At 45.3% G+C, this 144,179-nt stretch overlaps 1 protein-coding gene across 5 annotated transcripts; it reads left to right on the forward strand.

The window, feature by feature from the left end:
• The first annotated feature begins 2,007 nt into the window (after positions 1-2,007).
• On the forward strand, positions 2,008-118,995 carry SLC26A2 (solute carrier family 26 member 2). 5 transcript variants are annotated; one of them, XM_073651345.1, is made up of 3 exons: positions 2,008-2,145; positions 80,843-81,481; positions 114,723-118,995. In XM_073651345.1, exons 2-3 carry the CDS (start codon positions 80,864-80,866, stop codon positions 116,244-116,246), a joined length of 2,142 nt encoding a protein of 713 aa, XP_073507446.1. In that variant the 5' UTR covers positions 2,008-2,145; positions 80,843-80,863; the 3' UTR covers positions 116,247-118,995. The 5 variants fall into 5 exon arrangements, with proteins under 5 accessions (XP_073507446.1, XP_073507447.1, XP_073507449.1 ...); XM_073651346.1 differs by having other exon boundaries at positions 2,140-2,277; XM_073651348.1 differs by lacking the exon at positions 2,008-2,145 and adding an exon at positions 2,284-3,358.
• The last annotated feature ends 25,184 nt before the right edge of the window (positions 118,996-144,179 follow it).

Here is a 144,179-nt window from a genome sequence, read left to right on the forward strand (position 1 = left end):
GACCGATGCCACATTTGTGAGAATTAGCCTTTATGTAATCCCCTGAACACAATACGGGAGACGTAGTGACATAATTTGGTCGTTGAAAGCATGGAGTACAACACGTCCACTATGCTGATCAATCTCATCATTGTCTGAATTGTAAAGCGCTATGGAATATGTTGGCGCTATAAAAATAAAACTTTTATTATTATTTGTCCACCGCTTTTTCTAGAACTGCAATATTCCAGGAGGTGTTGGAGAAAATGTGAGGTGTGTGACTTGTAAAACGTTTCCACCATTTTTCGAGCCAGTTGTGCAATGTGCACCACAGTCCAATAGATAAGGGACAGTTTAGTCATCCGTTAATATACTTTGAAGGATGCAGCTCCATAAAGTCTCTGAATAGCTGCGGCCTAAAATCCTAAATTCACACATTCGTGTTTGTTTTTTCAGAAACAGACCAGTTTTCTTTCATTTGGTCATCCATTTTGCCTCCATTTTGCATCCATGTTTTTCTCATCTGTTTTTTAAAACTGAAGGTGATAAACTCAGAATTTTTCACGCAGTAATGGATCACTTAAAAGTAAATGGGAAAGCGATATCTTCCGTTTTTTTTCCACTGTTTAATGGAACAGACACATGAATCTGTAAAAAAAAATGGATCTGGTAACTAAACTCTTATTACCCTGATTCATCAAGACCAGTGATTTTCTCGTCGGTCTTGATTGGGGGATGAGGTGGAGTCAGACCAGACTCTGCTGATTCATGAAGAGACGCCCACCTCTTCATGAATCTGGAGCGTCTGATGAGTGACGTGTGCCTGTGTGGGCCATATCAGAAATCTTACTCCAGTCAGGGACTGGAGTGAGATTTCTGGAGCTGTGAATGACTCAGCTCGTCATGAAGAATAGACAATCTGTGACGGAGAAATTGACATGAAAATGGCATAAAGTTGCAAAATGTTGGCGCAGCTCAGAGTTGCAACAAAATTTTGCGACTTTTCAGAGCTTTTACGCCACTTTTTTGGTGTAAAAGCTTTGATGAATGGGGGACTATGCGTTAATGGGAAAAATGGATGTGTGAGTGCATAAGCTATGTTCACACTAATGCATTACATGGTTAGTGTACGGACCACAATGCCTTGAGCAACTGAGGGTCTCCTGACCTCAACTAACAGCCTATGAAGCTCTTAATGTGGGTCAGGAGACTTACAGATGATCCGGATATTGTGGTTACAACAAGAATCATTTAATATATGTTTTAGTGAACGCAGCCTAAGGGCACAATCACACAGCGGCGTCATGAAGGATACAACGCATGACTCGTATTGCAGTCTGTGTAACACTGTCCTTGTACAGCTGTATCGTTGTCTATCTCTGGGGACAATTTTCTTTTTTTACATAAATACATATATTTGGTGCTAAAAATAATTTTTGTAATTGGGCTCCATTACAATTTTTCATTGTTTGCCTTCTACAGCATCTGTGTTGGATTGTCTATTGCTGGCTGTAAAATGAGTGAACTGACAATCTGTCAGTGAGCTTGTTACTTCGGTTTGATGGGGAGTGCGTCACTTTTTTATCTATCTTTTTCTGAGCTGAATGCGCAGGGAAACAAAGAACTCGTAAACCGCAAATGGTTCAAAATTTATAATGAAGCCCAATAGCAAAAAAAATGATTTTTAGCCCCGATACATACTGTTAAGTAAAATGTAAAAAAAAGTCCCCAAAAATGGACACCCCCTTGGACTTCAACTATAGGGGCAGATACGTCTTTCCTGTAAGAATTGATGGTATTTCTGCTGGAGGAGATGTCTTGGGAGCTCCAGTGCAGTCAGCTGGCATTCCCAGATGCACCCAGCTGGCATGCACTATAACACTGAAGATGCCATTCCCTCCAGCAGGTCGCCGTGCCACCACTTATGCTCAGGACAGTCCCAGCTGAATGCTCCCCATTGTGCTGAGGAGTACAGAGCGCCCCTGTCCTGTGCCTGGCATGCTCGGCCTCACAGTGTGCCATCTCCTCCCCATATGGGTGTAGTTACACCTCACTTGTTGAGGAAGCTTCCCGCCCCCTGTGCGCAGGACGGCCCCATGACAGCTGCTGCCTCCTTACTAGGGCCAGAGCTGCCCGCTCGTGTCACTGCGCAGAGCAGGGAGCCCGGTGAGTACCAATGTGAGGGCAATGTGACTGGCACATGACAGCAGTGTGACAGCAGGGCAGCTCTCTGCTGGGGACGGACTGCGGCTTGTGCAATAAGTTGGAGAAGTTGTGAGCTGCAGACAGGAGACCTGTGTAAGTAGTGACATTACTCCAGTGTATAGAGAGGGATGGCCAGCACAGAACAGGCAGCCTGGACTGATGGGATATAACGTGGTGGGGTCCCGACAGCTGGCAGAGCTGGTGACAGGGGGCAGAGCTGGTGACAGAGGGCAGAGCTGGTGACAGGGGGGCAGAGCTGGTGACAGGGGGCAGAGCTGGTGACAGAGGGCAGAGCTGGTGACAGGGGGCAGAGCTGGTGACAGGGTGCAGAGTTGGTGACAGGGGGCAGAGCTGGTGACAGAGGGCAGAGCTGGTGACAGGGGGCAGAGCTGGTGACCAGGGACAGAGCTGGTGACAGAGGGCAGAGCTGGTGACAGGGGGTAGAGCTGGTGACCGGGGGCAGAGCTGGTGACAGGGGGCAGAGCTGGTGACCGGGGGCAGAGCTGGTGACTGGGGGCAGAGCTGGTGACAGGGGGCAGAGCTGGTGACTGGGGACAGAGCTGGTGACAGGGGGCAGAGCTGGTGACTGGGGGCAGAGCTGGTGACAGCGGGCAGAGCTGGTGACCGAGGGCAGAGCTGGTGACCGGGGGCAGAGCTGATGACTGGGGACAGAGCTGGTGACAGCGGGCAGAGCTGGAGACTGGGGACAGAGCTGGTGACTGGGGACAGAGCTGGTGACCGGGGGCAGAGCTGGTGACAGGGAGCAGAGCTGGTGACAGCGGGCAGAGCTGGTGTCTGGGGACAGAGCTGGAGACAGCGGGCAGAGCTGGTGACGGGTTAGAGCTGGTGACTGGGGGCAGTGCTGGTGACAGCGGGCAGAGCTGGTGACCGGGGGCAGAGCTGGTGACAGCGGGCAGAGCTGGTGACCGGGGACAGAGCTGGTGACAGGGGCCAGAGCTGGTGACAGGGGGCAGAGCTGGTGATCGGGGACAGAGCTGGTGACAGGGGGCAGAGCTGGTGACCGAGGGCAGAGCTGGTGACAGCGGGCCTAGCTGAGCACTTCTGAATGACAGCTACTCTAAATGTACCCAAACTTGGGCACTGCTACCCCGCCAGCATACACAGCCTCAGGAAGCCTGGGGCATGCTGCATAACTGCACTGTACCTGATGTGAGTAAGTGTATCAGATATTAATATTACCGTGTGTCATAGATATTACTCACACAAGCATACATATATTATCTATCATCTATTATCTATATTACCTATCTGACGTTTATCTATAATAGGTCTCTATGTTCCTTTCTGTCTTCCCCTATCTCATATATATATAATATATATGCAGTATGTACATATATGTATATATGGGAGTGCTGTCTCAATTTTTGTTTCTGATATATAATAGATAGATGATAGATGGATAGATAGATAGATAGATAGATAGATAGATAGATAGGTACAGTTATATGAAAAAGTTTGGGCACCCCTATTAATCTCAAGCTTATTGTTTTATAAAAATTGGTGTTTTTGCAACAGCTATTTCAGTTTGATATATGTAATAACTGTTGGACACAGTAATGTTTCTGCCTTGAAATGAGGTTTATTGTACTAACAGAAAATGTGCAATCTGCATTCAAACAAAATTTGACAGGTGCATAAGTATGGGCACCCTTATCATTTTCTTGTTTTAAATACTCCTACCTACTTTTTACTGACTTACTAAAGCACTTTTTTTGGTTTTGTAACCTCATTGAGCTTTGAACTTCATAGGCAGGTGTATGCAATCATGAGAAAAGCTACTTAAAGTGGCCACTTGCAAGTTGTTCTCCTGTTTGAATCTCCTCTGAAGAGTGGCATCATGGGCTCCTCAAAACAACTGCCAAATGATCTGAAAACAAAGATTATTCAACATAGTTGTTCAGGGGAAGGATACAAAAAGCTGTCTCAGAGATTTAACCTGTCAGATTCCACTGTGAGGAACATAGTAAGGAAATGGAAGAACACAGGGACAGTTCTTGTTAAGGCCAGAAGTGGCAGGTCAAGAAAAACATCAGAAAGGCAGAGAAGAATGTAGTGCCGGCGTCCCTGCCCTCTGCTAGGCAGGGACGCTGCTCCTCTCACCGCTCTGCTCCGTGCCCGGCTTCCTCCCCCCGCTCTGCTGTCAGCGCGCGCTCCGTCCCGGCGTCCTCCTCCTGCTCTGCTCTCAGCGCGCGCTCCTTCCCGGCCCCTGTGCTTAGGGCGCGCGCGCGCGCGCTCCCCTCCTCTTAAAGGGGCCGCGCGCGCCGCCCTAAAGAGTCCCCGGCCAATGGCCGGAGGACTTCATCATATATAAGGCACCTCCTCCAAAATGGAGGTGCCCGAGCAATGTTGTTTGCACCTGTGTCTCACCTGTGCTTCAGCCCTCAGGTCCCGTTGCCAGTTACCTGCCAGTTTCCTGCTAGTTACCTGCCAGTACCTGCCAGTTACCTGCCTGATTCCTGTCTGAATACTTGTTACCTGTCTGCCAGTCTGAGGTCCGACGGTCTGCCTTACTACTCCTGTCAGTCTGTCTAAGGACCAGCCTGCCCGCTCACCTGGGAGCGCATATCAGCTACCTGCCTGCTTGCCTGAGGTCCGACGGTCTGCCTTACTACTCCGGTCAGTCTGTCTATGGACCAGCTTGCCCGCTCACCTGGGAGCGCTTCTCCGTTATCTGCCTGCTTGCCAGCCCGGAGGCTCCGTTGTCACGTGCTGTGACCACCAGCTATCTCAGAGACTCTTGCCCGCTCACCTGGGAGCGCATCTCCGTTACCTGCCTGCTTGCCAGCCCGGAGGTCCCGTTGTCACGTGCGGTGACCATCAACTATTCCAGAGACTCTTGCCCGCTCACCTGGGAGCGCTTCTCCGTTACCTACCTGCCTGCCAGCCCGGAGGGTCCGCCGTCACGTGCCGTGACCACCTGCTATTCCAGAGACTCTCGCTTGCTCACCTGGGAGCACACATCTACCACCTGCCTGCTAGCCTACCCGGAGGCTCTGCCATCACAGGTCGTACCTACCCCTTACCCAGAGACTGCCCTGATCACTTGCCGTAACTCCCTGTCCGTTCACCCAGAGACTGCCACCCGCTCCCTTACAAGGGCCGCCCCCTTGTATAGTAGCTCAGAGGTTCCGCCTCCCGGACCCGTTACAGTTTGCTCGGGCCATGGAACCCGGTGGCACCCAAGCTCCCTCGCTCTCGGACCTCGCTCTTGAACTGTCCCGTCAGAGGTCCCAACAGGAGGCCATCCTGGGTCACCTGCGGAATGTTAATACTCGCCTGAACACTCTGTCTGATCCACCAACAACCTCCGCCAGTGCCATATCTTGCAATCCGGCGGCTCCGCTGCTCACTAATACTATGGTATCCTACCCCGGACCCCGGCTTTCTGCACCTCCTCGCTTCGGAGGCGACCCCGTCCAGGCTCGGGGCTTCTTGAATCAGTGCACCCTGCATTTTGAACTTTTGTCCTACCAGTTTAACTCCGACCGGGCCAAAATTGCCTTCATCATGTCCCATCTCACCGGGGAGGCCCTGGCCTGGCTGAATCCTCTATGGGAGAGAGGAGACCCCCTGGTGTCCAACTTGCCTGCTTTTCTCACGGCTTTCCGGAAAGTCTTCGACGAACCCGGACGGAAGACCTCATCTGCATCATCGTTGCTACGCCTCCGTCAGGGGAGTCTCACCGTGGGCCAATATGCCATACGGTTCCGTACCCTTGCCTCGGAGCTGGCCTGGGATAACGACGCTCTGGTTTCCGTCTTCTGGGAGGGTCTGTCCGGCCGTATTAAAGATGAACTTGCCGGTCGGGACATTCCTACCACTCTCGATGACTTAATAACTCTTGCCACCCGAATTGACCTACGGTTTCAGGAGCGTGCCAAAGAGGTCACCCGTGAGAGAAGGATTCCACGTTTAGCTCCTACTTTCCAGAAACCCGTCATTCCCTCCATCTCTCCCCAGGTACACTCTCCTGAGCCTATGCAGGTCGACCAGACCAAGATGGTCAAAACCCGTCAGGACTCACGCCGTGCCGAGGGGAGCTGCTTCTACTGTGGCAGTAAGGAGCACCGGATCCGTGCCTGCCCGGAGAGGTCGGGAGACGCCTGTGTCTAGGTTCGCTCAGAGAGGTCCACCTAGACAAGAATAAATCCTCTCCATCCCTGCTGTTGTCAGTTTCGATCATCTACGGGGAGAACCGCTATTTCGAACTAGCCCAACTTGACTCTGGAGCAGCCGGGAACCTTATTTCACAGTCCCTGGTTGAGAAATACCGCATCCCCACCAAACCTCTGGCGGTACCCTTGTCTGTCGCTGCCGTGGATGGGGGCCTCTTACCTCGCCCCATTCAACTCATCACCGAATCCATTACCCTGCAGGTGGGAATGCTGCATTCTGAAAGTATCTCCTTTCATGTTCTGCCTGGACTCTCTCACGCCCTCTTGCTAGGTCTGCCCTGGCTCCAGAGACATGCACCCGTGCTAGACTGGCAAACCGGAGAGGTCCTTCGCTGGGGACAAGACTGTCATAAAATCTGCCTGGTTCCCGTCCATCCCGTTCGTCCCTCTCCTACCCCAGCTAATCTACCTGGACTTCCGATTCCTTATTGGTCTTATGCAGATGTCTTTAATAAAAAGGAGGCAGAGACATTACCACCACATAGACCATACGACTGTCCCATCGATCTGCTACCCGGTACTACTCCTCCCCGTGGGCGTATCTATCCTTTATCCGCTGCTGAGACCCGGTCAATGTCCGAATATATTGAGGAGAATCTGGCCAGAGGATTCATCCGGAAATCTACCTCCCCGGCGGGAGCAGGCTTCTTTTTCGTCAAAAAGAAGGACGGCTCTCTCCGTCCCTGTATAGACTATAGAGGCCTAAACCTGATCACGGTGAAGAATAAGTACCCCCTTCCGCTCATTCCAGAATTATTTGATCGTCTGAGGGGGGCTAGGATCTTCACCAAACTGGACCTTCGTGGGGCGTACAACCTGGTTCGTATTCGTCAGGGGGATGAATGGAAGACGGCATTCAACACCCGGGACGGCCACTATGAATACCTGGTAATGCCCTTTGGTCTCTGTAACGCTCCTGCCGTCTTTCAAGAGTTGGTCAATGACATCTTCCGGGACCTTCTCTACTCCTGCGTAGTGGTGTACCTGGACGACATCTTGGTCTTCTCTCCGGATCTCCAGACTCACCGGAGGGACGTTCGTCAGGTCCTGCTCAGGCTAAGGCAGAACCATCTCTACGCTAAATTTGAGAAGTGCCTCTTTGAGCAGACCTCGCTTCCGTTTCTGGGCTACATTATCTCTCAGACCGGCCTTCAAATGGATCCTGAGAAACTGTCTGCCATCGAGAAATGGCCCCGACCGGAGGGGTTGAAGGCCATTCAGCGTTTCCTGGGCTTCGCCAACTACTACCGCCTCTTCATACCACACTTCTCTTCCCGGACGGCCCCAATTTCTGCGCTCACCCGTAAAGGTACTAATCCCAAAGAGTGGCCACCCGAAGCAGAGGAGGCCTTTCTTTCCCTTAAACAGGCCTTCTCTTCCGCCCCGGTGCTGCATCGCCCAGATGGCAACAAGCAGTTCTTCCTGGAAGTTGACGCCTCCTCCTCTGGAGCCGGAGCGGTACTTACTCAAAAATCATCTTCCGGGAGGATGGTAACTTGTGGCTTCTTCTCTAAACTCTTCTCCTCCTCTGAGCGCAACTATTCCATAGGAGACCGAGAGTTATTGGCCATCAAACTGGCATTGGAGGAGTGGCGTTACCTGCTCGAGGGGGCTCTTCACCCGGTAATAATTTACACTGACCACAAGAACTTGGCTTACCTCCAGCATGCCCAGAGACTTAACCCGCGCCAAGCCCGGTGGTCCTTGTTTTTTGCTCGTTTTGATTTTGTCCTTCATTTTCGCCCGGCTGACAAAAACGTCAAGGCGGATGCCTTGTCTCGATCCTTTCTGGTGTCTGATCTCGAGGAGGATCCGAAACATATCATCGATCCCGCCAGAGTAATGCAGGTGGCTCCCGTGAGTCTAAATCGTCTTCCTCCTGGTAAGACGTTCGTACCAGTACCTGATCGGGAGAAGATTCTACACTGGGGTCATTCGTCTAAACTAGCTGGCCACGCCGGTCAGAAAAAGACCCTCCAGCTTATTACCCGGCACTACTGGTGGCCTAACCTGCACAAGGATGTAATAGACTTTGTTTCTGCCTGTGTGTCCTGCGCCCGCAACAAAGTTCCGAGACACCTGCCGGCCGGCCGCCTCCTACCTCTGCCAGTACCTGCTGCCCCCTGGCAGCATATAGCGATGGACTTCATTACTGATCTGCCCGTCTCTGCCGGTTGTACGGTCATTTGGGTGGTCGCTGACCGCTTCTCCAAGATGGCTCACTTCATTCCACTGCCAGGTCTTCCGTCTGCACCCGAGCTGGCTAAAGACTTTATCCGCCACATCTTCCGTCTTCATGGCCTGCCCCGTCACATCGTGTCGGATCGTGGGGTACAGTTCACTTCCCGTTTCTGGAGAGCCACTTGTAAATTGCTGGACGTCACCCTGGACTTCTCCTCCGCTTACCACCCACAGTCTAATGGTCAAGTGGAGCGGATCAATCAGAACCTGACCAGTTACCTTCGGCACTTCGTTAATGCCCACCATTCTGACTGGGTGGATCTCCTGCCATGGGCCGAATTCTCGTACAACAATCACGAGAGCGAGTCTTCCTCCAAATCCCCGTTTTTTGTAGTCTACGGTCAGCATCCTCGGATCCCGTTTCCCGTCTCCACCTCGGCGGACAATCCGGCTGCGGAATCTCTTGTTAACAAATTTTCCTCCATATGGGAGAGTACCCGGTCCGCACTCCTTCTGTCATCCGAGCGTATGAAAAGACACGCTGACAAAAAACGTCTGGACCCTCCTCAATTCCGCCCTGGGGATAAAGTCTGGCTCTCGTCCAAATATGTCCGGCTCAAGATCCCTTCCTATAAGTTAGGGCCTCGGTTCATCGGCCCACTGGAGGTCATCAGTCAGATCAACCCGGTGGCCTATAAATTGAAACTCCCGGCCAACTTACGGATCCCTAACTCCTTCCATGTGTCTCTCCTCAAACCTGTGGTACTTAACTCTTTTTCCAAGTCTACAGGTACGCCTCCTGCTCCGGTTTCTGCTGAGGACGAGTTTGAGGTAGAGAACATTCTTGCCACCAAAAGGGTAAGAGGAAAGACCTTTTTCCTGGTAGATTGGAAGGGGTTTGGTCCTGAGGAGAGAACGTGGGAGCCCCGGGAGAACATCCATGCCCCTCTCATCCTAGCTAAATTTCTGTCTGGCCTAAAAAAGGGGGGGCCTAAAGGGGGGGGTACTGTAGTGCCGGCGTCCCTGCCCTCTGCTAGGCAGGGACGCTGCTCCTCTCACCGCTCTGCTCCGTGCCCGGCTTCCTCCCCCCGCTCTGCTGTCAGCGCGCGCTCCGTCCCGGCGTCCTCCTCCTGCTCTGCTCTCAGCGCGCGCTCCTTCCCGGCCCCTGTGCTTAGGGCGCGCGCGCGCGCGCTCCCCTCCTCTTAAAGGGGCCGCGCGCGCCGCCCTAAAGAGTCCCCGGCCAATGGCCGGAGGACTTCATCATATATAAGGCACCTCCTCCAAAATGGAGGTGCCCGAGCAATGTTGTTTGCACCTGTGTCTCACCTGTGCTTCAGCCCTCAGGTCCCGTTGCCAGTTACCTGCCAGTTTCCTGCTAGTTACCTGCCAGTACCTGCCAGTTACCTGCCTGATTCCTGTCTGAATACTTGTTACCTGTCTGCCAGTCTGAGGTCCGACGGTCTGCCTTACTACTCCTGTCAGTCTGTCTAAGGACCAGCCTGCCCGCTCACCTGGGAGCGCATATCAGCTACCTGCCTGCTTGCCTGAGGTCCGACGGTCTGCCTTACTACTCCGGTCAGTCTGTCTATGGACCAGCTTGCCCGCTCACCTGGGAGCGCTTCTCCGTTATCTGCCTGCTTGCCAGCCCGGAGGCTCCGTTGTCACGTGCTGTGACCACCAGCTATCTCAGAGACTCTTGCCCGCTCACCTGGGAGCGCATCTCCGTTACCTGCCTGCTTGCCAGCCCGGAGGTCCCGTTGTCACGTGCGGTGACCATCAACTATTCCAGAGACTCTTGCCCGCTCACCTGGGAGCGCTTCTCCGTTACCTACCTGCCTGCCAGCCCGGAGGGTCCGCCGTCACGTGCCGTGACCACCTGCTATTCCAGAGACTCTCGCTTGCTCACCTGGGAGCACACATCTACCACCTGCCTGCTAGCCTACCCGGAGGCTCTGCCATCACAGGTCGTACCTACCCCTTACCCAGAGACTGCCCTGATCACTTGCCGTAACTCCCTGTCCGTTCACCCAGAGACTGCCACCCGCTCCCTTACAAGGGCCGCCCCCTTGTATAGTAGCTCAGAGGTTCCGCCTCCCGGACCCGTTACAAAGAAGAATGGTGAGATCAGTCAAGGACAATCCTCAGACCTCCTCCAGAGAGCTGCAGCATCAACTTGCTGCAGATGGTGTCACTGTGCATCGGTCAACTATACAACGCACTTTGCACAAGGAGAAGCTGTATGGGAGAGTGATGCGAAAGAAGCTGTTTCTGCAAGCACGCCACAAACTGAGTCGGCTGAGGTATGCAAAAGCACATTTGGAGAAGCCAATTTCCTTTTGGAAGAAGGTCCTGTGGACTGATGAAACCAAGATTGAGTTGTTTGGTCATACAAAAAAACACAGCATTCCACGAAAAAGACTTGCTACCCACAGTAAAATTTTGTGGAGGTTCCATCATGCTTTGGGGCTGTGTGGCCAATGCCGGCACCGGGAATCTTGTTAAAGTTGAGGGACGCATGGATTCCACTCAGTATCAGCAGATTCTTGACAATAATGTTCAAGAATCAGTGACAGAGTTGAAGTTATGCAGGGGATGGATCTTTCAGCAAGACAATGATCCAAAACACCACTCCAAATCTACTCAGGCATTCATGCAGAGGAACAATTGCAATGTTCTGGAATGGCCATCCCAGTCCCCAGACCTGAATATCATTGAACATCTGTTGGATCATTTGAAGAGGGCTGTCCATGCTCAGCAACCATCAAACTTAACTGAACTGGAATTGTTTTGTAAAGAGGAATGGTCAAAAATACCTTCATCCAGGATCCAGGAAATCATTAAAAGCTACAGGAAGTGACTAGAGGCTGTTATTTTTGCAAATGGAGGATCTACTAAATATTAATGTCACTTTTCTGGTGAGGTGCCCATACTTATGCTCCTGTCAAATTTTGTTTGAATGCAGATTGCACATTTTCTGTTAGTACAATAAACCTCATTTCAAGGCAGAAACATTACTGTGTCCAACAGTTATTACATATATCAAACTGAAATAGCTGTTGCAAAAACACCAATTTTTATAAAACATTAAGCTTAAGATTAATAGGGGTGCCCAAACTTTTTTCATATAACTGTATTATCTATCTATCTATCTATCTATCTATCTATCTATCTCTCTATCTCTCTCTCTATCTATCTATCTATCTATCCATCCAATGGCAGAGAAGAGGTGCAGCACTAGCAATATAGCAAGAACAATATAGGAGGGTGCAAGGCCTCACAGGCAATACCAAACCTTGTAATAAGTCCAAGAAAAATAGAGATGAATGTGATTTTATTGACCCGTCATGTCAAAAGGTGGCAACGTTTCATCCCTAGTGAGGCTTGAGAAAGTCCCTCACTAGGGGCGAAACATTGTCACCTTTTGACATGATGGGTCAATAAAATCACTTATGAATTGGAACCTTGGAGTGCTGCCTCTATTTTTCTTGGACTTATCTATCTACAGTTGTGCTGAAAAGTTTACCCCTGCAGAATTTTTGCTTTCTTGGCCTTGTTTCAGAGAATATGAATGACAGCAAAAAACTTTTTCTCCACTCATGGTTATTGGTTGGGTGAAGCCATTTATTGTCAAACTACTGTTTTCTTTTTTTAAAATCTTAATGACAATCAAATACATCCAAATGACCCTGATCAAAAGTTCACATATCCTGGTGATTTTGGCCTGATAACATGCACAGAATTTGACACAAATGGGTTTGAATGGCTACTAAAGGTAACATCCTCATCTGTGACCTGTTTGCTTGTAATCAGTGTGTGTGCATAAAAGCTGAGTGAGTTTCTGGGATCCAGACAGACTCTTTCATCTTTCATCCAGCCACTGACGTTTCTGGATTGTGAGTCATGGGGAAAGCAAAAGAATTGTCAACGGATCTACGGGAAAAGGTAGTTGAACTGTATAACAAAGGAAAGGAATACAAAAAAATATCCAAGAAATTGATAATGCCAGTCAGCAGCGTTCAAACTGTGATTAACAAATGGAAAATCAAGGTCTCTGTAAAAACCAAACTACGGTCAGGTAGACCAACAAAAATTTCGGTCACAACTGCCAGGAAAATAGTTTGGGATTCAAAGAAAAACCCACAAATAACATCAGCTGAAATTCAGGACTCTATGAAAACTGATGTTTTGGGAATGTGAGAGCTCCAAAGGCACAGGAAACTTGGTAAAAGTTGAAGGAAAGATGAATGCAGCACATTATCAGCAAATACTGGAGGCAATTTTGCACTCATCAGCCTGGAAGCTGCGCATGGGACCTACTTGGACATTCCAACATGACAACGATCCAAAACACAAGGCCAAGTCGACCTGTCATTGGCTACAGCAGAACAAAGTGAAGGTTCTAGAGTGGCCATCTCAGTCTGCAGACCTCAATATCATTGAGCCACTCTGCGGAGATGTCAAGCGCGCAGTTCATGCTAGACAGCCCAGGAATTTACAGGAACTGGAGGCTTTTTGCCAGGGTTCCCATAATCTGTGGAGTCGGTAAGCCAAACCACCGACTCCTCAATTTCCCTGACTTCCGACTCCAACTCCATGACTTCGACTCTACAGCACGGCCTCACTGCTGAGCATGTACATAAAGTGCAGCACAGATTCATCTCAACTAAAGGCCTAAATCCTTAGATCAGGAATAGGACATACATTTATAGGACATTTCATACCTTTCCCAAAGTCTTATAAAAATTACAGCACTTACTGCATTCTACTAATGAACCCAATTTATTATATATTTTAGGAGTCGGTCCGTTTCATACCGATTCCAACTCCGACTCCATCAAAATGGACACCGACTCCTACTCCACGACTACGACTCCCCAGCCCTGGACTTTCCCAGTCTAAGCGCACATACATTGTAGGCAGGGTACAGGGTTCTGTTTAGGACTCTGTTACTAGTTTTATCACTTTTGTGATCAAGAATAGCATGACAGCTGCACTAACCTTGCAATCAAAATATATTAATCCTATATAGAACCATAACAGATCCAATTGTATATAGAAAAGTTACATTTCAATTGTAGAGTCGTGTCTTTGTATCAATGTGATCGGTCGTCCTCTCACTTTTCCTTATGAGCTATATTACTTGCTGGATAGATCTGGTCTGATCTGTGGAGTAGATGTAATGTGGTAAATGTTCATCTAATGCATTTATTTGGAGGCCAAGAGAGTAGGGCATTGGGCATCTTGGCATTCTGGGTTCAAGTTGAAAGTGATCTACTTCATTCAGAGAAGAAATCACTCTATCTAATTTTACTATATTCACTTTGCAGGGCACCAGTGTAAAATTGATCACTGTATGGGGGATATTAGTTGTATTTTTTATTTGCGGTAGTTTCATGTGGTAATGGTGTGGAGGTATTATTTTACGTTTGTGTGGTAGTATTATTTGTATGACTGAATTTTTCAGGGGTACCCTAATATATAATTATTAAATTGTTTCAGGGTGGGGAAGGAGGGGGTGGGGGGTACTGATGCATTTATAGGTAGCTATCCTAGTCCCCACAGTGCTCATTTTCATTATAAAGTAATATCCAGGGACAGTGTACTGCAGAGGTGATATATCTAGGCCTCTCGTGTTCTAAAAGTTGTCCTGAAGCTGACATACTAAAATATATTTTTGAGGGGTCACAGATGGGTATGGGCTTGTGCCACCAATTGTTCAAAACTTGGCTTGATACAGGATTATCCCAGTGGTTGGTCAGGAGTGTAAAGCCCCCGTCTCACATAGCGATATCACTAGCGAGATCGCTGCTGTGTCACGGTTTTGGTGACTCACCAGCGACCTCACCAGCGATGTCGCTATGTGTGACACTTTGCAGCGATCAGGCCCCTGCTGTGAGGTCGCTGGACCATTTTTTGGTCGTTGGCCTCCCGCTGGCCAGCACACATCGCTGTGTGTGACCAGCGGGACCAACGATCTGGCTGGTAACCATGGTAAATATCGGGTTACTAGGGACACACGCGCACTTAGTAACCCAATGTTTACCATAGTTACCAGCCTGCTCCTGCTTAAGCAGCAGGCTGGTAACGGGAGCAGGACATCGTGGAACGATTCTTTCCACGATATCGCTGCTCCCCTCATCGCTGGTGAGCCTGCCTGTTTGACAGCTCACCAGCGATGTATTAGCGATGCAGCAACGATCCCTGACAGGTCGTATCGTTGTCGGGATCGCTGCTTCATCGCTTAATGTGACGGGGCCTTAAGGTGACATTCCAAACTTGCTTGATTAAAGGGGTTGTCTGAGGGATAGGTGTTAACTTGCTGATTTTTATCACTGACTGGGAACTTTTAGCCCTGTTACTAAATGGAGTGGCATATCAGATGCTCCATTCACTTTCTATGGGGCCGTTGGAAAAAGCCATGCACAGTACTTGGCTGCCCCCTAGATAATGAATGGAGTAGCATTCGAGCATACGCACTGAAATTTCATTCTAACGGAGGTAAAAGTTTCCCATTCAACCAATTTTTGCGTCTCATAGAGAAAAATTAAAAATCCATAAAGACATCTCCAGAGAGGGGACATATCAAACTCACATTGAACATATAGGATTAATTATAACTGGGGAAGTGAAAAATTAATTATAACTGGGGAAGTGAGAGATGACACTTCAACCTTCATTGAAGTAGGGTCCTCTTGCAGTGACAAGGTAATTATAACAACATGAGATCTGCTCTGAGAACCAGCCACCAAGACTGGGATTTGTTTGTTCAGAGGCGGAGAAGTAATCTTCCAAGGCAAGAGCTTCCTCTGTTCAAAGCACTAGTCTCAAGACTTCTTTGAGCCAGTGGTCAGTGATGAATATTGGGCTTTGCATTGATCCAATATTTATGAGAGATATATTTTTGACGTCGTAGCAAAGGGACAAACAAACCGCATTCATTCACATCACCGTAAGGCCATTCTAACCCCTCCAACTTAACATTGATCCAATGGATAATTATATCTATGCCATGTTTCATCGCAATTGGAAACATGCTGCCAATATCTACTGCCTGGGACCTCCAGGATGTAACGGGTCTGGGAGGTGGAACCTCTGAGCAACTTATACAAGGGGGCAGTCCTTGTAAAGAAGCGGGTGGCGACCAGGGAAGACAGGCAGGCGGTCACAGCAGGTGACCGGGACAGTCTCTGGGCAAACGGGCAGGAGGTCACGGCAAGTGACCGGGACAGTCTCTGGGTAAACGGGCAGGAGGTCACGGCAAGTGACCGGGGCAGTCTCTGGGTAAACGGGCAGGAGGTCACGGCAAGTGACCGGGGCAGTCTCTGGGTAAACAGGCAGGTATGACCTGTGACGGCTGAGCCTCCAGGTAGGCTATCAGGCAGGTAGCAGGTGAGCGCTCCCAGGTGAGCGGGCAAGAGTCTCTGGACTGACAGGTGGTCACAGCACGTGACGGCGGAGCCTCCAGGTAGGCTATCAGGCAGGTAGCAGGTGAGCGCTCCCAGGTGAGCGGGCAAGAGTCTCTGGACTGGCAGGTGGTCACAGCACGTGACGGCGGAGCCTCCAGGTAGGCTATCAGGCAGGTAGCAGGTGAGCGCTCCCAGGTGAGCGGGCAAGAGTCTGTGGACTGGCAGGTGGTCACAGCACGTGACGGCGGAGCCTCCAGGTAGGCTATCAGGCAGGTAGCAGGTGAGCGCTCCCAGGTGAGCGGGCAAGAGTCTCTGGACTGGCAGGTGGTCACAGCACGTGACGGCGGAGCCTCCAGGTAGGCTATCAGGCAGATATAATAACAGGAGAAACAGAGTACGTATAGGCATAAAAACATAATAACTTTATTAAATAGCAAATATAAAAGCAGCCACTGGAGGTGGCAGCATGGAACAAATAATAGAATTACAAAGTGCAGCACATGGTAATGTATATACAGAGTGTATATACCAGAAGAAATTCTCTCAAAGTGGAGGGAGAAGAAGAGGCAAGCACAAAAAGTACTAATGGTACACACCATACATATGCACAGATCAGCACGGATGCACAGGTGAGTATACAATGACAATATAGATACAAGATATCGCTTACCAAATACAAATATAGATAAAGGTAATAGGCAGGCCAGGGGCCAGAAGAACTAGGGGTGCCAAGTGGCCCAAAATAGAGCCTCGACGCGCGTTTCGCCCCTTTGCTGAGGGCTTTCTCAAGAGGCTATCAGGCAGGTAGCAGGTGAGCGTTCCCAGGTGAGCGGGCAAGCTGGTCCATAGACAGACTGACAGGTGTCGGAAGGCAGACCGTCGGACCTCAGGCTAGCAAGCAGGAAAGCAGATGACGGGCAGGAATCAGGCAGCAAACTGGCAGGAGACTGGCAGGTAACTGGCAGGTAACTGGCAGGTAACTGGCAACGGGACCTGAGGGCTGAAGCAGAGTAGTGAACAGTGCAACAACATTGCTTGGGCACCTCCATTTTGGAGGAGGTGCCTTATATATGGAGGGATCCTCCGGCCATTGTCCGGGGACTCCTTAGGGCGACGCGCGCGGCCCCTTTAAGAGAGGGGGAGCGCGCGCGCGCGCGCCCTAAGCACAGTGACCGGGGGAGAGCGGGCGCTGCAGGCAGAGCGGGAGGAAGCTGCTGGGCACGGAGCAGAGAGGTGAGGGGAACAGCGTCCCTGCCTAGCAGGAGGCAGGGACGCCGACGCTACAGTACCCCCCCCTTTAGGCCCCCCCTTTTTTAGGCCAGACAAAAATTTAGCAAGGATGAGAGGGGCATGGATGTTCTCCCGGGGCTCCCATGTTCTCTCCTCAGGACCAAACTCCTTCCAATCCACTAGAAAAAAGGTCTTTCCTCTTACCCTTTTGGTGGCCAGAATGTTCTCTACCTCAAACTCGTCTTCAGCAGAAACCGGAGCAGGAGGCGTACCTGTAGACTTGGAAAAGGAGTTAAGTACCACGGGTTTGAGAAGAGATACATGGAAGGAGTTAGGGATCCGTAAGTTGGCCAGGAGTTTCAATTTATAGGCCACCGGGTTGATCTGTTTGATAACCTCCAGTGGGCCGATGAACCGAGGCCCTAACTTATAGGAAGGAATCTTGAGCCGGACATATTTGGATGAGAGCCAGACTTTATCTCCGGGACGAAATTGTGGGGAATCCAGGCGTTTTTTGTCGGCGTGTCTCTTCATCCGCTCGGACGACTGAAGGAGTGCGGATCGGGTACTCTCCCAAATGGAGGAAAATTTGCTAACGAGAGATTCCGCAGCCGGGTTGTCCACAGAGGTGGAGACAGGAAAAGGGATCCGAGGATGCTGACCGAAGACTACAAAAAACGGGGATTTAGAAGAAGATTCGCTCTCGTGATTGTTGTAAGAGAACTCGGCCCATGGTAGGAGATCCACTCAGTCTGAATGGTGGGCATTAACGAAGTGCCGGAGGTAACTGGTCAAATTCTGATTGATCCGCTCCACTTGACCATTGGACTGTGGGTGGTAAGCGGAGGAGAAGTCCAGGGTGACGTCGAGCAGTTTACATGTGGCTCTCCAGAAGCGTGAGGTGAACTGAACCCCACGATCCGACACGATGTGGAGAGGCAGACCATGGAGACGGAAGATGTGGCGGATAAAGTCTTTAGCTAGCTCGGGAGCAGACGGGAGGCCTGGCAGGGAAATAAAATGAGCCATTTTAGAAAAGCGGTCAGCGACCACCCAAATGACCGTACAACCGGCAGAAACGGGGAGATCTGTTATGAAGTCCATAGCTATATGTTGCCACGGGGCAGCAGGCACAGGCAGAGGAAGAAGGCGGCCGGTAGGCAGGTGTCTCGGAACTTTGTTGCGGGCGCAGGACACACAGGCAGAAACAAAGTCAATTACATCCTTGTGCAGGGTAGGCCACCAGTAGTGCCGGGTAATAAGCTGGAGGGTCTTTTTCTGACCGGCGTGCCCAGCTAGCTTAGACGAGTGACCCCAGTGTAGAATCTTCTCCCGATCGGACTCCGTTACGAACGTCTTACCGGGAGGGAGACGATTTAGGCCCACGGGGGCTACCTGCATTACTCTGGCGGGATCGATGATGTGTTTAGGCTCCTCCTCAAGATCAGACACCAGAAATGATCGGGACAGGGCGTCAGCTTTGATGTTCTTGTCAGCCGGACGAAAATGAAGAATGAAATCAAAGCGGGCAAAAAACAAAGACCACCGGGCTTGGCGCGGGTTAAGTCTCTGGGCGCTCTGGAGATATGCCAAGTTCTTGTGGTCAGTGTAAATTATTACTGGGTGGAGAGCCCCCTCGAGCAGGTAACGCCACTCCTCCAGTGCCATCTTAATGGCCAACAATTCTCGGTCTCCTATAGAATAATTGCGCTCAGAAGAGGAGAAAAGTTTGGAGAAAAAGCCGCAGGTTACCTTTCTTCCGGAAGAAGATTTTTGGGTAAGTACCGCCCCAGCTCCGCAGGAGGAAGCGTCAACTTCTAGGAAGAATTGTTTGTTGCCGTCCGGACGATGCAGCACCGAGGCGGAGAGGAAGGCCTGTTTTAAGGAAAGAAATGCCTCCTCTGCTTCGGGCGGCCATTCTCTGGGGTTCGTACCTTTACGGGTGAGAGCAGAGATAGAGGCGGTCCGGGAAGAGAAGTGCGGTATGAACAGACGGTAATAGTTGGCGAAGCCCAGGAACCGCTGAATAGCCTTCAACCCCTCTGGTCGGGGCCACTTCTGGATGGCAGACAGTTTCTCAGGATCCATTTGTAGACCTGTCTGAGAGATTATGTAGCCCAGAAATGGAAGAGAGGTCTGCTCAAAGATGCACTTCTCATATTTAGCGTAGAGGTGGTTCTGCCTGAGCCTGAGCAGGACCTGACGAACGTCCCTCCGGTGAGTAGGAAGATCCGGAGAGAAGACCAAGATATCGTCCAGGTACACCACCACGCAGGAGTAGAGAAGATCACGGAAAATGTCATTGACCAACTCTTGAAAGACAGCAGGAGCGTTACAGAGACCGAAGGGCATCACAAGGTACTCATAGTGGCCGTCCCGGGTATTGAATGCCGTCTTCCACTCATCCCCCTGACGGATACGGACCAGGTTATACGCCCCACGGAGATCCAGTTTGGTGAAGATTCTAGCACCCCTCAGATGGTCAAATAATTCAGGAATAAGTGGAAGGGGGTATTTATTCTTCACAGTAATCTGGTTTAGGCCTCTATAGTCTATACATGGACGGAGTGAGCCGTCCTTCTTTTTGACAAAGAAGAAGCCTGCTCCCGCCGGGGAGGTAGATTACCGGATAAATCCCCGGGCCAGGTTCTCCTCAATATATTCAGACATGGACCGGGTTTCAGCAGCGGACAAAGGGTAGATTCGCCCACGGAGAGGAGTAGAGCCGGGCATCAGGTCGATTGGGCAGTCGTATGGTCTATGAGGAGGTAAAGTCTCTGCCTCTTTTTTATTGAAGACATCCGCATAAGACCAATTGGGAACCGGAAGACCAGGCAGAATGGCTGGGGTAGGAGAAGGACGGGCAGGACGAACAGGAACTAGACAAGTCTTATGGCAGTCCTGTCCCCAGCGAAGGACCTCTCCGGTCTGCCAATCAAGCACGGGTGCATGTTTCTGGAGCCAAGGCAGGCCAAGCAATAGTGCGTGAGAGAGTCCAGGCAGAACATGAAAGGAGATGCTCTCAGAATGCAGCATTCCCACCTGTAGAGTCAGAGATTCGGTGATGAGTTGGATGGGATGGGGTAAGAGGCCCGCATCCACGGCGGCGACAGATAAAGGTACGGCCAGAGGTTTGGTGGGAATGTGGTATTTTTCTACCAGGGATTGAGAGATGAGATTTCCAGCAGCTCCAGAGTCAAGTTGAGCCAGTTCAAAATAGCGGTTCTCTCCGCAGAAGATAGAAACAGACAGCATCAGGGATGGAGAGGGTTTACTTTTGTCTAGGGCGACCTCTCCGAGCGATCCTAGACACAGGCGTTTCCCGACCTCTCAGGGCAGGAACGGATCCGGTGCTCCTTACTGCCACAGTAGAAACAGCTCCCCTCGGCACGACGTAAGTCTTGACGGGTCTTGACCATCTTGGTCTGGTCGACCTGTATAGGCTCAGGTGAGTGTGCCTGGAGAGTGACGGGTCTCTGAGAGGTAAGGACTAGACGTGGAATCCTCCTCTCACGGGTGACCTCCCTAGCGCGCTCCTGGAAACGGATGTCAATCCGGGTGGCAAGTGTAATCAAGTCGTTGAGAGAGGTAGGAATGTCCCGACCGGCGAGTTCATCTTTAATACGGCCGGACAGACCCTCCCAGAAGACGGACACCAGGGCGTCGTTATCCCAGGCCAGCTCCGAAGCAAGGGTACGGAACCGTATGGCATATTGGCCCACGGTGAGACTCCCTTGATGGAGGCGTAGCAGAGATGAGGCGGATGAGGTCCTCCGTCCGGGTTCCTCGAAGACCTTCTGGAAAGCCGTGAGAAAGGCTGGCAGGTCGGACACCAGAGGGTCTCCTCTCTCCCATAGAGGATTTAGCCAAGCCAGTGCCTCTCCCGTGAGATGGGACATGATGAAGGCTACTTTGGCCCGGTCGGAATTAAACTGGTGGGACTGGTGTTCAAAGTGCAGGGTGCGCTGGTTAATGAAGCCCCGAGCTTGAGCGGAGTCGCCTCCGAAGCGAGGAGGTGCAGAAAGCCGGATTCCAGAGCAGGATACTATGGTATTGGTGGTTGCTGGTGGGGCAGTCAAAGTGTCCAGGTGAGTATTGACTTTCCGCAGGTGACCCAGGATGGACTCCTGTTGGGACCTCTGTCGGGACAGTTCATGACAAAGGTCCGAGAGCGAGGGAGCTTGGGTGCCACCAGGTTCCATGGTCCGAGCAAACTGTAACGGGTCTGGGAGGCGGAACCTCTGAGCAACTTATACAAGGGGGCAGTCCTTGTAAAGAAGCGGGTGGCGACCAGGGAAGACAGGCAGGCGGTCACAGCAGGTGACCGGGACAGTCTCTGGGCAAACGGGCAGGAGGTCACGGCAAGTGACCGGGACAGTCTCTGGGTAAACGGGCAGGAGGTCACGGCAAGTGACCGGGGCAGTCTCTGGGTAAACGGGCAGGAGGTCACGGCAAGTGACCCGGGCAGTCTCTGGGTAAACAGGCAGGTACGACCTGTGACGGCTGAGCCTCCAGGTAGGCTAGCAGGCAGATGGCAGATGAGTGCTCCCAGGTGAGCAGGCGAGAGTCTCTGGACTAGCAGGTGGTCACAGCACGTGACGGCTTAGCCTCTAGGTAGGCTAACAGGCAGGTAGCAGATGAGCGCTCCCAGGTGAGCGGGCAAGAGTCTCTGGACTGGCAGGTGGTCACAGCACGTGACGGCGGAGCCTCCAGGTAGGCTATCAGGCAGGTAGCAGGTGAGCGCTCCCAGGTGAGCGGGCAAGAGTCTCTGGACTGGCAGGTGGTCACAGCACGTGACGGCGGAGCCTCCAGGTAGGCTATCAGGCAGGTAGCAGGTGAGCGCTCCCAGGTGAGCGGGCAAGAGTCTCTGGACTGGCAGGTGGTCACAGCACGTGACGGCGGAGCCTCCAGGTAGGCTATCAGGCAGGTAGCAGGTGAGCGCTCCCAGGTGAGCGGGCAAGAGTCTCTGGACTGGCAGGTGGTCACAGCACGTGACGGCGGAGCCTCCAGGTAGGCTATCAGGCAGGTAGCAGGTGAGCGCTCCCAGGTGAGCGGGCAAGAGTCTCTGGACTGGCAGGTGGTCACAGCACGTGATGGCGGAGCCTCCAGGTAGGCTATCAGGCAGGTAGCAGGTGAGCGCTCCCAGGTGAGCGGGCAAGCTGGTCCATAGACAGATTGACAGGTGTCGGAAGGCAGATCGTCGGACCTCAGGCTAGCAAGCAGGAAAGCGGATGATGGGCAGGAATCAGGCAGCAAACTGGCAGGAGACTGGCTGGTAACTGGCAGGTAACTGGCAGGTAACTGGCAGGTAACTGGCAACGGGACCTGAGGGCTGAAGCAGAGTAGTGAACAGTGCAACAACATTGCTCGGGCACCTCCATTTTGGAGGAGGTGCCTTATATATGGAGGGATCCTCCGGCCATTGGCCGGGGACTCCTTAGGGCGACGCGCGCGGCCCCTTTAAGAGAGGGGGAGCGCGCGCGCGTGCGCCCTAAGCACAGTGACCGGGGGAGAGCGGGCGCTGCAGGCAGAGCGGGAGGAAGCCACTGGGCACGGAGCAGAGAGGTGAGGGGAACAGCGTCCCTGCCTAGCAGGAGGCAGGGATGCCGACGCTACACAGGATATCCTGAAAGTTGGGGATCTCATAAAATTCTAAAAGACCTAGCACATCCCACGACCAGCCCTCATATGAGCTCACCAAGGGGAGGTCTGAGGGCGTAACCTTGATCTAACAAAAAGCAGAATTCGGGTTTTTGTATTTTGTCAGTCCTGGAAGGTACAGCTTGCTGTAGTTCTGTCTGTTTTTCTAAGGACTATCTCACTCCACTAAGCTCTCAGCCTTTTCTGTGACACAGGTTTAGTAAATCTCTTTTGTTATCCCTTTTATTTTATGTAATTGTATATACCTTATTGTTTTGTTCCCATTTTGTATCATCTTTGAATATTTTTTATAAACCCTGCCTACCTTTCTAGATTAAATATATAAAATTGAATAGCTCTGTTCCTCTTGCTCTGTAAACTGCACCGCTGAAGACTTACGCTACCTGTAACGGGTGTCCAATCGGCCTTATAAATGATTGGTGGTGGCAGCTAGTAGTTCCCTTTTGTTATTGTGGAGTTGGCAGTGATTGCACTGGGGCATATATAGATTACATGATCTGGAATCAGAGGTGTATATACCATACGCTCACTGTGAGTTCCTCAACAACTGGCCTAGTAGTGGAAGCAGCCGCGGCTGCGTCCATCACTCGTCAGTCAATTGCATAATTGTCCTGACGATTGGAGGCCGCATTCCCCTGACAAATTGTTGGCAGCAGTGGGATCTGAGTGATCTCCACGGTGTTATCTGTGACAATGCGGATCCCAGCAGTCAACAAGTTATCACATATCCACTTGTTTTAAGAAGGCGGAGATTGTGCAGGTGTATACCTGCCTGTGTTAGAGTGACTACAGAACAAGACTACTACTTTTTTGCCTTTGTCTCATGAGAGCAAACTGAGAGAGAATGATGACAGCCACTGAAAAAGTCAGTGCAGTTTCTTAGGTTGCATATGTAAGTAGATGGACATATTACCCGCATTCCCCCTTGAAGACATGAGTACTGTTATGATGCATAATGTGTATAGTTGTAGTGTATAATATGAATGGAGATATTCGTTAATAGTGATGATGTTGCAGTTTGCCCGACAGTAGGGAGAGTTAGGGTTCATGTGTGGGACTAGCCCAGAGTGGGAGCTGGAGGGGCTAAGGTGAAGGGATGGAGATAATTCCTTTCAGGACGTCAGATAGGACCCAATATGCATCTGAAGTAGTCCTAAGGTCTAAACACTAAGCAGTGTCACATGACATGGGTGTCCCAAAGTGAGGGGAAAATAAGATGGTGGTTAGCATGAACTGGAGTACAGAGAGAAAGGAAAACCGACAGGAGGACAGAGTGATCAAACAGAGACGGGTCCTGGAAGAGAACACCTAGCAGTACAGCCCTGCATTTATAACTCAGAGAGGTAACAAGCCAAGATAGGACAAAGAACGCGAGGCAAAGGGATTGCCCCAGGTGTGAGTTCCAAGGCATCAGAAGCCGAGAAGCTAAGTAACGGCCATATTGGCAACCTAGTTCCCTTGAGGGGAAAGAAGGCATGGAACCACGGATTGACAGTTGGACTCTTGCTGACTGGACTGTAGTACTGAGCTGGATTGTGGTGAAAGAAAGTGAAACAGTGGAGATAGAGAACGAACGAATAATGAGAAAGGAATTGAGACTGGGTGTGAAAGTGCTCCATATTGTGAAGAAAACGTTCATAAAGTAGTGTACCCGCTACCTAGTGTATATAATTACCACATAGTTAATGTTAAATAAAAAGTTTATTTTTCACTGGTGGTCTCCCTCACTGAAGTCCTCAACATCTGATCGTGGCCAACCAAAGTCATCAGTATCATACGGCCTGCAAGGGCATAGCGCCACCATAGACAAAGTCCACGCACCCAGCCAGGTTCCCCCACCTTCATGTAACATGTCGGGGCATAAGAGACGAGTACCTCACCCACTGCTACTGCCCTGTGCCACTTTACACATGCATGCGTTGACAGCTAATCCTCCCTGACCCTGCATAAACATGCATGCTTGACCAAGTGTATATGAGTTCTGAATGGGGAGAAGGGAGTAAAATTCGGTCCCTTTATCTTGCATGAGATCAAATTAATCAGGCATGGTAAAGAACAAGAGTCCTATCCTTCTCTTCCCCAACATCTGATGTTTAGGGAAACTATACACATAAGTTGGTTGCTCAGTTCTGCTGAAATTGGCTATGTAGAGTAGGTTTAGTACAGAAGGACAATTGGCTAGCCCTGTATAACATCTCCCTTGATCAGCTGATCAGTGCTGACAGGGATGTGCCAGAGGACTTTGATGACTATGACATCCATATGCCAGATGTGTAAAGTGGAGGATGTCAGTAGGATCTACCCTCTTAAGACATGGGCATGCAGGTCATAGAAAGTTGAATAAAATAATACCTAGATATCACTACAGAGCTGTTTGTGATTATGAGAGCAAACATTCAGTCATTACTTGGTTAACATTGGAAGTGCCCCCTTTGATATAAAGTAAGCTCTGGAGACAGATTCTCAGGGAGATTTGTGTCCGGCCCATAGATGTTAACAGCTCATTTACATATAGGAAAAATTTGGATTTCTCTAGAACAAGACATTGGATTGCAGATATCAATGAATCATTTTATTCAGCCTCCTGTGACCTACATGCCCATATAGACGGTTTAGGAGGGTTGATCCTACTGACAGATTACCTTTAAGAAGTTACATTAAATGTAATTATTACTGATTACTTTGGTGTTAATTCATTTTATCCATAGTGTTTTGATCAATCATAGTATTTATGGTGGTCTACCTTGGAGTACAAGTTAATGCATTGTCTTCTGGGACAGTGCTCCAGGATAAGAAATGGGCCAGTGACGATAATTCTGGTAGTGTATAGAAAAGGGGTTAATGGTAGTGAAGGGTAATGGGTTTATATTTCAACATGGTAAAACTTGGCTGCTGCGTTAAAAATTCTAATCACCCAAACAGACCTTGAATTATGACAGTAGACCAGTGTTCCCATAGGCTGCTGAGACCCTGAAACTTGTAACCAATAACTGCTGATAATTTCAGGTTGTGTCTAGGAGACAGGTCAAGACATTTACATTTCAGACTTGTCAAATGAAGAAGTTATCATCTGGCACACCAAGTAGCAAATTCTTATGCAAACCACTCACAATGCCAAAAAGTAATATTAAGATTTCTAAATCTCTTTATATCTATCAAGCAGAACTGCTTCATGCTTTATTCATGTCTGAAGCTAAATTCCATTAGTTTTCCAGTAGTCATCAGTTTGCAATGCATTGTAGGTGCTCAGAGGACAACTACACAGTTAGGTCTTTTGTGTGGTGTGTACAGACCTGTACAGTGGTACGCAGAGTGACTATGGGTCCATATCATGCATCCATAGACACTTGTAGCACTGTATGATGTTTTCCCGGGGTACAATTTTCTCCCTGTGAGGTATTGCCTCATGTATACTATGTTGTGTGGTCAAATTGTTACTCACCTATACTGGCTCCGCAGCCAAGATATACTCCCATTTCTTTTGGCCACCTCTTTTTTCTGTAATAAACGGCAAGTAACACAGCACACCCATTTGACATCATCACTCAAGGCCTTTTAAGGCCGACTCAAACAGCAATGTGCAGAGTATTCAGTATCATTTCTTTCAGTTATCAAGTGTACTAATCTCTGGCTCATCATCTCTTCAGTGAATCCTGCTTGTTTATCATCTATCTGCATTTACCTCCTGGCTCAGATTTTCAGTTAACCATTCACCTGCTGAAAGCAAAATAAACTCTTCTCTACTAATACTGATGCTGTTCACACTACTATGCTGCGGCAAAAGTGTGTAATCTTTTCTACAAGCTGGTATCCATTTTACCTATACATTGCTACTGCCTGCAATTAACCATTAATTTGCTGATTGCATACATCTCTGCCACCGATCATCAATCTGCTGATAGCATACAACCCTGCCATTAAAAATGTGATTGCTGCAAGTATTGGGCGGACTATACACCTACATTGCTTATGTATATCTACACTCATGGCTCTGTGTCTTCTATTGTTCCTGTCTGCTTTTCTGCCTGTAGTCCTGCATAACCTGTTGTTCTGGTCCCCGCTGATCCACTTGCCATCTGGCAAGTCCTGCTCGCTGTGCCATCACCTTCAGTTTGTGTTGCTCAATCTAACCTACGGCATAGAGAATCCACTTCACATGTCTGAAAGCAGAGTGTGAGAATGTGCTGTAGGCTTCTAATGGTAACCATCACAGTTTGGAAAGTTTGTAGGTTTTAAATCAATAGTATAAATTATAAGACTATTTGCAAAGGAATTAAAAGCCCCATTCATATTTCAGAATTCTAAATTTTCTTAGAAAGATTCTGTTTATAATACACTTTTACATATATGCTGTACCTATAAACATAATTCTATCCATCTTATATTTTCTTATATTATTTTTTAAAAATAGCATTTTTGTCCGGTTGCATGGCCAACAGTAGGTAGTTATTTCACTTGTTCTCTTGTTTTTATTTCATTAGTCAGCGGATTGTGAAATTATTTTCTACATGGACATTCATATCTACATAATTAATGCAGAATTTGTAACATTTACAGGAATGTTTTGTACTCTGATAATAATTCCTTGTACACTGTATAAATATATACAATACTTGTCATAATTTTTTTATTTAGTTACCTGGGGCCTTGTGTCATAGCTTCTGTTATGCTCATGCAACTGAGGTATTGGCCACTAGCTGATGTTCTCACAGAGAAGATCAGTCTGAGGTTTTTTGGAAAACTTCCTCTTATGTTCACACATATGACTGACTTTACATGGAGGTACTGACAATTTAGTTTTTCTTCGTGACAGTGTATGTGTGGTTGTAGTTTCGTCACTTGTGCATGACTCATGGGTACATTATTCTCTTTGACATTGTAATTGTGATGCTGCATAATCTATTTTTTGTGTGTGAGAGTTCACTGAACTCTAGACCATTGTTTGCTTGGTATCTGTACGTGGCTGTATGAATTGGATGGGGATAGTGAAATGTGTCACTGAGGCAATGGTCATCAAATACAAATTGCCCAATCTGTCAGATTCTCTAGAAATCAGTTTTCCAACTCCTAAAAGTTTCTTCAAAATAAATAATAAAAGAAACACTTTAGAATTTACTTACCGTTACAATTTGATGCAACACGGATGATAAGTTATCCTGCAAAGCGCTGCACAATTGCTGCAGCCAACAAGCATTAAAGAATGGAAGATCCCGATGATTATCAACATGGGAATGGTGTTTAGATTTAAGCCTTTAACGACTGCCAATACACATTAAAACAACGGTCATGAACCCCTTTACCACCTTGGGTTTTTCAGTTTTTGCGTTTTAGTTTTTTGTTTCTCTTCTTCCCAGAGCCACCATTTTTTTATTTTTTGGTCATGCCAATATGAGGGCTTATTTTTTGCAGGACGAGTTGTACGTTTGAACGACATCATTGGTTTTTCTATATTGTGTACTGGAAAATTCAAAGTGCGGTGAAATTGCAAAAAAAAGTGCAATTTCACAATTGTTTTTTTTTAATTTTTTTTACCACGTTCATTAAATGCTAAGACTGACCTGACATTATGATTCTCCAGGTCATTATAAGTTTGTAGATACCAAACATGTATAGCTTCTTTTCTATTCACTGGTGAAAAAAAATCCAAAGTTTGCAAAAAAAAAAAAAGTCGCCATTTTCCGAGACTTGTAGCGTCTCCATTCTTGTGGGATCTGGGTCCGGAGAGGGCTTAATTTTTGCGTGCTGAGCTGAAATTTTTATTGATACCATTTTGGAGTAGATACAATCTTTTGATCACCTGTTATTGCATTTTATTGCAATGTTGTGGCGACCAAAAAAACGTAATTCTGATGCTTTGATTTTATTTCTCGTTACGCCGTTTACTGGATTAATTCTTTTTATACATTGATAGATCTGGCGATTCTGAACACGGTGATACCAAACGTGTATATTTGATTTTTTGTTTGGTCTGATGTCCCCAGGGTACAGTGGCCTGTGAGATCCAGCTATGAGCAGGTTTTCAAGGGCTGTGTCAATGAATCTCTAACTGGTCTCTGGCACTGCAGTACACGAGTACTGCAGTGCATGAAACCAATGATTAAAGTAAAAATTATACATGTTCCACAGTGGGACTTAGTGAAAAAGTAAAAAAAAAATACATAAAATCTGTAAAAGGTTAAAAAAAACACACATAAAAGCGCACACAAATCACGAAAAGTCTTTTCACCACTAATAATGCAGCATTTGCGTTAATACAAAAATAAACAAAAAAACGTACACATAATTGGTATCGCCATGTCCGGAAAGACCCAGTCTATAAAACTGCCATGTTATTTATTCCATAAAGATAATAGTGTAAAAACAATATGCCAAAAATATTGCTTTTCATCGTACTGGCACACAAAAAATTGAATAAAAAGCGATCAAAAAGACATATGTAAAAAATGGTATAAATGAAACTGCCAAACCGTTCCGTAAAAAACATGCCCTAATATGGCTCATTTGGAAAAAAATAAAAAAGTTACAGCTCTCAGAATATGACGACGCAAAAACAAACCAATTTTTGTAAAATATTGTTTTTAGTGTGTAAAAGTAGCATGGCATAAAAAAACAATATAAATCTGGTATCACTGTAATCGTACTGATCCTACTAACAAATTGGTCCTATCACTTTTACTGCACAGCGCAAAAAATAAAAACAACAATTAAATTGCTGGCTTTTATTCATTCTGTGTCTAAAAAAGTCTGAATAAAAAGTGATTAAAAAAATATTATGTACCCCAAAAAGGTAAAAAGAAAATCTCCAACTCGTCGCGCAAGAAATAAGCCTTCATACAATTCAGTGTGCCAAAAAATTAAAAAGTTACAGCTCTCAGAATAAGGCGACACAATTTTTTTTTAAAAAAAACATAATTAAACCCAATGTAAATCTGATATCACTGTAATCGCACCAACCCGAATAATAAAGCCGTCTTATTACCTATACTGCACGGTCTTGTACTGCTTTTTGTTCATTCTACCTCCCAAAAAACGAAATAAGGCTCGAGTCACATTTATCCTGCGCTGTCCGAAGAGCGCTTACACAGGGGTTTCCATGTAAATTCCAAAAACCGCGATTCAGACAAAATCCCCAACAGAACCACACACTTATGAGGCACGTGGACTCTGTCTGGTCTCTGTTCTGGAGGTGTCCCATTATTTTAGCACACAAGTGTGGACGACCAAAGTTCTGTGAACGCCTAAAAAGATGAACACCACTGGAACCAGATGGCAAACAGAGTACGAAGTGTCTCCATCTGCCTCATTATAGTGAGTGGTTCTGTTGGGGGTTTCATCTGAATCTGATTTACACGGAAACCCCAACATAAGTGCTCAGCATAGAACACAAGAATGTAATCCCAACCTTATAGTGAAAGCGATCAAAAAATCCATGTGCCCCAAAATGTTACCAACAAAAACCCTAACTTATCCCTCATAAAACCAGCACCCACTCAGATCCATCATCTGTCACTGGAAATGTAGAGGGTTTCCACGTTACTGGTAGAACAAAGACTCTGGAAAAGCGACATGGCTCCCACCTTCCCAAATAAAATCCATTGAAATCTGTGCTCGCAAATCCGAATCCCGCCTCCTTCTGAGCCCCCCAGGTGCCTAAATCACAGTAAGTGGCCACATGTTTGGCATTATTGTAGCTGGGAGAGCACACTTAACAATTTACGGGGAACATGTCTCCAGAAGCACAAGCTGGTCACAGTGTATAGGGGTGCTACAATATGCGGGGGCACTACACTATATGGGGGCACAATGTATGGCCACTGAACTGGCATATTTGCAATTCTCTAGAAAAAAAGCCTGGCGTGGATGTTACAAAATAGTCACTGCAGCTTTAGATGAATTCATTGAGAGTTGCAATTTCTACAATAGGGTGACTTTGGGGTTTTTCTGTTGTTCTGGCACTGTAGGGGCTGTACAAACGTCGCCCACAAACTATTCTAGGACTCCAAAAACCAAGTAGTGCTCCTGCCTTCTCAGCCCTGACATGTGGCCAAACAATAGTTTCTGATGACATATGGAGCATCACCGCGTTCGGAAGAAATTGCACAATAAATTGTGGGGTCCAGTTTCACCTGTTAACCCTTGTGTAAGTGACAGATTTGCAGGAAATGTTTCACGTCCCAATGTTTTAAAATTCTGTGAGGCGCCTATGCGATTAAAACACTAACTACACCCCTAGATGAATTCCTTAGGCAGTGAAGTTTCCAATATGGGGTCACTTGTAGACGTTTCTGCTGTTCTGGCACCTCAGGGGTTTGGCTAATGAAGCCCAAAATCTGTTCAAATGAAATATGCGTTCTAAAAGCCAAGTAGCGCTCCTTAACATCCGATTTGCTCAAACAGAGGTGTACAACCACATATGGGGTACTGCCACGTTCAGTAAAAATTGCATAAAAAATTATGAGGTCCATTTTCTCTTATTACCCCTCGTATAAATTATAAATTTGGTTTTAAAACAATATTTTAGTGGAAAAAATAAAATTTTTTCTTTTCACATCTAAATTTTATAAAGTTTTGTAAATCACCTGTAGGTTAAAAATGTTCAATACACCAATGGATGAATTTCTTAAAGGGTTTAGCTTCCAAAATGGAAAATTGTGGAGCGATTTCTGTTGCTTTGGCATGTCGGGGACTCTGTAAATTTGACATGGCATTCACAATCTATTCTAAATAAATTTGCGCTCCAAAAATCAAACAGAGCTCTTTCCTTTTCGGGCCCTGCCACGTCCCCAAACAGCAGTTTGCGGCCACATATGGGGTATCTTTGTGTTCGGAAGAAATGGCAAAACAAGTTATGGGGTCCATCTTTTCCTGTTATCCATTGTGAAAATTTTGAATTTGGGGCTAAAACAACTTTTTAGAAGAAAAAAAATTATTTTCATTTTCACATCCACGTTTTAACAAGTTCTGTGAAGCACCTATGGGTTCAACAAGCTCAAAACACCCGTAGATGAATTCCTTGATGCGTCTAGTTCCCAAAATTTGGTCTTTTGTGGAAGTTTCTGCTGTTTTGGTATGTCAGGGGCTCTGCAAATGGGACATGGTGTCTGCAATCTATTCCAGCCAAATTTACATTCCAAATAGAAAATATTACTTCTTCCCTTCCGAGCCCTGCCGTTTGTGCAAACAGAACTTTTTGACTACATGTGGAGTATCACCACGTTCAGAAGAAAGTAGGTAACAAACTGCGTGGTCCACTTTTTCATGTTACCTCTTCCAAAAGTGAAAAATTTGGGGCTAAAGCAATATTTTCCTGAAAATTTTTTTAATTTTGAATATTACAACCTAATGTTATCAAATTATGTGTAGTACCTGTGAGTTCAAAATGCTCATGACGCGCCCCTGGGCCTGTGTCGCGCTGCGTTGCGCATGCGGGAGCTTACCCGGAGCCGGATCTGTTGAGGGTTGTAGTCTCGTGGCGGTGACCCGGTCCGTGCCCAGGGAGTCAAACTGAGCGGCGATGTATCAGCGGTAGATGTTGGACGACTACGCCACCCGTTGAGTACAGCTAAGGAGCTGCTGCTGCAGGGCAGACCGCTGAGGCCGGTGGTAGGATTGTGCAGCGTGATAGTATAACCCCCAACGGGAGGGGTATGTCCTCAGGGCAGCCGACGTGGATGATGGGGGTAGCAGGAACCACTCGGAGACGGTACGGTGTAGTTCAGGGTCTTTACTGGTGACAAAGATAGACCCTCCCGGAGTACTGGCTAGCGAATGGGGCCTGGTCAGTCCTTGAGCAGATGGGATCTCCCCTGGCCAGGCGGAGTTGTAGGCCTCCCAAACTAACTGTACTCTTCTGGCTACCTTGCTAGAGGCGGGTATAAGTAGCCCACGTCCCTGAGTGTACCGTGTGGTGCTCACCCGTATGGCCGGTGACTCGGGGCCTTCTAGTAGCTTCCGCTCCACGACGGCGGTGCTGGTCCCATGCGTGTGACCGTGCCTTCGGGTTTCTTGGCCAGAGGACCTGGAATCCCCTGCCTGACGGATTCTGCTGCTGGGTAGGAGTTAGTCCCCACAGCCTCGGACTCCGGGTCCGGTAAGAAATCTTCTCAGTCAGGGCGAGCTCTGCAGCTGCCAGCCCCTGACTCCTTGTAACACTGCTCCCACAGAGCTCCTGATGTTCTGTTCCTATATTTGCTTCTTTTCTCTGTCTCTACTTCTTCTCTACTCACTAACCCTGCCTCAGCCCTAGGTTTATATAGGGGAAGTTCTTCCCCTCCCAGGACTGGGCAGGAGGTGTGGCATGCATAGGATTCCTGACCAAGAGACCTCCCACCTGCTCTCAGACATAACATTGCTGTTACTGTGGAAACCAGATCCCTGGGGTGCCACATTCCCCCCTAGTGAAATTTAGTACTCCGGGACTAAACATATTTTAGAAAAACATAACAAGATATAACAATAACAATACAATAAAGAAACACATAAAGGTGGTCACGGCATGTCCGTAACCGGGTGCAGTCTTTGAAGAAAGCAAGGTGTCCATTTCACCAAAACAGGGAGACGTAACCAGGTAGGGGTCTGTCCTGCCCCGAGTCCTTAACAGTCTTTAGTCCGTCCTGGGTTACGCTCCAACTATGTACACAGGATTCCCGGTAAATCCACCAAAGACTCCTATAAACAACTAGAAACACATAATTATACACAAGCAACAAGAAAAACAGGTAACCACAAATAAAACAATTTATACACTTCAAATCCTCCAACGTGCGGGTAACTGGCCTCTAGTGGCCCTAGTGGACCTACGGAGCTGACTGTCTGGCCCTGAACTACAGGGTGTAGGAGCTGTTAAGGGTAAACTTGGCAGCGGTCTACGGGCCCTTTGGCTCACTAGGGATATGGCAGGCTCACTGCAAGCAGAGGGTTGATCCTCCTGGTCTGCTGGTGTGGGGTCTTCTGCCTCCTGGACCGGCTGTTCTTCCAGCTCTACCTGTTGCTCCGTAGGTGCTTGGGATGCTGGTTGGAGGAAGGTGAGTACGGGTACCACAACTGCACCATTGACTTGAGTCCAAGACCGAGGGAAGTCTCCGAGCACAGTACTAACCATATCTTCCCTTTCCTCTACGGGTCGATGGTCTTCTTGTTCCTCTTCAGGGTTCCGTAGCTGTTCAGGACACTTCTTCAGGTGATTCCAGGATACAATGGCTGTGGTCTCCCCTCCGTCTTTACTGATGGTACAGACCTTCGGGTTCTCGTGGCTTGAGGGCAGTACGGTGTACGGGTCCTTCTCCCACTGGTCGTCCAACTTGTGGAGCCGTCTTTTCCTCTTCAAGACCTGCTCTCCGGGCACCAGGGGAACAGCGGGAGCATACTGGTTGTAAGTTTTCTCTTGTCTCTCCCTAGCCTGACAGAGACTTCGCTCCACGCTCTCCTGTACTTTCCGGTACTGCTGCTGCCTCTCTGTGTCCCAGTCTGCTTCTGGTGAAGTGTCCTCGGGTGTCAGGACTCCCATTTCCAGGTCAACAGGTAACTTACCAGGTCTCGCCCTCATTAGGTAAGCCGGGGTACAGTTGGTGGAACCTACCGGGATGTGGTTGTATAGGTCCACCAGATCGGGCAGCTTCTCAGGCCACAGACTGCGTTCTTCCAGGGGCAACGTTTTCAGAAGATCCATTACCACCTGGTTCATTTTCTCACAAAGTCCATTAGTTTGCGGATGATATGGTGTCGTCCTTATCTTCCGGCAGCCATACAGATTGCAGAATTCCTGGAAGACCTCCGCTTCAAAGGCAGGTCCCTGGTCCGTCAGCACTTGGTCCGGGTACCCGTGTGGACGGCAGAAGTGCTGCTGGAAGGCTCTAGCTGCTGTTTGAGCCGTTAAGTCCTTGACGGGGACGACAACCAAGAACCGGGAGTAATGATCCACGATGGTTAACGCGTAGACGTAGCCACTTCTGCTTGGGGTCAGTTTTACATGATCCAAGGCTACCAGTTCCAACGGCTGCCGGGTGACGATGGACTGCAGGGGAGTCTTCTGGCTGGCACGGTCCTTCCTCCTCAGGTTGCACGGGCCACAGTCTCTGCACCACCTCTCGATGGTTCCCCTCATGCCTACCCAATGGAACCGCCCGCGCAGCAGGAACTCCAGCTTCTTCCATCCGAAATGCCCAGCTCCATCGTGGTATGCCTCCATCACCATGGCTGCGTCTCGTCGTGGCACCACTACTTGCCAGATTAGTTCATGCGTCCGGGAGTTAACCATCCTGCGGCACAACTTCCCCTTGTAAAGGAACAGTCTACTCTTTTCTGCCCACAGTTGCTTGGCTTCCTCCGGAGCGTCTGGGTCAAGGTGAGCCTCTGGCTGAGTCAGCATCTCCTTCACCAGCCGGACAGCAGGGTCACTGTCTTGCGTTTCCGCCCAGTTGTAGTGAGGTAAGGGGTTAAGCGTAGCGCCTTGCTTACTCCTTACCCGATGGGAATACTGGATAGTCCCATGACGGTGAAACGCGGGGAGTTCGACTTCTTCCAGTCCCTCTGGATCTTCTCCTATGTCCGGTAGGTTTGGCATCCTGGACAGGGCGTCCGCGTTGGTATTGGAGCGTCCTGCCCGGTATTTGATGGTGAACTCGTAGTTGGACAGGCGGGCCATCCATCTCTGCTCTAGGGAACCGAGTCTTGCCGTGTTCAGGTGTGTCAACAGGTTGTTATCCGTGTACACGACGAACCGGGAAGAAGCGAGGTAGTGCTTAAAGCGTTCGGTGACTGCCCACACCACTGCCAGGAACTCTAGCTTAAATGAGCTGTAATTCTCAGGGTTTCTTTCGGTGGGTCGCAGTTTTCGGCTGGCGTAAGCGATTACTCGCTCCTTCCCCTGCTGGATCTGGGACAGCACGGCTCCTAGCCCGATGTTACTTGCGTCGGTGTAGAGGATAAAGGGCTGGCTGTAATCCGGGTACGCCAGGATTTCATCCCCCGTGAGGGCCATCTTCAGCTGGCGGAAGGACTCTTCTTCCAACTTCTCCCATCTGAAGGGCGGCTTCTGGTTCTTGGCCTTCCGGGACTGGCCTATCAGGAGGTCCTGCATAGGAGCTGCCTTTTGGTGAAACCGGGGATGAACCTGCGGTAGTAGCCTACCAACCCGAGGAACTGCCGCACTTCCTTTACACTGGAGGGACTTGGCCATTCCTTAATTGCGGTGATCTTATCAGGGTCGGGAGCCACTCCGTCAGCGCTCACCACGTGTCCCAGGTACTGCACCTTTGGTTTCAGGAGGTGACACTTGGAGGGTTTCACCTTTAGGCCGTAGCTTGCCAGAGCTTCGAACACTTCCGCCAGGTGTTTCAGGTGGTCCTCATAAGTCTTAGAATATACGATGACATCGTCCAGGTACAACAGGACCGTCTCGAAGTTTCTGTGGCCCAGACAGCACTCCATTAATCTTTGGAAGGTTCCTGGTGCGTTGCAGAGTCCGAACGGCATGCAGGTAAACTCGCTAAGTCCCATCGGGGTGGTGAATGCGGTCTTCTCCCGGTCCGCCTCTGCTACAGGAACCTGCCAGTACCCACTAGTGAGATCCAAGGTAGAGAAGAAGTTAGCAGATCTTAAAGCAGCCAAAGACTCCTCTATCCTTGGTAAGGGGTACGCATCCTTGTGTGTGATACGGTTGATTTTCCGGTAATCTACACACACCCTCATGGTGTTGTCTTTCTTTTTGACTAAGACTAGTGGAGCTGCCCAGGGGCTACAGCTATCCCTGATCACCCCAGCCTCCTTCATGTCTCTAAGCATCCCCTTGGCGTGTTGGTAGTGTGCAGGGGGTACGGATCGATACCTCTCTTTTATGGGAGGATGGTCTCCCGTGGGGATGTGGTGTTCTACCCCCTTGACTCGCCCGAAGTCTAACGGGTGTTTACTAAACACTCTCTCGTACTCTTGAACCACCCGATAGACTCCCTGTTTCTGGTGTGAGGGAGTGGAGTCAGTACCCAAATGTAGTTGCTGACACCAGTCCTCCATTGTTTTCTTAGAGCCGTTACCTTCCTCCGGGTGAGATGGAGGCAAGGGTTCCACAGATTGTATAGCATTTTGTTTTATGGTATATAATTTGGCTAGCGTAGCATACCGGGGCAGGTACACTTCCCTCTTCCCGATATTGATTATGCGAACGGGCACCCTCCCATGGCGTACATTAACCACCCCCCGTGCTGTCAAGATGGTGGGCCTACTGTCTGAGTAAACTGGTTCTACCATTGCCTGGTAATCTCTACCTCTCAGACCAATAGCTGCCCGGCACCAAATCATCATTTCACTTTTTGGGGGCATGGCAATAGGGAAAGGGTCACACATTCTCACGCTACCAATCTCACCGCCGGAGAGTTCCACCTGTTGCCGTCGCATCAGTGCCCGGATCTCTTTTTGGAGCACTCGCTGCTCGCCGGAGCTGGTGTTCTTGGCAACCTGCTGTAAAAGGAAAATCACCTCTGCAAGACAATTTTCAATTACATTAGTTCCTAGAGTTATCTTTGGGTGACTCTCGTGTTTGTCAATGTCTACAATGATCAGTCCCTGTGCTGCCAGTTCAACTCTACCAATTTTAATGGTCACCTCTTTAAATCCGATCTGTGGCACGGGCTGACCATTGCTGGCAATGATACTCAAGTCGTCGTCAGGGTAGCGGGTAATATCCGAGTCATTCCAGTACTGCTTGAAGAGCACGTACGGGATGGTGGTGACCTGTGACCCGGTGTCCAGTAGGGCACTCATAGGAATGCCATCCAGTACCACAGGCAAGACTGGACGTCCTCCCACATATTTGTCGCGCCAGTTCGATGGGCCTGATGATCTTTTTCCTAGGGGTTGGCCCTCTACCCTAGGTTGTGCCAGTTTAAAGGACAGTACCTTGCCATATGTCCGGGTTGATTACAGCGGCGGCAGATGGGTCGTCCGTCCTCGTTGTATCGGTCGCTGGGTCTTCCTCTGGCCGGTGGGGTCCTCCTTGGTCGACGCCACGGGATGTCCTCCGGTCCGGATGCCAGCTGGATCTTCCCTGGAGTAGAAACCTGTAAAGACTGCACAGTTTGGGTTAGCGCAGCAACGCTTTTAGCTAGCACTTGGACCTGATGGTGCAGGTCTGTAGCCGGGTCATTGCTCAAAGCCTGCGCATCAGCTCCCACAGGCCCTGCCGACAAGGGCGCCGCCTCCTGGTGGTAAGTAGTAGTGGGGCGTCTGTGGGTCACAACGCCACCTGGTGCCGGTTCTCGGAGCACCCGGATGGCTCTGTCCTTGAACTGTGCAAATCCCAGATGAGGGTCCTGTAAGGCCATTGCCCGCAACTGGGTTCGGTGGGCATTGCAATATAAACCCTCTATAAATTGTTCAGTCAACAGCCTGTCCTCGTCTCCCACGCCGTCAGGGTCGGTCTGCTTAATGGCTCTCAGGGCCTCTTGTAGGTTCAGGGCATAGTCCCTTATACTCTCATGTGCCCGCTGTTTGCACCCGTAGAATCTAAGCTTGATCTCGGCTGAGGTGCGGGTATCAAAGGTGTCCCTCAGCCGGGTTAGTATCCCTGCGACAGTCCTCCCCCCAGGTGGCCAGGACTTTACCTCCCTTCGGGCTGCCCCAGTTAATTGGGCCACCAGGATGCTCACTTTTTGCTCTTCTGTGAGGGGGTACACCTGGAAGAGGCTATCCAGCTTTTCTCTAAAGTCATGCAGGGTATGTGACTCCCCTGAGTACTGGGGTAGCCAGGCCGCTCCCGGGATATAGGGCATGGTGAAAGGCATGACTGCAGCAGCGATGGCGCTGGCGGGGGTTGAGGCAGTGAAGCTCTCCTCCGTATCCGACATCCTCCTCACCCCTAGTGGACCGTGGCCTACCTTGCGATGATCCTCTTCCGTAGGCCGCGGCTCCGCAGTAGATCGTCAGGGTTGAGGACCTTCCGTCGCGCTCCTGTGACGTCGGCGTCTGCTGGGCTCCTTCCAGGACCTTACGCGACGTCCGGACGTGAGGCGGGGCTTCAGTTCTCGCGCGCTTTCGGAGTCCACGCCCCTCTTCTTCCCGCGCGACGTCTTCAAGATGGCGTCCAACGGCGGGAAAACTCCACGGAAGGTGGGAAGAAGGCTGAAAATGGCGCCGGATGGCGGGAATCTTCACCGATGGTGGGAAGAAGGCTGAAGATGGCGCCGGATGGCGGGAATCTTCACCACAGGTAAGTTTGAACAGTCTCTTTCAGGCACGCAGTAACCGGTGGTTGCGGGCACGAAATCCTGCCGACTAAGCCAAAAGTTGACGCGCCCCTGGGCCTGTGTCGCGCTGCGTTGCGCACGCGGGAGCTTACCCGGAGCCGGATCTGTTGAGGGTTGTAGTCTCGTGGCGGTGACCCGGTCCGTGCCCAGGGAGTCAAACTGAGCGGCGATGTATCAGCGGTAGATGTTGGACGACTACGCCACCCGTTGAGTACAGCTAAGGAGCTGCTGCTGCAGGGCAGACCGCTGAGGCCGGTGGTAGGATTGTGCAGCGTGATAGTATAACCCCCAACGGGAGGGGTATGACCTCAGGGCAGCCGACGTGGATGATGGGGGTAGCAGGAACCACTCGGAGACGGTACGGTGTAGTTCAGGGTCTTTACTGGTGACAAAGATAGACCCTCCCGGAGTACTGGCTAGCGATGATTGGGGCCTGGTCAGTCCTTGAGCAGATGGGATCTCCCCTGGCCAGGCGGAGTTGTAGGCCTCCCAAACTAACTGTACTCTTCTGGCTACCTTGCTAGAGGCGGGTATAAGTAGCCCACGTCCCTGAGTGTACCGTGTGGTGCTCACCCGTATGGCCGGTGACTCGGGGCCTTCTAGTAGCTTCCGCTCCACGACGGCGGTGCTGGTCCCATGCGTGTGACCGTGCCTTCGGGTTTCTTGGCCAGAGGACCTGTAATCCCCTGCCTGACGGATTCTGCTGCTGGGTAGGAGTTAGTCCCCACAGCCTCGGACTCCGGGTCCGGTAAGAAATCTTCTCAGTCAGGGCGAGCTCTGCAGCTGCCAGCCCCTGACTCCTTGTAACACTGCTCCCACAGAGCTCCTGATGTTCTGTTCCTATATTTGCTTCTTTTCTCTGTCTCTACTTCTTCTCTACTCACTAACCCTGCCTCAGCCCTAGGTTTATATAGGGGAAGTTCTTCCCCTCCCAGGACTGGGCAGGAGGTGTGGCATGCATAGGATTCCTGACCAAGAGACCTCCCACCTGCTCTCAGACATAACATTGCTGTTACTGTGGAAACCAGATCCCTGGGGTGCCACACTCACTGTGTGGTACCCCAGGGGTCTGGTTTCCACAGTAATAGCAGTATTACGTCTGTGAGCAGGTGGGAGGTCTCCTGGGCAGGAATCCTAAGCATGCCACACCTCCTGCCCAGTCCTGGGAGGGGAAGAACTTCCCCTATATAAACTGGGGCTGAAGCAGGGTTAGAGAGAGGAGTTCCAGACAGAGACGGAGTCTGGTCTGGACACGCAGAAACAGGGACAGATAGACCTCAGGAGCTCTGTAGGAGCCAAGGAGAAGCGCCAGGGGCTGGAGCTGTGCAGAGCTCGCCCTGGGAGAAGGTACTAAAACCGGACACAGGAGTCCGAGGCTGTGGGGACTAAGATATACCCAGCAGCAGAATCCATCCGGCAGGGGATTCCAGGTCCTCTGGCCATAAAAGCCCGGAGGCTCAGTCACAACGAAGGGACCAGCACCGCCATCCCGGAGCGGAGGCTAACAGGAAGCCTCAGGTCACCAGCCATACGGGTGAGCACCACACGGTATACCCAGGGACGTGGGCTACTTGTAACCGCCGAAAGCAGGGTAGCCAGGAAGGGTACAGACTAACGGGAAGGCCTACAACTCCACCTGGCCAGGGGGACTCCGGCTTACTCGCAGACTAACCAGGCCCCAACTACTAGCCAGTACTCCCGGGGGAATTTGCCTTGTACCATCAGTAAAGACCCTGAACTGTACCCTCGCGTTTCCGTGCTTCCTTGTCGCACCGTTAGTGCTGGGACATCCACACCATCACTCCCAACATCATCCACATCCGCTGCCCTGAGGCCATACCTCTCCCGTTGGGGGTTATATCAACATTGCTGCACACCTATACCACCGGCCTCAGCGGTCTGCCCTGCAGCGGTGGTTTCATAACCGCATTCAACGGGTGGCGTAGTCGGACACTAATACCATCATACCAATAACCGCCACTAAGTTTGACCACCCTGGGCGCGGACCGGGTCACCGCCACACGAAGACTACTACCCCCATCGGATCCGGCTCCGGGTATCCCCCGCGCGCACGCGCGCCGCACTACAGCACTGGCCCAGGGAGTGAGTCAACTTTGGCGTAGTCGGCAGGATTACGTGCCCGCAACCACCGGGTACTGCGTGCCTGAAAAAAGAGACTTTTATACTTACCTGTGGTGAAGTTTCCCGCCGTCCGGAGTCGTTTCCCGCCATCTGGAGCCGATTCCCGCCATCCGACGCCATCTTCTGCCTTCTTCCCACCATCCGTGGAGTTTTCCCGCCATTGGACGCCATCTTGAGGGCGCCGCGCGGGAAGAAGAGGGGCGTGGACTTCGAAAGCCCGCGAGAACTGAAGCCCCGCCTCACGTCCGGACGTTGCGTAAGGTCCTGGAAGGAGCCCAGAACACGCCGACGTCACAGGAGCGCGACGGAAGGTCCTCAACCCTGACGATCCACTGCGGAGCCGCGGCCTACGGAAGAGGATCATCGCAAGGTAGGCCACGGTCCACTAGGGGGGAGGAGGATGTCGGATACGGAGGAGAGCTTCACCGCCACAGCCGCCGCCAGCGCCACCGCTGCTGCGGTCATGCCTTTCACCATGCCCTATATCCCGGGGGCAGCCTGGCTACCCCAGTACTCAGGGGAGTCACATACCCTAAATGACTTCAGAGAAAGGCTGGATAGCCTCTTCCAGGTGTATCCCCTCACGGAGGCGCAAAAAGTGAGCATCCTGGTGGCCCAATTAATCGGGGCAGCCCAAAGGGAGGTAAAGTCCTGGCCACCTGGGAGGAAGAGGACTGTCAGAGACATACTAACCCGGCTGAAAGACACATTTGACACCCGCACCTCAGCTGAAATAAAACTAAGATTTTATGGGTGCAAACAACGGGCACATGAGAGTATAAGAGACTATGCTCTAAACCTACAAGAGACCCTGAGAGCCATTAAGCAGGCAGACCCTGACAGCGTGGGAAATGAAGATAAGCTGTTGACTGAACAATTCATTGAGGGTCTACTGTGCAATGCCCACCGAACCCAGTTGCGGGCAATGGCCTTACAGGACCCTGACCTGGACTTTGCACAGTTCAAGGACAGAGCCATCCGGGTGCTCCGAGAACCGGCACCAGGTGGCGCTGTGACCCACAGGCGCCCTGCTATCACTTATCACCAGGAGACGGCGCCCTTGTCTGCAGGGCCTGTGGGAGCTGATGCGCAGGCTTTAAACAGTGACCCGGCTACAGACCTGCACCATCAGGTCCAAGAGCTAACTAAAAGCGTTGCCGCGCTAACCCGAACTGTGCAGTCTTTACAGGTTTCTACTGCAGGGAAGATCGAGCTGGCATCCGGACCGGAGGACATCCCGTGGCGCCGACCAAGGAGGACCCCACCGGCCAGAGTAAGACCCAGCGATCGATACAACGAGGACGGACGACCTATTTGCCGCCGCTGCAATCAACCCGGACATGTGGCAAGGTACTGTCATTTAAACGGGCACAACCTGGGGTAGAGGGCCAACCCCCAGGCATAAGACCATCAGGCCCATCAAACTGGCGTGATAAATACGTAGGGGGACGTCCAATCTTGCCTGTGGTACTGGATGGCATTCCTATGAGTGGCCTACTAGACACTGGGTCACAGGTTACCACCATCCTGTACGTGCTCTTCAAGCAGTACTGGAATGATTCGGACATAACCCGCTACCCAGACGACGACCTGAGTATCATCGCCAGCAATGGTCAGCCCGTGCCGCAGGTGGGATTCAAGGAGGTGACCATTAAAATCGGTAAAGTCGAACTGGCGGCACAAGGACTGATTATAGTGGACATAGACCGTCATGAGAGTCACCCTAGAATCACCCTGGGAACCAATGTAATTGAAAATTGTCTTGCAGAGGTGATTCTCATTTTACAGCAGGTTGCCACGAACGCCAGTTCCGGCCAGCAGCGTGTGCTCAAAAAAGAGATCCGGGCACTGATGAAGCGGTAACAGGTGGAACTATCTGGTGGTGAGATAGGTAGCGTGAGAATGTGTGACCCGTTCACTATTGCCATGCCCCCAAAAAGTGAGATGATGATTTGGTGCCGGGCAGCTATTGGTCTAAGAGGTAGAGACTACCAAGCAATGGTAGAACCCGTCTACTCAGACAGTAGGCCCACCATTTTGACAGCACGGGGGGTGGTCGATGTACGCCATGGGAGGGTGCCCGCTTGCATCATAAATATCGGTGAGAGAGAAGTACACCTGCCCCGGTATGCCACGCTAGCTAAATTGTTCACCATAAACCAGAATTCTGTACAGGCCGTGGAACCCTTGCCTCCATCTCAACCAGAGGAAGGTAACGGCTCTAAGAAACCAGTGGGGGACTGGTGTCAGCAACTACATCTGGGTACCGACTCCACTCCCTCACACCAGAAACAAGGAGTCTATCGGGTGGTTCAAGAGTATGAGAGAGTGTTTAGTAAACACCCGTTAGACTTCGGGCGAGTAAAGGGGGTAGAACACCACATCCCCACGGGAGACCATCCTCCCATAAAGGAGAGATACCGACCCGTACCACCTGCACACTACCAACACGCCAAGGAGATGCTTAGAGACATGAAGGAGGCTGGGGTAATCAGAGACAGCTGTAGCCCCTGGGCAGCTCCACTAGTCTTAGTGAAAAAGAAGGACAACACTATGAGAATGTGTGTAGACTACAGGAAGGTCAACCGTATCACACACAAAGATGCGTACCCGTTACCAAGGATAGAAGAGTCCTTAGCTGCATTAAAATCTGCTAACTTCTTCTCTACTCTGGATCTCACTAGCGGGTACTGGCAGGTTCCTGTAGCAGAGGCAGACCGGGAGAAGACCGCATTCACCACCCCGATAGGTCTCAGCGAATTTAACTGTATGCCGTTCGGGCTCTGCAACGCACCAGGAACCTTCCAACGGTTGATGGAATGCTGTCTGGGACACCGGAACTTCGAGACGGTCCTGTTATACCTGGACGATGTCATCGTCTATTCCAAGACCTACGAGGATCACCTGAAACACCTGGCGGAAGTGTTTGAAGCTCTGGCAAACTACGGCCTAAAGGTGAAACCCTCCAAGTGTCACCTCCTGAAACCAAAGGTGCAATACCTGGGACACGTGGTGAGTGCTGACGGAGTGGCTCCCGACCCTGATAAGATCACCGTAATTAAGGATTAGCCAAGACCCTCCAGCATAAAGGAAGTGCGGCAGTTCCTTGGGTTGGTAGGCTACTACCGAAGATTCATTCCCGGTTTCACCAAAATGGCAGCCCCTATGCAGGACCTCCTGATAGGTCAATCTCGGAAAGCCAAAAACCAGAAGCCGCCCTTCAGGTGGGAAAAGCTGGAAGAGGAGTCCTTCTGCCAGCTGAAGATGGCCCTCACGGGGGATGAAATCCTGGCATATCCAGACTACAGCCAGCCCTTTATCCTCCACACGGACGCAAGCAACATCGGGCTAGGAGCCGTACTGTCCCAGATCCAGCAGGGGAAAGAACGGGTAATCGCTTACGCCAGCCGAAAGCTACGGCCCACGGAGAGGAACCCTGAGAATTATAGCTCATTTAAGCTGGAGTTCCTGGCAGTAGTGTGGGCAGTGACCGAACGTTTCAAGCATTACCTTGCCTCCTCCAAATTCACTGTGTACACGGATAACAACCCGTTGACACACCTGGACACTGCAAGGCTCGGTGCCCTGGAACAGAGATGGATGGCCCGCCTGTCCAACTTTGAATTCACCATCAAATACCGGGCAGGACGCTCAAATGCCAACGCGGATGCCCTGTCTAGAATGCCGAACTTACCGGATGTAGGGGAAGATCCAGAAGATCTGGAAGAAGTTGAGCTCCCTGCGTTCCACCGTCATGGGATTACCCTGTATTCCAACCGTGTGAAGGACAGGCGCTCCGCGACGTTCAATCCCTTGCCCCACTATAACTGGGCGGAGACGCAAGACAGTGATCCTGCAGTCCGCCTGGTGAAGGAAATGCTGACCCAAGCCGATGCCAGTCTGGACCCAGACGCCCCAGAGGAGACTAAGCAACTGTGGAAGGAGAAAAGTAGGCTGTTCCTCTACAGGGAGAAGTTGTGCCGGAGAATGGTTAACTCTCGAACGCATGAGTTGACCTGGCAGGTAGTGGTCCCCAGACGAGACGCGGCTATGATTCTGGAGGCGTACCACAACGGAGCAGGACATTTCGGGTGGAAGAAGCTGGAGTTCTTATTGCGTGAATGGTTCTACTGGGTAGGCATGAGAGGACCCATCGAGAGGTGGTGCAGAGACTGTGGACCGTGCCACCTAAGAAGGAAGGACCGTGCCAGCCAGAAGACTCCCTTGCAGCCCATCATCACCCGACAGCCACTGGAACTGGTAGCCCTGTACCATGTGAAACTGGCTCCAAGCAGATCTGGGTATGTCTACGCCCTCACAATCGTAGATCATTACTCCCGGTTCCTGGTGGTGGTCCCGGTCAAGGACTTAACGGCTCAAACAGCAGCTAGAGCCTTCCAGCAGCACTTCTGCCGTCCACACGGGTACCCGGACCAAGTGCTGACAGACCAAGGGCCAGCCTTCGAAGCGGAAGTCTTCCAGGAGTTCTGCAACCTGTATGGCTGCACGAAGATAAGAACAACGCCCTATCACCCACAAACTAATGGACTCTGCGAGAAGATGAACCAGGTGGTGATAGACCTCCTGAAAACATTGCCCCTGGAAGAACGCAGTATGTGGCCTGAGAAGCTGCCTGATCTGGTGGACCTATACAACCACATCCCTGTAGGTTCTACTAACTGTACCCCGGCTTACCTAATGAGAGCGAGACCTGGTAAGCTGCCTATCGACCTGGATATGGGAGTCCTGACGCCCGAGGACACCTCGCCAGAGGCAGACTGGGATACAGGGCGGCAGCAGCAGTATCGGAAAGTGCAGGAGAGCGTGGAGCGAAGTCTGTCTCAAGCTAGAGAAAGGCAAGAGAGGGCTTATAATCAGTATGCTCCCGCTGTTCCCCTGGTACCTGGAGAGCAGGTCTTGAAGAGGAAAAGACGGCTCCACAAGTTGGACGACCAGTGGGAGAAGGACCCGTACACCGTACTGCCATCAAGCCATGAGAGCCCAAAGATTTGCGTGATCAGTAAGGATGGAGGAGAAACCACAGCCGTTGTCTCCAGAGACCACCTGAAGAAGTGTCCCGAGCAGCTGCAAAGCCCTGAAGAAGAAGATCAAGAAAACCCTCGACCCGCAGAGGAAAGGGAAGAAATGATCAGGACTGTACTCGGAGACTTCCCCCGGTCTTGGACACAAGTAAACGGTGCTGTCGTGGTACCCGTCCTCACCTTTCTCCAGCCAGCCCCGCAAGTGCCTACAGAAGAACCAGTAGAGCTGGAAGAGCAGCCGGCCCAAGAGGCAGAAGAGTCCACACCAGCAGTACAGGAGGATCAACCCTCTGCTAGTAGTGAGCCTGCCGTGCCCCTAGTGAGCCAAAGAGTGCGCAGAAAGCTGCCCAGCCTGCCCATAACACCTCCTACACCCTGTAGTGCAGGACCAGTTAGTGAGCTCCGTAGGTCCACTAGGGTTACCAGAGGCCAGATGCCCGTACGTTGGAGAATCTAAGTTGGCTAGTTGCTTTAACTATTTTATGTTTACCTGTTTTGTTGTAGCCGTTGCTAATTATATTTTTCAGTTACAGGTTTCTTTATATGGACTGACAGGTTATGGACAGTGAGTAACCGGAACTCTGTTGTAAATATGTTTGGAGCGTAACCCAGGAATGGACTACAGACTGTTAAAGACTCGGGGCAGGACAGACCCCTACCTGGTTACGGCTCCCTGTTCTTTGGTGAAATGGACACCCTTATTGCTTCCCGGTTACGGACACGCCGTGACCATCTCATGTATTTAATTGTTATTGTTTATACCCTGTTATGTTTAGTCCGGGAGTACTAAATTTCACTAGGGGGGAATGTGGCACCCCAGGGGTCTGGTTTCCACAGTAATAGCAGTATTACGTCTGTGAGCAGGTGGGAGGTCTCCTGGGCAGGAATCCTAAGCATGCCACACCTCCTGCCCAGTCCTGGGAGGGGAAGAACTTCCCCTATATAAACTGGGGCTGAAGCAGGGTTAGAGAGAGGAGTTCCAGACAGAGACGGAGTCTGGTCTGGACACGCAGAAACAGGGACAGATAGACCTCAGGAGCTCTGTAGGAGCCAAGGAGAAGCGCCAGGGGCTGGAGCTGTGCAGAGCTCGCCCTGGGAGAAGGTACTAAAACCGGACACAGGAGTCCGAGGCTGTGGGGACTAAGATATACCCAGCAGCAGAATCCATCCGGCAGGGGATTCCAGGTCCTCTGGCCATAAAAGCCCGGAGGCTCAGTCACAATGAAGGGACCAGCACCGCCATCCCGGAGCGGAGGCTAACAGGAGGCCCCAGGTCACCAGCCATACGGGTGAGCACCACACGGTATACCCAGGGACGTGGGCTACTTGTAACCGCCGAAAGCAGGGTAGCCAGGAAGGGTACAGACTAACGGGAAGGCCTACAACTCCACCTGGCCAGGGGGACTCCGGCTAACTCGCAGACTAACCAGGCCCCAACTACTAGCCAGTACTCCCGGGGGAATTTGCCTTGTACCATTAGTAAAGACCCTGAACTGTACCGCGTTTCCGTGCTTCCTTGTCGCACCGTTAGTGCTGGGACATCCACACCATCACTCCCAACATCATCCACATCCGCTGCCCTGAGGCCATACCTCTCCCGTTGGGGGTTATATCAACATTGCTGCACACCTATACCACCGGCCTCAGCGGTCTGCCCTGCAGCGGCGGTTTCATAACCGCATTCAACGGGTGGCGTAGTCGGACACTAATACCATCATACCAATAACCGCCACTAAGTTTGACCACCCTGGGCGCGGACCGGGTCACCGCCACACGAAGACTACTACCCCTATCGGATCCGGCTCCGGGTATCCCCCGCGCGCACGCGCGCCGCACTACAGCACTGGCCCAGGGGGTGAGTCAACTGCACCCCTGAATAAAATAACTGAGGGGTGTCATTTACAAAATGGGGTCACTTGTTGGGGTTTTCTGCTTTTTTGGAGCCTTAGGGGCTGTGCAAATGCAACATGGTGTCTCCAGTCTATTTCAGTCATATTTGCGTTCCAAAATTCAAATGGTGCTTCTTCCCTTCTAAGCCCTACCGTTTGTCTAAGCAGGTTTTTGACCACATGTGGGGTATCAGCGTGCTTAGAAGAAACTAGGTAACAAATAGTGGGGTCCATTTTTTGTGCAATTCCTTGTAAAAGTGAAAAAATTGGGGCTAAAGCAATATTTTATAGTAAAAATTACGATTTATTTTTTTGCTTTCGAATTTGTATTTATTCCTGCATATCATCTGAAGGCTTAAAAAAATTTCTGACAGCAATTTTGAAGTATTTGAGGGGTGCAGTTTTTAAAATAGTATCAGTTTTGGGGAGTTTCCAATATATAGGCCCCTCAAAATCCATTTAAATCTGGGAAGGTCTTTAAAGAAACAGGTTTTGTAAATTTCTTGAAAAAAATAGAAATTGCTACTAAACTTTTAACCCTTCTAACATCCTAACAAAATAAAATTGCTTTTGAAAAATGTTGCAGATGTAGAGATATGGGAAATTATATTTATCACCACATATACTCGAGTATAAGCCGACCCGAGTATAAGCCAAGGTACCTAATTTTACCACAAAAACTGGGACAACTTATTGACTCGAGTATAAGCCTAGGGTGGGAAATGCAGCAGATACTGGTAAATTTCCCCAATCCTAGTGTGTATGGCCCCCTAATCCTGGTATGCATGGCCCCCTCATCCCCAATCCTGGTATGCATGGCCCCTCATCCCCAATCCTGGTATGCATGGCCCCCTCATCCCCAATCCTGGTATGCATGGCCCCCTCATCCCCAATCCTGGTATGCATGGCCCCCTCATCCCCCAATCCTGATATCCATGGCCTCCTCATCCCCCAATCCTCATATGTATGGCACCCCTCATCCCTCAATCCTGGTATATATGGCCCCATCACTGCACACATAAAAAAATAAACACTTATACTCACCTTCCTTCCTCACCTCTGCTCCAGCACTGCGTACTGTTCTGCTGCAGCAGCTCATGTCAGCATCTAAGCAGCGCATGGCATCACCACCATGCGCTCTCAGATGCTGATGTGAGCTGCCGGCATATTCACTCCTCTCCATGCCGGGACTGGAGAAGAGTGAATATGCATTCTCTATAGTAGCGGGCACTGTCAGCAGGAGCTGTACCTCAACGCTCCTCCGTGCCCGCTACTAAAGAGAATGAATATTCATTCTTCTCCACGCCCATTCCCTTTAGCAGCCGCCACTGGTAGCCGCAGTGGCGGCTGCTGCGTGTGTCCCACTCTTCCGTCGCCGCAACCCCCCCCCCACCCCCACTATCCACCAACTGAATTTCTATATACTCTAGTATAAGCCGAGGGGGGCTTTTTCCACCCAAAAAATGGGCTGAAAAACTTGGCTTATACTCCAGTATATACGGTAATTATTTTGTACAGCATGATTAACTGGTTTAAGGATATAAAGATTGAAAATGTGAAAGTTGCGAATTTTACAACATTTTTGCCAAAATTCCAATATTTTCACAAATAAGCAGAAAACATATCCACCTAATACCACTAACATAAAGTACAATGTGTCACAAAAAACACTTTCAGAATCACTGTGTTCCAGAGCTATTGCCACATGAAGTGACACTGGTCAGAATGAAAAAATGTGGCCTGTTCATTAAGGTTAAAATTGAGTCGGTCACTAATGGGGTAAAGATAAGTGTATTAAAAAATGTATTTTTGTTTAATATTGTGATCCCACAGGAACCATTTCTTAGGGGTTCAAAAGGTCTGATGGGTAGTTCTTTTTAACAGTATGCCCATTCATATTTATATTATGATGGTTCATAAAGGCACAATAAAGCAGGAATGGACAAAATATATAAAATAAAGAGAATCTTTCACTTTGATCAATGCTTGTAATCCGTCTATATGTATCTATATGTGACTTAAATATGAGTGTCTGAGCAAAGGGTCTGAATACTTATGACCATGTTATATTTCAGTTTTTCATTTTTAATAAATTTGCAAAAATTTCTACATTTCTGTTTTTTTCAGTCAAAATGGGGTGCAGAATGTACTTTAATGAGAAAAAAAATGAACTTTTTAGAATTTACCAAATGGCTGCAATGAAACAAAGAGTGAAAAATTTAAAGGGGTCTGAATACTTTCCGTACCCACTGTATATGGGCACACAGGTCATAGGAAGCTGAGTAAAATGATACCTTGATATCTGCGATTCGAGGTCTTATTCCAGAGAGATCCAAATATTTTTTATACGTAAATGGGCTGTTAAGATCTATTGACTGGACACTGAGGTGCATGAAAATCTGCCTCCAGAGCTTATTTTTAATAAAAAGGGGCGTAACCAGTGTGAGACATATAACTAACACAGTACAGTAGAACTGAACTTTGTCTTCTTGCAAACACATCAACAGCTACAGCTCTCTTAGCTCTTCTGTGTTTCATCACTGGCTGCCTGTGAGGTGTAAGCTGAAACACTGAAAGGACACCTGCAGACGTGTCAGTAAGGCTAAGCGCCCATGATGCTGAAATTTTCCTGAGCGTTTCTTCATCTTCCTGGCAGAAAAAGCGCATGCGGATTTTACATGCGTTTTTCCTGCCAGGGACAAGCGTAAGTGAAGCGTTTTTGCATGCATTTCCGCATGTGGGTTGTCAAGCGCTTTCCAAGCGATCTTGGAAAGTGCTTGACAACTTGGTCACACTATATAAATCCATGCAACCGGCATGGATTTATGTAGTGTCACCAAGTTAATAGTTGAAAAAAAGAACAAAAATGGTAAAAAAAAACCCAAACATTATACTCACCTTCTGATGGCCCCCGGTCTTTTCTCCGCTCCGTCCAGTCTCCCCGGTGTCTTGCGGTGGTCTGAAAGGACCTGCCATGACGTCATTTAGTCATGCGACAGGTCACGCGACCGCCGACATCAGCGGTCGCGTGACCCGTCACTTGACTAAATAACTTCATGGCAGGTCCTTTTAGACCATCGCGAGCTGTAGAAGAGACCGGACGGAGCGGAGAAAAGACCGCGGGCCATCAGAAGGTGAGTATAATGTATTTTTTTATTTTAAATTCTGTTTTTTTTACAGGTACTATGGTACCCGGGTCTGGAGGAGAGTCTCCTCTTCTCCAGACCCGGATACCATCTGGACATTGAATCGCTTAATATCCGCATGTGCACATGTAGTCATGCAGATATTAAGCGATTCAATGCAAGTCAATGGCGGCGAAAACGACGCGTTTACGCAAAATAATTGGTAGTGCTGCGAATTTTTCCGCAATGATAATTTTCCGCAACATGTGCACAGCACATGCGGATTATTATTGGGGAACATAGCAGACCTTCTACCAAGCGTTTTTTAAGCGTTTCTGCAGCGGAATTGCCGCTACGGAAGCGCTTAAAAAACGCATAGTGGGCACACAGCCTTATAGTCACACACAGCTGCTGCAGTGAGATCAGAAAAGCAGCCAGCACATGTCTCACATTGGTAATGCCTCCTTTTATTTGTAATAATCTCTGAAGGAAGATTCTCATGCAGATCCATGTCCGGTCCATAAATCTTAACAGCTCATTTACATATAAAAAAAAACATGGCTATTTCTGGAATAAGACATTAAATCACAGATATCAAGGTATATTTTTTTTCACTTTTCTAGGACCTACATGCCCATATAGATAGCTTAGGAGGGTTGATCCTTTTGACAGATTCCCTTTAAAGTACTGCATATAGATGCCATAAAGAGAAGATCCCTGCATAACATCTGGGAGCTTCTGGTGTAAAGTGGAAGGAGGACAAGTGATGGATCTCTTCAATCCGATCACCTGTCTAGGGTTAGGTGTCAAATAAATAACACATAAATGAAGGTAAATCGAAAGAAGTATCTCTTGGTTAGTCCGTGTCCAAAAAAGAAAACCAAGGATCGTCGTGAAAACACTTCTTTATTAAGCGTTAAGGAGGACAAACAACACCTTTCAGAAACAAACTGCCCCCTTTGGTAAAAACACTAGGAGAGGTCCAACTGCCATCCACCTTCCACTTTCCATCAAGTGTTATGTTATACTCCTAGTGTAACCTGATAAAATGAGAGTTTTATCATACAGCTAATTAACCATATTCGATTTTAAGAGGTATTATCCTATGAAGTGCGTTCCTTTTTCTTAATTTCTATACTTATATAGCATGTATTAAATGGTCACCTAAGTATTTGAATAAATGGCCTGCTGCTAAAGGTAAATGAATATTCACTCTTCTCCTCGCCCATGGGAGTGGATAAGAGTGAATATGCATTTTCTTTAATAGCAGGCACAGAGGAGCGCTGAGCTGAGGCTGCGATTGACAGTGCCTGCTATTAAAGAAAATGCATATTCACTCCTCGCCACGCACATATGCCCAGCGTGGAGAGGAGTGAATATCCCCACAGCTCACCTCAGCATCCGAGGGCGCATGGCAGTGATGTCATGCGCTGCTCAGATGCTGACATGAGCTGTTGGCAGACAGGATGCAGCGCTGGAGTAGAGGTGGGGAAGGAAGGTGAGTATAAGTGTTTATTTTTTTTCATGTGTGCAGTGATGGGGTGGCCATGTATACCAGAATTGGGGATGAGGGGGTCATACATACCAGGATTGGGGATGAGGGGTGCCATACATACCGGGATTGGGGATGAAGGGCCATGCATACCAGGATTGAGGGATTGAGAATGAGGGGCCATGAATACAAGGATTGAGGATGAGGGGGCCATGTATACAAGGATGAGGGCCATTCTTACCTGGATGGGGAGCATGCATACCAGGATTGGGAATGAGGGGCCATGCATACCAGGATTGAGGATGATGGGCCAACCATAAAAGAATTGAGGATGAATGGGCTATGCATACAAGGATTGAGGTTGAGGGGGTCATGCATACCAGGATTGGGGATGAGGGGGCCATGCATACCAGGATTGGGGATGAGGGGGCCATGCATACCAGGATTTGGAATGAGGGGTGCCATACATACCAGGATTGGTGATGAGGGAGCCATGCATACGCCTACTTCAGTGGAGAGAGATTTCCACGCCATCTACCGTGGGCAATTGACTTTTTGAATTGGCAAACGTCTCTGTAATATTCCAAATTTTATTTTTGTTTTCTGTAATGCCATTTACTAATTTATTAATTATGACAACTGTTTATCGTGAAAAAAGGCTGAAAGTAAATAGACATGGGTCATTTGAATTAGTTATTATTATGTAGAGCACACTTTTCTAGCTTTCGAAACTTATTTGTTTCGGAACTCGGGCTGCTAGTATGTTATGTAAGAGCAGTAAAAAGCATATAACCCAATAGTATAATTTAAATATGTAATAGCAAAGGATAAAAAACCTTGAATAATACAGATAAGTATGCTGCCACGAAACAAAGTAAGATATCCCCCGAGTGAATTCCTCCACACTTATGGTATGATAAACCTACTGCCCCCTCACCACTCAATTCCCCTGACTAAGAATGGTGACCCCAGCATTAAGCTGAAAAAGAGAATGGGCGGCACCTCCAAAAACATAAGTTGATCTAATGCCCCTCGGCAAAAATATATAAAACTGAACATGAGGTTCTTAGTCTAACATTCTGATCAGACTATGTGAAGCCCACTGCCACGTCACGGCAAACCTCGTAGTGGGTCCTAACATTTCCTGCCTGAACGGGAGCGGAGCCGTGCGCCAACCACCGCTGCAGCGACAATGCACCAGCAGGGCGGGCGGCCTGGTGCCTCACAGCACCCATACTGCAAGACCGAGTCCCCATGACTCCAGGCCACTCTGCCCTACAAGCACAAAACCACTGCAGCAATGGCCGACACACTGCACCAGCACCACATGAAATGAGCACTGTGACTCACCTTCCTCAAGCTCTCAAGTGAGAGCAACCATAGGCTAGACCCTCTTTGCAGTCTCCTGCTAATTAAAATCGCCTGTGCCAAATGGGAGGAGTGCACATCTGGAAGAAATGACAGATCATGCATTAAGCTGAAAAAGAGTATGATTCTTTAACTGTAATCCCTACACAGCCCTTGGAGTATAATCGCCACAATAAGTGCTACTTACAGTATAATGGGCCCCACATATTCCTCCATACAGTATAACGGGGCTCTGCATTGCCTTCCATGCAGTATAATAGGCCTCACATAGTGCTCCATACAGTATAATGGCCCTGCATAATGCTCCATACAGTATAAACTGATCCACATATTGCTTCATACAGTATAATGACCTCACATAGTGCTCCATACAGTATAATGGTCCCACATAGTGCTCCATACAGTATAATGTGCCCACATAGTGCTCCATACAATATAATAGCCTCACACAGTGCTCCATACAGTATAATGGCCCCACATAGTGCTCCATACAGTATAACGGGCCTCCCATAGTGCTCAATGCAGGATAAAAGGCCCCACATACAATTGAGGAAGTTTCTTCTTATCATCAAATATAATGATTGAACTTTTTCATATGGAAACAAATTAGAGGATTTTCCCAAGAAGAAAGTACATTTTAATTAATAGATCTTAGAATAAAATCTTTGAATAATATCTTACTACATAAAGAGCTTAATGTTGCGGAGAGTCCAAGAAAAACATCAGCTGACGTTGTACCATGTATACTCAAGTATAAGCTGACTTTTACAGCACATTTTTTGTGCTGAAAAAAAACCCTCGTCTTATATTCGGCGGAGGAGTGGTGCACAGGCAGTAGCCTCTGCTGCAGTTACCACCTGTGCCCGTTGCTAAAGGTAAATGAATATTCACTCTTCTCCATGCCCATGGGAGTGGATAAGAGTGAATGTGCATTTTTTTTAATAGCGGGCACAGAGGAGCGCTGATCTGAGGCTGCGATTGACAGTGCCTGCTATTAAAGAAAATGCATATTCACTCCTCGCCACGCACATAGTCCCGGCGTGGAGAGGAGTGAATATCCCCGCAGCTCACCTCGGCATCTGAGGGTGCATGGCAGTGATGTCATGCGCTGCTCAGATGCTGACATGATCTCCTGGCAAACAGGATGCAGCACTGGAGCAGAGGTAAGGAAGGAAGGTGAGTATAAGTGTTTATTTTTTTTCATATGTGCAGTGATGGGGGGGGGCATGTATACCACAATTGGGGATGAGGGGGCCATACATACCAGGATTGGAGATGAGGGGTGCCATACATACCAGGATTGGGGATGAATGGCCATGCATACAAGGATTGAGGGATTGAGGATGAGGGGCCATGAATATAAGGATTGAGGATGAGGGGGCCATGCATACAAGGATGGGCGCCATTCTTACCTGGATGGGGAGCATGCATACCAGGATTGGGGATGAGGGGTCATGCATACCAGGATTGAGGATAAGGGGCCATGCATGCAAGAATTGAGGATGAAGGGGCCATTCTTACCTGGTTGGGGAGAATGCATACCAGGATTGGGGATAAGGGGGCCATGCATACCAGGATTGGGGATGAGGGGGCCATGCATAACAGAATTGGGGATGAGGGGGCCATGCATACCAGGATTGGGGATGAGGGGTGCCATACATACTAGGATTAGTCCTCCATATAGGATGATGGGCCCCACAAAAAATAAATAACTACTTACTGCTTCTCCAGTCAATTCATGGTGTCTTCAGAACCTCTGCACGTGTCGATACAGCGGCCGTGTTGTAATGACGTCGCTGAGACATCAGACACAGAGAGGGAATGATGGGAGAGGGAGTGTCAGCTGATGCTCCCTCCTCCATTATTCCTTTCAACCATGTCAGTATCCAGGATGCCGATATTGTCGAAATTGCGATGCTTGGTGAAAGTGTGTCAAATATACTCTGGGGACCCGCCCAGCATCGAGGGCCAAATATACTCACGGGCCAGAGTTTGACATATGTTCGTTAAGGCATTGCCTTATGCATACATACCATGATGTGGTGTCACATTTCTGACATCAAAGTATAGAGAAAATTCTCTCTGTTTATAAAGTTTAGAAAGTTTCTCTATCTACTGTATATAAATTCCAAAAATTATGTGGAAGAATTCAAAATAGGCTTAAAAGTGCTTCTTTAATAAATGAAGTGGATCCATGAAAATTGGAAGTCATATGGATGGTATATGTTTGGCATCCATTTTTGTTAACTTTTTTGGCGGGTGAGTCTGATCCAAAAAATGGATCAGGGTAGAGTATGTTGTTGTTTTTTTTTAAACGGACCATCGGTCCATATATAAAAACATTCATGGGAACTGTTTAATTGTATGTTCTATATACTGCAGCGTTGTATTGATGGTTTGCTCTATATATTGCAATACAATAATGTTACTGTTCATAGGGAAAATGACAGCCTCCTAAAGCTTCATCAATATGGCAGCAATGGGAGCTTCCATCAGCACACTGTGATCACATTGCAAAAAGACCAATGTGCAGCCAAGCGGATGCCCAGGCTGGATCGTAAGCCTTTATTGCCATTTCAGAGATGATAGGTGACATTTAAGTGGGTAAAATAGGAGGTCAGTGCTGGCTGCATAACACAGCTGGCATCTGCTCCTGAGTCCGCTCTATACACCCGCACCCGACATAAGACATCCTGTAGGGGTTAAAATTGGCTATATATTACTCTTTGGGGGTTGAAAATCTTCATACACCCAACCTGACTGACAGCTCCTAACTGTCCCCCTCCTTCCTGCTGCTGAGATCTCACACTGCTCAGTACAAGGTGCAACTGTCACCCAGGCGGGCTAAGCACAGGCTGAATACACTTGGACTCATGAGCTAATTAAATCTATAGCTGGACTTTCAGGATTATATGGCCATTCTGACATGGTTTTCAAAGTAAGTACATTGGCCTCTTCAGGCCCAAGAGATCGCTTTCATAATGTATGTAGTTTGTATTGTGAAATCTGGTAACAGGTCCACTTTAAAAAAAAAAAAATCCAGCAGCCAGTAGTGGGAATGCATTATATTGAAGCAGGTGTTAAATGCACTCATACTGTCACTGGTGTGTCATAGGTGACAGACAGTCGCCCTGCAGTGGGTTGCAGGAGATCTCTACGTTTGGCATTGCAGACAGCCTCTTAGATAAAAGGCTGTCTTTACGACCGAGCGGCTACCTCTCTCTTGCTAATTAGCTCTCTGCCTGGGTGTATATATACCTGGTGGGTCTGAGAGGAAGTCGTCGGCTATATCCATTTCTACTTGTGAAGCTTAGCAGGAGCAGTACTTCGTCCTCTCTGGAGCTTGAGGCCGTGTGTGCATTTGGAGTTCGTCTAAAGCTAAGCCATTTCCCCTGCTTTGTCCACCCTCATTGTCTATAGAGTTTAGTGGAGGTTGACTAGTGCTCATCTCCTTCCATCCCTAGCCGTAGCCATACGCCAGGGAGAGTAGGGCAAGGCATGCGTGCGGCGATTGCTGAGGAGGCAATATAGGGACGTTAGGGGAGACAGGGTGATGTTGGACCAGACTAGGAGGTCTCCACTTCCCCCTTTCCCTAGTGTCTAAGCTCCCTTTCCCTTTTACCTCTGACACCTGGTGTGACACATACTACCTGAACAGAAGAACAATAGACCATACCTCTGATGCTTAGATACCTTGAAAATATGGCATTTATCCACATATGCCTGTTGATTATTACCAGTAAGACAATACTAGTGAACAGTGGATGGAATGTAAAGCACATTCAGTTATATCATTACTATTAAAGGGAACCTGTCACTCGATTCATTCTGCCCAAACACACAAGAAAAAGACCTGTCAATGACATAGAGCAGTGTGGGGAGAAGTCGTCTGGGAGCAGAGCTGGAAAGTCTTCTCGTTGCTTACAATTTCCTATCAGATCTTCAAATTATGTTTTCTCTGAAACGCTCTGGGATACCTGGCTGCAATTGTGCAGCCAAGGTCTTATTCATTCTACCCGTGGTTTTGGCAGCATGAATCAAATAATAAGTTCCCTTTAATGTGTATAAGGAAATATTTAATAAGAGAATGTTGGAGGCACTATGCAAGTAGAATATATTTTACCTGGAACACTAGTCCACTACTTCTTAATCTGAAACTTCATCAGGACTCCAGTTGGAGAGGTTCCAGTGTAATTTATTTTATAGTTATATAACCCCCAAAGCAGAATGTCACCATAATCCACTAGTAGCACTTTGATCAGATAGACATTGATGCTCTGGATTCACAGTGGGGATACATCTGATCCCTTATGAAATATTAAGTGTGGTTCATGGCGTCTGAAGGTTAGACATGGCCAATAGTATGTCATATGTTTTATCCCACTAGTAGAGGATGGGAAAAGAGGGAATTATAAAATAAAGCAGCTCTGATTAATTGTATTCAGATAGCACAGTCCTTTAATTATAGTTTTATTTGTAATGGATTATGTCATGATTGGACAACCTCATTTGTCAAAACTATCTGTTATTTGGGAGTACTTGTTTTCCATATATTACCACCCTCGTCTTCCTTGATTGACAGCTCTAGCTTTACAGGAACCAGAGAAGTTTCATTAGGGCTACTAGGTAAACAGTTATTTTGTAGTTTCTTTAAAAAAAAAACTAAAAATGTAGCAATTATTATTCAGATTAATCCATTAGAGAGCAGTCTGTATACTGTTGCACTGGGTCTTAAACGTCTAGTATCAGGGTATAGACTACAGGAGTGGTCTCAACAACCTTCTCAAGGACCTAAGGCTGGACAGTGTCAGGACCCAGTGCAGTGGCTCCTGGATTTGAGCTAGAGCCAGAAGCAAAGAGGGCTGATAAATACACTCCTCAACCTTGAAAAAGCAACACCAAGAAGGAAAAGTCATGATATTATGGAAATCACAGGATCGATATACATATTAATGATATGTAAATGATGGAAAAATGGAAACTACATTTTCAAAACATTTCAATTTATTCAGCATCAAGTGTGACATCACGCCTTGGCATGCTATCAATGAAGTTATTAATGTTTGTCTGAGAAATGTTTTGCATGCCAAGCTGAAGGCACTTGAGTATGCAAATCATCAAAGCTACTTCTTCTTGATGTTGCAATTCCATTGTTGAGGAGTGTAGTTTGGTCTGGGGACTGAATATTTTTTTGCATGATTTGTGATCTGAATGAAGTTAGGGGTTTGACTTGGAGTCTGAAATGAATATAGGAGGTTGACGACTCTGAATATATGTAGTGGCTCTGATTATAAAACAGGAGACTGTCCGGGGATCTTGTGTTAGCATAGGGATCTAGTCTGATTAACTTTGAAGCCTAAAAATTGTTTTGATGGCCTGGGGTCTGAATAAATTTAGGGGTTTGATCTAGTTTCCCATTTTTGCCAGGACATGCTTCTCGAATAACAACCTGTGATATTTGAGAAGGGCTCCCCGAGGTTGAGATCTATTTAGACGTTACCCTTGCATGATTCAAAAAACATGCTCAGGGCTGTACAGATCAACATCTTATTAAACCAGTATCAAAGGTTATTCCAGGGTATATAACAAACTTCACAATTAAAAAGAATATGTCAGTAATATTTGCCATAGGCTAGCAGTACATTATAGAGCAGTGTAAAACATATCCATTAATACCTATTGTGCCACAATCTCGTGCCTCATTGTGCAAAAATTAATATTTTATTCCTATGCAAATTAGGCTTGAAGTGCACTTGTAGGTGTATCAGTGCACTTGCGGTCCTCGTCTCTTTTTAGATTCGCCCACTGGTGCCGCCCTCTGCTGTTTCTGCCTCTGTCTATGCTGCTAATCAAGTAGTGGAGGGCGGCGACTGCAGGGCGAAGCAAAGAGGAGCAAAGGACTGCAAGTGCACTGATATGCCCTCACATTTGCTAGCCTCTTTTGCATATGAATAAAATACAAATTTTAGCACTGGGGCACCAGATAGGGACACACAAGTATCCATGGAAATGTTTTACACTGTCCTATCCTGCAATACCTCAGTTGTCCTACGGCAAATATGAGTCAACTGTTATGACCGCAGCTACATTTACTGCACATTGCAGAAATTAATGTACATATTTTTGATTTTTCAATGTAATGTATTGCCAGAACCCAAACTTTTACTGACATACACATTACTTCCAGCCATTTACTAGCCAACCTCATACAATGACTCTTATTTGACCAATATGGTTAAATTAGTGTTATTGAGTGATTTGTGACTGAAATGTTTTAACTTTACTTCGGTTAAAACCAGTTGAGGACTAGGACAGTTTTGGCCTAAGGGACCAAAATATTGTTTTTTCCTCTGCATTATTCTGGTCATATCCTTTCTTTTCTTATTGGGTCTTATTTTTTTCAGGAATAGTTGTACTTTCTTGTAGTGCTACAGACCAAATGTGTCTAAACTAGTGTTTTGTGAATGATGTGTTATAAACCTTATTAAGTGTAACAATATTATGTTGGCTTATTGTGTCGGGATTTTTTACAGTTATGGTATGTTTAATAATTTTTTTGCATCATTATAATGGTATTTGCATTTATAATGATATTTGCATTATTATTGCTAAATTGTTATTACTGGCGCACACATGAATATTTTATGCAAAGAAGTTTTGAAAAAAATAATTTTGTTCCTTAGCTATGAGTAAACACTATTAACTTAAAAATTAAACTATAATTTAATAGTTAATAGTGCCGGCATGTTTGTCTGTACAGTATGTCCTGTTGTTGGCACAGACTTTGTATGGTTCAGTGCACTAAGACCCCGTTTTATGAAAGCAATTTTGACAGAATTCTGGTGTAAATTCCTTTGAAAAGTTGAAACATTTTTGCGCAACTCGGAGTTTTGCAAAATTTTCAACTTTTGCTAATTTTCTGCAGCTCCGCCAAAATGTGTAGAGCTGGGGATGCTGCGGTTGCTTGACGCCACAGCTTGTCTAATACATGTCAAGCGATGGTGTTCCATATGCCAGACATCTTACTCCAGTCACTTACTCCAGATGTCTGGCATTGCACAAGAAGGCACATGTCACTCATCATACACTTCTAATTCATGAAGAAGCACACGTCTCTCTGTGAATCAGGAGCATCTGACTCCACCACGCCCCCTCATCAAGACCGGCGAGAAACTCCCTGTTCTTGATGAATCAGGGCTAAAATCTCTAAGGGTCAATACTGCTGACTCATTTATACTCTATTTACAAGCGATTGGTGATTTTGTACATCTGTACTATACAGTGGATATATAAAAGTCTACATGCCCCTGATGAAATGCCAGTTTTTTTGTCATTTTAAAAAAAAAATCATTGAGAAGAATAATTCCAGAATTTTTTCCACCTTCAATGTCACCTATAATCTGTACAACTCAGTTGAAAGATAAACTGAAATATTTTTGGGTGGAAAAAGAAAAATAAAGAACTAAAATGATGTGGTTCCAAAAATATGCACACCCTTATACTAATACTTAGTTGAAGTAGCCTTTGAATTTATGAAAGCGTTCAGTCTTTTTGGGTAGAAGTCTATCAGCATGGCACATCTTGTATTGTCTGGAACAATTTGGCGGTAACCATATTCAGCTTAATAGGCTGCGGTAGTGAGTAGCTCCCCAAAACTGAAAGCAGCATGGTAGGATAGGTTGTAGAACCTGTAGTTGCTTTGGCAAAACCAAACTGGAAGAAGTCCCTATAATGGTTATGATCACTGTCCCACTTATTGGTCCACTCTGTCAGAGAAACAAGCTTTAATAAGTCTACTAAACTTGCAATGTCTATCTTTACAAGCTGCCGAGTGTCCACCTCTGTCAAAACAATTTATACAGCTCAATGTGTCTCTCTGTGTGTCTCCCGACATTAGATTTGTGCTGCTTGAACCACAAGTAGCATGAACAGACATTGGCAGCGTTATTTTATGTATTATTTTGTGATGTTTCAGAGAAAACATACTCATAAAAACCGCCCGGTGACTATGCGTCTCGGAGACAAATGCAAGGAAGATTCTCCGCTCCCCTAGACTGACATGTCTATCCCTATGTGTGCTTGTATAGTAATAAATCTGACAGTCTGGGCGAGCGGGGGCCGGGACCTGACTCAGACTACTCATCTGAGACTCATAGTCCCTGACCAACTGATCAGAGTATGTTTTCTCTGAAATGCAGTATTTCAGAATAAAACATTGTGTACATGGCTGCAATAGCGCAGCCAGTATTAATTCACACTGCCCGTGGTTCAGACAGCATGAATCTAATAACATGCACTCTTTATACATTACACAGTGCCCAATCAAATCAATAGATTTGTTTGTCTAATGTAGGACAGGTTTTTCATTTCATGAGACTCTCTTTATTACAATTTCCCTTTTTGGCCAAGAGATGAGAATCCTGAACAGAGGACCCTTCTCTATCTAACTCAGAAAGGTATACAGTATGAACCCAGACAATCCCTAGAATTCACTCAATTGTGCATTAGTTATGTTCTTCTGATGTTGTATAAATTGTATGAATATGATACTGTGGCCCCTTATGATAGTACAATCTATAAATGCGGTTGTACATCCCAGTGATAAGGAAAGTTTGGTTGTCTCCACCTGATATATATTTGCTGTAGAAAACATAAGGTTATGTCCACTGCAGATGCAATGCAAACGTGAAGAAGAGGTCAGTGCCTGAAAGTAGCTACTATTGAGTATTGAAAACACTGGTAGTATTTTCTTTTCTTTGTTAGTATAAACTATAAATAATGGTGTCAGTCTACATTCCAAGAGATGGATCTCACATCTACATGTAATCTAATAACTTTGAGGAATATTCCTGTAGAAATTATACATGCTACGGTTGTTTTTCAACCTCAAGACCTCAATGTCATTGTTGGTGGATACATTTCATGACATAATGTTTACTAAACAGTTTCTTCTATAAAATAAGACATCGCACACATTTTTCTTATCTTCTGCAAAATGACCACCACTCCCGAATATGGCTCTCCAGATAAGATGAATAGCACACTGGTAATGTACAATTTCTGAGAATGTACTACGCATTTGCAGAGATCATTTTCTCATCATTATGTCTATAAAGGGGTTGTCTGGGATTAACATATTGATATATCATAACCAGTTTCAAGACCGGGTCATTTTGTCCCATTCCTGACCAGGCTCATTTTCAAATATTTTAGGAAATGCGGTTTTAAGAGCTCTAAAATGTGTTCTTGTTTGGATATTCAAATACTTTTTTCATTTTTTTCCTGATGTGTTGGGACAAAGTTTTATTTCCTTTTCATATTCTTTTTTTTCCAATATTGAGCAAATTTTTGGTGGCAAAAAAAATGAAAGTTTGTTTGTTTTTAACATTTTTATATATTTTTTATGACCACAAAGGACCACTAAAATACATTTAAAGGTGAATTTTGTTCTCCTAATTGTAACAACTATTTTTATATAGCAGACACATATTTTATTTTTTCAATGGGGGAAGGAACTAGCAATGGCGATTCAAATTGGCAGTGGCTTATTTTTTATTTATAATTTATTTTATATTTGTTGAACATGTGTTTTTTATTTACCGTATTTCTTTCTGCTTTTTTTATTTATTCATCTATTTCACACATTGTACCTCCCATAAGGTCACAAAACACCATTGGGGGGCATTTCAACCCCTAAAGTTACAGGGTAAATTCAGCCTCCTGGATGAATTGCAGGGTGGATCTTAATCTATAAGGTCTCAGCACCCAGTGATCACATCACCACTGGGTCTGGAGTAGGAACCGCTGTTAGTGCTTCCTATACTATATACACAGTGGTGTTTCAGTGCTGTGTATTTAGCAATCAGGAAGGCAAAGATGGTCATAAACCATCTCTGCCTTCTCTAGGAGGAGTCTGGCTGTATCAGGCAGCTGGCTCCCTGCTCCTGCAGCTGCTTTCTCGTAATATATGGCCAGCCCAGATATTTTTACATCAATAAGTTTTTACAAAAAATGTACATTATTTAAATTTTTTATTTATGTAATTTAATGTATTCCATCTAGCTGTCACTAAGAAGTCACTTTAAATTTTATATTAACATTAAGGATGAAACACATGGCGGAGATTGTGTAGCTGCAAACTGAGGTAACTACACAATCTCACAATTGTGTGCTACCGTACTTCAGCACACAAAGTCACTATAATTAATTTTACAGACCCATACCACAGTCTGGTGTATTTACATAGATACATTTTCACTTTCTGCAGCTTGATATAGAAAATATTTTCATGGCTGTAGTTACATGTTGTGATTGTATGCCGCGCAATAGAGAAACATATTACAAAATTTGTTTCACTTGTAAAACTGTACGTGTAGTTTTGCCGCATGGCGCAGTTCTGCAATGTATGAGCCCAATCTTATACACATATGTACATGAAACCTTAGAGCTTATTGGACACCTTTCACATGGAAAACATTTTTACCAATGTTAGTGGTTATCTCTAGTTAACCCATTCCTGACCATAACGTACTTGTTATGTTCTGCTACCAAAGCTAAGGAAAGAGAGGAGATCTGTCCCTACTATAAGACTCAGCTGAATCCCTACGATGTAACAGGGAACCTGATCCTGTGATCAGACCTGCTAAAGTCCTAATCTAGTCTGTACAGAGACCTATAGATGTGAGGAGGGAATCCCTACAAGTACTAAGGACTGGGAGGAATATGGGACACCTCCTAACAGAAATAGTAGCAGACAGACGAACAAACAAAATAGATAGAACATAGAGGTCCGTAGACCAAGCAAACTAACAGAGCTAGATACAGAGCACAGGCTAGCTAGAAAGTAGATATACAATGAAGTCCAGCAAAGCCAGAAGGGCGGAGCAGGATTAAATAGGCCAACAAGGTCATGTGACCAGCAAAGGAAAAAAAACCTAACAGCAAGGTTCTAACAGTACTATTATGGGTGCCGGTGTATGGAGGGAAATCGGTAGCTGAAATCACTTCACGCAAGACATATTGCAGCAGTGTTACACAGCCAGCATCTGCCTCTAGCTGCAGCGACTGGAGCAAGCTCAAATAAATGCTTTTAAAGAGAACCTTTCACAAGGAAAAATGGGGTTAATATGCAGGTTAATAGCGTTAGTAACCTGCCCGGCGCCCGCACTTAGCCGAAAATTAACTCTATTTCCCCAGCAGCATTCCTTTTTCAGTCACGGGGATGGCACCGGCGCTGGTTCAGTCCAGCCCTGATTGACAATTGACCCCAATGTAGAGCCCGTGTCAGTCAAGGCCAGGGGTGCAGTTACAGGTGCCATTCTGTATACTCAGAGTGATGACTGAATTTGCGCCAGCACTGTCCCTGTGACTGAAACAGGAACGCCGCGTGGGAAATAAAGTTAATTTTCTCCCTGCAGCGTTCGGCTAAGTGCAGGCACTAGGAAGGTTAGTAACGCTATTAACCTGAGGATTAACCCTATATCTGCAGGTTAATAGCATTTTTCCTGGTGACAGGTTCCCTTTAACTTTTTAAATTGCACTGTAAATTTCTGAGAGTAGCATTTAAATCCTGTTCCTCTGCCTGGGCATCCATTCCCTGGCGTGATTGCGGAGTGCCAATGATATACATTGGTAGCCTTGGGTCTGCCATGATGGTGCTTCTGTGAAAACCAGCATATTATTATGGTCATATGCAGCAATTCTGCATTTTTAGTAATAGTAGTAGCAATTGAGCATTTACTGGATACAGCTAGTATTCACTAGTGCCTTGTTTGGCATTTATGTGTCATTGTTGTACAGTGATACAATCTTAAAATTACAAAGTGAACAACACTTTGATTACATGAGTAATATTTCAAGTATAATCATAGGCACACAGTATAAGTAATTGGAGTTATTAGAGACAAGATGAGCCAAGTATCTAGGACACACTGCATAAGCCACCATCCTCTCTCTAAGGCCATGGCTCCACTATTAGTATTTGGTCAGTATTTGGTCAGTATTTTTTCTCAGGGGTGGGAGCTAAAACCAGTGAGGAACAATCAGAGAAAAGGTATAATAGAAACAAGTGCACCAATTCTGCATTTATCACCCACTCCTGGTTTTGGCTCCCACTCCTGAGAAAAAATACTGACCAAATACTGATAGTGGGGCCGTGGCCTTACAAGCAAAACTGTAAGGGCTCATTCAGACATCCGTTTTTTTTATGCGAGTGCTATCCGTGATTTTCACAGATAGCACTCGTACCTATCGGATGATACTCGTACCTCATTCTGATCAAACTCTGATCAGAGAATGATCAGAATAATCAAACATCTGAATGAGCCCTTATACAGATTGAAGGCTTCTGAGTGTCTCATAGAAAATGCAGCTTTAAATTAAACAATGTATCCCAGAAACAGTAGAAAGTAAAGCAGGGCACAATGCCTGTAAATAAACGGCTGCTCGAAAGCACAATTGTCTTCCTTCTCAATTTTAATCATTTTGAACAATTAAAAAACTAAAGCATCTTGGAAAATAATTTTATTTCTAAAAATCCAATAAAATATTGTCAGTTTGAGTTTACTGATGCCATGTTCCCTGCATTAATATTTAGCTATAAGTACATCATGAAATATCCAAGTTTCTTTTAATGAAGCTTAAATCAGATGCCATTTACAAAGGTTCACTCATATGAAGTTCTGCATTTATGTTTACTTATGGAACTCCTAGTTATTTGGAGAATTGGGGGGGGGGGGTTGTACCTTGAACCCATTCAGAAAAGCCAAAACTTTCAAGGGCAGCCTCCTATAAGAAGAAATATATATAGCTACACCAGCACTTCCACCCTGATGCACACAGTTGCAGTAGTCGGCACACTACCTGCATAACATGCACATAAATTATATACAAAAAAAGGAAATTTGTGAACTGTGCTATTGTGTATTAAAGATACTAATGGAGATAGATACATGAGAATGTGGAAAACGTTCAGAAATCAATTGCCACTGAGTGACAAGATGGTTGGTTCCTACCTGGTTCTTTCCTGTGTGAATAAAGACTGGCAATATTGCCCGGTGATTCTTAGTGTCCACGATGCAGAAATGCTCCGGATTTTTCCTGAGCATTTCTGCATCTCCGTGGCAGAAAAAACGCATGTGGATTGTACATGCGTTTTTTCAGCCAGGGACAAGCTTTTGTCAAGCGTTTTGCACATGCGATTTCGCATGCGGGTTGTCAAGCGCTTTTCCAAGCGATTTTAGCATCACTTGGAAAAGTGCTTGACAACTTGGTCACACTATATAAATCCATGCAACCGGCATGGATTTATATAGTGTGACCAAGTTAAGTTAAAAAAAAGAGTAAAAATGGTAAAAAATAAAAAAAAAACATTATACTCACCTTCCGATGGCACCCGGTCTCCTTCTCCGGTGTCTTCGGCAGCTCGCGGTGGTTTATAAGGACATTCCATGACGTCATTTAGTCATGTGACAGGTCACTCGACCGCCGACGTCAGCGGTCGCGTGACCTGTCACATGACTAAATGACGCCATGGAAGGTCCTTTTACACCATCGCGAGCCACCGGGGAGCCAGGACGCACCGTACTGGAGACCTGGGGCTATCAGAAGGTGAGTATAATTTTTTTTTTATTTCAAATTCTATTTTTTACAGGTACTATGGTACCCGGGTCTGGATTAGTCTCCTCTTCTCCAGACCTGGGTACCATCCGCACAGTGAATCGCTTAATATCCGCATGTGCACTTGTAGTCATGCGGATATTAAGTGATTCAATGCAAGTCAATGGCGGCGAAAATGTCGCGATTACACAAAAATAATGGTAGTGCTGCGGATTTTTCCGCAATGATAATCCGCAGCGGAAATTTCCGCAGCATGTGCAAAGCACATGCGGATTATCATTGGGGAACATTGCACATCTTCTACCAAGCATTTTTTAAGCGTTTTCGCATCGGAATTGCCACTGTGGAAATGCTTAAAAAACGCATAGTGGGCACGCAGCCTTAATATAGTTCAAAAGTCCAAGAATCCCAATGTATCACTGATAGTATTACAGTCCACTTTAAGAAAAGAAAACTTTGCGTGAGTGTGTTTTGCTAAAGCACCCCGGTCTGTGACAGAATTTCCTGTGTGCTAAAAAAGAGATTATCATCTAACACTTTTTAAAGGCATAGTCCTTCTTTGTTTTCCATGTCGTACTATCAATGATATATTGGGTTTCTTTGACTTTTGGACTATGTAAAGAATCACAGGGCGATACCGCCAGTCTTTATTCACACATGTGGGAGCCAACCACCTTTTCACTCAGTGGCCATTGTTTTCTGAATATTTTTCATAGTCTCATGTGTCTATCTACATTAATTTCTTCAATACATAGTAGCACAGTTCCGCATATTTCTTTAGATTTTTTGCTTATATAAGAAGAGATGTAGGGAGATGAGCGTTCTCCTCACACACTAAAGTCTATACAGGTTGCAAAAATAGTCAAGTTTGCTTTCTGGTCTTCTCCATACCATACAAGGGCTTCAGTGGTAGTCACACACATACACCACCACCTATTTACCTCACCACCACCTATTTACCTAGCCACTCCTATTTGTTGGATTGCTGAACGATAGTGAGTGGTGTCCCAAATATTTAGAACATACAGTAGGGAAAATAAGTATTTGATACATTGACGGTTTTCCCACTTAGAAAGATGGAGAGGTCTGTAATTTTTATCGTAGGTACACTCCAACTGTGAGAGACAGAATCTAAACAGAAAATCACATTGTATTATTTTGTAGTATTTGATCACCTACCAACCAGCAAGAATTCTGGCTCTCACAAACCTGTTAGTTTTTCTTTAAGAAGCCATCCTAGTCTGCACTCATTACCTGTATTAATTGCACCTGTTTGAACTCTTTACCTGTATAAAAGACACCTGTCCACACACTCAATCATTCACACTCCAACCTCTCCATGATGGCCAAGACCAAAGAGCTGTCTAAGGACACCAGGAACAAAATTGTAGACCTGCACAAGGCTGGGATGGGCTACAGGACAAAAGGCAAGCAGCTTGGTGAGAAGGCAGCAACTGTTGGCAATAACTGTTGGCAGAAACACAAGATGACTGTCAATCTTCCTCGGTCTGAGGCTCCATGCAATATCTCGCCAAGTGGGGTAAGGATGATTTTGAGAAAGGGCAGAAATCAGCCCAGAACTATACGGGAAGACCTGGTCAGTGACCTGAAGAGAGCTGGTACACAATCTCAAACATTACCGTTAGTAAAACTCTATGTTGTCATAGACTAAAATCCTGCAGGGCACGCAAGATCTTCGTGTTCATGCCAGCACATTTCCAGGCCCGTTTGAAGTGCGCCATTGACCATATGGATGTTGCCGAAGAGGCTTGGGAGAAGGAAATGTGGTCAGATAAGACCAAAATAGAATGTATTAGTATCAGCTCCACTCACCGTGATTGGAGGAAGAAGAAGGATGAGTACAACCCAAAGAACACTGTTCCAACTGTGAAGCATGGTGGGGAAAATATCATACTTTTAGGGGTGCTTTTATGCAAAGGGGACAGGATGACTGCTCCGTATTGAAGGGAAGGTGGATGGGGTCATGTATTGCAAGATTCTGGCCAACAACCTCCTTCCCTCAGTGAGAGCATTGGAGATGGATCGTGGCTGGGTCTTCCAGCATGACAAAAATCCAAAATACACAGCCAGTGCAACTAAGGAGTGGCTCCGTAAGAAGCATTTTAAGGCCTTGGAATGGCTAAGCCAGTCTCCAGACCTGAACCCAATAGAAAATCTCTGGAGCTGAAGCTCAATGTTGCCCAGCGACAGTTCAGAAAATTGAAAGATCTAGAGAAGATATGTATGGAGGAGTGGGCCAGAACAGAGGTGTCTGACCTCTGTAATTGCAAACAAAGGTTTCTGTACCAAATATTAAGTTCAGTTTTTCTATTGTATCAAATACTTATTTCATGCAGTAAAATGCAAATTAAAGGGGGTATCCTTTTAAAACCAATAAGTTTGCAGTCACTCTGTGTGACTGCATACTGATGAATCCCTCCAGTGCACACACTGTGCACTGTAGGGATTCGCCGGTTTCAGACCTGCAACCGGAGGCTCGGCCTCACTCCATACACTTGTATGGAATGAGGCCACACCCCGTCTAGTGATGCGGACTACAGTGATGCAGATTACAGACCTCTCCATTCCTTGTAGGTGGGAAAACGTGCAAAACCGACAGTGTATCAAATACCGTACTTATTTTCCCCATTGTATGCTGTGAGGCCGTTGCAAGAAAAATGATGGTGTGTTTTTTTTATCAGGGAAGATATTTCTATTAATAATAACTATACTATTAAGTCTGGATTTTTCAGGTCAACAAGACAACCTTAAACTACTCAGTTAAAATATGGTAAAGTGGCTTGATATTAGTTACATTCCTAACAATGAAAAATTAGATATAGTTTCTTTAATTTCCTTATTTACAACCTTTAAACTACTGGCAGTCCCAGATGGCACATGATCTGCAGCTCCCAACAGTGTACCTGTAGTTGTCAGCATTAGTCAATATTGACTTAGGGCAGGGATGTCAAACTCAAATACACAGAGGGCCAAAATTAAAAGCTTGGACAAAGTCTCAGGCCAACTTTGATATTTCTTAAAAAAATGTCTATAATTGAGGAAGTTTTTTCTTATTATCCAATATAACGATTAACTTTTTCAAATGGAAACAAACTTAAAGGGGTTGTCCCACTAACAAAGTACATTTTAATTAATAGATCTTAGAATAAAATATTGGAATAATATGTTATGTAAGAGCAGTAAAAAGCATATAGCCCAATGGCCTAATTTAAATATGTAATAACAAAAGATAAAAAACCTTGAATAATACAGATAATAAAGTATGATGCAAACAAAAGTGCCTCCAAACACAGTATGATACCCCTCGCAGTGAATTCCTCCACAGAACCCTCCACATGCACGGTATTATGACCATACTGTACTCCCTCAATCCCCCAGACAAAGAATGGTGACCCCATCACAGTATGATTCTCCAACTGTAATCCCCACACAGCCCTCCATACAGTATAATGGCAACAAAAAGTGCTCCATACAGTATAATGGGCCCCACATTATGCTCCATACAGTATAACGGGGCCCTGCATTGCCTTCCATACAGTATAATGGCCCCACATAATGCTTCATACAATATAATGGCCCCACATAGTGCTCTATACAGTATAATTCACCCCACATAGTGCTCCATACAGTATAAAGGGCCCCATATAGTGCTCAATACGGTATAATGGCCCTACATAGTGCTCCATACAGTATGATAGCCCCACATACTGCTCCATGGCATATAATTGCTCCATATAGTGCTCCATACAGTATAAGGGCCTCACGTAGTGCTCCATACAGTATAAGGGCCTCACGTAGTGCTCCATACAGTATAAAGCGCCCCACATAGTGTTCCATGCTGTATAATGGCCTCACATAGTGCTACATGCAGTATAACGACTTCACATAGTGCTCCATACCGTATAATGGCCCCACATAGTGCACTATACAGTATAATGCGCCCCACATAGTGCTCCTTACAGTACAATGGGTTCACATACACTGTGTTCCAAATTATTATGCAAATAATATTTTCTCAGATTTTCCCAAATTACCTATATGAATTGCAGTCATTGTAATTTTCCAGTCAAATAACTATTAGAGTACAATTGAAAGGTTTTTGTACAAACTGCCTATGATAACAGTATATTTTTAAAAAAATAAAAAACTCAAACTGCACTCAAAATGCATGTTCCAAATTATTATGCACAGCAGAGTTTTCAACCTTTTCATTTTAATAAACAACAAAAAAATGGTAATTTTTGTAATTATAAGCATTAGCAGGTTATTACAAACTGAAATCAAACAGTTTTCAACTCAAAACTTTATTCTAGGTGATGTTACATTTGCACATAGGACCCCTTGTTCGAAAGGAGCTTCTGAACTCTCTCGTCCATTGAATTTGTCAGGTTCTGGATGGTTTCTGCTTTAATTGTTTTGCATGAGGACAGAATACCCTCCCAGAGCTGTTGCTTAGATGTAAACTGCGCCATCATAGACACTCCTATTGATGATGCTCCAGAGGTTCTGAATGGGGTTGAGGTCAGGGGAGCATGGGGGCCACACCATAAGTTTGTCCCCTTTTATGCCCATAGCAGCCAGAGATGCAGATGTGTTATGTGCAGCATGAGTCTTCACATTTCAAAAAGTTATTGCCTCACACCACTAAAGTGACATTAATTTCACCAGAGTAGAAATAGTACAATGTTTGTTAAGTAGAGCTTTCACTAATATTACCACCTACCCCACGTACTCCTTGAACACGAAGCCTATTCCCCCTTCCACCACGACCTTGCTTTTGCCCACTCATGTTGGATGTATTCTTCCCCTCTTGTAACCAGCTGTTTCACAACAGACCTGTCATTCACCTGTCACTAAAATACCAATCAGTATTTATTTGCTGATATAGTGTGTCTGTAACACACTAGTAGCACAAAGAATTTAGATTTTCAAATGTGGACTCCAGGCTGCAGCAAAAATATGAACACAAACTATTTCTATGCACAAATGTGGGCCTTGTTTCAGGACCATGCTATCAGCAGAAAGAATTTAGATTTTCAAATGTGGACTCCTGCCTGGCCAAAAATATTACCAGCACAAAATGTTTATCTACTGAAATGTGGCCTTGTTTAAGGGCCACACTATTAGCTGAAAGAATTTAGATTTTCATATGTGGACTCCTGCTTGACTAAAAATATTACTAGCACAAAATATTTATATACTGAAATGTGGCCTTGTTTCAGGAACATGCTATTAGCAGAAAGAATTCACATTTTCAAATATGGACTCCTGCCTGGCCATAAATTTTACCAGCACAAACTATTTCTATGCACAAATGTGGCCTTGTTTCAGGACCATGCTGTTAGCAGAAAGAATTTGGATTTTAAAATGTGAACTCCTGCCTGGCCAAAAATATTCCCAGCACAATATATTTATATAGTGAAATGTGGCCTTGTTTCAAGACCACACTATCAACAGAAAGAATTTAGATTTTCCAATGTGGACTCCTGCCTGGCCAAAAATATTACCAGCACAAAATATTTATTTAGTGAAATGTGGCCTTGTTTCAGTACCACGCTATTAATAGAAAGAATTTAGATCTTCAAATGTGGACTCCTGCCTGCCCACAAATTTTACCAGCACAAAATATTTATATATTGAAATTTGGACTTGTTTCAGGACCAAACTATTAGCAGAATGTGGACTCGGCCAAAAATATTACCAGCACAAAATATTTCTATGCACAAATGTGACCTTGTTTCAGGACCACGCTATCAGCAGAAAGAATTTAGATTTTCAAATGTGGACTCCTGCTTTGCCAAAAATATTACCAGCACAAAATATTTATATACTGAAATGTGGCCTTCTTTCAGGACCAAGCTATTAGCAGAAAGAATTTACATTTTCAAATGTGGACTCCTGCCTGGCCAAAAATATTACCAGTATAAAATATTTATATAGTGAAATGTGGCCTTGTTTCAGGACTACACTATTAACAGAAATAATTTAGATTTTCAAATGTGGACTCCTGCTTGGCCAAAAATATTACCAGCACAAAATATTTATATACTGAAATGTGGCCATGTTTCAGGGCCACTCTATTAGCTGAAAGAATTTAGATTTTCAAATGTGGACTACTGCTTGGCCAAAAATATTACCAGCACAAAATATTTATATACTGAAATGTGGCCTTATTTCAGGACCAAGCTATTAGCAGAAAGAATTTACATTTTCAAATGTGGACTTGGCAAAAAATATTACCAGCACAAAATATTTCTATGCACCAATGTGGCTCTGTTTCAGAACTACGCTATCAGCAGAAAGAATTTAGATTTTCAAATGTGGACTCCTGCCTGGCCAAAAATTTTACCAGCACAAAATATTTCTATGCACAAATTTGGCCTAGTTTCAGGACCACACTATCAGCAGAAAGAATTAAAATTTTCAAATGTGGACTCCTGCCTGGCCAAAAATATTTCCAGCACAAAATATTTCTATGCACAAATGTGGCCGTGATTCAGGACCACGCTAGTAGCACAAAAAATTTAGACTTTCAAATGTGGACACCTGTCTAGAGCACAATATTACAATATTAGCAGCACAACAGAGTTCTATGCTGAAATGTGGCCTGGTGTCTCTGCACCACACAATTAGCAAAAAGGATTGATCTGCTGGAAGGTCGATTTTACAGCCACACAGGATCCTATCTATCTAAACTATCTGACTGACAAGCAACCGCCTAGCTAACTATCTCACTATCAAGTAGCAGCAGGAGCAGCCTCTTGCATCTTGCATCTGGATGTTGTGGATGGTTTCTGCGCCCTGATTGGCTGCCGGAATCTCCACGCATTAAGTTAAGAAAAAAAAAATTAAGAATAACAGTCCGCAGTTCCTCTGACCTCTTCCCACACTCCCCCCCTTTCAAACACATCTCCCCTGCTCATCATACAGCACCACTATCCTAGCTAAAGTCCTGAAAAAAACATTAGTGGAAACGCGATCATTTACCACACTTTAGCCGAATTTTGAGTAAAAATACTCGGAGGTCCGAACAAGAATCCAAATTTGCAATGTTCGTGCCGACTTTGAGACTGGCGAATGTTTTCCGAACAAGTTCACTCATCTCTAGTCCTGTGTGTCAAACCCATGGAGAAAGGTAATTAGATAAAAATTGGATACTGTTCTGCTAAACAGATAGTGGACAGACATGGAAGAAACAAAAAAGGGGACGCACAATAATAAATATATCAATGTTAATTATAACAAGAACACTATATCAGCAAATTGTAGGTCTTTTTGTTACCCCTTTTTATGTTTCACATGCATGATTGTTAGCTGAAATGCTAGGTCTGTGGTGGTAACTATTTGTAATATTATAAACTAACACTTTTTAATAGAAAGAGATTGTTGTATTATTTATGTTCTATATGTAAGACCTAAAGCCCTAACGCTAAATTTGTGGTTTTAGTTAGTAGAAAAACTACAAATTGTTATTTACTCTATTTATAGCGAGGTATTGATCACAAATACCTGTTTGTAAATTTGAATTACCATGATTTTTGAAGGGATTATCTGAACATTACTTTATACATGCCATTCTTATTGATATATTTATCATTGCATGTCCCCTTTTTAGTTTCTTCCATGTCTGTCCACTAGTTGTTTAGTGTGACAGGAACCAATTTTTATCTGATATTCTTCTCATCTTTGTTTTGTTTCCATTTTTGTGACACTTCAATATAGGATACATTAAGGTCTCCTGGAATCATCACTTCTCTTAGTTCAATGTGAGAGTTCTTCAAATATGAATCTTTGTTAAGCCATTTATGGTGGCTAGTTGATAGAGAATAACTATTTTCTGCCAGGTTTGCTTGTAATTTACAATTTTTCTCTGAGGGCCCCAATAGTGGAGCACCCTGGGATAAAATTAGATGTGGAGGGATTAAAAGCATTCATTGCATTCATAGATTATACTGTATAACAAACCATTAAGACCTCTACCTTCTTGCTATCTTACACTTTAGATTTCCACCTAATTATACATTTTCTTTCCTTTTACTTTTTCATCCAATATTTGTAAATGAATGTTCCTAAGTAAAGATTATCCTGAGATGACCAGAATTATTTTTATGAATAAACATTACAGAGTCAGAAAAAGGCCTTACTGTCTATATGCCAGAGACGTAGAGCCTCAGTTCATGTAGGCCTATCATGTGAAGTTGGCATAAAATGCAGGCAATACTAATAGTCAGAAATAGAGGTGTAATTCAAGGCAAACCGATGTACAAATAGATTTCCTCTTAGACTTTCCAACCATGAAATTCAAAATAAAAGACTATTCAATGTAAGAATGGAAAGCATTAGGATAATGATAAGGAGAAATATTGCAATCTATACGGTGTGTATCAATACAATAAAAAAACTCACCATAAGATCATCACCTCATTGAGAACACCGGTATTTATCTAGACTATTACATTTCTTTTTATACTAGTGTTATGCTTTATAAACCTTTGCAGTTGGTCAGATTTTTGCATAACTAAGCCCCCTGCTACATACCATGCACCTTTCACATTCCCATTTCTTGCTCCTGATTGTGCTTTTGGTTATTGGGGTGTAAGAGTGGTGAACTGTACTATTGTGTTCCCACCCCTGAAGACACAAATTGCGTTATCTATTATAATGTGAATAGTGTCATGTGGTTTTAGATATATTCTGTCATGTATAGTGTGGAACAAGTATAGCTTAAGATTTAGGACATAAAGTAATAACTATAAGGTAAGATAGACTCTGGTAAGCATTACAAGTATAAAATGTTTAATGTACAGTACAGACCTAAAGTTTGGACACACCTTCTCATTTAAAGATTTTTCTGTATTTTCATGACTATGAAAATTGTACATTCACACTGAAGGCATCAAAACTATGAATTAACACATGTGGAATTATATACTTAACAAAAAAGTGTGAAACAACTGAAAATATGCCTTATATTCTAGGCTCTTCAAAGTAGCCACCTTTTGCTTCAAGAGGTAGTCACCGGAAATGGTTTTCACTTCACTGGTGTGCCCTGTCAGTTTAGTAAGTGGGATTTCTTGCCTTATAAATTGGGTTTGGACCATCAGTTGTGTTGTGCCGAAGTCTGGTGGATACACAGCTGATATTCCTACTGAATAGACTGTTAGAATTTGTATTGTGGTAAGAAAAAAGCAGCTAAGTAAAGAAAAACGAGTGGCCATCATTACTTTAAGAAATGAAGGTCAGTCAGTGCAAAAAATTGGGAAAACTTTGAAAGTGTCCTCAAGTGCAGTTGCAAAAACCATCAATCGCTACAAAGAAACTGGCTCACATGAGGACCGCCCCAGGAAAGGAAGACCAAGAGTCACCTCTGCTTCTGAGGATATGTTTATCCGAGTCACCAGCCTCAGAAATCGCAGGTTAACAGCAGCTCAGATTAGAGACCAGGTCAATGCCACACAGAGTTCTAGCAGCAGACACATCTCTTCAACAACTGTTAAGAGGAGACTTTGTGCAGCAGGCCTTCATGGTAAAATAGCTGCTAGGAAACCACTGCTAAGGACAGGCAACAAGCAGAAAAGACTTGTTTGGGCTAAAGAACACAAGGAATGGACATTAGACCAGTGGAAATCTGTGCATTGGTCTGATGAGTCCAAATTTGAGATCTTTGGTTCCAGCCACCGTGTCTTTGTGCGACGCAGAAAAGATGAACGGATGGACTCTACATGCCTGGTTCCCACCGTGAAGCATGGAGGAAGAGGTGTGATGGTGTGGGGGGTGCTTTTCTGGTGACACTGTTGGGGACTTATTCAAAATTGAAGGTATACTGAACCAGCATGGCTACCACAGCATCTTGCAGCGGCATGCTATTCCATCCGGTTTGCGTTTAGTTGGATCATTTATTTTTCAACAGGACAATGATCCCAAACACACCTCCAGGCTGTGTAAGGGCTATTTGACCAAGAAGGAGAGTGATGGGGTGCTATGCCAGATGACCTGGCCTCCACAATCACCAGACCTGAACCCAATCGAGATGGTTTGGGGGTGAGCTGGACCGCACAGTGAAGGCAAAAGGGCCAACAAGTGCTAAGCATCTCTGGGAACTCCTTCAAGATTGTTGGAAGACCATTTCCGGTGACTACCTCTTGAAGCTCATCAAGAGAATGCCAAGAGTGTGCAAAGCAGTCATCAAAGCAAAAGGTGGCTACTTAGAATAATATAAGACATATTTTCAGCTGTTTCACACTTTTTTGTTAAGTATATAATTCCACATGTGTTAATTCATAGTTTTGATGCCTTTAGTGTGAATGTACAATTTTCATAGTCATGAAAATACAGAAAAATCTTTAAATGAGAAGGTGTGTCCAAACTTTTGGTCTGTACTGTTTATAAATGTAATGCATAATGTTTGTGAAGGACATCTGCCCAGCCACATGCTGTAGGGACAGACATAGTTAAAGTTCAGGACTAGCCCATATTGGGAGGGGAAAGCCCCAGTAAAAAGGGACTGCTTCCTGATAGTCAGATAGGGAAGTACAGTAACCAAGGTCAAGTTCAAGTTGAAGTTGGCAAACAGCTATCATTTTGGGCAGTGGGAGGTCTTACTGCAATCCCTAGCAGCCATTCCTGCAACCTCCAGAGCTCAAAGCTCGGTACTGGTACTAGGAAGGGTGCCTTATCCTCTGGCGTACATGGAATGATGGACGTGGATGAAGGGAAGGTAATGGATCCCGGGTGCACTGCGGGACTGGATGGTAAATCCCTGGGGATAACAGGAATAGTAAATATAGGGATAGTCCAGGAGGAACAGATAGTAATGTTGAAGACGCACTGTATCATGAAAGCAAGAACTAAAAAGTATTGTGCCCAATACGGAGTGTTAGAATCTTGAACTGTCCAGTAAACTTTTGCTTGTTGAAACGAACTGCGTGTCCCCTGAGTTATTTGCGGCGGCTTCAGAAGATGGAGGCCTGGAGAAAGCAGCAGCAGCAGCTAGTCCATGGCTACCGCCCTCCGACACTTTACAGGGGTACTATATGAAGAATATAGCACAAGAAATCTTGCACACTTTTCCTGGTGGTCTCTTTTTTCCTAGAGATTTTGAGACATTCTGGGAGAGTTGATAAGTATGGCTTTATATTATATGTTTATTTGTCACTCCTTTTTATTTTCAGTGATATTAATCACTTCTTGAAGAGCAGTCCTCCCTTGAGGATAATATTATGTAGTAAAACATAATAGTACACAATGATGTTATAAGAAGAAGTTAGAAAATTAGAATAACAACATTACTCCAAATATTGAAAATAAAAATCTGAAATGTTGAAAATAAGATGGCTCTGAAGTATAGGGTAAAATAAAGAATTCTTGAAAATATGACATGAAAGTCTGCTCTCTTACTAGGATTTTTTGTGGATCCGGAGCTTCTAAATCCGCTGACTCATATCCATGAGGTCACTTGAGCTTTCACCATAGATATGTGAGGCACTAGACCAGATGTATTTGCTTTAAGATGGCGATAAAATATTGTTTTGTGTATATTCAGTTAATGATTATCCTTCTTGGTTAAACAAGGTTATTTTGATATTTTTGAGCAAATTGACTGCTTTATATGTTAGAAATGTAGTCAACTAAGATATTTTGCAAAAGCTAACAGTAAAGCAATAAGGCTTTAAAAGATAATGTAGTGGAAAACTGGAAATCAGCTTAATAAATTTTAAGTACTTTAGTTTCTAAAGAATGCCAAGCTTTATTCTGTTCTGACCATGAAATTAATACATTCCTATTTACTTAATAGTACATTCTTTAGCTGTAATATAATGCAACAATTATGATTAAGCTAAATTACGCATATGTTGATAGTACGAGAAAGAAAGAAACACAACATCAGCCTGATTAATTTGTAGTCATTGGGCTCTATTCATTATTGCATTTGTACCCATTTTTGGTTGATTTTTTAAAAAAATTTGAGCCTGTGTTTTGTTTGTGCCATATTAATTTTTTCTTTCCATTTGTCATTTTTTGAAATCTGTTTTATAAGTGTTTGGGCTCGTGCAGACGACCATATTTTTGGTCCAAATGTGACAAAACAGTGGATTGCACACAGACTAATGTTATTCTTTGGGCCGTGCACATGTCTCATCTTTTCTTCGAACCAAGTCAGTCCAAGGGGAAAAAAAAAAATCGCAGCAAGCATGACTTGCATCCCTAAATTAGATCACACTCAGCCATGCAATTCAATAGGTTAGTCACAAAAATCAGACCCCACTCAGATGACATCCGAATGTACTCCGATTTTCACGGACTGATAGAGTGGGGAAGATGGAGAATTTTTTTTCCATCTTCTCCACAAGCGAGAAAATCAATCACACTGTGAGTGTGATAAGCATAATCGGTCCAATTCTCTCGTATGAGAGACAATACTTTCATGTGACCCCAGCCTTTGTCAGTTTTTACATTTTTTTTCTAGTTTACCAATATGAGCGAAATTTAAGGTTTCCAGATGTTTTTGCCTGATTCATCATTTGCGACTTTTCGAAAAGTTGCAAAATGTGTACTTTTTAAGCCATTTTGCAAAGCGTGTGACTTTTTGTGCAAAAAAAGGTGCAAAAAAGTTTAAATGGAAAAATTAAGACCATTTTTGATGTTGTGCAAAATTCATGAACTTGCACGCACAAGTATGGTATACCACTAAACATAAAAGAAAAATGACTTAAAAAAATACTGCAGGCTTGCAGCCCTGGGGTCCTGGGTTCATATCCCACCAAGGACAACATCTTCAAGGAGTTTGCATGTCCCCGCCGTGTTTGTGTGGGTTTCCTCCGGGTTCTCCAGTTTCCTCCCACACTCCAAAGACATACTGATAGGGAATGTAGATTGTGAGTCCCAATGGGGACAGTGCTGATAATGTCTGTAAAGCGCTGTGGAATTAATGGCTATATAAGTGAGTAAAATAAATAAATAAAAAAATGCAAATGATGAATCAGGACTTATGCATTTCCAACATTATTACCAATATTTTTTCTATTCTGATCAGTGTTATTTTTTTCTTAGATAAATGAAAAAGAAATCACAATGAAAAAGGAGGATAATGGCAACATCAAAGCTACCCACCGCAGCTCCCGGCCACCAGGGACCATACATCTGGAAGAAAAAGAGGAGAAAACAATTTCCCTACAAACCCGTTTAACTGAAAAGATAAAGAAAACATGTAGCTGTTCTCATAATGAAGCCAAAGATGCACTGCTCGGTTTTCTGCCTGTGCTGCAATGGCTCCCTAAATACAAACTGAAAGAATACTTGCTGGGTGATGCCATGTCTGGCCTTATAGTGGGTATTCTGCTTGTTCCACAGTCCATTGCTTACTCGCTTTTGGCCAGTCAGGAACCTATCTATGGTCTTTACACCTCATTTTTTGCATGCATCATATATTTTTTAATGGGAACTTCTAAGCATATTCATGTTGGAATATTTGGGGTGCTATGCTTAATGGTGGGTGAAGTTGTGGACCGAGAACTGCAAGCTGCAGGTTATGACAAATTGAGTGACCAAGGAGGCCATCTGTCAACAGTAGCTGGGTTAATGACCAATGAAACACTTGATGCTAATCAGACCTCAAGACTGACTTGTGATAGAAGCTGCTATGCCATTACAGTAGGAGCCACCGTTACATTTATCGCTGGAATTTATCAGGTATGTTGTGAAAAGGTAAAAGGATGGGACAGAATTGTCGGGTGTTATATTAAATTTCTCTCGTTTATCTAAGCGAGAATCTCAGTAGAATTAATCCTCCTGCGCTATCTATATGGGCATAGAGGTCATAGAAAGTGTAATAAAATGATATCTTGATATCTGCAATCTGTTGTCTTATTTCAGAGAAATCTACATTTTTCTTATTATGTAAGTGACCTGTTAAGATCTATGGGCCGGACACAGATCTCCCAAGAATCTGCTTCCAGAGCTTATTTTAAATGAAAGGGGGCGTTACTAGTGTGAAACATGTAGCTCAGAAGACGACTGTCAGTCATTACATGTCTCTCACTGGTAACTCCCCTTTTCCTTTAAAAGCAGCTCTGTAGGCAGATTCTTGGGGAGTAAGCAAGCAACCTATCCACCCAATGAGGACAAATAGTACTCCTCAAATAGTCTAATAGATATACAGCAGAAGAGATAAAATTTAACTTTTCATAGGTATCATTAAAAGAGCTCTAGCTCAAATAAACCACACATAACAAAAGTATATACAATATTTACAATAATAAAATAAAGTGATCGATGATGCCAGTGCCAGTATTAAAGGTTACGATCTCACACAATATGTTTGTAGCGGATCCAATAAGATCCTCTGCATGGAGACAGCATACAGCAGACAGGGTGGTAGTCAATGGTCCTAAATTCCCCTATCGTGGCCTGAATAATTCCTGACCTGACAAGGGCAGTGCCTAAGTATGACCTAAATCCACTTGAACCCCACAAAAATATATAAAAAGCCCTACCAGCGCCTTTCTGCCATAATACTGATGCCTCATCAGGGGAGTGTACTTGTAAGGCTACAGCCCCACTATCAGTATTTGGTCAGTATCCGGTCAGTATTTTTTCTCAGGAGTGGGAGACAAAACCAGGAGTAGGTGATAAATGCAGAATTGGTGACTTGTTTCTATTATACCTTTTCTCTGATTGTTCCTCATCCGGTTTTGGCTCTCACTCCTGAGAAAAAATACTGACCGAATACTGACCAAATACTGATAGTGGAGCTGTGGCCTAAACAAAGACTAGATAATATATCCAAAACTAAGGGGTATCCACCAAAGTATTAACAGTGGTACTGCAGTGGCAGTCAAACTCTGAAAGACTGCGCAGAGTGCTGCGCAACCTATAAATGGGATTCTCAGGGAGATCTATGTCTGGCCGTTAGATCTTAACAGCTAATGTACATATTAAGAAAAATGTGTATTTCCCTGGACTAAAACAATAGATTGTATATATCAAGGTATCATTTCATTCAACTTTCTATGACCTTTTTTTTGGAAGTGCATTGAGCTGTAGGGTGCATTGCTGGAAAAGGGGAAAAAAACAAAAAAACAACTCTTTAAATCTCTTAGTTTGCGAGTGTGACCGGAGCGTAAGTGCGAACGAAAGTAAGTGTGTGACTTGTTTTTCAGTGACTTTGGATTCAGGGAGTTTGGAAGGGAGGACTTTGGACTGAATTGCTGTCTGTATTTTATTAATTCTTTACTTTTCTTTTTACTTAGCATTATGTCTATTGCAATCCCCATTAGGAAATGAGCTCCATTATTGACAATGCTATCCAGTGTACATCTTGCCACATGTATGTATTCCTTGAACAGCCGGTCGGGGTTGCTTACTGCTGTGCGAGATGTGTGCACGTTGTGCGTTTGAAAGCCCAGGTACTGGATCTAAATGAGCAGCTGGCAACACTGAGATCCATTGACAATATGGAGAGGAGTCTGCTGCTCACTGAGCAGCAGCTCACTGGGGTAGATGTGGGGGAGGGTGATAGTCGGGAGCTGCAGGACAGTGAGGCCGTTAGTTGGGTGACAGTTAGAAGGGGGGGTAGAGGGAAGAGTGCCAGGGAGGCTAGTCCTGATCTGGCACACCCCAATAAGTTTGCAAAGTTGGCAGATGAGGGGAGTGACGGTACAGGGGTAGCACTGCTGCAGCATGGCATGTCCCCTGAAAGCCGGAGGAGTGTCACCTCCAGTAAAGAGGGAAATAGGAGAGCAGGGCAGGCCAGGCAGGTGCTGGTAGTGGGGGACTCAATTATTAGGGGAACAGATAGGGCAATCTGTCACAGAGACAGGGATCGTCGAACAGTGTGCTGCCTACCTGGCGCTCGAGTCTGGCACATCGCTGATCGGGTTGACAGATTACTGGGAGGGGCTGGCGAGGACCCAGCGGTCATGGTGCACATTGGCACAAATGACAAAGTTAGAGGTAGGTGGAAGGTCCTTAAAGATGATTTCAGGGAATTAGGCTGCAAGCTGAAAGCAAGGACCTCCAAGGTGGTATTCTCTGAAATACTACCGGTACCACGTGCCACGCCAGAGAGGCAACGAGATATTATGGAGATAAATAAGTGGCTCAAGAACTGGTGTAGGAAGGAGGGATTTGGGTTCCTGGAGAACTGGGCCGACTTCTCAGTTGGCTACAGACTCTACGCTAGGGACCGGCTGCACCTCAATGGGGAGGGTGCAGCTGTGCTGGGGGAGAAAATGGGTAGAAGGTTGGAGGAGTGTTTAAACTAGGGATTGGGGGGGAGGGTATTCATTTTATAGGTGGGGAAGAGAGTGCAGATAGTGACCTGGGCACAAATAAAGAAATTGGGGGTGGGGTTAGAACAGTCAATAAAGTAAGAAGGAATAGAGGTACAGAGAGATACATAAAATGCATGTACACTAATGCCAGAAGCCTCACCAACAAAATTGAGGAATTAGAATTAATTTTGTTGGAAAATAATTATGACATGGTAGGGATATCTGAGACGTGGCTGGACGAGATCCATGACTGGGCAGTTAATTTTCAGGGCTATAGTCTGTTCAGAAATGACCGTACAAACAAGCGAGGGGGGGGGTGTTTATATGTAAAATCATCCTTAAAACCAGTCTTGCGGGAGGATATAGGTGAATCTAATGAAAATGTAGAGTCCCTGTGGGTGGAGATAAGGGGAGGGGGAAAAAATAATAAATTACTGATAGGGGTTTGTTATAAGTCTCCAAAAGTAATGGAAGTAGCGGAGAATATCCTCGTAAAGCAAATAGATGAAGCAGCAATTCAAGGAGAAGTCATTATTATGGGAGACTTCAACTACCCTGAAATACATTGGGGGACAGAAACATGTAGTTCAAGCAAAGGTAATAGGTTTTTGACAACTATGAGAGACAATTACCTTTCACAACTGGTTCAGGACTCAACAAGAAAGGGGGCACTGCTAGACCTAATATTAACCAATAGGCCAGATCGCATATCAAATATACGAGTTGGGGGTCACTTGGGTAATAGTGATCACAAAATAATACGTTTTCATGTAACCTTTAATAAGATGTGTAGTAGAGGGGTTACAAGGACACTAAACTTCAGGAAGGCAAATTTCCAACGGTTGAGAGATGATCTTAGTGCTATAAACTGGGACGATATCCTGAGACATAAAGCTACGCAAAGCAAATGGGAGACATTTATTAATATCCTGAATAGGACCTGTGCACAATATATACCCTTTGGGAATAAACATGCTAGAAATAGGAGGAAACCACTATGTCTAAATAGAGCTGTAAGGGGCGCAATAAGTGACAAAAAGAAAGCATTTAGAGAACTAAAGCAAGTAGGTAGTGATGAGGCATTAAATAAATATAGAAAATTAAATAAATTATGTAAAAAACAAATCAAGGCAGCAAAGATTGAGGCAGAGAGAATCATTGCCAGAGAAAGTAAAAATAACCCCAAAATATTTTTTAACTACATAAATAGTAAAAAACTAAAAAATGATAGTGTTGGCCCCCTTAAAAATAGTCTGGGTGAAATGGTGGATGAGGATGAGGAAAAAGCCAATATGCTAAATGATTTTTTTTCAACCGTATTTACACAAGAAAATCGCATGACAGAAAACATGATTATTGATAACAAAAATTCTCCATTAAATGTCACTTGCTTAACCCAGCAGGAAGTACGGCGGCGTCTAAAAACCACTAAAGTTGACAAATCCCCGGGCCCGGATGGGATACACCCGCGAGTACTGCAGGAATTAAGTAACGTCATAGATAGACCATTATTTTTAATCTTTAAAGATTCCATAATAACAAGGTCTGTACCACACGACTGGCGTATAGCAAATGTGGTGCCAATATTCAAAAAGGGGACAAAAACTGAACTTGGAAATTATAGGCCGGTAAGCTTAACCTCTACTGTGGGTAAAATCCTGGAGGGTTTCCTAAGAGATGCTATAATAGAGTATCTGAAGAAGAATAACCTCATGACCCAATATCAACATGGGTTTACGAGGGACCGTTCCTGTCAAACTAATCTGATCAGTTTTTATGAGGAGGCAAGTTCTGGACTGGACCAAGGAAATGCAGTGGATGTTGTGTATATGGACTTTTCAAAAGCTTTTGATACGGTTCCACACAAAAGGTTGATACATAAAATGAGAACAATGGGAATAGGGGAAAATATATGTATGTGGGTTAAGAATTGGCTCAGTGATAGGAAACAAAGGGTGGTTATTAATGGAAAACACTCAGACTTGGTCTCAGTTAACAGTGGGGTACCACAGGGGTCAGTATTGGGCCCCATTCTTTTTAACATATTTAAAAAGAATTGTAGGGGGCATACAGAGTAATATTTCAATATTTGCAGATGACACTAAACTCTGCAGGGTAATCAATACAGAGGAGGACAATTTTATATTACAGGAGGATCTATGTAAACTAGAAGCTTGGGCTGATAAATGGCAAATGAGCTTTAATGGGGATAAATGTAAGGTAATGCACTTGGGCAGAGGAAATAAAATGTATAATTATATGCTTAATTGTAAAACAGTGGGCAAAAATGTAACTGAAAAAGACCTGGGTGTATTGGTGGACGACAAGCTCACGTTTAGTGGCCAGTGTCAGGCAGCTGCTGCAAAGGAAAATAAAATAATGGGATGCATTAAAAGAGGCATAGATGCTCATGAGGAGAACATAATTTTACCTCTATACAAGTCATTAGTGTGACCACACTTAGAATACTGTGTACAGTTTTGGTCTCCGGTGTATAAGAAAGACATAGCTGAACTAGAGAGGGTGCAGAGAATAGCGACCAATGTTATTAGAGGACTGGGGGGTCTGCAATACCAAGACAGGTTATTATGACGCGCCCCTGGGCCTGAGTCGCGCAGCGTTGCGCACGCGGGAGCCTACCCGGAGCCGGATCTGATAGGGGTAGTAATCTCGTGGCGGTGACCCGGTCCGTGCCCAGGGAGTCAAGCTGAGTGGCAGAGTTTAGCAGAAGATGGTACGGTGTTCGACTACGCCACCCGTTGAATGCGGCTATGAGGCCGCCGCTGCAGGGCAGACCGCTGAGGCCGGTGGTACGATTGTGCAGCGTAGATGGTATAACCCCCAACGGGAGGGGTATGGCCTCAGGGCAGCCGACGTGTTTGAAGGGGGTAGCAGTATAGCATGCAGGTAGCAGGAACCACTCAGAGACGGTGCGGTGTAGTTCAGGGTCTTTACTGATGACAAAGGTAGACCCTCCCGGAGTACTGGCTAGCGATCGGGGCCTGGTCAGTCCGTGAGCAGATGGGATCTCCCCTGGCCAGGCGGAGTTGTAGGCCTCCCCAACTAATTGTACTCTTCTTGCTACCTTGCTAGAGGCGGGTAAAAGTAGCCCACGTCCCTGAGTGTACCGTGTGGTGCTCACCCGTATGGCCGGTGACTCGGGGCCTTCTGGTAGCTTCCGCTTCACGACGGCGGTGCTGGTCCCTTGCGTGTGACCGTGCCTTCGGGTTTCTTGGCCAGAGGACCTGAAATCCCCTGCCGGTCGGTTTCTGCTGCTGGGTAAGGATTAGTCCCCACAGCCTCGGACTCCGGGTCCGGTGAGAACTCTTCAATCAGGGCGAGCTCTACAGCTTCCAGCCCCTGACTCCTTTTAGCACTGCTCCCACTGAGCTCCTGATCTTTCTTTCCTATAGCTGCTCCTCTCCAGACCAGACTATGTCTCTGTCTGGGACTCCTCTTCTCCTCTTTCCCTTCTCTCTAACCCTGCCTCAGCCCCAGTTTTATATAGGGGAAGTTCTTCCCCTCCCAGGACTGGGCAGGAGGTGTGGCATGCATAGGATTCCTGACCAGGAGACCTCCCACCTGCTCCCAGACGTAATATTGCTATTACTGTGGAAACCAGACCCCTGGGGTGCCACAATTACACTTGGGGTTATTTAGTGTGGAAAAAAGAAGGCTTAGGGGTGATCTTATTACTATGTACAAGTATATGAGGGGACAGTACAAAGACTTTTCTACTGATCTTTTTACTCTGAGGCCAGAGACGGGGACAAGGGGGCATCTTCTACGTCTGGAGGAAAGAATGTTTAATCATAATCACAGACGCGGATTCTTTACTGTAAGAGCAGTGAGACTATGGAACTCTCTGCCGCATGATGTTGTAATGAGTGATTCACTATTAAAATTTAAGAAGGGCATGGAAGCCTTTCTTGAAAAGTATAATATTACAGTTTATATATACTTGATTCCTTGATAGGGCGTTGATCCAGGGAACTAGTCTGATTGTCGCATGGAGTCGGGAAGGAATTTTTTTCCCCAATGTGGAGCTTAGTGTTTGCCACATGGGGTTTTTTGCCTTCCTCTGGATCAACATGTTAGGCTATGGGTTGAACTAGATGGACTTAGTCTTCCTTCAACCTTAAAAACTATGCTACTATGTTTCATGCCCATATAGATGGGCTAGAAAAGTTGATCTCACTGACAGATTCCCTTTAAAGAGGTCCTCTTTAACTTACTTGAAAAAGTACAAAAGTACTTATTTCCACATAAACATAAGCTACAGATTGAGGGTTAAACATCTAATTACCTTTAGTAATGCTAGTACCAAACATAACCTAATTTTAAATTGATTAGATGTCCTAATCCAAAAAGTGTGAAAATGGGAACTGGAAATATATTTATTGTTATGTATGAATTTTCAATTATCTGTGGAGTCAAGTCAATCAGATTGCATACATTTTTTTAAGGTATAATATGTCTCTACAGGTGTGTATGATATTGCAGGTTTAGGCTGTGTGCCCACTATGCTTTTGTAAAAGCGTTTCCGCAGCAGCAATTCCGCTGCAGAAAGGCTTAAAAAACGTTTGGTAGAAGGTCTGCCATGTTCCCCAATGATAATCCGCATGTGCTGTGCACATGCTGCGGAAATTTCCGCTGCGGATTATCATTGCGGAAAAATTCGCAGCACTGCCAATTATTTTGCGGAAGCGCGGCGTTTTCGCCGCCATTGACTTGCATTGGAACGCATGGATTACGCATCACTGGATCTGTACATGCTGATTCCATACGTTTGAATGTGCGGATGGTACCCGGGTCTGGAGAAGAGGAGACTCTCCTCCGGACCCGGGTACCAAAGTACCTGTAAAAAAAAGAATAAAATAAAAAATAAATATTATACTTACCTTCTGATGGCCCCCGGTGTCTTTGTCTCGGCTTGCCGGCAGCTCGCGGTAGACTAAAGGACCTGCGGTGACGTCATTTAGTCATGTGACGGGTCACACGACCGCTGACGTCGGCAGGTCCTTTAATCTAACGCAAGCTGCCGGCAAGCCGAGACAAGGACACCAGGGACCATCAGAAGGTAAGTATAATATTTATTTTTTATTTTTTACCATTCTTTCGGTCACACTATATAAATCCATGCCGTTTGCATGGATTTATATAGTGTGACCAAGTTGTCAAGCACTTTCCAAGTGATGCTAAAATCGCTTGGAAAGCACTTGACAACCCACATCCGGAAATGCATGTGAAGAACGCTTCACATCCGCTTGTCCCTGGCAGGAAAAACGCATGTGCAATCTGCATGTACAATCCGCATGCGTTTTTTTTCTGCCAGGGAGATGCAGAAACGCTCAGGTAAAAATCCTGAGCATTTCTGCATCGTGGCCACATAGCCTTATTCCCATGCACGTCAATTGAACGGAGTTGTAACACCACACACAAGCTATCAACTATTATGGTTCTTTTTCTGAAAGTAGCCATGTTTTTCCACTTCCCTGCTGATTAAATGTTCTCCAAAGTGCCAATCCGAATATCAAAAGAAGTATACCCTTCCCACATTAGAAACTCCAATATCCCTCCTTCTAAGGAGCCAAAGCAAGAGAAAAAATTGGCAGGTGTCTCTTCTAGGTTCTGCTGAAGTGACTATAGATAAGTACTGTAGATCTTCCAAGATTAGTTTTCAGCAGATTCGCTTGAATCAGATGGCAGATTCGATTCAACATGAATAAAACATTTTTTATGCTCTGAGGTCTCTGTTGACCCCAAAACATAATAAACAATACTAAACAGACGGCCTGTAAGGGGTTTCAAAATAATAAAATATTAAACTCACCTATCTTAGCCTGCCCCTCTCCTGTTCAGTTGCTGAAGCTCCCAGCCCAGTCTTCACTAGCTTTTTTATCAGTCTTCACTCTTCAAACCAATCTTCCAGTGCTAACTATGCTTCATGTAGTCGCATGGGGTGCTACACCCATTAATGGCCATGCAAGCACGTAGTCAATGACGTGTGCTGCCTCACATGAGGCACAATACACAACTTGATAAGCATTACACCATGCGTACATGTGGGGAACAACAAATTTGTTGTTATCTTCAACACGCATTGAATGTGATATGACTTGAGGCCTAGTCAACAGCAAAAGACTGATCAAAGCTAGACTTGATGCATTTAGCCTTTCTAAATATTCAATTTGCCGGTCACTCTGGGGTATATGTGTTAACACGGCATTCACTTTTACAATGCAAGTGTATGGAGCCTAGTTCTGATGTTCCATGGGCTTATATTGTAAAAGTGACTTCTGGCACACAATGTGATCTGGGAAGTCGAAATTCCACTTATATAAGTTAAAGGAGAACTGGAGCTGCTCTGGAAACCAGGGAAGATGGCGATTGGTATTTTAATGCACTTACACTAAACGACATGCTTTATTTGGAGTGCTTCTTTAATAATGGTATATTTTGCCAGAGTATGCTTAACACAGGCGTAACAATTGCAGTCGCAGAAGGTGTGACCGCGACCTGGCCCATGTGGGAGCCCGCCAATGCCAATGCATATTTCAGTGGGATATACATCTGAAGACGCACATTCAGCTGAAATTCATTGCAGCACAGACACCCACCAGGAATCTGCACTGCAATACAAGCTGCTGGCTAATCAGAAGCCGGCAGCTGATGTCGGTGTGTCAGTCACAAGCAAAGCATGACAGTGACCTCATGCACTGCCTGTTGCTTGCACACTGAAGTCAGCTGATGGCCTCTGAGTTGGCTATAGAAGAGGATGCCGCATGCCATGGGAGTAGAGGAAGGCAAGTAGAATAATTTTTTTTATGCGTTAAAGAACAGTGACAAAACGGGGGACATATATACCAGGATGGGCCCAGAAAGGGGGACATATATACCAGGATGGGCCCAGGATGGGCCCAGGATGAGAGGCATAGAGTATACATCAGGATGGGTAACATATGTACCAGGATGGGAGACATATATACAAGGATGGGCCCAGGATGGGGGACATATATACTAGGATGGGGGATATATATACCAGGATGGGCCCAAGATGAGGGAAATATACACCAGGATGGGGTATAAATATACCAGGATGGGCTCAGGATAAGGGAGATGTATTCCAGGATGGGCCCAGGAAGGGGCCAAGGATGGAGGTACTACATAATGGGGGAGGGATGTAAAACATGTTTAAAAAGTTACAATGGCCCATGCATCTGACCAACATGCGGGCCAATTCCAAATTTTTCACTGGGGCCCATCGGCCTCTAGTTGCACCATTAGTGCTTAATTTATTAAAGGCATGCGGCTCTAAATAAATCAAGAAAATTTGAAGTTATTTTACTGTGATCTAAGGGGTAATGTTTCTCCTTGTGGAGAGTGACAAACCAGGCCAGGCATGTCAGAGTGACAAGACCTATACACCATGCATGTTCCTCTGGGAAATTAAATATGCAAATTGCCTTTTTAGAGAGGAAGAGGACCAGAACCCTAGTATTACACCTACTGGAAGTAGCAATCCTAAAATAAAACATTGACCCTTTAATGAGCCTTGTCATATGACTTAGGGTAAAAGCCAAATCAGAATCTAAGTTTGCAGAGACAGTGTTTCGTGGTATTGCCTTTCGTCAGTGTAAAGGCATGCGGCTCTAAATAAATCAAGTAAATTTGAAGTTATTTATCTGTGATCTAAGGGGTAATGTTTCTCTTTGTGGAGAGTGACAAACCAGGCCTGGCATGTCAGAGTGACAAGACCTATACACCATGCATGTTCCTCTGGGAAATTAAATATGCAAATTGCCTCTTTAGAGAGGAAGAGGACCAGAACCCTAGTATTACACCTATTGGAAGTAGCAATCCTAAAATAAAAACATTGACCCTTTAATGAGCCTTGTCATATGACTTAGGATAAAAGCCAAATCAGAATCTGAGTTTGCAGAGACAGTGTTTCGTGGTATTGCCTTTCATCAGTGTAAAGTATAAGAACTGATTTGGCTAGTTGAGAGGCTTAAAACTGGGATCTAAGGGGTAATGTTTCTCCTTGTGGAGAGTGATGAGCCAGGCCTTGCATGTCAGAGTGAGGAGACCTATGTAATGCAGGTGCCGGAATGCAACGCACAGAGACACAAGGCGAGAACAGTCAGAAATGTTTGTAAACAGTTTTATACAACAGGTATACTGAAACAAGGCATTAGCAACAAGGGTAATGAACAGTGGTTTGAAATATCAGAAAAATACGAAATTTCTCAAAATAAGGCGCAGTCTCTTAAAATAAGGCGCAGTCTCTTAAAGTAAGGCGCAGTCTCTTAAAGTAAGGCGCAGTCTCTTAAAATAAGGCGCAGTCTCTTAAAGTAAGGTGATGCCCTCAAGCATGAGAAGCACCACACAAGTTCTTTAACCGTGAATTTGGCCCTAGCGGGGGTCACCGGTTATTCCCGCTAGGCCGTGAGTCTCTTTCCGGATGAATTCAATTAAATCACGTTGTGCTACTTTAGCCCCAACCGTCCCCCTCCCAACCTGAGTACTTAAACCCAATTGTCCCCGGTACCGTGGGTGAGCAGTGGAAGTGACGGCCCTGCTCACGTATGCAGCTCCTCTCTGCTTGGCTGTTGGGGGCAGTCTCTCGAGCCTTGGATAGGGGGGTCCAGGCCTCGTCTGTCGGCGGCCGACGTCGGGTTCCGCGAACTCACTCAGCACAGCGATCAGGTTCCTAGTATCCTCAGCAGGCACAGCACTCGAGTCACAACTGTGAGGGATCCGGAGCTCTTTTACCGGTGCCCGGCTGGAGCACCTCTCAGGCCTCTGGATTTGGCCTGTCACACGGGGTTTCTCAGGACGCAGGGAGCACGTCTGCTCCTCTCTGCTGCTTGGCGCCAAAGACCCCTCAGGTTTGGCGCGCTGGCCTCTTATCTCTCTGAACTCCTTCCTGGAAGTCACCTGATCGGGTCCAGCCTCTGAATCTCCCCTGCCTGCAACTTCCTTTGTGTATTTTGGTTCCGCTTGACTGTCTCTGGCCAGTAGATGGCAGTCTCGCTCCATCCTTGAAACGTCATGTTGAAGTTCTGTTACAAGCTTTTTAGCTCGTTCTACATTCCTCCCTCCTTTTTGCTCGCCAGTCCTCGGGCGAGTGGACTCCTCGCAGAATTGATGTCTCCTTCCAGGCAGTGCAAGCTCAGACAGGAGTTGGGCACACTCCTGCGTTTTCTGTTGGATTCGAGACCAGATAAACTCTTCCTGAGCATACCGGTTAGGAGGAATTCCAGCATTAGCCCGCTCAGTTCTGCGGGGCTCTTCTTGCGGAGGAGACTCCGGGAGATCCGAGGAATCAACTACTGGGGATTGCAAATCATTTCCTGACTCATTCTGACTTCCACTCGGGAGTGGCACCAACGGTTCTGACGGGCCCAACTGCATTGTGGCCCACCCTTCTTCATCCCCCAAGGTTCCTGTATGTGGTACTTCAGCCAACACGTCTGAGGGCCCAGCCCTGTTACAGACTTCTGCTTCAGAGGAGCAAGGTCGCAACATATTACGGTGCAACACCCTGGATGTCGCGGTGTCATCCCCTTCGGGCCTAACCTCATAGACGGGGTTGTCTGGGTGAACCTTCTTCACCACCCGATATGGTATTGCCTCCCAACGATGGTCCAGCTTACTCCCAAATCGTTTAGCCCTCACCAGCACTCGGTCTCCTGGCTGAAGCGATCCACCTGTGGTCGGGGGCCGAACTGCATGCTCTACTTCCTGAAACTTCTGAGCAACCAGTCTTCTCACGGTATGGAGTCGACGCTGGTGTTCTCGAATCCAGGTACTTGGGCTACTGCCCGGACCGGGGTCTTCTGAGTCTAGCTCCAGTTCGGTGATTTCTCGGCCACTTCTTCCAAACAGCAACATGTAGGGGGTGTAGCCGGTGGTTGCATGAACTCGATTATTATACACCCACACCAGCTCGGACACGAATTCGGGCCACTTCATCTTTTTGTCCGCTTCCAGTGTTCGCAACATTTGCAACAGGGTTCGGTTAAAGCGCTCGCAAGCCCCGTTCCCTTGCGGGTGGTAGGGCGTTGTCCGGGAGCGGTCGATCCCATAGATGCGGTATAGCTCATCCATCACTCGTCCTTGGAAGCAGGCCCCCTGGTCAGAATGTATTCGCTTCGGGCACCCATAAATCCGGATGAAATCTTGACAGATGGCCTTGGCTGCGGCTTCTGCCGTCTGATCTTTAGTGGGCGTCACTACTGCAAACTTGGTGAAGTGATCAGTCATGACTAAACAGTGTCCATAACCGTTGTATGAAGTTCCTACCATCAAGTAGTCAATCATCAAGACTTCCAAGGGGGCAGAAGTTCGGATGGTCTGAATGGGAGCTCTTTGCTCCGGGGGCTTGTTCAACTCACACTGGCGACATGTTCGGCAGACCCCCTCGACTTCTTGTCGCAGTTGAGGCCAATACACCAGCCGTTGCAACCACCGGAAGGTCTTTTCTACTCCGAAGTGAGCACCTCTTCTATGAGCTTCTTGGGCTAGCTGTGTTACTAGTGCTCCTGGAACTACCACTTGCCAGGTAACATCAAACTCTCGAGGCAGCTGGATTCTTCGGCATAGCAAGCCATCCTTCAGGAGGAGCCTCTCCCACTGGCCTAGGATTTGTAGGGTAGTTGGAAGTGAAGCGGCTCTGGTTTCCTGGTCGGGTCTCTGATTAAGGGCGACCCATTCTCTCAACTTTGCTAGCTCCGGGTCGGATTGCTGCAGATGTATCCATTCGTCTCTTGAACGTCCCAGAATCTGAGTGGGCCTCGGCTCCCCTCTGGTCTCTTGGGCGTCGACCACAGCAGCGGCGAACTGGCTGAAATCCGGGATCTCGTCGCCTTCAAGCTCCTCATCTCTGTCCTTCTTCGGCCCCGCCTGAGTGACCCGGGACAGGGCATCTGCATGTGTGTTCAGGGCCTTGGACCGATAGGCGATTTTATACTGGAATTTGGACATCCTTGCGACCCACCGCTGTTCTAACGCGCCCAGTTTGGCGTTCTCCAAGTGGGCCAAAGGGTTGTTATCTGTCCGCACTTGCACTTCTGACCCTGACAGGTACTCAGCAAACTTCTCGGTCATGGCCCACACCAGTGCTAGTAGCTCCAGCTTAAACGAACTGTAGTTGTCCGGATTCTTCTCCGTATCTCGGAGTGACCTGCTGGCATACGTGATCACTCGCTCTTTCCCTCCTTGTACTTGAGCCAGCACTGCTCCCAGCCCATGCAAGCTTCCATCAGTGTACAACATGAACGGCTGCGAAAAGTCAGCGTAGGCCAGAATCGGGGCATCTGTTAGCGCCATTTTCAATGCTCGGAATGCCTCTTCTTGTCGTGGGCCCCACTGAATGGGCTGCCGCTTGGCTCCCCCGGCTGTTCCTCTCAGCAATTCATTGAGCGGGTTCGCAATCTTAGCGAAGTCTTTAATGAATCTGCGGCAGTATCCAGCGAGCCCCAGGAATGCCCTTAGTTCCCTTAGATTGGCGGGCGTGGGCCACTTCTGCACGGCAGCTACTTTCTCCGCAGTGGGGTGCACCCCTGCACTGGACACAGTGTGCCCCAGATATTCAATTTCTCGTTTGAAGAGACGACACTTACGAGGCTTAATTTTCAGGCCGTGCCTTTGTAGCCGTTCTAACATTTGTTCCAATCGGCGGAGATGATCCTCAAACGTTGCGGAATAGATAATTATATCGTCCAGATATATTAAAGTGGCTTCAAAGTTGAGGTCCCCCAAGCATCTCTCCATCAGCCGTTGGAAGGTTCCTGGCGCATTTGTTAGTCCGAACGGCATTCGATTGAACTCAAACAGGCCCATAGGGAGAACAAAAGCTGTCTTCGGACGATCCTTCTCAGCTACTGGGACCTGCCAATAGCCACTGGCCAGGTCGAGGGAGGAGAAGAATTTGGCGCTCCCTAGTGCAGATAGAGACTCTTCGATTCGGGGGAGTGGATAGGAGTCCCGTACTGTACAGGCATTCAGCTTCCGATAGTCTACGCAGAATCTCAGGGTACCGTCCTTCTTTCGGACCAGCACGATCGGAGCGGCCCAGGGGCTCTGGCTTTCACGGATCACACCGTTCCGCAACATGTGGGCCAATAGCTCTTTCACCTCCTGGTACATTTGAGGCGGGATCTGCCGATATCTCTCTCGGATGGGAGCAGTATTTCCGGTGGGTATTTCGTGCTGAATGTCCCGAGTGCACCCGAAATCATCTTCATGCTGTGCAAACACTCCCTGATATCGCTGTAGAAGTTGTTCGATCTGCCTCACTTGTCCAGCAGAAAACTCAGTCAGGTTAGCTTCCATTTCTTCCAGGAGGTGGCGTCCAGCCAACGGTTCTCTTCCATGTTCCTGGCTATTGAGGGACACCTCTAGGGTCCATGGTTTTCCTTCCACAGGTGCCAGCCCTATAGCGTCAGCTCTAGTAAGGGCCTCCGGCATTACGTACACTCGCGCCACCTCTTGTCGGGGCAACAACTGTAAACTGGTGCCACTTAAATTGATGCAGCGCACGGGTACTCGACCGTGCCGCACGGTGGCCAGAGTTCGAGCAATCAGGAGTCCAGAGGGCGCTTCTTCTCCCTCCATTGGTTCAACTTGAATGTCCACGCCCTCTAAGGACACATGTGCCAGCACCGGCAAAGTGAGTACAGTCTGTCCCACTGGCAGTGTTATTGTGGCTTCGGGCGGTATCGATACCTTACCAAGGTACTGGGAGGTAGTGGGCAACTTTTGAATCTGACTGACCCGCACGAGGTGCTGGAACACTCTCTTGTTAGCTGGGTCTCGAGTGGCGCGGGTCCAGTTGTTTTTGCTACAGCCCTCAGCCAGGAACTGTCCGACTTCTTTCAGCACATTCATGCCCAGGGTTACAATGGGCCCATCGCCTCCGGGCCCGGTGGTCAGTATAATCCCTTTTCGACCGAGGTCCTTTCCACATGCCCGCACAGACATCCATACTACTCCCGCTACTGGGATAGGTAGTTGATTAGCCGCCACCAGTTTGACAGTGGGTTCCCGGCAGGAACGAGCGACTTCAGGAAAGTGACTTTGGAAGTACGTCTCAGGCATAGTGGTCACTTGAGACCCGGTGTCCATCAAACAAAGGATCCGCTGCCCATTGAATTCAGCCCAGATAATGGGCCTCTCGGAGACAATGTCTTCAGAGCTCCCTCTTCTACTCTCTGAAGCTCGAGACCCCACGGTATGCTCCACAACCGTGGGGCATTTTAGTTTAACGGCTGTCCCCTCCTCCTCCTTTCTCGGTTGGGACAGTCTTTGGAGATATGCCCCCTACCTCCGCAGGTCCAGCACTCCGGTCCTCGTTCTGCCGATAGGTCGGGTACATGTCGTGCTGGGGCCGGATAGGAACGTCTTTCTCGTTCTGGTCTCCGTCCGCGTTGAGCAGTACGGTCCGTCGGCAAGGGGGCAGTAGGAGTCTTCCTAATAGAATTCAGCTCACCCCGAATGTCTCGAATTTCCTGACGTATTTCCCGTACCCAATCAGGCTCTTGGTTGGTGAATCCAGGAGCAATTGCCTCATGACTTCTAACTGTGGCTTTGAGAACAGGAACTTCTCTCTCCAGGACTCTAGCTTCAGCCCCTACCTCCAGGAAGCCCATATCAGGGCTCAGTCGCAGCCGCTCCTTCAGGATCTGCCTCAGGGAAGGGTCTTTCAAGCCAGCAATCAGTTGGTCACGCAACACCTCATCCAATGGTCCCAGTCCTCGGTTCCCATCTCGAGTTTTCTTAGTGATATGGGCCGTCACTTCCTGTAATGCATTAACATACTGATTTACTGTCTCATTTTCCCCTTGGACCCGCTGAAACAACCGTAAGCGCAAGTGTCCCAAATCTGTAGTGTCACCGTGCATGTCCTCTAGAATTTTTATCACTTTATCCACGGTGTCACGGTCCCCAGGTGGGCGGTACATCACAGTCTGTCGGGCCTCTCCATCAAGGGTTAGGAGGGCCAACTCCGCCTGGGCTAGAGGGTCAAGGGGATACATACGTAGCATACTTCTCAGTCTTTCTGCCCAGTCCCAAAGTGACATGCCATCCCCTGTAAACTTGGGAAGATGGCTGAGCATAGCCCCCAGGGGTATATGGCTCCGGCCGGACCCAGCCATAGACTGATCCGCCATCTCTGCGTCTGAATGTTGCATCCTGCCGACTACGCCAAATGTAATGCAGGTGCCGGAATGCAACGCACAGAGACACAAGGCGAGAACAGTCAGAAATGTTTGTAAACAGTTTTATACAACAGGTATACTGAAACAAGGGATTAGCAACAAGGGTAATGAACAGTGGTTTGAAATATCAGAAAAATACGAAATTTCTCAAAATAAGGCGCAGTCTCTTAAAATAAGGCACAGTCTCTTAAAGTAAGGCGCAGTCTCTTAAAGTAAGGCGCAGTCTCTTAAAATAAGGCGCAGTCTCTTAAAGTAAGGTGATGCCCTCAAGCATGAGAAGCACCACACAAGTTCTTTAACCGTGAATTTGGCCCTAGCGGGGGTCACCGGTTATTCCCGCTAGGCCGTGAGTCTCTTTCCGGATGAATTCAATTAAATCACGTTGTGCTACTTTAGCCCCAACCGTCCCCCTCCCAACCTGAGTACTTAAACCCAATTGTCCCCGGTACCGTGGGTGAGCAGTGGAAGTGACGGCCCTGCTCACGTATGCAGCTCCTCTCTGCTTGGCTGTTGGGGGCAGTCTCTCAAGCCTTGGATAGGGGGGTCCAGGCCTCGTCTGTCGGCGGCCGACGTCGGGTTCCGCGAACTCACTCAGCACAGCGATCAGGTTCCTAGTATCCTCAGCAGGCACAGCACTCGAGTCACAACTGTGAGGGATCCGGAGCTCTTTTACCGGTGCCCGGCTGGAGCACCTCTCAGGCCTCTGGATTTGGCCTGTCACACGGGGTTTCTCAGGACGCAGGGAGCACGTCTGCTCCTCTCTGCTGCTTGGCGCCAAAGACCCCTCAGGTTTGGCGCGCTGGCCTCTTATCTCTCTGAACTCCTTCCTGGAAGTCACCTGATCGGGTCCAGCCTCTGAATCTCCCCTGCCTGCAACTTCCTTTGTGTATTTTGGTTCCGCTTGACTGTCTCTGGCCAGTAGATGGCAGTCTCGCTCCATCCTTGAAACGTCATGTTGAAGTTCTGTTACAAGCTTTTTAGCTCGTTCTACACCTATACACCATGCATGCTCCTCTGGGAAATTAAATATGCAAATTGCCTCTTCAGTGAGAAAGAGAACTAGAACTCTAGTGACACCTATTGGAAGCAGCAATTCTAAAAGTCAATATCGACCCTTAATCGAGCTTTGCCATGTGATTTAGGATAAAAGCCAAACCAGAATCTCAATTTGCAGACACTGTGTTTCGAAGTATTGCTAATCCTCTTCCTCTCTGAAGAGGAAGTTTGCATATTTCATTTCTTAGCTGCAGCGCCGACCTACGTCGCAGTTCATTGGCTTTGAGGTCAGGGGACAGTTGGCTAATATACAGTGCTGGCCAAAAGTATTGGCACCCCTGCAATTCTGTCAGATAATACTCAGTTTCTTCCTGAAAATGATTGCAATCACAAATTCTTTGGTATTATTCTCTTAATTTAATTTGTCTTCAATGAAAAAAACACAAAAAGAATTGTCCTAAAGCCAAATTGGATATAATTCCACACCAAACCTAAAAAAGGGGGTGGAGAAATGTATTGGCACCCTTTGAAAAATCATGTGATGCTTCTCTAATTCGTGTAATTAACAGCACCTGTAACTTACCTGTGGCACCTAACAGGTGTTGGTAATAACTAAATCACACTTGCAGCCAGTTAACAAGGATTAAAGTGGACTCAACCTCTCTCCTGTGTCCTTGTGTGTACCACATTGAGCATGGAGAAAAGAAAGAAGACCAAAGAACTGTCTGAGGACTTGAGAAACCAAATTGTGAGGAAGCATGAGCAATCTCAAGGCTACAAGTCCATCTCCAAAGACCTGAATGTTCCTGTGTCTTCCGTGTGCAGTGTCATCAAGAAGTTTAAAGCCCATGGCACTATGGCTAACCTCCCTAGATGTGGACGGAAAAGAAAAATTGACGAGAGATTTCAACGCAAGATTGTGCGGATGGTGGATAAAGAACCTCGACTAACATCCAAACAAGTTCAAGCTGCCCTGCAGTCCAAGGGTACAACAGTGTCAACCCGTACTATCCGTCGACGTCTGAATGAAAAGGGACTGTATGGTAGGATACCCAGGAAGACCCCACTTCTTACCCAGAGACATAAAAAAGCCAGGCTGGAGTTTGCCAAAACTTACCTGAGAAAGCCTAAAACGTTTTGGAAGAATGTTCTCTGGTCAGATGAGACAAAAGTAGAACTTTTTGGGAAAAAGCATCAACATAGAGTGTACAGGAAAAAAAAAGAGGCATTCAAAGAAAAGAACACGGTCCCTACAGTCAAACATGGCGGAGGTTCCCTGATGTTTTGGGGTTGCTTTGCTGCCTCTGGCACTGGACTGCTTGACCGTATGCATGGCATTATGAAGTCTGAAGACTACCAACAAATTTTGCAGCATAATGTAGGGCCCAGTGTGAGAAAGCTGGGTCTCCCTCAGAGGTCATGGGTCTTCCAGCAGGACAATGACCCACAACACACTTCGAAAAGCACTATAAAATGGTTTTAGAGAAAGCACTTGAGACTTCTAAGGTGGCCAGCAATGTGTCCAGACCTGAATCCCATAGAACACCTGTGGAGAGATCTCAAAATGGCAGTTTGGAGAAGACAAATATCAGGGACCTGGAGCAGTTTGCCAAAGAAGAATGGTCTAAAATTCCAGCAGAGCATTGTAAGAAACTCATTGATGGTTACCGGAAGCGGTTGTTCGCAGTTATTTTGGCTAAAGGTTGTGCAACCAAGTATTAGGCTGAGGGTGCCAATACTTTTGTCCGGCCCTTTTTTGGAGTTTTGTGTGAAATGATCAATGATTTGATTTTTGCTTCATTCTCTTTTGTGTTTTTTCCTTGCAAGCAAATTAAATGAAGAGAATAATACCAAAGAATTTGTGATTGCAATCATTTTCAGGAAGAAACTGAGTATTATCTGACAGAATTGCAGGGGTGCCAATACTTTTGGCCAACACTGTATACCCCGGGGCACGACACCTCCAACAGATAATCTTATGAGATGTACTCTTTGAATCCAGCTCTGATCCCTCCTTGGACTTAGCGTGCCCCTCAGAGATGATCTTGGGCATCCCTGAGAGGTAAACTCATACTCCTTTGATGACTCAGGGAATTCTCCACAGCCCCATATCTCTCTACCAGGCCCACTAGGTCATCTGCAGTCTGAGGATCTCCCTGAGCAACCCAGCTTTGCACTGGCTTTGGGAGTGAATGGATAAACTGGCCCATCACCACCCTCCCCACCATCTGTGCTGGGGAACTAGTCTTAGGCTGCAGCCATTTTTGGACCTAGTGCAGGAGGTCAAACATCTGGGACTGGGAAGGCTTGTCCTTTTGGTAGCGCCATAGGTGCACCCGTTGCACCCAGACTGCCAGGGTTACGCCCAAACGTGCCAGAATCTCCACCTTCAGCTTTTCATAATGCTTAGCATCCTGCAGGGCAAAGTCATGATACGCCTTCTTGGTTCCCCAGTAAGATATTGCACCAGGATCTCAGCTCATTGCTTCGGGGCTAGTTTCTCCCTTTCTGCCACCCTCTCAAATACAGTCAGGAAATCCTCTTTGTCATTTCCCAGAGCCATTTTCTGCAAGGCCTTCTGTACTGTACGCCTCACCTGGATACCTTCCCTTTGGCTTGCAGAAAGTGCAGTCTCCCTGCCTAAACAGTTTCCCCCAAGAGAGCCATTTTCTGCTGATGCTACTTCTGTTGTTGTATCTGCTGCCGATACTACGGCATCTGCTGCTGTTGCTGCACCTGGACTAATTGCTTCTCCATATTTTCTGACCGTGTTTGCAATGCTGACGCTGCCTTCACCTAGGACATACAGACTTTATCCCGCAATCACCTGTGCTTCTTGGGATTCAGTGGCCGCATCCAAAACACCAATTGTAGAGATTCGCTCAAGTAGGTGTTAGGTGTCATTCACACAGGTATGCAGTTTCTTTGTTCAAGCAGGCAATTTATTAAAGTTGCTGTTCCACTAAGTAAAAGATCTCAGCACTCTATCCATGAAGGAGCCTCTTGCAGGTGTCATATCACCTCGGTCGGTGACACATCACTCCATCTCAGACTTGTCGCCAGCAGGCGCTGTTTTGCTGCCTGTCTTATATATATACTGTATATTACATAGCTTCCTCTCTAATTATGTGTAGCACCATTTCTTATTGCATAACATCCTCTTTTGTTATATACAGAGCCATCTCTTATTATGTAGCATTCTCTCATGTACAGCACTGTCCCTCACATAGCATATTCTCTTGTTATTATCGTTATTCATAGCACACTCTCTTTATTACATAGTGTCCTCTCTTGTTATTTATAGTGCCTTCTCTTTATTTTGATAGTGTCCTCTGTCCTCTCTCATCTAATGGGAGAGGACTCTATACAAAAAAGAGAGGGTGCTATGAATAACAAAAATAACAAGAGAAAATGCTATGTGGAGGACGGAGCTATACATATCAAGAGATGATACTATGATAATGTGATATCACTATACATAACAAGAGATGACAATATGTACTAATGGGATGGCACTATACATAACAATAGAGGACACTATGTAAAGAGATGTTGCCTTACATAACAAAGGATGCTATGTAATAAGGGATTATGCTATACATAATAAGAGAAAAAATTATACAATGAAAGAGAGCGTTATACATAACAAAAAAGTACACTATATACTAAGGGATGGCGCAATAAATAACAAGAGTACACTTATATAGTACAAATAGAGTACCCATAATAAAGCTAAATTCATGCATCCATGTGAAGTGTCATTGTGCTGCCTGATTTTTTCTAGGACAGCACACAGACCAATTGAGTATGTCCCATTCTGATCTTCAAAATTGAGATCAGAATAAGACATGCTTTGAGTCTCACAGATCTTATTCTCGGATATATGAATAGATCTATGAAACTCTATGGATCCATATACTGTCTGATCTGGGCGCACAAGAATATTTCACACAAATGTGGGAACATAGTCTAAGGAAGGATGTTTTATAAACAATAGTATTACTCACATCATCTCTCTTCAAGCCGTACAGTATAGATACAGAATAAATATTTACATCCAGTAACTTACCGCTGACGTGTCATCTGATTAGTCGTTATCTGTGGTTTCTTCTTTTTCTGGTCAGACCTCCATGTCAAGATCTTCCAGTCATTGATTGTCTTATCACACTGGTCACCGTGCCCCTGAAAAAAACAAGTTCACACATATTATAAATATGTATTTGCCTCCTAAATAAAAAATCCCCCACACTGTGCGCCTGAACACAAACATGTACCATCCCATTAAAAAACATATAAAACCATTCATAATACAGTGGGTACAGAAAGTATTCTGACCCCTTTAAATTTTTCACTCTTTGTTTCATTGCAGCCATTTGGTAAATTCTAAAAAGCTCATTTTTTTCTCATTAAAGTACACTCTGCACCCCATCTTGACTGAAAAAAAACAGAAATGTAGAATTTTTTGCAAATTTATTAAAAAAGAAAAACTGAAATATCACATGGTCATAAGTATTCAGACCCTTTGCTCAGGCACTCATATTTAAGTCACATGCTGTCCATTTCCTTGTGATCCTCCTTGAGATGGTTCTACTCCTTCATTGGAGTCCAGCTGTGTTTAATTAAACTGATAGGACTTGATTTGGAAAGGCACACACCTGTCTATATAAGACCTCACAGCTCACAGTGCATGTCAGACCAAATGAGAATCATGAGCTCAAAGGAACTGCCCAAGAAGCTCACAGACAAAATTGTGGCAAGGCACAGATCTGGCCAAGGTTACAAAAGAATTTCTGCATTATTCATGGTACCTAAGAGCACAGTGGCCTCCATAATCCTTAAATGGAAGAAGTTTGGGATCACCAGAAGTCTCCCTAGACCTGGCCGTCCAGCCAATCTGAGCAATCGTGGGAGAAGAGCCTTGGTGAGAGAGGTAAAGAAGAACCCCAAGATCACTGTGGCTGAGCTCCAGAGATGCAGTAGGGAGATGGGAGAAAGTTCCACAAAGTCAACTATCACTGCAGCCCTCCACCAGTCGGGCCTTTATGGCAGAGTGGCCCAACGGAAGCCTCTCCTCAGTGCAAGACATATGAAAGCCCGCATAGAGTTTGCTCAAAAACACATGAAGGACTCCCAGACGATGAGAAAGATTCTCTGGTCTGATGAGACGAAGATAGAACTTTTTGGTGATAATTCTAAGTGGTATGTGTGGAGAAAACCAGGCACTGCTCATCACCTGCCCAATACAATCCCAACAGTGAAACAGGGTGGAGGCAGCATCATGCAATGGGTGTGTTTTTCAGCTGCAGGGACAGGACGACTGGTTGCAATTGAAGGAAACATGAATGCGGCAAAGTACAAAGATATCCTGGATGAAAACCTCTTCCAGAGTGCTCTGGACCTCAGACTTGGCCGAAGGTTCACCTTCCAACAAGACAATGACCCTAAGCACATAGCTAAAATAACAAAGGAGTGGCTTCAGAACAACTCTGGGACCATTCTTGACTGGCCCAGCCATAGCCCTGACCTAAACCCAATTGAGCATCTCTGGAGAGACCTGAAAATGGCTGTCCACCAACGTTCACCATCCAACCTGACGGAACTGGAGAGGATCTGCAAGGAAGAATGGCAAAGGATCCCCAAATCCTGGTGTGAAAAACTTGTTGCATCATTCCCAAGAAGACTCATGGCTGTACTAGCTCAAAAGGGTGCTTCTACTCAATACTGAGCAAAGGGTCTGAATACTTATGACCATGTGATATTTCAGTTTTTCTTTTTAAGTAAATTTGCAAAAATTTCTACATTTCTGTTTTTTTCAGTCAAGATGGGGTGCAGAGTGTACTTTAATAAGAAAAAAAATGAACTTTTTAGAATTTGCCAAATGGCTGCAATGAAACAATGCGTGAAAAATTTAAAGGGGTCTGAATACTTTCCGTACCCACTATATAACCTGATAAACCAGCACTGTGCCCCTATTAATTTATATTTATTGGGCAGCGGAAATTATGTGTAATCAGTCACTATGACTCTCCTCCCAAATTCATTCTAAGTCCATGTCCTCTGTCCTCAATTTCCCAAATTCATTATAGGTCCCTGTATTGAGTCCCAAGATTTCATTAAAAGTCTCTGTATAGTGTCCTCTTCCCCCTCTCAATTCATATAAGTCCCTAGTATAGTGTTCTCCCCTCCAATTCATAATATGTCCCTGATGGCATCCTCTCCCACCCCCCAATTCATTATAATCCCTGTATAGTGTTCTCTTTCCTCCCTCCCCAATTCATTATAAGTCACTGATAGCATCCTCTCCCACCCCCCAATTCATGATAAGTCTCTGATAGCATCCTTCTCAACCTCCTAATTCATTACAAAAATCCTATCCCCCTTTTCTCTAAATTGTGCTCTCCCCACTGTATTAAAAAAAATCACTCTCCTTTCCAGACGAACCCTCACAGCATGGCTTTTTTCCTCTTCTGGCCAAGTACTTTCTAAATGATGCAGGCGGCATGTTGATATCATCATGCACATGCACCTGAGTCATAGAGAAAGCGTTGGTCAGGAAGCTAATCATTTTCCTGTGGCTCCACTGCCCTTTTCCATGTAAGCAGCAGAGCTGTAGGTATGCTCCCTGCTTGGAACGCCACAAAAGATGAGGGTGATCTGACTATGGGCTCCCGGAACCTTGGACCCCGAGCAGCAGGACTGATTTCCCTCATTATAATACGCTCCTTTATGAGCTCCCCTTCACCTCTCTTCTCCTGTGCGGCCACACCCGTGGTATGTCAGCCCAGAACCCTCATTACTGCATGAATACATCACCAAGCTTAGTACAATGATCAATTGTAATGTCGGATCAGCCCCATATACAATTGTATTGCATTAACATACAACATAACCACCATCAGTGCATGAATACGGAACCAGAACCACCATTAGTACATGCATATTTTATACATGCTTTGTATGCTTTATGCATACATGCTTTATACTTTATACATGCTTTGTACAGTGATCAATTGTAATGTCAGGTCAGCCCCATATACAACTGTATCGTATGAACCTACAATCCCAGTATGTCCTTAACAATGGTAAGGAAATGCTGGGAGTTCTTGTTACCAGCCATCATCAGACTGCGGACTATACAGGAACCAAAGTACTGATGAGATGTAGTCAGTATCATAAATAGACATTTACATCCAGGTACTTTACAGATCGCATCTTCTCTGATTGCAGTCTTTCTTTTGTTCTCCATCTTGTCCAGACACCATGATAACCTTCACATCCACAGCTCACAAACTTCTCTCTTCTTTGGCCTTCTGCAGCACATCCCAACATGCTGCCCTTAAAAATCACAGCGTGATTACAATGCTTCTGAATAAATATATCTTCCCTATTCCTCACTCTCCCTATACTGTCCCTTCCCAAGATTCTCTTTGACAAACTTTGTTTTTTTTAACTCCATTAAGGCTCTTACCATACTGACGTTCACCCATTATGCGGCGCAAGAGAGTGATATCAGCAGCGTGATCAAATGACTTGATCACACTGCAGACGTTACTATGACCTGGAAGTGCTGGCGAGCAAGGCTTTAATTGTACTCGCACCTGAAAGACATGAGTACAACTGAATTTAGGGATCTGGCGTTTTTCATCTTCTCTGAGCCAGCCAGCCCCCTGCCCCTCTTATCCTCCTATATACACGCCTGGTTGCATCAGTCAATGTGCTGTCTGTATGCTATCAGTTTTGCATATAGACAGCATACAGAGAGCACACAGCCATTTAATACTTTCATCTGAATGAGCCCCTACAGCTATTAGACTTCATATAGACACACTGGTATCTGCTAGAACTTGTAAGGTGAAAGACTTATGTGCAGCTACTGCTGCTTGGTTCCTTTTTATACCACAAGATGGCGCCTAAGGAGAGAATGGAAGAACAGATGTACATACGTATTAACACTGATGATGTGAATCTAACAGTAGTAAATTAGTAATGCAATAATGAAGGAGTAGGTGATAGAAAATTAGCCACTGAAGCTTGACGAGCTTTCATAAGAATCAGAAACTCAATATAAAACCTACATTTAAATATATAAATTCTGTCATGACCTTGACAGCGTACTGTTACTGTAAGTCACACTGGGAAAATAAAAGAAACAACAGGTATCATATACAATTAACACACACTATAAATACTAGTACAAATATCAAAAACAAAACCTAATTTCTGGATAAAAAGAGGCCATATACTGGAATTCCTCCCACTCATCTGTACACTCCCTTATTTTCTTGGCAGTATAGGTGTATGTTACTGTATGTCACCCACAGACTTCTCCGTCTACGGATTAAGTACATTTTATTTATGACTAAAGAGATCTGCATGTGTGAAAATCTTCTTAGACTTTAATTATTCATTCGATAGTTTTGATTTGGTAAATTGCCAAATCCAAGAAAAATTTGAGTTTTAGGAATTTGATAAATATGACTGGTCACATTATCATATTGCAATAACACGTGGAACGCAGGCGCATGACTGTGATAATTATCAAATACTGGTATTTGGGATATATTACTGTTATGGATCGTCAGACGGTATCTTCTGACAGCGTAAGTTGGGTGGTTTCTTCAGATGCCATTGCTAGACTTGGTCTGTATGCTGAGTGTCTCTGTATACTATGTAATGACCTGTACGACTAGTCATTGCGTCATTACATGTTTGGACATACAATAAAGAGTTTAGAAAAACAGGAACAATGCTGTTTTAAGTAGCAATTACCACGATGGTATTTGGGAAATATGATTGTTATGGTTTCTTGGGTGGTATTTCTGTAGATGACGTTGATAGGACTGGCACATGACAGGAGTACTTGGTGATACACCTGTATTCTCCATCTAGCCCCGGAATGACCTTCCTTTAAAAGCTGCCCAGGTCCATCCCAGCATCCCCTTACTTACACACATGTATAAATCCTCTTTTTTTTATTCTAGTACCAAGCTAATCAGTATAATCCGCTGATTGCAAATATAGCCTAGAGAAGGACGGAGGGAATCACTTCTGCGTCACAAGCTCGGATCATCGTAGACATTTCTAAATGTTATCAGCAGCTTTAATAGAAATGGATTACATACATTAACATTCAGAAGGAGAGAAATGCCACAGCCATAACACGTCTGAGTAAATGTTATTCCAATCTGCTGATATTAATAAAGAGCAGCATCATGTTCAAAAATTTATGCCGACTGTGTACACCAGAAATAAACTTAATTGGCTGCTCCACTAATTTTATATTGATGGCCTATCCTTAGGATGGGTCATCAATATTATATTAGCGGTGGTCTGACATCAGGCACCCTCAAACATCACCGCTGTTCTCAGTGCCGGCAGTAGCCGGATGATTGGTGGAGGTGCCGAGTGTCGGATCCCCATAATTTGATATTGATGACCTATTCTGAGGATAAGTCATCAATATAAAAGTAGTGGAACAGCCACTTAAAGAGAACTTTTCACTTGCCTTAAATATGTTATATTTAAACCTGGTGTAGAAGCTTCTGTTCTACTAAATCTAGCATTGATTTTCTTTTGTTCCAGCACTTCTCCATTCTTGAGATATCGCCATCTCTTTCCTGTATGTAAATCTAGTCTTTTTAGCCAAGTGGGCGTAATCTTTTACAATGAGAGTATTTATGAGAACCATGCCCCGTTGACAAAAAATACTTAATTTATGTACAGTAAAGGAAGGCATATCTCAGGAAGGAAGAGACGCAAGAGAAAAACATAAACAACATAAGATACAGGAGGATGGCAGCATTCACACCAGGTAAAAAGTACATATTCATAGCAAGTGACATATCCTCTTTAAAGAAGAAGACTAGTGAGATTTATCTTGCGATATTAAATTGTGAGAGTGATCTTACGGAATTTAAAGGGGTGGTCCGAAAGTGACGTCATTTGCGGGGGGGGGGGGGGGCAGCACTGGTCTCTGCACACCAGGTATTCTGACAAAGTGCACTGACAGTGCGCTGTGTTGCCAGCTTGTAATTCCTAATCTGAACCAGAAAGCTGTCATTCTGCACATTCCACAGTGCACATCGTGCAGGGACTAGCCCAGACCCTGAAACGAAGGTCACTGATGACGCTTCATTTCAGGGAGGAGGAAGAGGCTGCGACAGTGACCGCAGCCTCTGCCCCCTGATGAAGCTTCATTTGAGTATCCCAGCATGCACTGATATTCTCAATCGAAGTGTCAGCAAAAAGGAAGAAGGAAAACAAAGAAAAGCAGTTAGATAGTGAACTTAAGGAAGGATAAGGATTTTTTAACCAAAGTATATTAGAAAATTGTTTTGATTATGGCATTTAATAGATAAGGATTGATGAAAATTAATTTGTATTTCAGATCACCCCTTAAGGCTTTGCAGAATTTTTCTCCACTGCAAACTAAATCTTGACCTCATATGTAAGACACTTGTCTAAGTTTTTTGGAATGTTGTGTAAGATTTCCAGTGACTAAAATCTCTAAGTAGTGCAAAAAGGGTAACGTGCTATCTGGCATCCTTTTATTTTTAGAATTAAATGGTGGTCTGAAATAATTATGCATTACACATCAGAAGATCATTTTCACTGGATTTTAGTCCCATAAGGTAACAGATAACCTGTTGAAATCAAGGTATTGTGTCTCATTCACCTACAATTTTGTGATGTATACTATGGCTGCTACATTGTGGGACATTGGCAAATCATGATTAAAGAAATATTGACAACCGATGGTTTTCAGGCTTCATAAATGAGCAGCATTAACCCTAAAGCTGGCAGCTAGTTTTGTGCCTCCTTGGGTTAAAAGACAATATGTTTTACATAGGTAGACATTTACTTTCACCCATATGAGAATTCTGTTTGCACTTTTCATCATAATGTAAAAGTTTCAGTTCAAAATATTTTTGTTTTGCAGTGTTGTTAACTTGCTTACTTTAAAATAGTTTCCACCATCTGTTGACATATTGTCTTACTGTGTTTTAAAATAGCTGGGTTAAAAAAAAATTTCCTTGGTTGCATTTTCCCGCAAATCACAATAATAGAAATCAAAAACATAAGGCTTTTCATTACAAAGAATTTTTTTTTGTATGGAGTGGGGCTTGAGAGTTTAGAAGTTTCAAGACAAACATATCCATCTAGCTGCTTGAAAGCATTAATGTGCTATGTGTCCACAATGCCTTTCTTATAATACATGTAATCGATGTCCTGTGCAATGGTACACACTCTTTGAAGGGGTTCTGTAATAATGTTAGTACCGTATAAGTTGCAAATCATCAGCACATCAAATGTTAACAATTTATAATGTACATGGTTCGAAACGAATTTGTCCTCATGATTTGCTTAGACAAGCCGGCTTCCACAGTAGTCGATAACATTGGGCTCATCTATAAAAGAAGATGACAAGGGTGCTCCTGCACGACAGCTCCCTGATCGCCAGTTCATTTTGTAGTCACCTTCAGCTTCACAATTTTGAAATATAATACTGCATATTAAATAACGGCATTACTTGATGTGCCAATATACATCTGACCCCCTACTGCAATAGCCAAGATTGGATTTAACACAGATACTAATTATTTAACCATTCAGATGCTGCAGGGAAATACAGATTGCCACACCTAAGCACTTCCCCATAAGAAGATTGCTTTCTCTGTAGGGCCATTGGCCCTCTCAAAATGCGGTCACAGGGTGCCAATCGCAGCCAATGGCCCCAAGGCCTGTCGTATGTACGAGAGCATTTTGGAACATAAAAGGAATTTGTTAGAATAATCTCACAGCCCAAACTATATGTGCATGTAGCTCTTTCAAAGACAAATCCAGCAATATCTTTACATAACCAGTCCGTTCCTCCATTACTGAGAATTCAATGTGTTTGGATTGATATGCAAATAAGCGTGAAGAAATATCTGTAGATCTGAAGCATCTGTCACTCCAGCTCTATTCCCTGTCCAGCACTGCCTCCTCCTGCTTAAAGTCTCACAGTATAGAAGCTTTCAGTCAAGTAGGAAGAGGCGGCGCGGGGTCAGGAATAGAGCTGGAGTGACAGAGGCTTGATATCTCCAGCCTCATTTATAATTTGAATGTTGATTTTTTTAGTTACAGAGGAACGGTCTGGCCATATAAAGGTGTTCCTCTTGCACAAAATAACCTAAAATAATGATTGTGTATTTGCAGTGTTTTACCAGCATGGTAAACCTCCTCTATGTAATGTCAGGTCTAGTGGTGAGCTAGCTCGCTCGTTTAACCCTTTAATCAAACACGCTCGGGTGCTGGCTGAGTATGTTGGTTAGGCAATCCCTGCATGTGTCACAGCTGTCTAACAGCTGTGACACATGCTGCCGCGGAGGCTCAAACATAGATGCCGAGCACGCCGAAAATACTCGATGAGCACCCGAGTGTGCTCGATTAAAGGGTTAAACGAGCACGCTAGCTCATCACTAGTCAGGTCCTTACTTAAATTTGAGCCTCCGTTATTTTTTTGATTATGTGGTAAAACTAATAGAGCGCAATTATATTCCATGGGATCTGTCTCTGGACTGAATCTTTTTCTTTCATGAGTCTCTATTTTTCTGGTCCTATAACAGAACAGAAAAATTCAACTTTAAGCGCCAGCGAGAAACTAGCCCTCTATTTGTCTGAAACGTTTCACTTCTCATACAACTATAATAAGTAGCAATATAACGTACTGTAGCTATGTACACTTTAAATACATATATATCGCTGTAATAAATTTAGAATGACAAATGAACAATCTTAGAAACTAATGCAGATGAAATAAATAAATCCTACTTTTTTGCAAACAGTTCCTATGTGCTGCTATGTGTCTCCAAGGTTACAGACTCCAAACAAACCTCGTGTAGTCTGATCATGCAGTCATGTATATTTTTCCTTTCTCAACCCCTACTTGTTCTTAACCTACAGATGGTAGAATACACAATTTTGGTTCTACTTTATAATTAACTTTTAATCAAAGACAAGTTCTGGAAACCTTTGGACCAGCAATGACATCTCTATTACCCCATGGGTACATTGCACCAGTTTCAGATATGCTATCCTTTTATATATATATATATATATATATATATATATATATATTTTGCCGATGCAATGTTTGAAGAATTGGAGAACTTTGAAGTCACAGCTATGTTGTTTCACTTGAGGATCAAGTAGAGAACAAGGGAATGGTGGATGCTAATACAGTAATCTGGCTAAGTAGCTTTAGTCTTCTATATATAGGATACAACTCATTTAATCAACTGCACCTTCCGGCCATAGAAGTGGAATAGTTTGTGTGTATGTCGAGTGCTTGGCTGAAGCCTCAAGGCATAGAAAATGATTCCTTGTGAACCCTCTCATTTGTTTGCGTAGAGATGGATGTCCTAATTTTATTTTAATTAAAAAAATCTAACTGCTATTATGTTGAACTGGTAATTTGAAAAACATGTCGACAACAGCAATAAAGAGAATTATGCACAGACTTCTGCTATCACCTGGGCAGTGTTAGACGCCTCCACAGTAAGGAGATTATACTGGAAGTGATTGGCCATGGAGTAAATCTCTAAGTATAATTCATTTAGGAATGCGTTTCTATGCACAGATAATTAGGTTTCTGAGTATGTTTATTAACAGCTCGTTCTCATCACTGCTTTGCAAAGAAGGAAAAAACGTATTTACTCTTAATTATTTTTTAATATTATAATTATAGTATGTAGATGTGAAAGTAGTTTAGGTGAAATACGCAATGACATCACTTTAATCCATCAATCAGTTTTGATAATGAGCACAGGAAATTTAATAGAATTTTAATAATATTCCAAAAATATATATTAGAGATGGGTAAATCAATTTGATGCTAATTGAATTTGTGTCAAATTGTTAGAAATACGCTAATCCTGACGAATTCAAAGAATTTGCTATTCACAAATTGCCTAAAATAGCCACCACTATTTTAAACATATTACATGACCTCGGGTTGGGTTCCACAATGACTTGCAGCTATCACATGGTATAGCACAGCCAATCAGGAGGGTTTATCATAGCCTGCATAAAAGCAGAAACAAGAATTGCAGCAGCCATTCTGTCTTGAGTTTGGATAGTGAGAGGATGTCAAAGCTCACAGGTTAGCCTTAGAGATAGGGAGAGAAAGCCATAAAACAATGTACATATATTAGCTAAACACTGTAATGAAACAGAGTGCACCAGACCATAGGGTGATACTTTTATAAAAATATATATTAGACCCTGGTAATAGGCTCACCTGAGCGAGTTTTGTAAGCACAACTCCTGTAAAAGCTCAATAATGGTTGCTGCTGTCCCATGGCTGGGGGATGAACTCCAGGATGTTTGAAGGAAAAGACAATTCACGGTTTGGGCTGCGCTAACCGAAATGAAGATCCTTGATCCAATAATATAGAGCAGTGTTTTTTTTTTTTCACAATGAGTTTCCACGCTAGACTGGCATCTTTCTCAAGTGTAAAAACCAACTGTATGGCTTGTCCTGCGTGGAAACGTGTTGTGGAATAAAAAACACTTCTTTATATTATTGGATCAAATATCTTCATTTCGGTTGGTGCAGCCCAAACTGTGAATTGTCCTTTCCTTTAGGCTATGTTCACACATCATGTTTTTTTCAGCGTTTTTTGCTGCAGATTTTTATGCCAATTTTCAGCTGCCTTTTGCAGTACCAGCCAAAGCTATGAGAAACCAGAATTCTCTGTTCACAATCATGTTTTTTCTCTGTTCAGTATTTTGTGCCTTTGTTGGGTTTTTGGCAATAGAGCAGGTCACTTCTTTCAGCGTTTTTTCACCCATAGGAAGTAATAAGTAGTGAAAAAAACGCTGACAAAACGCACCAAAAACGCAGGTACCATTTTTTTCAGTGTTTTTTCAGAGTTTTTGATGGCAAAATAGAATGGGGTTCTTTTTTTTCACAGAACTTTATGTACATGCATAAAGAGAGATAGAAGGACAGTGAAAAAAAACGCTGAAAAAACACACAAAACGTATAAAAAAGCACCAAACCTGAAGAAAAATCTGCAGCAAACCTCCCTTGAGAGATCAGGTTTTGCTGCAGATTTGTGACGCAAAAAAACCCATGATGTGTGAACATAGCCTTAATGTACAAATAATATGTGACAGAACAGCAGCAAGGAAGATTAGTATGTGAGGAAACGAGAGTAGTGTCATACATATTTTTCATGGTAATTGGATGCTTTGGTGTGCTTTCGATTTGTAACTAGTTAATTAACTTTAAATTTTCTGGAAAATTGAATTTAAAAGATTCACTCATTTCTAATATATATGTATGAAATAGATGAACCCAAACACACTTCCATTTTTTAGGTAATAGGAACTTGGCCTTGTATTTATTTGTATCTGCCTGTAGTAACTTGACATTTGTTTTTTACTCCGCAGGTAGTAATGGGAGTCCTACAAGTTGGCTTTGTTTCTGTCTACCTTTCTGATGCACTTCTCAGTGGATTTGCAACGGGTGCCTCTTTTACAATCCTTACATCTCAAGTGAAATATCTTTTAGGCCTAAGTATACCACGTGCCAATGGGATTGGCTCCTCTATTTACACATGGATTTATATCTTCCAGAATATTTACAAGACCAACATTTGTGATCTTGTTACCAGCATTGTGTGCCTCTTAGTTTTGGTTCCAGCCAAAGAACTCAATGAGTGCTTCAAATCTAAACTTAAAGCTCCCATCCCTATTGAACTTTTTGTAGTAGTTGGAGCTACTCTTGCTTCTCACTTTGGCCATCTCACGGAAAATTATGGGTCCAGTATAGCAGGTGAAATTCCTACAGGATTTCTAATGCCAAAGCCACCAGAATGGGGCCTAATTCCCAACATAGCCTTAGGGGCATTGTCCATTGCAATTATAGGATTTGCAATCACTGTCTCTCTTTCTGAGATGTTTGCCAAGAAACACGGGTATGAAGTGAAGGCCAATCAGGAAATGTACGCCATTGGATTCTGCAACATCATCCCTTCATTTTTTCATTGCTTTACTACAAGTGCTGCACTTGCGAAAACGCTTGTTAAAGAGTCCACCGGTTGCAGAACTCAAATCTCAGGAATCATGACTTCACTAGTCATTCTGTTGGTCCTACTGGTAATTGCTCCTCTCTTTTACTCTCTCCAAAAATGTGTTCTTGGAGTCATCACCATTGTGAACTTGAGAGGTGCCCTCAGAAAATTTTTAGATCTTCCCACGATGTGGAAAGTCAATAAAGTTGACACATCTATTTGGATGGTCACCATGTTTTCATCAGCATTAATTAGTACAGAACTGGGACTATTGATTGGCATTGTCTTTTCCATGCTGTGCGTCATTGTAAGATCTCAGAATCCAGGGGTAACATTGCTAGGTAGAGTGGAGGCCTCAGAAGTATATGAATCTATGACTTTATATAAGGACCTGAACACCACAAAAGGAATCAAGATATTTCGGTTTGAAGCCTCGCTATACTATGTGAATAAGCAATGCTTCAAATCAGCCTTATATAAGCATGTTGGTGTGGATCCAGCATTGGTAGCATCAGCAAAAAAGAAAGCAGCAAAGAAGCAAGAGAAGTTGCAGAAGAAAGAAGGCATCACAGAAATAGATCTTACGCCGGTGGAAACTGTACAGAGGCTCTACCAGGAGCAGTTGTCTGTTCACTCAGTAATCATTGACTGTAGTACCATCCAGTTTATTGATACGGCAGGATTAAACTCCTTAAAGGAAGTCTTGAAAGATTATGGTGACATTGACATTCGTGTCCTGCTGGCTCAGTGCAGCAGTTCTGTGAGGAATTCCCTTAGGAATGGAGACTATTTTAAAAGGGAAGAAAGATCTATGGCATTTCATAGCATCCACCAAGCTGTGCAATTTGCACTGTATGAGCAGGAGCAACTAGATGCTTTCAATAATGGGTCAGCAGTGTAAAATACATAGCGGTGAAAGTTGCATTATGTTACTATACCATAGGTACTATAGTTTATTCTAAAATACATGTGCACTACAGAAGCGTGCAATGTCGAATTGCACATAATCTACATCCAATCATTCTTTCATTCATTCATTCATCCATCCATCTATCCATTCATTCGTTCATTCTTTATGAAAAGTTTTAGACAACTCAGTACATTCCCATCCAAATTGGCTGTCAAGCTAATTGTATGAAAGATCGCAGGTATACCTATGGCCACTTACAAGCAGTAGAGTTGCAATTTGCTGAGGAATTAGTTGGTGACATTTTACACTGTATGATATTGTGTGGATATGTTTAGTTGATCACTCAGGGTAAGAAACTATCAGATTATCTTTCCTATGTAAAATATACTATTTTTTATTTATAAATGAAATGGATTGCATAGCTGTCTTTTAATTTTTTTATATGGAGGGACTATTTTTCTACAGACAAAAATCAGAGATATTCCATTTTGAATAATATTTTTGGGAAAATAGGAAGAATATTTTAATTCTAAATCAGAAAATGACAAGTCACTTGGTTCTACTAATGTCTACAAATATAGGTTGCGAAGATTGAAGTCACAGTGTCTACTTTCGAAGGAAATAGCAAAGCAAGTGGCTAGATGGAGAACTATACACTAGATGGAGCCATTGATTCATTTTACAGTGCTTGTAGATTCTTGTAACAGTGGTCTCCAGCCAGTGTGATTGTTAATGTAGAATTTCTATGCTAAACAGTAATGTTTAGACATGTCAGACATGTAGCCTTACCCATAGGGTGAAAAACACCCTATGTAATGTGTTCACTCTAGTACAATAGTTATATACATGTTTGTGCTTACATGAAATCTATATGAAAGTTGCCAGTTGTATTTAATACTTGTTAAACGTTGGGCCTTATTTATCAAATCTCGAATACAAAGTGCTCTTATGAACAATGCTCAATTTATTTCCTCATTGCAAATGATAATTGCGATTAGTTGATGTGGGAGGCAACTGTGAGATAACATTTTTATATAGCGTCACCATATTCTAGAACATTTTACAATACAGAGAAGGGTACATGTCCAAACAAAATCAGTCATTATAGAGTATTAAACAATTCAAACAAAAGGAATGAGAGCAAGAGCTTGCAATCTAAGGGGGAATAGGGGAGGCACATGACATTTTCTAAGATTGAATATCCCCACGTCTTGTTTATTAAGTGGTGTGAATTTTAAAGAGGTTGGTTCAGTCTTACAATTTGCAGCATGCTGATAGTCTGTTAGTTTAAACTAGAATGCAGCGAACCTTAGCAAAACTGAACCTACACTCTGTATACCCCATTACCATGATATTATTGAGTAATGGCTTAATGGCTTAGTCCATCCTGTGTTAAAGATCATGTTAAAGTTACTCTTCATCCTTGCACTGGAAAGTGGTTGTACATTTGTCATGTACAGACACCATCCAAGGTGCCCTCTGTTTACCTCTCTCTGCCTCCTCCACTCAAACTGGTTCCATTCCTCCTACAGTATATCCAAGATGGTCACCACAGTGACATAGCAAGTGCAATGGTAAGCCTGAACCACTCCTCCACAGTACACAACAAGGCAGTGTAGGTATGGTTTAGACTTAGCAATTTGTTCCCAATGCCACTGGCTGGCCATCTTGGATGCAGAAGGACTGGAATGCAGGTCTTTGTGGAAGAGGCAGCAGAAGGCAAATAGATGGCACAAGGTGGAGTGACTATACAGTGTCAGGGTGGAGGATTGCTTTAAAAGGGAACTGTACTTTCAACAAACATAAATCAATAATAAAGGGTAATACAAGAAACTTTGTAATAAATCTTATCAGATATATTGTCTTTCTTCCCCATTTATGAGCCACTTATTCTCCTCCCCAATGTCTCCTGTACTTGTCATCTACTCTGAAATATCAGCACAACTCTATCTTGCCAAGGCAGGACTGCAAGCAAAAAGATCTGTCATGTTACACTCAATGTGATACTTTATGGAGAGGGGAGCAGAGTGATAAAACAAGCAGTGAGAGACACAGAAAGATGGTGCTTAGCTATCTAGCAAATCTTTTATCTCACTCCAGAGCTTGATTGACATCTACACTGCTCAGTACTACTGTATAACTTCTTCCAGGCTTCTGCTTCTCTCTATGTTACAAAAAAGGACAGAAGAGCAGGAACCTCTGTCTGTGTGCTAAGCTCTTTATGGAACATATCAGATCAGCTAGTCTCCACCCACTAGCTCAGAGTCAATTGCAAATTAAGAGACAGAACTTGCAGAGAAGAGAACTGGTGAAAGAACAAGTCATATAATGGCCAAAAATAGTGTTATTCCTCAAGTCCAAACACAGGACGGCTTATTCTGAACAGTTATTTGAAAGTATGGTTGCCCTTTAACTTAGTGATGCCTGCTGTTAATAGTATTTTCTGTTGTGAAAATAAAATCTGAACTTGTTGTGCCTCCCCAACTTTCATTAAATATGTGTGACTTATCAATAATATTACAGTACTATTTATATAAATATAAAAGTTTTATGGAAAAAAAAAAGAAAAAAAAGAAAAAGAAAAGCAGAGACAACACACACATAGCATTGTCATCTAATAAATTATAGAAATATAATATTTAATTTATATTTGAATATGGCATTTGAATAAATTAAATTAATTAGGATGCATTATTTTTAATTTACATATTTTATAGGGGTTTCCGCATAAAAAACAACATTCATCACACATTCACGATATTGAATATATATGTTAGATAGCTGGGGGTTTAATCACTGACAGCCCCACATGTATTAGGAAGGTACAGAGTTCACCATTCCTCCGTACCAGCACATAGGTGAGGTTGCCAAGCAAGTGTCAATGCTCCATAAAATTCTACAGGAAAGTGCTCTGCTGTTTCTGGAACTTTTATAGACCTGTATGGAGAAGCCGTGCACATGCTTATCTGCTGCTCCATATCCTATTTGTATTGATTCATGTAAACTTACTTTTTGCTAATTTTAGTTTTAATATAATGAATCATTATAAGCTTGAGTTACATAATGTACTGAAGATCAGTTACAAATGTATTGCTGTGACAAATTAGAAGGTCAGGTCACTTTGAAGGTCACTATATCATTCCAGACTGGATAAAAAATCAAGCACTTTATGAAATAAATGTTACATGACATGTTTGCTCTCAGCACTACAAATGCTTTACAGAATACATATAGTAATAGCTATAGTAAGTGGTGTCTTGTACTTTCACTATTGCCTTTGGAAGGAATAAAAGTCATAATCTTTATAAGATACTTGTGTGTTTTTTTGTGATTTTTTTATGTATTTTATGTTTATATATTGCAAGTTTTAACTGCATTTTGAGATGAACAATAGCAGTTGATTTAATTGTCTCAAAGGACCCTTAATTATAAAAGCATATCAGCACCCATGTAGTTATAGCTTACTATCACTCTTGCAGCCAACCCTCAGCACTTAAGATAAGTCTGGCATAACTGATCACACATGCATTAGGGATTAACCCCTTCACGACATGCGGCAAAAAATCATATAAATGTGCTATCTCAATAATCATACTGACATGAAGAATAAAGCTGTCTAATCAATTTTAACCACATGGTAAATAGCATTAAAAAAAACTAATAATTGTAATTCCTGAATTGCTGGTTTTTGTTAATTCTGCCTCCTAAAAATCGGAACAGAAAGCGATCAAAAAACGGTATGTGTCCAAAAATGGTACCAATAAAATGTCAACTATGAAGTTTCCACTGTTTAGGCACATCAGGGGCTCTGCAAGTGCAGCATGGCATCCGCTATCTATTCCAGGCCAATTTTGCTCTCCAAAAGTCTAATGGTGCTCCTTCCTTCTTCCTTTCCGAGCCATGCTGTGCAACCAAACAGTAGTTTTCCTTCACAGATGGGGTATCAGTGTACTCAAGAGAAATTGCACGACAAATTGTATTGTTCAATTTCTACTGTTATTCTTGTAAAAATGTAAAATTTGGGGCTAAATTAACATTTTGGTGGGAAAAATTAAAATGTTCATTTTTTTCCTTTGAAATTGCTTTAATTCCTGTGAAGTGCCTAAAGGGTTAATAAACTTCTTGACTGTGGTTTTAAGCCATTTGAAGAGTTCAGATTTTAAAATGCTGTCACTTTTGGGTATTTTCTGTCATATAGGCCCCTCAAAATCACTTTAACCCCTTTCTGATGTGATGCGTCATAATGATTCTGACAGCTGACACCCGACACTCGGTGCCAGGAGCGGTGCCCGCACCACTCCTGGCACTTTAACCCTTTAAATGCTGTGATCGCTGCGATCGCAGCATTTAGTGAGCGAGAAGAGGGACAAAAGCCCCTCTTCCCTTGGATCAGAGACCCATGACGTCATCGCGAGGTCCCAATTATTGCCATGGTTACCCAATGTCGTCATGACAACATCCGGGTCACCAGGCACTAGCAAGATAGTTTGATCATGCGCAGTGCATGATCAAACCATCTTGTGTCTGCAGGGCTGACAGGTCATAGGGTATATCAATGATCCTGCACTGCTATACCTTATAACTGTATCAGACTGCAGAAAGTGAAAATCCCATAGTGGGACTAAGTAAAAAAGTGAAAAAATGTAAAAAAAAAACAGTTGTCAAAATATTTTTTAAAAAATAATAAAATATATATATATGTATATATTGTACCCATAAATACATATTATTATGGGGAAAAAAAACAAAAACAATAAAAGTACACATATTTGGTATTGCTACATCCGGAACCACCAGACCTATAAAACTGTCCCCTTTAGTGAAAACAGTAAAAAAATAAATAAAAAACGAAGCAAAAAACAATGCTTTATCATCATACCACCGAACAAAAAGTAATTTAAAACGTGATCAAAAAGACAAATGTAAATAAAAATAGTATCGCTGAAAATGTCATCTTGTCCTGCAAAAAACAAGCCACCATACAGCTCCATCAGCCAAAAAATAAGTTATACCTCTTAGAATAAAGCGCTGCAAAAAAAATATTTTTTCTATAAAATAGTTTTTATTGTGTAAAAGTGCTAAAACATAAATACACGATATAAATGTAGTATCAGTGTAAACGTACTGACCAGAAGAATAAAGCTGCCTTATCAATTACATCACACATGGAACAGCATAAAAAAAAATAAAAAAACAATGCCTGAATTGTTGGTTTTTGTTTATTCTGCCTCCAAAAATCGGTATAGAAAGCAGAGTGTGACATGCAAAAGCAGTGCTGGTGCTTTAAAAGCATCCAGCAATTAGAGGGGTTAATACAGTCACAGGAGAAGGGGAGTGTTTTAGCAGAGCCCCAGGGGGATTGTGGGGAAGTTGTTTACTGTCTGGCTGGAGCCAAAGAGAAAGGTGGTGTGTGTGATCTGTATCTCACAGAAGCGCCCCTGCAAGTGAAAAGGATTCAAGTCAGGAGTGAAGCTAAGCACAGGTCAGGCAGTGTTCCTGAACTAGCAGTGCAGAGTATTGTCAGGTATAAAGATATGGACTGGAAGAAATGGTGTCACAGGGATCATCTCCCTCAGCAAACCCTCACCCTCTCCTCCATTTCACTGTGTTGTAAAGAATGCTGTGTTCATTAATGTGCCTTTGCATTAGAACTGTGCTGTCCTGTACTACTGGGAAGACTGTGAACTGCTGTGCTGCTAAGGAAACTGTACTGTTTGCCACTGGAGCCTGTTGCTCATAAGACTTAACTTGCACTGGCTTTGCGGCTTCTTATTAAACGCTACTGTTTTACCTTTTATGAGAACTCTTGTCAAGTGTATCTGGTCAGCAAGTGAAACAATCTACGTGTCTGTGCCTGAGGGTCAATACCTCTGTGTGCCTGAGAGAAGCTGCAGCACATGGTCTATGGTCGCCCTGAGTAACGGTTCCCCCAGGAATCCAGAGAATTCATGTAACCTGTCTCTCCCCTATCTGAACCTAGTGGCGTGCATGTAACATGAGTCTTCCTTAGGGTGGAGCAGTTGGCGACCGAATGACAAATGAGCTCGTGAAGTACTTCAATGGCAAGAAGGGTTATGGCTTCATCCAGGAGGAGGGAATCGGTGACCGGGTCTATGTGAATGCTGGGTCACTGCGTAATGGGCCCACCCAACAAGAATGGGACTTCGTCCACTTCATGAGAGAGGTGAGGTCACGAGGGTGGTATGCATTAGTGGTGACCGTGATGAGGTAAAGCCCAAAGCGACTGCCCAATCCCAGCTGGAAAAGCTCTCGGCCTGGGTTCCCACCCCTCTGAGCCCTACACGCTCAGGCCCCACAGAACACACCGGGAAGAGCAGCGGAGAAACTGTCAAAATCTCCGCTTCTTCTACGGGCAGCATCCAAACCTAACTGAAGCGGCCAGTTTTCTGGCTGCGGTGATCTTGTTTCAAGGCCCCTACTTGACCACCTACATGGGTAAGTCCAGAGCCAGGGAGACATGGGTCTAAGGACGGCCATAAGAGTCTAAATTGCGGTTGTGGAGAACAGGTCAGCTGTTTCCAATGTCAGCAGTGCTCATTGCACGTAAAGGAGAAAGGAGCTGCTCCACGCTCCTAGGGCAGAAAGCCCAGCAATGACCGGGAACTCCGGTGCTGGCCAAGGACAGCCGAAGGTTTTTGTGTCTCCAACCATAGTTTTGTTTTGCACACATTTGCTGCGCATCTTACTACTGGATTGAAGGACTATGGACTGTTAAAGGGTCCCAAAACTGTTTTTGTCCCTATAGACTGTGTAATTAAAGGGACTGTTGTTCATGAAATTGTGAGGTGAAGAAACAAATGACCCACTGTTCCATACGGCTCAGGACTTTATGGAATGTGTCCTCATCTTCATAACTGAGGGACTTTCAGAGACTGTGCTCATGGACTGATGAGCTTTTGTTGTGTGGACCTAAGTGCCACTGTTTTAAAGGAAACATGGACTTGGATAGGCATCAGTTCTGTGGTTCTAACTGAGAGGACCGCTTAATCTAAGCATTGTGCAGGAGGAGGTAGCAAGACATGCACATGGACTATTGGGCAAACTGTGGTGTGTTGGCATACAGGCCCAAAGAACTGAGACTCCATATTCTGAGGTCAGTGCATCTCCAGCAATTTTTTTGGTAAGGCACTCATAGAAAAGGTGTAAAGGCATGGCATTAATAGAACATTGTTGGTCTTGGCCTTTTGGGTGCAGGATTGTACCAAAAATGTTTTTGTGTGACAAGCATTGCAGAGTAACAGATGAGGTTCAGCAGTTGTAAGGGATCAAAGTTGGCCTCTTTTATTTCAGGTGGGTTTTGACCATGCTAAAAACATATGTGAGTCGAACTATGAATTGGTTCTTTTTCTGGGTAGGTTTTGTAATTGGCATTTTTGTGCTTTTCAGTTGAGTGAATTAGCGGCTGGGAGCTCAAGTAGAATGGACGGTATGCAAGTGGAGGAGATGTGCAGAGAGGCAAAAGGGCTGCAATGTATGTTTTGGAGGACCAGTCAGGAGGGTTGATGCAGGTCCATATTCCTTTTCACGTAGAGCACTTCTATTGTCCAGTGTAGGAGTTTTATTTATATTTGGTTCATATGCCAGGGGGTTGGGTTCAACACTGGTACATGAGAAATGTAGGGCGTTGTCTCGGTATCAGTTTGTGGCAATTTTTTTCGGAGATGTTTAGGAAAGGACCCCTTCAACATTACGCTCCCAATCTTTCAAAATTGGAGTTGCAACAAGGGGAGGAGCTGGTCAAGAACATTGGAAGATGGTTATCTGATCTGTACAAATTCTATGGGCTGATGTGATGGTAGCACAACCTCACAGTGGCTACATCTCTGGAGAATCTGTTAAAAGTGTATTATATTACTGTAATTATTATTGTGGCCATTTAACCCACCATGTAGTGTCTGTGTTTTTTATTGAAAGGCAAATGTCACTTGTTCCCAAAGCCCCTTTCTTTTTCTCACTCCTGGTCGGAAGACCTGTGGATCTGCAGCAGCTGCTTTCATGCGTATTCGTGGTTGTGTGTCACACAACCTTATCATATTAGCATATCCTTTTATTTGCATAATTGTTATTCTTAGATATTCCTGTTTGCGATTTTTTTGCTCCTAGTTTCTCTAAAGTCAAAGGTAAGCAGAGGCTTATAGCCGCAGGGGCCGTGCAAAGGGTGAAGTATTTACAGTAATGTGACTCCTTGGGTAGACAGAGACAAGTGGGGTGACCTTTAAAAAGTGAAGCTTGAGGGGAGCAGTATCAACTCAGCAGCTGTTGAAGAAGATAATTGTCCAACCAGCCTGCCTTCTTTCATTAATTCGGGTTTTTTTTCTTCATTTGTACCTGTGTCTACTGGGTGGGTAGTTTATGGTGTCATAGCAGCCTGGGTGAAGGATGTAGCCATTTGAGGGATATAAGTGACTTGCCCCCTGGGCCGTGGGGCACCCGGAACCGGGCTTCTGTGCGATGCTGGGGGTAGTAGTGGCAACCCGATCCCGTGGCTCAGGGTGGTCAGACCAAATGCTGTGGCAGTCTATTTATAGATTTGGGAATGTCCGACTACGCCACCCGTGGATTCCGGTCAGAGATAACCGCCACTGCGAGGCAGACCACTGAGGCTGGTATTGGTGTGCAGCACAGGGGTAAGACAACTCCCCACGAGAAGAGTGTAGCCTCAGGGCAGTGTAGGTGAATGCTGGGGGTGATAGTGCAGGCCGCAATAGTAAGAGTTCAGAGTCCGCTTCAAACAGTTCAGGGTCTTTATTGCAGATGTTATTACTGACCCAACAGGAGTACCTGTTAGGAATGGGCCTGGGTATCTGAGAGCATTCGGGCGAGCCCCACTGGTCAGGGTGAGTGTGTAGGCCTACCGTTCTCTCTCTATGCTCTTTCTGACTATCCCCCTTTTTGTGGTGTAATAGCCCACGTCCCTGAGCTGGCCGTGTACTTCGCCTGTATGGCTTGTGACTCGAGCCTTAGGTACCTTTTGCTTTCTCCTGCTGTACTGGTCCCTCTGTGTGGCGGAGCCTCCAGGCTTCTTAGGCCAAGGGACCTGAAATCCCTCGCGGGTTGGTTCTCTGCTGCTGGGCTTGCAACCCTGACAGCCTCGGACCCCAATGTCCGGTTGTGTACTTCTCTCAGCCAGGACCGGCTCTCGTCGCCTCTGTCCCTGGCTCGCAGTCTCTCCTTTGCATCACGGACTCCTCAGCTGCTGCTGACCTGTCCCTCTTCTCTGAAAACCCTTCTGGACACTTCAGAAGTGGGTTCTGGTCTCTCTAACCCTGCCCCAGTTCCAGCTATTATAGGGGTAGCCTGCTCCCCCTACTGGCCTGGGTCAGGAGGTGCTGCATGCTAATGGTCCCTGACCAGGGAACCTCCCTCCTGCTCTCAGACACAGCCTTTAATATTTGTGGCATCCAGGCCTGGGCTGACACATAAGCAGAGGAAAGTGGTGAACAAAGGTTGAGATTAGTGCTTGGGTCTCTGGTGGAAACTCAGCGGATAGATATGCTGACTGTCAGATCCAGGTCCTGGTGCCTTCGAGTTGGAGTAGTAGTGGCTGATGTGATGGTAGTGTATCCTCACAATGTCTATTCTGTATCTCTGAGAAGTCAGTTAAAATTGTATAGTACAACTGTTATTGTTAATAAAGTGGTTGCTGTGCATTTTAACCCAAGTCACGCAGTGTCTGCGCATTTTATTGAGCGATTAATGTCCATATAGTGAGTTAATAAGAAGACTGGAAGAGGAAACACATGATATATATAGTATATGTGGCACCCCAGGGGTCTGGTTGCCACAGTGGTAGAAATACCATGTCTGAGAGCGAGCATGGGTTTTCCTGGTCAGCAGCACATTTGCATGCAACGCCTCCTGCCCCAGTCCAGGGAGGGGAGGAACCTGCCCTTTATAAACTGGATCTGGGCGGGGTTAGACAGTCTAGTTCCAGAGGAAGGGACAAAGCAGCAGCAAGGAGCTCTGTAGGAGCCAGGAGCTGAAGACCAGGGACTGGAGCAGCAGAGCTCATCCTGGCAGAAAGACGCAGAGAACCGGACACTGGAGTCCGAGGCTGTGAGGATTTCTACATCCAGCAGCAGAAACCACCTGGCAGGGGATTTCAGGTCCTCTGGCCATAGAAAGCCCGGAGGCTCAGTCACACGCAAGGGACCGGCACCGCATCAAGGAGCGGAAGGAACCAAAGGCCCCAAGTCACCAGCCATACGGGTGAGCACCACACGGTACACTCAGGGACGTGGGCTACTACACGACTACAGCAGGGTAGCCAGGAAGAATGCAGTCAGATGGGAAGGCCTATACCTCCACCTGGCCAGGGGGACTCTTGGTCTCTCACAGACTGACCAGGCCTCTAATGTTAGCCAGTACTCCCGGCAGGGCCTTCTTCATTACCAACAGTAAAGACCCTGAACTGCACTGCACGGACTCTGAGTCATTTCTGCTGCGCCCACGCACCACAACCCTCACCATCTATAGACGCTGCCCTGAGGCTATACTACTCCCGTGGGGAGTTATACTACCCTCTCCTGCGCACACAACATCAGCCTCAGCGGTCTGCCCCGCAGCGGCAGTTCTCAGTGACCGCAATCCACGGGTGGCGTAGTCGGACATTTAAACATTACAAAACCAAAGAAACAGATCCGCCACTGGTTTGACCACCCTGAGCCACGGGAGTGAGGTCGCCGCCACGGAGACTACAACCCCCAGCATTACACAGAGACCCGGCTCCGGGTATTTCCCCACACACGGCCCAGGGGGCGCGTCAACTTTGGCGTAGTCAGCAGGATTTCGTGCCCGCAACCACCGGGTACTGCGTGCCTGAAAGAAAGACTGTGATATTTACCGTGGTGAAGTTTCCCGCCATCCGCCGCCATTTTCCCGCCATTGGGCGCCCTTTCTGGGACGCCGCGCAGGAAGAAGAGGGGCGTGGACGCCAAAAGCGCGCGAGAGCTGAAGCCCCGCCTTACGCACTGACGCTGCGCAAGGTCCTGGAAGGAGCCCAGCGGAAGCCGACGTCACCAGCGCGCGATGCAAGGTCCTCGACTCCGACGATAGCCTGCGGAGCCGCGGCCTACGGAGAAGAAGCAACGGAAGGTAGGCCACGGTTAACTAGGGGGGAGGAAGACACCAGGAATGGAGGGAACTCCCACCGCCAGCACGGCTGCTGCCGCAGTGATGCCATTCACGATGCCGTATATCCCCGGAGCGGCATGGTTACCCCAGCACTCAGCGGAGTCGCATACCCTGAGCGACTTTAAAGAAAGACTGTATAGCCTATTCAAAGTATACCCCCGTCCGAGGAACAAACAGTGAGCATCCTGACAGGCCAGTTAATCGGGGCAGCCCAAAGAGAAGTGAAGTCTTGGTCAGCCAGGGAAAAGGGGACTGTAAAGGAAATACTGGCCCGTCTAAAGGACACTTTTGATACCCGCACCTCAGCAGAGATTAAACTAAAATTTTATGGATGCAAACAGCGGGCACAAGACAGTATACGGGACTATGCTTTGAATTTGCAGGAGGCCCTGAGAGCCATTAAGCAGGCAGACCCTGACAGCGTGCGGAATGAGGATAAGCTGTTGACTGAACAGTTCATTGAGGGTCTACAGTCCAGCGCCCACCGAACCCAGTTGCGTGTAATGGCCTTGCAGAACCCTGATTTGGACTTTGCGCAGTTCAAAGACAGGGCCATCCGGGTGCTCCAAGAACCGGCACCAGGTGGCGCTGTAACCCACAGGCGCCCTGCTATCACCTATCACCAGGAGGCGGCACCCTTGTCTGCAGAGCCTGTGGGAGCTGATGCACAGGCTTTGGACAAAGACCCGGCTGCAGACCTGCACCATCAGGTCCAAGAACTGACCAAAAGCGTTGCCGCGCTAACCGGAACTGTGCAGTCTTTACAGGTATCTTCCCCAGGAAAGATCCAGCTGGCTTCCAGTCTGGAGGACGTCCCTTGGAGTTGACAGAGGAGGATCCCATCGTCCAGAGGAAGGCCCAGCGACCGCTACAACCAGGACAGACAACCCATCTGCCGCCGCTGCAACCAACCAGGACATATGGCAAGGTACTGTCATTAAAACGGGTCCAACCTGGGGCAGAGGGCCGACCCCCCAGGCATAAGACCATCAGACCCATCGAGCTGGCGTGATAAGTACGTAGGGGGACGACCGGTCTTGCCGGTGGTATTGGATGGCATTCCTATGAGTGCACTACTGGACACCGGGTCACAGGTAACCACCATCCCCTATGTGCTTTTTAAGCGGTACTGGAATGACTCGGATATTACCCGCTACCCAGACGACGATTTGAGCATCATCGCCAGCAATGGTCAGCCCGTACCGCAGGTGGGATTCAAAGAGGTGGCCATCAAAATTGGTAAGGTTGAACTGCCAGTGCAAGGACTGATTATTGTGGACATTGACCGTCGTGAAAGCCACCCTAAGATAACCTTGGGTACTAATGTTATTGAAAATTGTCTTGCAGAAATAATTCTCATATTACAGCAGGTTGCGGTGAACGCCAGCTCCAGCCAGCACCGTGTCCTACATAAAGAGATCAGAGCCCTGGTGAAAAGGCAACAGGTAGAACTGTCTGGTGGTGAGATTGGTAGTGTAAGGATGAGTGACCCGTTCCCTATCCCCACGCCCCCAAAAAGTGAGATGATGATCTGGTGCCGGACTGCAATCGGGTTAAGAGGAAGGGACTACCAAGCCATGGTAGAACCCGTCGACTCAGACAGTAGGCCCACCATTTTGACAGCACGGGGGGTGGTCAATGTACACCATGGGAGGGTACCCGTCCGCATCCTAAACATTGGGGAAAGAGAAGTATACTTGCCCCGGTATGCCACTCTAGCCAAATTGTTCACCGCTGACCAAAACTCTGTAAAGGCCGTGGAACCCTTGCCTCCATCTCAACCAGAGGAGGGTAACGGCTCCAAGTAACAAATGGAGGACTGGTGTCAAAAGCTGCATGTGGGCACCGACTCCACTCCTTCACACCAAAAACAGGGAGTCTACCGGGTGGTGCAGGAGTACGAAAGAGTCTTTAGCAAACACCCGCTAGACTTTGGGCAAGTAAAGGGGGTAGAACACCACATCCCCACTAGAGACCATCCACCCATAAAGGAAAGATACCGACCTGTACCCCCTGCACACTATCAGAATGCCAAGGGAATGTTGCAAGAAATGAAGGAGGCTGGGGTAATAAGGGACAGCTGTAGCCCCTGGGCAGCTCCACTAGTTCTTGTGAAATAGAAAGATGGCACCATGAGAATGTGTGTAGATTACAGAAAGGTCAACTGTATCACACACAAAGATGCGTACCCGTTACCTAGAATAGAGGAATCTTTAGCTGAATTAAAGTCTGCTAACTTCTTCTCCACTTTGGATCTTACTATCGGGTACTGGCAGGTTCCTGTAGCAGAGGCCAACAAGGAGAAGACCGCGTTCACCACTCCGATGGGTCTCAGCGAATTCAACTATATGCCGTTCGGGCTCTGCAACGCACCAGGAACCTTCCAGCGGTTGATGGAGTGCTGCCTGGGGCACAGGAATTTCGAGACGGTCCTGCTATACCTGGACGATGTCATCGTGTATTCCAAAACATACGAGGACCATCTGAGACACCTGGCAGAAGTGTTTGACGCCCTGGCAGGCTACGGCCTAAAGGTGAAACCCTCCAAGTGTCATCTACTGAAGCCAAAGGTACAGTACCTGGGACACGTGGTGAGTGCTGACGGAGTAGCTCCAGACCCTGATAAGGTCACAGTGATTAAGGACTGGCCAAGACCCTCCAGCATAAAGGAAGTGCGGCAGTTCCTCGGGTTGGTAGGCTACTACCGAAGATTCATCCCCGGTTTCACCAAAATGGCAGCTCCTATGCAAGACCTCCGGATAGGCCAGTCCAGGAAGGCCAAAAACCAAAAGCCACCAGCTGAAGATGGCCCTCATGGGGGATGAAATCCTGACGTACCCTGATTACGGCCAGCCTTTTATTCTCCACACAGACGCGAGCAGCATCGGGCTAGGGGTGGTGCTGTCCCAGATCTAACAGGGCAGAGAACGGGTGATCGCTTATGCCAGCAGGAAGCTCCGGCCCACAGAAAGGAATCCTGAAAATTACAGCTCCTTCAAGCTAGAGTTCCTCGCGGTGGTATGGGCAGTGACCGAGCGCTTTAAACATTAACTTGCCTCTTCCAAGTTCACTGTGAACACGGACAACAACCCATTGACACACCTGGACACTGCAAAACTTGGTGCCCTGCAGCAGAGATGGATGGCCCGCCTATCCAACTATGAGTTCACCATCAAATACCAGGCGGGACGCGCAAATGCCAACGCAGACGCCCTATCCAGGATGCCGAACTTGCCGGATGGAGGGGAAGATCCAGAAGAACTGGAAGAGATTGAACTCCCTGCGTTCCACCATCGTGGGATTACCCAGTGTTCCCACCGTGTGAGGGACAGGCACTCCGCCACTTTCAATCCCTTACCCCACCACAGCTGGGCGGAGACGCAAGACAATGACCCAGCCGTCCACCTGGTAAAAGACATGCTGACACAGGCTGATGCCCACCTTGACCCAGATGCTCTGGAAGAAACTAAACAGCTGTGGAAGGGGAAGAGTAAACTGTTTCTCTACAAGGGGAAGCTGTGCCGGACGCATGAGCTGACCTGGCAGGTAGTGGTCCCGAGACAAGACGCGGCCATGGTCCTGGAGGCGTACCACGATGGAGCAGGGCACTTTGGATGGAAGAAGATAGAGTTCCTGTTGCGTGAACGGTTCTTCTGGGTAGGCATGAGAGGGGCCATTGAGAGATGGTGCAGAGATTGCAGCCCGTGCAACCTGAGAAGAAAGGACCGTGCCAGCCAGAAGACTCCCCTGCAGTCCTTCATCACCAAGCAGCCACTAGAACTGGTAGCCCTGGACCATGTGAAGCTGGCTCCAAGTAGGTCCGGGTACGTCTACGCCCTCACCATCGTAGACCACTACTCCCGGTTCCTGGTGGTGGTCCCTGTCAAGGACTTAACAGCTCAGACAGCAGCTAGAGCCTTCCAGCAGCACTTCTGCCGTCCACACGGGTATCCAGAGCAAGTGTTGACTGACCAAGGTCCAGCCTTCGAAGCGGAGGTCTTCCAGGAGTTCTGCAACCTGTATGGCTGCAAGAAGATAAGGACAACGCCCTATCACCCCCAAACCAACGGATTATGCGAGAAGATGAACCAGGTGGTGATAGACTTGCTGAAAATGTTGCCCCTGGAAGAACGCAGTCTGTGGCCTGAAAAGCTGTCTGATCTAGTGGACTTGTATAACCACATCCCAGTAAATTCCACCAACAGCACCCCGGCTTACCTAATGAGAGCAAGACCTGGTAAGCTGCCTATTGACCTGAATATGGGAGTCCTGGCACCCGAAGACACCTCGCCAGAGGCAGACTGGGATACAGAACAGCAGCAGCAGTACCGGAAAGTGCAGGAGAGTGTTGAGAGAAGTCTGTCTCAAGCAAGAGAAAGGCAAGAGAGGACTTACAACCAGCATGCTCCCGCTGCTCCCCTGGCACCTGGAGAGCAGGTCTTGAAGAGGAAGAGGTGGCTCCATAAGTTAGATGACCAGTGGGAGAAAGAACCGTACACAGTACTGCCCTCAAGCCATGAAAATCCGAAAGTATGCGTTATCAGTAATGATGGAGGAGAGACCACAGCCACTGTCTCCAGAGACCACCTGAAGAAGTGTCCCAAGCAGCTGCAAAGCACTGATGAAGACCAAGATAGCCCTCAACCCGCAGAGGAAAGGGAGGAAATGGTCAGTACAGTACTCGGAGAATTTCCCCGGTCCTGGACACAAATTAACAACGCTATTGTGGTACCCGTCCTTACCTTTCTCCAGCCAGCTCCTCATGGGCCTACAGAAGAGCAAGTAGTGGTGGAAGAACCACCGGCCCCGGAGGCAGAAAATTCCATACCAGCAGCCCAGGAGAATCAACCCTCTGTTAGTAGTGAGCCTGCCGTGCCCGTGGTAAGCCAAAGAGTACGCAGAAAGCTGCCCAACCTACCCGTAACATCTCCAAACACCTGTAGTGCAGACACTAGCGAGCCCACTACACAAGGGGTGGCAACAGGGGACCCAGAAAGAACACCACCAGATAGTGTGTTAATTAGGTCCACCAGGAGCACTAGAGGTCAAATGCCCACTCGCTGGAGAATTTAAATGTGATATATATACCTGTATATTGCAAATGTTGGAATGTTTTTGTGCTTGTTACCTGAATACTAATTATGTTTCTCAAGTTACCCGACAGGGTTTATGGACTGACAGGTTATGGACAATGAATAACCGGAACTGTACCTTGTAAATAGTTGCACCTGTTAAGTGCCCCTTTTGTGCCAGACCACAGAACAAAAACCCGTGGAGGTGGCTGAAGATGTGGTCCAACGCCGGATCATAAATGCCCTGTAGCCACCCCAGGGCCTACGTGGAGGGTTTGGGACGAGTCCCTCAAAATACATCTTGGGTGACATGGACACCTGGTTACGGAAGCGCCGTGACCTATAAAAACTGAACTCTTTGTACATATGTTGTTGTGTTATTGCTTATACCCTGTTATGCATGTTTTCATAAAATGTGTTTAGTCCCGGAGTACTAAAATTTACTAGGGGGAATGTGGCACCCCAGGGGTCTGGTTGCCACAGTGGTAGAAATACCATGACTGAGAGCGAGCATGGGTTTTCCTGGTCAGGAGCACATTTGCATGCAACCCCTCCTGCCCCAGTACAGGGAGGGGAGGAACCTGCCCTTTATAAACTGGATCTGGGCGGGGTTAGACAGTCTACTTCCAGAGGAAGGGACAGAGCAGCAGCAAGGAGCTCTGTAGGAGCCAGGAGCTGAAGACCAGGGACTGGAGCAGCAGAGCTCGTCCAGGCAGAAAGACGCAGAGAACCGGACACTGGAGTCCGAGGCTGTGAGGATTTCTACATCCAGCAGCAGAAACCACCTGGCAGGGGATTTCAGGTCCTCTGGCCATAGAAAGCCCGGAGGCTCAGTCACACGCAAGGGACCAGCACCACATCGAGGAGCGGAAGGAACCAAAGGCCCCAAGTCACCAGCCATACGGGTGAGCACCACACGGTACACTCAGGGACGTGGGCTACTACACGACTACAGCAGGGTAGCCAGGAAGAATGCAGTCAGATGGGAAGGCCTATACCTCCACCTGGCCAGGGGGACTCTTGGTCTCTCACAGACTGACCAGGCCTCTAATGTTAGCCAGTACTCCCGGCAGGGCCTTCTTCATTACCAACAGTAAAGACCCTGAACTGCACTGCACGGACTCTGAGTCATTTCTGCTGCGCCCACGCACCACAACCCTCACCATCTATAGACGCTGCCCTGAGGCTATGCTCCTCCCGTGGGGAGTTATACTACCCTCTGCTGCGCACACAACATCAGCCTCAGCGGTCTGCCCCGTTGCGGCGGTTCTCAGTGACCGTAATCCACGGGTGGCGTAGTCGGACATTTAAACATTACAAAACCAAAGAAACAGATCCGCCACTGGTTTGACCACCCTGAGCCACGGGACCGGGTCGCCGCCACGGAGACTACAACCCCCAGCATTACACAGAGACCCGGCTCCGGGTATTTCCCCACACACGGCCCAGGGGGCGCGTCATATATATAGACACATTCTGAATATATTAGTTACTAAATTATCAGTGATTTGTGTTGTGCAAGCAATATTGTGAGATGTAATTACTATAATTTTACAAGAGAGCGTGGCAAACTAGAAAACACGGGTACTTTAGATGCAGTGACACAGAAACACAGAGCAGCCAATACGGGGTTAATAAAGAGGGGAGGTTTATGATAACAGGGTCAATCTCCACACAGGAAGTAACATAGGAAAATATGGGGAAAAAACAAGGGAAAAGCAGGTAAAAATCTATCACTGACAGTTCACAGTTTAACTAGATGTAGCAGAGTCAAACTGGTTATAATCGACAGTTTTTACACTTAGCTGACTCTTTTCCTCCACAAGGCAGTTGCCAGCTGATGCCAGTGGTGATTTTTCAGGCTTCCCCGCCCAAACAATGCTCCGTCTTCTGGCGGCAGCGAGCGGTCTCCGGTTTTACCCACTGAGCCCCTAGTCCATAACACGGCACCTCACGTGCCCGGCTCCACTGACCCTGCGTCTCTTCTCTAGTCGGCTTGACTCCTCCAGTCCACTGCTCTCGGCTCTTGCTCCCAGTACTGGAGCCAGGAGCCTGGACCCTCTCACGCTGCTCTGCTGAGCAGGATCCAGCTCCGCTTTCCCGCGTAAACATCCTTGTCTGTTCCTCTCTCTACCCACGTCACCAGTCTCTTGGTCACCTGACCTCCCAGCTCTCACTCTGGACACTCCCCCGGCTTCCCAGTCACCTGACTCCCATGCTCGCAGTCTGTATTCCCCCTGAAACCAGAGGCACGGCCCTGGCAGTTCCGGATCCCTTGCTCTGAAAGCACTTACACCCCAGTCTTCCCCCTTACACATACTTTACGTCTATGGTATGAACACTACAGGTACATACATTTACTTTCAGGTTGGAGAACTGACAGAAAACTTACGATTAGACAAAACATCAAAATTACCTGTTTATTATTGTGCCCAAACATATCTGTGCTGTTTAGACACGAATACAAAAAGAAGCCCTGTAGTATCTGGTACCAAGACGTCAGCAGGACATCCTTTATGTTCTGGCCGTTTCCAGATGGGACCACTATGGATCAGAGTATTTTTTGGAACATATCCTGTAGATAGTTGATTAGATTGAGTGCTTAGGAATGCAGAGTCCAAGTCAATACATCAAACTTCATCTTATATTTCAGAAATCCTTCCTAAACAAGTTTTATTGTGTATTAGAGTGTATTATTCTGCTGCAAGAGGTTACTGCTATTAATAGCCAGGGAAGGGGCTATGGATCCTGGCCACCTCCTCGCTTAATAATATCACCCCTCAACAGTCTATAAGACGTCCCCATTACTAAACGCGTAGTAAAGTTTACGATGCTTTTTCAATAAATACACGGCCAGAGTAAAGTATTTTAATGAAATAAAAAACACACGGTTTTAATTTTTTTTATTGTACTAACAATTCCACAATCTCCTGTAAAAAAAGTAAAATTAAAAACAAGCCTATCCCTCACCTGTTCAGGATTTGAAGCAGAAATTTCTGTAGCATTTCCGCATCTCCTTGTCAGGAAAAATGCTACGGAAAAAACACGCAGTTTTGCCGCGTTTTTGAAGTGTTTTTTATGCATTTTTTGAAGCGTTTTTGCACATCAATGAATGCTCTTTGGAGCTAAACAAAGTTATTTGGTGGGACATTGCTTTAACCCTTGGATTACCATCAGAACTGGGGTGAGTATATTGGTCAATTTAAATGATTAAAGAATGTGTCTGTTGTATTTCAAATAAAGTGTTTACTCTGTGTCTGTGTGTTTATTTAACTCTTTACTTTACTTTAATTAGCTTTGGTGATGAAAGGGTCTAATTGACATCTTGTCATCACCAAACAAAAGAGCTAGATGTCAGCTAATCCCATTCACCCAATCTTCATTTGCATCCCCATTCATGTAATTTCTGGGGCAGCTGTGAGCTGCTATTTTTAGCCTAGGAAGGTGCCATTAGGCAAACAGCTGTTTTGTTAGCTGCTACGTCCCCCCGATCAGCACTCAGCAGCGTTTTGGATGCAGCGTATTTTTGCGGTGTTCTCATGACGCACTTTTGTTGTCGGTACATGTGAATCCACCGCATATAATAACACTTCAATCGGTCAAAATCTGCAGCGGAGTCTAGCATGTCCGCTACAGAAATTGACATGCTGTGTGTGAGTTTGGGTACGTGGCCATGATCAGGAGCCGCTGCAGGTTTGACAATGCGTTTTTATACAGCGTCAAACCTGCAGCGTCCAGATGTTACAGCATAGTGGATGAGATCTCTAGAAATCCCATGTCCACTATGCGTGCATCTGAGGCTGCGAATCATCCATGGACACTGACATGTGGCGTGTCTTTCAAGACCGCAGCATGTCAAATTCTTTTGCAGAGTCGCTAGTCTCCGCAACATAAATTTGACCACTAGAATGTATTGAATGCTATAGATCCGCATGGTTCAGTGAACACATGTGGATATTTGTGCATTCAATAGAATGCAACGTTTTGGACGTAGCAAAAATATGCTTCCAAAGCACTGCTACGTCCGGATCATGGGCACAGAGCCTAAAATAATAAAAAAAAATGGTGTGGGCTCCCGCTTTATTTTTATCACCAGCAGAGGGAAAGTCGACCGCTGGGGGCTGATATTAGAAGCCGGGAAGGGGCCATTAGCCAAAAATGTTCCCTGACTATTAATACCAGCCCACAGCTGTTTGCTTAGCATTTACTGGCTAGATTACAGGGGGACCCCAGAAAAATATTGATGTAGGGTCCCTCTATAAAATCTAACCAGAAAAGGCTACACAGACATCTGTGGGCTGACATTAATAGCCAGGGAAGGGGCTATGGATCCTGGCCACCTCCACGCTTAATAATATCACCCCTCAACAGTCTATAAGACGTCCCCATTACTAAACGCGTAGTAAAGTTTACGATGCTTTTTCAATAAATACACGGCCAGAGTAAAGTATTTTAATGAAATAAAAAACACACGGTTTTAATTTTTTTTATTGTACTAACAATTCCACAATCTCCTGTAAAAAAAGTAAAATTAAAAACAAGCATATCCCTCACCTGTCCGCCGTCATGACATAGTCCATGATTCCATCACAATTGTCCTTCGGTGATCTTGGTCACTTCTGCAGCAGTGACATCAGCAATCACTGAAAATAAAGTGTAAAATCACTCCTGTCAGTGTACATTGCTGCTGCTGGAGTGAGGTCACTGGGGCTCATCAGCTGAAGATCGGCTGATCAGCCCCGGTGACCTCAGCACCAGTACTGATGGGAACATTCTTCAGAATGTTCCCACGCAGCACCGGTGCCGTAAAGTGAGGTCACGTGAGCTCTTAGCTGATCTTCAGCTGAGAGCTCACGTGACTGTCATGTGACCGCAGGTCCTGGCAGTGCAGTACACTGCTGGGAGTGTGCGTGCTCTATTTATTTTGCAACTCATTTGATAAATAAAAGTATGAGTTTTCATGGAAAACACAAAATTGTCTGGGTGACTCCAAACTTTTGAATGGTAGTACATGTATCCAGCTGTGTACAAGATGTAGTAGAAAACATGTATTATCAGACCAGGTCATGTTCTCCCATTGCTCCAGTTTTAATGCTCATGTGTCTATTGTAGGCTCTGTGTGGTCATAAAACAAAAGGATTGCAGTCCATTATCTGTCAGGAAATGTATCCTATTTTGTAATTTCTAATGAACAAAGGAGCAAGGTGATATTAAAATATGAAAAAAACTCCCAAACATGTGTCACCCTTACAGGCTTCATCAGGGTAATGATGATTCCCTGATGGTTAGGTAATGGATGGCAGTCCTTTTGCTATATGCTAGTTATACAATTTGAGCCTATTGTAGCTGCAGACCTATATATGTTAGAACCCTGCTGTTTGTTTTTTCCATCTTGTGTTTCGGTCACGTGACCATCTGCCTTTATATTCCAGCTCCGCCCTTTTGGCTGTGCTGGACTTCAGTGTTGTTTGACTGTTTTGCTAGCCAGATGCTTCGGTGCCTTTCTCTGTCGGTTCGCTTGGTCCTTCTGGGACCTCTAGTACCTTTTCGTCAGTTTATCTTTTTGTGTTCTGCAACAACTTCTCTGTTTAGGAGGTGTCCCATTTTTGTCCCAGTCCTTAGTTCTTTTAGGGACCCCTCCCCTATATGCTTTAGGTCTTCGTTCAGACTAGCCGAGGACTAAGGCGGGTCTGTTCGCAAGGAACAGGCACCCCGCTACATCGTAGGGATTCAGCTTAGTCTTACTGTAGGGAAAGCTTTCCCCTTCTTTCCTTAGTACATGTTGCAGATCATAACAATATAGCTGCAAATAGGTAGATCTATCCATATGTACAGTACAGATCAAAAGTTTGGACACATCTTCTCATTTAAAGATTTTTCTGTATTTTCATGACTATGAAAATTGTACATTCACGCTGAAGGCATCAAAACTATGAATTAACACATGTGGAATTATATACTTAACAAAAAAGTGTGAAACAACTGAAAATATGTCTTACATTCTAGGTTCTTCAAAGTAGCCACCCTTTGCTTTGATGACTGCTTTGCACACTCTTGGCATTCTCTTGATGAGATTCAAGAGGTAGTAACCGGAAATGGTTTTCCCTTCACAGGTGTGCCCTGTCAGGTTTAACAAGTGGGGTTTCTTGCCTTATAAATGGGGTTGGGACCATCAGTTGTGTTGTGCAGAAGTCAGGTGGATACACAGCTGAGAGTCCTACTGAATAGACTGTTAGAATTTGTATTATGGCAAGAAAAAAGCAGCTAAGTAAAGAAAAATGAGTGGCCATCATTACTTTAAGAAATGAAGGTCAGTCAGTCCAAAAAATTGGGAAAACTTTGAAAGTGTCCCCAAGTGCAGTTGCAAAAACCATCAAGCGCTACAAATAAACTGACTCACATGAGGACCACCCCAGGAAAGGAAGACCAAGAGTCACCTCTGCTTCTGAGGATAAATTTACCCGAGTCACCAGCCTCAGAAATCGCAGGTTAACAGCAGCTCAGATTAGAGACCAGGTCAATGCCACACAGAGTTCTAGCAGCAGACACATCTCTTCAACAACTGTTAAGAGGAGACTTTGTGCAGCAGGCCTTCATGGTAAAATAGCTGCTAGGAAACCACTGCTAAGGACAGGCAACAAGCAGAAGAGACTTGTTTGGGCTAAAGAACACAAGGAATGGACATTAGACCAGTGGAAATCTGTGCTTTGGTCTGATGAGTCCAAATTTGAGATCTTTGGTTCCAACCACCATGTCTTTGTGCGACGCAGAAAAGGTGAACGGATGGACTCTACATGCCTGGTTCCCACCGTGAAGCATGGAGGAGGAGGTGTGATGGTGTGGGGGTGCTTTGCTGGTGACACTGTTGGGGATTTATTCAAAATTGAAGGCATACTGAACCAGCATGGCTACCACAGCTTCTTGCAGCGGCATGCTATTCCATCCGGTTTGCGTTTAGTTGGACCATCATTTATTTTTCAACAGGACAATGACCCCAAACACACCTCCAGGCTGTGTAAGGGCTATTTTACCAAGAAGGAGAGTGATGGAGGGCTACGCCTCCACAGTCACCAGACCTGAACCCAATCGAGATGGTTTGGGGTGAGCTGGACCACAGAGTGAAGGCAAAAGGGCCAAAAAGTGCTAAGCATCTCTGGGAACTCCTTCAAGATTGTTGGAAGACTATTTCCGGTGACTACCTCTTGAAGCTCATCAAGAGAATGCCAAGAGTGTGCAAAGCAGTCATCAAAGCAAAAGGTGGCTACTTTGAAGAACCTAGAATATAAGACATATTTTCAGTTGTTTCACACGTTTTTGTTAAGCATATAATTCCACATGTGTTAATTCATAGTTTTGATGCCTTCAGTGTGAATGTACAATTTTCATAGTCATGAAAATACAGAAAAATCTTTAAATGAGATGGTGTGTCCAAACTTTTGGTCTGTACTGTATATTACAATTGTATGACTCAACTAGCATAGCAATTGACCTTAGGATACATTTAAACATACTGTAAGTAGGACCAATAAGGAAGAGAGTGTAATATTTATGTGCACTTTAACATATGAGTTGCACTAGTTAATCATATTTTTAATCTAACAGTTAAAAGTTATGTTGTATTTTGGATTGGTTAAAAGGGGATTTCTTGGCATTTGGCTATTGGATGTAAATGATTAGTTAATCCCTACCAATACCATTGAGAAATGTTGGTGTGATCAGACATGGGTCAACGTATTTATGTATAAATGAGTTGAAGTTTCTGTTGAACTTTGAAATTTGTATGCCATATAGTTATTTCTTTCTTCACCCTCATATATTAATTTCGAGCCTTAATATGCAGTGGTTGCAGTAATAACTTATGTTCTATAATTTAGGACCCTTATCCTTCACTGATAAGCCAGTTAATCATATCTACTGAATATTTGCAAACTGTTAAAAGAGCTTCAAACAAGAAACTGTATGTATTCAACTCTGTTCATGGATAATTTAGGAGTTCACCAAGTTTCTTTTCGATGTAATATTTACATATATTAAAAGCAATACATAACAGCATTCCACTTACCATTGATTCATAGAATTGTTTTGAGATTAAACATTTATGCCGTACAGAAAAAAGAGCTACAAATACTTCTTAGATTCTACATTTTGCTCTGCTATAACTAAAGTTGCGATCATGTTTTTCCAATTATGGTTTTATTGGTTTTAAAAAGTTACATACAAAGAAAAGAAAAAGGTCAATATGACAAAGCAGTTTTGCAAAGAATTTATATTAAGGGTTAAAAGTACTTACAAAAGCAACAGAGTTCTTCATAGAAAGAGATAAACGCAGACAGGAGCACAACTAATTATTGGCAAAGTTACATACAGTCCATAACTGCAAATGCAAAAGTCCAGAAAGGACACGGTTTTATAGTGTCATAGACCTGAATAATCAGATGATAGCAGACAGAAAAAAAAGGAGTATGGAGGAAGGGGTGGTAGTGTGTATTGGGAAGGAAGAAAGGGAAGATAAGAATCTAGAAATCTTAAATATAGGTGGCCTGATAGTAAAACCTGAGCAACCATGAGGTGGGGGTAGTTTGAGTAATAATGTGGCACCATATCTAATCTATGGAACATTTTCATAAAGAAGGTGGTCTTCCTTCTCAAACTTATGAGCAAATCATTGGCAGATAGTTGGAGCAGTCATTTTATAGAGTACACAAATTTAGTATGCATTGAAGGTTGTTATGAATTTTCTCAGTAGTTACCTCGAGAAAAGCGGAATAGAAAGTGGTCGACTCGTGAACAACTGTATGCAAATTGGATAATAACATGTGATGAACAAGGAGGCTGTGAAAATAAAGGTACTTTAACAGTATATTACAAACTGTTAGTATTCTGCGTGACAGTGTCAGTGTGAAATCCAATTTCATTGCACATTAAGAAGAAAAAATTAGCCACCAACATTGTAAAACATAAAAACAAATCCAGCTGAAACAGGATAAAATTTGCATGAAGTGCATACCCTTGTTTGAAAGAAACTGGGATACATTTACAAACATCAAATATGCTTACATTTAACTGTCTTTACCCCAGGTATATGAGTTTTTAAACAGTATTGATTAGTATAGGCTGTGCTTTATTATACTTTTAAAAGTAATCATTTACCCAGTGTAAAGAATGTAAGAATGTCAGGTATAAGCATCTGTGGCTGTGTCTGACCCTCACAGTCAATGGCTTAGAGGTGCCCTGAATACCTTATTTGTATTTTTTAGAATATATGCTCTCAAATAAAGTGAGATCATAATGCATTTTCTGTTATAGGAACAAAAAAGTGAAATTGATGTGCAAAAGAGTCTTACAAATTTAGTAGATATGACCCAAACATCGAAATATGAAACCCCATAATGAAATACCATCAGTGATGAAGGCTTTTGAACTGTGATAAGAAGCTGGATGGTCCAGAATGTCAAAATTTCAAATTTTGAATCTTCTGACCACAAAACAGATTTACATTTTGCAGTCCATTTTAACCCCTTTACACCCCAAGGTTTGCACGTTAATGACCAGGCCAATTTTTACAATTCTGACCACTGTCACTTTATGAGGTAATTACTCTGTAATGCTTCAATGGATCCCACTGAAATTGTTTTTTCGTGACATATTGTACTTCATGATAGTAGTAAAATTTCTTCGATATCACTTGCGTTTGTGAAACAAATGGAAATTTGGCAAAAATTTTGAAAATGTTGCAATTTTCGAACTTTGAATTTTCATGCCTTTAAATCGGAGAGATATGTCACACAAAATAGTTAATAAATAACATTTCCCACATGTCTACTTTACATCAGCACAATTTTGGAACCAAAATTTCTTTTTGTTAGGGAGCTATAAGGGTTAAAAGTTGACCAGAGATTTCTCATTTTTACAACAAAATTTACAAAACCTTTTTTTTAGGGACCACTTCACGTTTGAAGTGACTTTGAGGGGTCTTTATGACAGAAAATACCCAAAAGTGACACCATTCTAAAAACCACCCCCCAAGTTGCTCAAAACCACATTCAAGAAGTTTATTAACCCTTCAGGTGCTTCACAGGAATTTTGGGAATGTGGAAGAAAGAAATGAACATTTATTTTTTTTCACAAAAATGTCTTTTAGACCCCAATTTTTTTATTTTCGCAAGGGTATCATTAAAAAAAGGACCCCAAAATTTGTGCAATTCCTCCTGAGCACGCCGATACCCCATATGTGGGGGAAAATCACTGTTTGGGTGCACAGCAGAGTTCGGAAGGGAAGGAGTGCCAATTGACTTTTTGAATGTAAAATTTGCTTGAATAATTAGCGGACGCAATGTTGTGTTTGGAGAGCCCCTGATGTGCCTAAAAGTGGAAACCCCCAACACATGACACAATTTTAGAAACTAGACCCCTCAGCAAACTTATCTAGATGTGTGGTGAGCACCCTGAACCCCCAGGTGCTTCACAGAAGTTTATAATATGGCGCCGTGAAAATAAAAAAATCAAACTTTCTACAAAAATGATGTTTTAGCCCCAAATTTTTTATTTTCACAACGGTAAGAGGAGAAAATGGACCCCAAAAACTTTTGTGCAATTTTTCCTGGGTACGCTGATACCCCATATGTGGGGAAAATATACTGTTTGGGCGCATGGCAGGGTTCAGAAGGGAAGGAGCACTGTGTAACTTTTTGAACACAAAATTGTCTGGAATCGAGAGCGGACACCATGTCGCGTTTGGAGAGCCTCTGATGCGCCTAAATAGTGGAAACCCCCCACAAGTGATACCATTTTGGAAACTAGACCCCTCAGGGAACTTATTTAGATTTGTGGTGAGCACCTTAAACCCCCAGGTGCTTCACAGAAGTTTAGAACATTGAGCCGTAAAAATACAATTTTCACATTTTTCCAGCAAAATATGTTTTTCAGCCTACAATTTTGCGTTTTCATAAGGGTAACAGGAGAAATTGCACCATGCAATTTGTTGTGCAATTTCTCCTGAGTAAGCTAATGCCCCATATGTAGGGGAAAACCACTGTTTTTGCGCACGGCAGAGTTCGGAAAGGAAGGAGCATCATTTGACTTTTTGAATGTCAAATTTGCTTGAATAAAAATAATTAGCGGACACCATGTTGCTTTTGGAGAGCCCCTGACGCACCTAAACAGTGGAAAACCCCCTGAAGTGACTCCATTTTGGAAACTAGACCCCTCAAGGATTTTATCAAGGGGTATAGTTAACATTTTGAACCAGGGGTACGACACAGAATTTTATAACATTAGGTCATCATATTGAATAAGTTGTCATTAGTCTTGAGCACAAGTGCTCGCTACTTGGGTATGCACCGTGTATCTCGGGTGCTCAACTGACATGCTCGAGTCCCCGCCCCGCATTTTTCACGGTTATTAGACACCCAAAAAAAACATGTGAGGATCGCTCATGCATGTCAGGCAATCCCCACAAGTTTTTTTTTAGCTGTATAACAGCTGCAAAACATATGTGGTGGAGACTCGAGCACCCGCGATACTCGGTGCATACCTGAGCACCCAATGCAAACTCAAGTTGCGAGCACTTGCGCTCAACACTATTCGCCATATTGTCGTCATTTTTTTTCTTTACTTTTCTAAAAATCCCAACCCCAACACAACCCTAACCCCAATCCTAATACAACCCCAAACCTAGCACAACCCCAACCCTAACCGT

Source organism: Phyllobates terribilis, unplaced genomic scaffold (genome assembly GCF_046119375.1).
Source record: "Phyllobates terribilis strain yellow unplaced genomic scaffold, ASM4611937v1 Scaffold_11__3_contigs__length_659146591, whole genome shotgun sequence".
Lineage (NCBI taxonomy): Eukaryota > Metazoa > Chordata > Amphibia > Anura > Dendrobatidae > Phyllobates > Phyllobates terribilis.

Bases quoted from the DNA above. Each gene is read 5' to 3' on its own strand.
- SLC26A2 (XM_073651344.1), top strand. From the start codon at position 3,328: ATGCTGCATAACTGCACTGTACCTGAT. The intron at 3,355-80,842 runs GTGAGTAAGTGT...TTTTTTTCTTAG, and splicing joins ATAACTGCACTGTACCTGAT to ATAAATGAAAAAGAAATCAC. The intron at 81,482-114,722 runs GTATGTTGTGAA...TTTACTCCGCAG, and splicing joins TTATCGCTGGAATTTATCAG to GTAGTAATGGGAGTCCTACA.